This window comes from Papaver somniferum, chromosome 5 (genome assembly GCF_003573695.1).
Source record: "Papaver somniferum cultivar HN1 chromosome 5, ASM357369v1, whole genome shotgun sequence".
NCBI classification, from domain to species: Eukaryota; Viridiplantae; Streptophyta; class Magnoliopsida; order Ranunculales; family Papaveraceae; genus Papaver; species Papaver somniferum.
Window position 1 is genome coordinate 4,152,007 of NC_039362.1, and position 144,179 is coordinate 4,296,185.

General features: G+C 37.4%; 9 protein-coding genes and 8 non-coding genes across 19 annotated transcripts; 6 read left to right on the forward strand and 11 right to left on the reverse strand.

Annotated features, from left to right (window-relative positions):
- Window positions 1-20,649: 20,649 nt before the first annotated feature.
- On the forward strand, window positions 20,650-21,373 carry LOC113277223 (60S ribosomal protein L39-1). Its single transcript, XM_026526370.1, has 3 exons — window positions 20,650-20,796; window positions 20,882-20,985; window positions 21,090-21,373. Exons 1-3 carry the CDS (start codon window positions 20,794-20,796, stop codon window positions 21,136-21,138), a joined length of 156 nt encoding a protein of 51 aa, XP_026382155.1. The 5' UTR covers window positions 20,650-20,793; the 3' UTR covers window positions 21,139-21,373.
- A 2,062-nt stretch (window positions 21,374-23,435) lies between these two features.
- TRNAV-AAC lies at window positions 23,436-23,509 on the reverse strand. Its single transcript has one exon. It is a non-coding gene; the product is annotated as a tRNA-Val (tRNA).
- A 346-nt stretch (window positions 23,510-23,855) lies between these two features.
- On the forward strand, window positions 23,856-26,164 carry LOC113277225. The gene is made up of 3 exons (XM_026526371.1): window positions 23,856-24,249; window positions 24,933-25,005; window positions 25,754-26,164. Exons 1-3 carry the CDS (start codon window positions 24,221-24,223, stop codon window positions 26,024-26,026), a joined length of 375 nt encoding a protein of 124 aa, XP_026382156.1. The 5' UTR covers window positions 23,856-24,220; the 3' UTR covers window positions 26,027-26,164.
- Window positions 26,165-26,265: 101 nt separating this feature from the next.
- LOC113284748 lies at window positions 26,266-26,429 on the reverse strand. The gene has a single exon (XR_003328365.1). It is a non-coding gene; the product is annotated as a U1 spliceosomal RNA (small nuclear RNA).
- A 556-nt stretch (window positions 26,430-26,985) lies between these two features.
- LOC113284699 lies at window positions 26,986-27,141 on the reverse strand. Its single transcript, XR_003328329.1, has one exon. It is a non-coding gene; the product is annotated as a U4 spliceosomal RNA (small nuclear RNA).
- Window positions 27,142-27,618: 477 nt separating this feature from the next.
- LOC113284714 lies at window positions 27,619-27,739 on the reverse strand. Its single transcript, XR_003328338.1, has one exon. It is a non-coding gene; the product is annotated as a U5 spliceosomal RNA (small nuclear RNA).
- A 12,708-nt stretch (window positions 27,740-40,447) lies between these two features.
- On the forward strand, window positions 40,448-42,339 carry LOC113278671. The gene is made up of 3 exons (XM_026527444.1): window positions 40,448-40,562; window positions 41,246-41,318; window positions 42,067-42,339. Exons 1-3 carry the CDS (start codon window positions 40,534-40,536, stop codon window positions 42,337-42,339), a joined length of 375 nt encoding a protein of 124 aa, XP_026383229.1. The 5' UTR covers window positions 40,448-40,533.
- Window positions 42,340-42,576: 237 nt separating this feature from the next.
- On the reverse strand, window positions 42,577-42,740 carry LOC113284760. Its single transcript, XR_003328375.1, has one exon. It is a non-coding gene; the product is annotated as a U1 spliceosomal RNA (small nuclear RNA).
- A 978-nt stretch (window positions 42,741-43,718) lies between these two features.
- Window positions 43,719-43,874, reverse strand: LOC113284696. Its single transcript, XR_003328327.1, has one exon. It is a non-coding gene; the product is annotated as a U4 spliceosomal RNA (small nuclear RNA).
- Window positions 43,875-44,347: 473 nt separating this feature from the next.
- Window positions 44,348-44,468, reverse strand: LOC113284715. The gene has a single exon (XR_003328339.1). It is a non-coding gene; the product is annotated as a U5 spliceosomal RNA (small nuclear RNA).
- Window positions 44,469-57,575: 13,107 nt separating this feature from the next.
- On the forward strand, window positions 57,576-58,813 carry LOC113278672. The gene is made up of 3 exons (XM_026527445.1): window positions 57,576-58,188; window positions 58,285-58,394; window positions 58,445-58,813. Exons 1-3 carry the CDS (start codon window positions 57,576-57,578, stop codon window positions 58,811-58,813), a joined length of 1,092 nt encoding a protein of 363 aa, XP_026383230.1.
- Window positions 58,814-68,942: 10,129 nt separating this feature from the next.
- On the reverse strand, window positions 68,943-70,529 carry LOC113278673 (pre-rRNA-processing protein TSR2 homolog). The gene is made up of 4 exons (XM_026527446.1): window positions 70,346-70,529; window positions 69,430-69,518; window positions 69,081-69,194; window positions 68,943-68,948 (listed from the first exon to the last, which is right to left on the reverse strand). The coding sequence occupies exons 1-4, from the start codon at window positions 70,527-70,529 to the stop codon at window positions 68,943-68,945; spliced, it is 393 nt and encodes a 130-aa protein (XP_026383231.1).
- Window positions 70,530-74,971: 4,442 nt separating this feature from the next.
- LOC113280905 (transcription initiation factor TFIID subunit 11-like) lies at window positions 74,972-79,973 on the reverse strand. 3 transcript variants are annotated; one of them, XM_026529510.1, is made up of 6 exons: window positions 79,850-79,962; window positions 78,342-78,493; window positions 77,509-78,231; window positions 76,088-76,175; window positions 75,898-75,997; window positions 74,972-75,340 (listed from the first exon to the last, which is right to left on the reverse strand). In XM_026529510.1, exons 3-6 carry the CDS (start codon window positions 77,985-77,987, stop codon window positions 75,213-75,215), a joined length of 795 nt encoding a protein of 264 aa, XP_026385295.1. In that variant the 5' UTR covers window positions 77,988-78,231; window positions 78,342-78,493; window positions 79,850-79,962; the 3' UTR covers window positions 74,972-75,212. The 3 variants fall into 3 exon arrangements, with proteins under 3 accessions (XP_026385295.1, XP_026385294.1, XP_026385293.1); XM_026529509.1 differs by having other exon boundaries at window positions 78,342-78,531; XM_026529508.1 differs by lacking the exon at window positions 78,342-78,493 and having other exon boundaries at window positions 79,850-79,973.
- Window positions 79,974-81,671: 1,698 nt separating this feature from the next.
- TRNAV-AAC lies at window positions 81,672-81,750 on the reverse strand. The gene is given in 2 exon segments: window positions 81,672-81,707; window positions 81,713-81,750. It is a non-coding gene; the product is annotated as a tRNA-Val (tRNA).
- Window positions 81,751-88,017: 6,267 nt separating this feature from the next.
- Window positions 88,018-100,015, forward strand: LOC113278674 (ankyrin-1-like). The gene is made up of 10 exons (XM_026527447.1): window positions 88,018-88,036; window positions 88,120-88,251; window positions 88,564-88,739; window positions 88,816-88,911; window positions 89,364-89,489; window positions 90,087-90,239; window positions 98,082-98,183; window positions 99,243-99,413; window positions 99,579-99,658; window positions 99,982-100,015. The coding sequence occupies exons 1-10, from the start codon at window positions 88,018-88,020 to the stop codon at window positions 100,013-100,015; spliced, it is 1,089 nt and encodes a 362-aa protein (XP_026383232.1).
- A 603-nt stretch (window positions 100,016-100,618) lies between these two features.
- Window positions 100,619-102,730, forward strand: LOC113280908 (succinate dehydrogenase subunit 6, mitochondrial-like). The gene is made up of 3 exons (XM_026529512.1): window positions 100,619-100,882; window positions 101,277-101,379; window positions 102,330-102,730. Exons 1-3 carry the CDS (start codon window positions 100,625-100,627, stop codon window positions 102,482-102,484), a joined length of 516 nt encoding a protein of 171 aa, XP_026385297.1. The 5' UTR covers window positions 100,619-100,624; the 3' UTR covers window positions 102,485-102,730.
- Window positions 102,731-102,913: 183 nt separating this feature from the next.
- LOC113280906 (probable 6-phosphogluconolactonase 2) lies at window positions 102,914-104,933 on the reverse strand. Its single transcript, XM_026529511.1, has 3 exons — window positions 104,728-104,933; window positions 104,476-104,611; window positions 102,914-103,734 (listed from the first exon to the last, which is right to left on the reverse strand). Exons 1-3 carry the CDS (start codon window positions 104,898-104,900, stop codon window positions 103,222-103,224), a joined length of 822 nt encoding a protein of 273 aa, XP_026385296.1. The 5' UTR covers window positions 104,901-104,933; the 3' UTR covers window positions 102,914-103,221.
- Window positions 104,934-144,179: the final 39,246 nt, after the last annotated feature.

Sequence of the window (144,179 nt, forward strand, 5' to 3'; positions counted from 1 at the left end):
TGGCATATGACGCAATCCAAATAGATTACAAACCCTCCATAACTTTCACAATTAATCATAAACTAATGTGTTTTAAAAAAAGAATCACAAAGCACTTTTCATGGTTACATAGCCGACAAACACAAAGCAGAGAGAGAGAAAATTTTAGGCGTTTAGGTGTACCTGCTGTATCCACGGCGTATTTGATTACAATTGAAATCCCAAATGTGAAAAATACTAGAACCACCATACTATATGGATTCAATATATACAAGTCCCCACAAAATGGATCCTCAACTATCAACTCCATAATTTCACTTTTTGATATTTCTAGGCCCAGAACTTTTATTTTCAGGGCTTGATAATAAAGTACCATTTTTGTAATGGCAGTTTACCCTTTTCAATATATACAAGAGAAAAATCATAACATCCCTTCGTTTCTCCATTTTCTTTCTCTCTCATCTCTCTCTCTCTCTCTCTCTCAGTTGCAGAGAATATAGATTTTAAGGTTTTTCTGAGATTCATTTTTCATCTTCTGCTTTTAGATCTTCGATTGCAACAACGAGAAGAAGTTTTAGGTTTCTTTCACAGTTTTTCATCTTATACCTCTATAATTTCAAAGATCAGTTGCATATGATCGAGAGAGAGATGATATGGAAGTGAAGAAGATTTGTTTGATATGAAACAAGATCAACTGCATCTGAAGATTCATCAACAGAATCAAATCGACCTGCAGATAAGTTTCATTTATTATCATCTTTTAATTCAATTGAAGTTACCTTGAAATTATGAATTTCAACTGAATTTTCTTTATGAAATTATGATCGGAGTTCAGATCTGTTGTAGTCTAATCTTTATCTTGTTGTTTAAGACGAAAATCTTAAGAACACACTGCAATTTTTTTCTAGGTTTCCTTACTGGAAATCAATCGATCTCTTTATCTTAAATCTCTATTGAAAATCGGTTTTCAGATTCGAAATCAGCGAATCATCATCTCTATTACCCATCTATTTGTTACGAGTTTCATATACTCTGACTGAATTGCTCAATTTTGTGTAGTTTACTTCTGATTCTATGTAGTTTGTTGTATTTCTTGAACGAAATTGAATTTGTTGCACTAGTACTATTTATTGGAAATTACTGGTGGTGATATGGTTATTTGTGAAACTGAAATTGTAGGTTAAATTTTGAACTAAATTATTGGAGCTATTGATGGATTTTGCAGCAAAAAGGATTACAGATGTGGTGGTGACTGAGATGTTAATTCAGGATAAGTGGATATGAATGGATATATGAAGAGATATGATACAAATTTGTTGTGCAGGGCAAAGAAATTCACAGATACAGGTCTTAAAGTTTATCCTTCTACCGACTTGAGTGTTGAAGTTTTGTGCAGGGCAAAGAAATTCTCAGATACATGTCTTAAAATTCATCCTTCTACCGACTTGAGTGTTGAAGTTTCAGAAATAATCATACTAAAACAGGTAAGACCTTATGTGATACTCATACAGTGGTGAGGAAAATTATGATGAAGAGCCTGAGAAGATGATATTGATGCAGAACATACAGTGGTTTCAACAGATGAAATTCTTGATTTAGCAGGTTATTTGCTAGGAACACTAATCAACTACTAGATCTCATATTATCTGCTTAATTTCTTGCAAATTAAAGTTTTTGGTTGTTGTCCGCATATCTCTCAATACTAACTTATCATTTGATATGTTTGTTTAAACTCCCTGCCATAGTATTTCATAGGTTTCTTGCATAACTTTAGTAATATGATAGTTCCATACTGGTCAATTTGGCTACGCTATTATTTCACATGCTAAATGTACATGTAGCTTCTAGTTACACATGTTATTTGGGTGTGTAACTAATGATTGCACATATATTTTGTATATGTAACTGTTAGTTACACATGCCAATTGGATGTGTAACTGCTAGTTACACATGTATAAACTAGATTCGTGTTACTTAAATAAACTGACAATGTTGTGCGCTTTCAATTGTGCAGCTATATTGGTTGATTTAACATTAAAAATCAATCAATATTGAAGCAATTTTTTGGGAGTTTGGCAACGATGGCTTCTGTTACGATTCATACCCCCCACGCTCTTCAGGCTAATCTGAATGGAAATTTTTAGCAATACAAGGATCCTTCCTTGACTCATATGAAGAACATCACTATATGGTCATCTCTGTCCAAAGGTATGTATGTCTTATTATAAAGTGTATGTTATGATTGAATTATTGGTTATAAACCTTTCATGAATCACCATTCTACTGAAAAACATTTATCAGTAGGACTAACAGATAAATGCACGAAATTGGGAATGTTTTTGTGTACAATTATGATGTTGAAATAGATGTTGGTGGTGTTTGTTTTTGCAGTTAATTTCTTTCAGTGAGGTGAATGTTTTTGTGAATGTTTTCTTTACAGGCAGAACAACATTTTCTAAAGCATAATGATGCTGGTTCGTGGATACAAGATTCGGCTTTGATGTTATCCATGAGTAAAGAGGTCCCTTGGTACGTGGTTAGTAAATATCTTTCTGCTCCCTTATTTTCTTCTAATTACACATGTTAAAATGAACAAACCTCACAACAAAAAATCACACATGCTAGGTATACAAGATTTATGGATGTGTAACTGCTAAGTACACATGCCATATGCATCTTAATCTTTTTTATTATGTACATTTTCCATATTAACTCTGATGATTTAACACGTCTTGGTTGGACTGTCTTATGACAGATTGTTGATTCAATCATAGCTCTATTTCGAGTTGATTTCACATGTTAGAGGGGAACCTACTGAGCGCCAGGTAACTTCATCTTTTCTTTGTTATTTTGCTATAAATACATCAGTTTTGTGGCATGCTTACTTGAGTTAATTATTTGCTTCGATGGCCCTAACAAAACTTGCGCAGATGTAAGTGAAAGTTACACTAGTAAAATTCATGTGTAACTTCTAATTTTGATTCTAATCAGTTATCTTGATTTAGGTTTTCCTCCCTTGTATGAATGTCTAAATGATCAACCATTATGTTTCAGATTTAGATGCCTTCAATTTCATTAACTTGTTATGCCTTTAATTTCATTAGATGTGTAATTTGTAATTACACAAGCTAAATAAATGTGTAATTTATAGTTACATATGCTAATCAGATGTGTAACTTCTAGTTACACAAGCTAAATATATGTGTAATTTCTAGTTACACATGCTAATTGGATGTGTAACTTTTACTTACACATACTGATTGAATATGTAACTTCTGGTTTTAGTGATTGAATTACGGTTACACTAGTCGGATGCATGTGTAACTTACTGTTACACAAGTTATACACTAGTGATTGAATTACTGTTACACTAGTCGGATGCTGAGATTTGTACTCAGTTTGTGTTGGTTGCAGTTGCAGGACATGGGTTCTGATGGAATTGATATGTGGTCAGTTATGACCTGAGTCTGAGAACTCAATATTGCAGGCTAGATGCATGTTAGGATAAACAGGTGCAGAGTTGCCAATGTGTGTTGTTGTTGCAGTGGATTTGACTAGAAGTGATGCTGGTAGAAAATGATGATATGAGCCATGGTGGTAGCTGTAGATGGTAGGATAAATGTTGTTGAAGGTGTGCACAGTGTTGTTGGACATGATGTGCAGTTACAGGTGCTCATAGTGGTCCTGGTGAAGTGCAGATGCAGTTGGAGTTGCAGGTGATGGTGCTTAGACAGTGATGGCTGGTGCTATACTGAAGAATGGTTGCAGCTGATGGAGTGCCTACCACAACCACCACACCTGATATGACATGCGTAACTGTTGATTACACATTTCATATGCATGTGTAACTCCAAATTACGCATGCATTTTTATGTGTACTAGTGGATTATTTCTTGGATTTCGCTTTTCATATCTCGTGTTTTAATTCGTTTATTGTGTTCAAACAACCAATTACTATGATTGTAGTAATTGATGAACGGACAAATTATTGTAAATGAAAATTAAAGTAATACATGTATTTTATGATGAATAACTTGTAGATAACCTTACATATAGCATGTGTAATAAAAAGTTACACATGCATATGGATATGTATATTGTAGATACACATGCCATACACATGTGTAACTACAGAGTACACATCTATGTACAAGTGTAACTTTGCATTACACATTTTATATGAATATGTAACTTCTGGATACACATGTCATATGCATGTGTAAGTTCTGTGTACACATCCATGTATTGTTGGTGGTCGTCAATGGTGGCGGTTGATGGTTGGTGGCGGCGGCGGTGGTGGTCGGAGGTGGCTGGCGGTGGTGGTCAGAGGTGGTTTGACTAGCGGCGGTGGTCGGAGGTGGTTTGATGGTGGTGGTTGGAGGTGGCTGGCGGTGGTGGTCGGAGATGGTTGGTGGCGGTCGGAGGTGGTTGGCGGCGGCTGTGGTGGTTGGAGGTGGTTAGAACATCATCACATATTATTTTAATAATTTTGGGCCTAATTTTATATTTTATTTAATTATGCGCTTGACAAGATGCATAAGGGTATCAAGGTCTTTTAATATCTTGGGGCCTAGATTTAAACTTCTTTTAATTGAGGGCCTGATATTATGGGTTATCCATGGGTTGAGCCTTAGCCTAATTTTCCCATCCCAAATATGAAGATTCTACGGCCGGATATGGGTCCGGGTTTTGGGCAGCATATGGGTCCGGGTTTGGGCGGATTTCCATCTTCCCCTCTTTTCCCACGGACGAACTGGTTTTCTTCCGGATTCCCAGAAGACACACAGATTCGCCCAAATTCTCTTCGTCCTCTACAGCTAGGGTTGCACAAGACCCGTCCACGATACCCAAACCCACCCGTACCCGTTAAATCCGCGGGTTTTTAATCCATATCCGCCCGTTGTGGGTGCGGGGTTGGTTATGAAAAAAAAAAACGCTGTCTGTGGGTGCGAGGTTGGTTTAAGCTAATACCCGCCCATACCCACCCAAAAAACCGCAGATTATATACCATTAGATAAAACTAATCCTAGTCGTCCATTCTGAAACCCTAATACTAGTAGATAGGATAACTGATAACCCTCATTCACTTTCTACACTCTTCTCTCTGTTCGGCCTCTCCTCTTCTTCCTCCTCAGTTCTCCTTCTTCACCTACGAACGACAATTATCAGAAATCTTCACCAGAAATCGACAACAACAACTTCGAATCTTCACCAGAAATCGACAACAATCGAAAAATCAACAGATTCAACACTTAATCTTCATCTGTGAACTTCCTAGATATGAATATTTTGGGGGTTTTGGTTTTTTTTTCTCACTTAATCAAGGAGAATAGAAGTTACTCTAAATACTTGAATATAAAGCGGGTTTAAACCCGTTTAAACCCATACCCGCCCAACCCGTAGCGGGCGGGTAACAAAACCCGCCCGCTGTTTGTGGGTGCGGGGTTGGTTATGAAAAAAAAAACCGCAGTCTGTGGGTGCGAGGTTGGTTTTAGCTTATACCCGCCCATACCCGCCCATGTGCAGCCCTATCTACAGCGGCGGATCTTCACACCCAATATACAAATAAAATATTATAAAATGTAATCACCCAATTGAAATTAATCGTACATATAGATACATATGGGGAAATCATTTCATAAACACTGCTGTCAAAATCAGATCAAATTTTCGCTATAGATTATATATTTATTTTTTTATATCAAATCAATTTCTACCACATATTTAATTTAATAGATAATATGTACATACAGGATCACAATTGTATTGATATGCCAAAATCAAAAATAGGGGAAGAAAATAAAAATAGATTCAACTTATCTGATTTGATTCCATCTATTGCAACATTAAATGTTAATCCAATCTAGCTCTGCGGTATAGCTTCGTGCATGATAACGTGTTTTAGGAGAAATAGAAGTGAATGAACAATATGTAGAGGCAAGAAGAAGAATATCTTATTAGGCGATTAGAGTAGTAGTATTACATAGTTTCCTTTATATACAATCCTAAGAATCTAGTTGGACCGCACATCCAATCGGCCGTAGGCCCTGTAACAGAACGCAATTATTTTTTGTTTTTAGTATGCAGATGCACAGAGTGGGAAAGTATTAGCGAGCAGCAGAGCAGTAGTCTGCTCACTACACATGCATATTGTATGTGTAACTTCTGCATACACATCTATATGGATGCGAAACTGATGATTACGCATGACGGATGCATGTGTAACTCCCAGTTACACATGCTAAGATAGGTTATCATGTGTATCCTCTGTGATATTTTGTTCTATAATTTTTCCTTACTATTGTTTTCTAATATTTATTTATTTTTGCTTTTGTTCCTCCAACCTAATCCATGGATGTTTATTTCGTTGCAGATATGCAAGCATTTTGGAGGGAGGAAGACAAGAAGGAAAGGCAAAGATTTAAACTTCATAAAAGCACAAATCAGACGTCAGACGCATGTGTAAATCTCAATTACACTAGATAGATGCATATGTAACTCTCAACTACACTAGACAGATGCGTGTGTAACTTCTAGTTACACATGCTAAGAAATTATTGTAAATGAATATTAAAGTAATACATGTATTTTTTGTACGCGTTCTTTTTGATGTCTATTTTTTTGATGTGTAACTTTGCATTACACATGGCATAAGGATGTGTAACTTCTGGATACACATGTCATATGCATGTGTAACTTCTGTTTACACATTCACACTGTATTTTAATAATTTTGGGCCTATATTTAATAATTTTGGGCTTAAATTTAATTTGGAACCCTGATTTTGGGCATACTGAAATCTTACTAGGCATACTGCATAAGACAAAAAATGTTGTGAAATAGCAAAATCAGATTATCCCTTAACCCAAAATTTTTTAATGGCAAATCTGCCCTTTACGTATTAGTGTTAGTAATATTGATTAGTGATTAAATATTTTGTTTAATGATTAAGTGGTGTGGAATGAAAAACACAAAAACACTTGCAAGTATACAAGGCCAAGCTTTATAGTATAGGGATGAGTAGGGGTTAGTCCACAGGGAGTGGGAGCATACAAGAAGTTTTCCTAAGCTAGCAAATGATGTAAAACAAGATGCAAGATCACAATGTTATAGTGGCAGTGAAACAAAGAGGGCAAATGGCATGAACCAAGGCTGTGAGCCAAGGGCAGGGGTGAGTTTGTGCACTGACTTCAGTGCACACAGCTTCAAAATGCAAGAAAAACAGGCAAAACAGGCAAGGAAATAAACTGAACTGAATTTAAGTGACTGTAAAAGGGATTGTGGCTAAGCTAAGGGCTTAGAATCCACCTTTGTGTCCTAGCCAAGCAGTGTGATCCTAGGTTGAGTTTAAAATCCTATGCATACATCTAGAATGGGAGGAAAACTAATTTGCTCCCTAGTTTGCCCCTAGCATTGACTGTCTTTTGACAGAACAATCAATCACAGGCACTATGAGCATTAATCTCTTCACATTGCTCAATCAAAACATACATCCGGATAACTATCCTAGCAATTCACCATTTGACAATGCACTAGGCTTCATCTGAGCCTCAGCCTAATGCAGTTTAGCTCATGCTAAACATGTAACTACAAACATCATTGAGTATGATAATTCAAGCAACATTCAACATTCAAGATAATTGAAAACAACATGCACACATTCACTGTTAATTGCATAAGAAGAACTGAAATTGGAATTGCAATGAAAACAGAACAAAATGTTTTTCTGGCTAGTCCAGAGATACCTATTGATGCCCCCCCTCACACAAAACATTACAAATTTACTCCCCATATCAGAATTAGGGTTCCAACCCCTTTTCCCCAAAAAAGAAAATTAGGTAAAATTGATTTACCTAATGTGTTGAGATACTCACTCCATCTCGTCGACCCACTCTCCAATTACTTCTCCTCGTTCATCTCATGCTCCAATTGTTGCTTTAACATCACTTATATCCCCAATTTCTCACCTAGGGTTTCAGTGAGAAGAAAGATGAGAAATTGGAGAAATTAGTGGTGATAAAGAGATAGGATGTGATGGTAATGATGGGTTTAGGTTTAGGGTTGGTTTGGTGGCGTAGGGAGTGGTGGTGGCGAGGTCAGAGCAGGTGGAGAAGGTGGTGGTTCTGCACAGGGTATGGAGGAGGATGTCGATGTAAGAGGGGTGTTTGGTATGGTATAGGTATCGGGTGCTCGGGTGTTGGGAGGTTGTAGCAAATTGGATGAACAGGAGGGAGCCTGGTGATGTAGGATGATGGATCGATCTAACGGCTAAAAGTGAAGAGGCTGGCAGCGACCGTTGGATGCAGATATACAACGAAACTAACGGTGCCAGATGGAGTTAGGTGCTGTAGTGTTAGACAGAGCTTCCGATTTCGATGAACGACGATGAAGCGACCATTGGATGATGAGATGGATCCAATCCGACGGCTGAAGATGGAGGCGGGTTTGGATAGAAAATGGGTTTGGGTGAGGGTTTTGGGCCTTGGGTATGCCAAGCCCATATCTTCTTTAAGAACAATTCTTCCTTCTTGAGCCCATTCCTAGCTTTTTGGACGTGCGCTCCATTCTTTGCGGCTTCCTTGCGTAATTTCTCCGGCTTTTCACTACTTTTCTGCTCTTTCCGCTCCGCAATTCATCCAACTTTATTTATTACCTAAAAAAAAATTAAGTAAGAAAAATATTTATTCTTGAAAACAATGAAAATACAGAATATGGGATAAAATGTAGAATTAATGCACAAAAGATGAGTTAAATGCCAACAAAAAGGGATAAATATATCAATATTTGGCACTCATCAAATACCCCCAAACCTGAATTTTACTTGTCCTCAAGTAAAACAAAACTAAGGAAATCCTACCTATACCACTGTCGCTGGTCTCTCGAATGCATTTAGCGTATGCACTAAGCCTTTTAAACCACTATGTGTCCCTAGTGGACGAGTTGAAGTCTCGTGAAGGTTTGCTTAGAACGTACCTACAAAGTTCTAGGTCAAAATATAAGCTCAGATTCCATCAAATGTGACATGTGCAAAACAGTTAAGCTCACAGCAAAATGGAGATGTCAATCTAGCTATCAAGGCACAATCCTAGCATGATAACAAAAAAAGACATGTGATAAGAGTGTAAAGTGTATCTACACATGTGTAAAGAAAGATCTGAAGTTATGACTACTAATCACCAAGAGATAGTTTCTCAGGCTAAGAACCAAGGTCGAAATCTAGCTAGCTGTCCGGACTTTACGAGAATTGTGAATGAGTTGGAGGTATTTCACAATTACTCGCGTTGTACATCAATGGCATACACCCTCCTTGCTTATTACAATGAAACAACAAAATGACTTTACATGACTCTTATTTACATTGACTACTCTCTTTTTTTTTGGAACGAGATGATGGAATTGATTTTGTTTTTTTTTTTTTTTGAAGAACTTGAATTTTTTTAAACTCTTTTGATACATACAAAAGAAACAAAAATTACATGACACTTTGCAAGAGGTAGCCCTTTTTGATGCACCCAGTTAAATTCGATGGTTGTCTTTCTTAATGTAACCTCCACCTTCTATCCCAACCAACCAAAGAACAAGCTAGTCAAGTTTCGTTCAGTATTCTAAAGTGATTGGCAATCGTAACTTCCTATCAAACACCTTGAAGATCGAGGCCATACATGTATTGGTAGATCGTGCGCGTGCAAATTTCTTATCACTATGTGAATTGTGCTAGAATCAGGGTGCCTAAATATCTAGACTAAGACTCCTAATAATTACATATTTGCACAAGAGTCAACATTTCAAGGTAAATGAGCTCCATTTTTATGATTTTTTTTTTTAATTTTTTTTTGATTTTTTTCAATTTTTTTTCAAAAAGAGGAGTTTGTTTTCAATTATGGCATATTATCGTGGTATCTACTCTATACCCCCAAACCTAAACTAAACATTGTCCTCAATGTTTCAAAATATGGAAAGAATTATAAAACAATATATGAAGAGGAACATGCTGAGTAGAGTAAAAGGAGAGAGAATACCCGATTGTACGGCGAAAGCTCGATTAAAACTCCGTTATTCAAGGCAAAAATCCATCATATTAGGAGTCACAATGGATGAGCACAAAATATATACAAAAGGAAATTTAACTAACACATTATCTACAAGAAAATTTGGTTTTTAATGGGATTGGACTTTTTGGGAAAAATTTGGTTTTTGGGAGACATTTGGTTTTGATGGGAAAAGAAAAATTTTGGTTTTTAGGGAAAGATTTGGAAAACTTTTTGGTTATTTAGGGAAAGAGTGGACCAGTTTAGTCCACATAGACTGGGTCCTCCAGGTTGGTTGTTTCAATGTCGGGTGGAAATGGCTCAAGGAATGGCTTTAATCTCTGCCCGTTGACTTTGAAAACGTTCTTGTTGGAGACATCCTCCAGCTCTACAGCTCCATGAGGAAAAACTGTGCGTACTAGGTACGGACCCTTCCATCTGGAACGCAGTTTTCCTGGAAAAAGATGTAATCGGGAGTCATACAGCAAGACTTTCTGACCAGGAGTGAAGGATTTGCGCAGAATACGCTTATCATGAAACATCTTCATCTTCTGCTTATATAACTTGGCACTATCATAAGCCTCATTTCTCAATTCTTCCAACTCGTTGAGTTGAAGTTTCCTTTGAATTCCAGCTTCGTCCAGAGAAAGTTCAGTTGCTTGTTTGCCCAGTAGGCACGATGTTCTAATTCCACAGGTAGATGGCACGGCTTTCCATACACTAGACGATAGGGGGACATGCCAATTGGTGTCTTATAAGCTGTTCTATAGGCCCACAAAGCATCATTCAATCTAATGACCAATCTTTCCTAGACGGGTTAACCGTCTTCTCAGAATGTGCTTAATTTCCCTATTAGAAACTTCACTTGTCCACGTCTGAGGGTGGTGAGTAGGAGTAGCAACCTTGTGAGTTATGCCATACTTGCGTACTAAAGACTCAAAGTACTTGTTACGAAAATGTGAACCGCCGTCACTGATGATAGCTCTAGGGGTACCAAAACGTGAAAATATGTTTTCCTTTAGAAATGAAAGTACCACCTTGTGGTCATTTGTTCTGGTTGCTATGGCTTCTACCCACTTAGAAACGTAATCAACTGCGACTAGGATGTACAACTGTCAGAATGGGAATGGACCCATGAAGTCGATCCCCCAAACATCAAAAATCTCCACAATCAAAATGGGGTTCAATGGCATCATGTTTCTCCTCGAAATGCTTCCTAGCTTTTGACAGCGTTCACAAGCAACACAATAATCATGGCAATCCTTGAACAATGATGGCCAATAGAATCCACACTGCAAGATCTTTGCAGCGGTTTTCTTGGCACTGAAATGGCCTCCACATGCTTGGTCATGACAGAAAGATATCACATCTTTCTGTTCAGTGTTGGGGACACATCTCCTAATGATTTGGTCGGGCAGTACTTAAACAAATATGGGTCATCCCAAAGGAAATGTTTAACTTCAGCCAGAATTTAGAGCGGTCTTGTCTCGACCAACGTGAGGGCATCCTACCTGTAGCGAGGTAGTTAACAATATCAGCAAACCAAGGAAGGTCTGAGATAGACATCAGCTGTTCATCTGGGAATGATTCTCTAATCAGCTCAATTCATCAATAGACTCTAAAGTTAATCTAGACAAATGATCAGCAACCACATTCTCACAACCTTTCTTATCACGGATTTCGAGATCGAATTCCTGTAATAAGAGTATCCATCGAATAAGGCGAGCTTTAGCATCCTTCTTGGAAAGAAGATACTTCAAAGCCGCATGGTCTGTGTATATGATGATCTTAGACCCTATCAGATAAGATCTAAACTTGTCTAATGCGAAAACGACGGCAAGCAATTCCTTCTCGGTAGTTGTAATTGAGTTGATCATTAAGGGTTTTGCTAGCATAGTATATCACTATGGTAGTCTATCAACTCGCTGTCCTAAAACAGCACCAACAGCATAATCAGAGGCATCACACATAAGTTCGAACGGAATTCCATGGGTGGTCGGACTATAGGGCGTGGTGAGAAGGGTTTTTAATTCCTCCCATGCCTTCACACAAGCAGCATCGAAATTGAAGGCAACATCTTTGGAGAGAAGACTGCACAGAGGTCTGGAGATTTTGCTAAATCTTTGATGAATCGCCGGTAAAAACCAGCATGACCTAAAATGATCTGATCCCTTCACAGAGGGTTGTGGTAATGTGATGAGGTCAACTTTAGCTTTATACTTCAATTCCTTTTTCTGAGATGATGTGTCCTAGAACTATTCCTGAATTCACCATAAAATGGCATTTTCCCAATTTAGAACAAGGTTCTTTTTTACATCTGGACATCACGAGGGCAAGATGCTTCAAACATTATCAAACGAGAACCAAAAACAGAGAAATCATCCATAAAGATCTCGAGAAAACTATCTATCATGTCAGAAAAAATGCTCATCATGCAACGCTGAAAAGTAGCAGGTGCATTACACAACCCGAAGGGCATACGTCTATAAGCAAACGTCCCAAATGGACACGTGAATGTAGTTTTTTCCTGATCTTCGGAGCAATGTGAATTTGGTTATAACCGGAAAAGCCATCTAGAAAACAGTAGTGACTGTGTCCAGACACACGTTCTAGCATTTGGTCAATGAAAGGGAGCGGGAAGTGATCCTTCCTTGTTACTGTGTTCAACTTCCTGTAGTCGATGCATACTCGCCATCCTGTGGTTGTACGAGTAGGGACTAATTCATTCTTGTCGTTCTGAACTACAGTAATGCCTGACTTCTTAGGCACAACTTGAATGGGACTAACCCATTTGCTATCGGGTATTGGGTATATGATACCCGCATCAAGTAGTTTCAGGATCTCCTTTGACTACATCTCTCATGTTAGGATTAAGTCTCCTTTGCATTTCCCTAGATGGTTTGGCATTCTCTTCAAGGTTAATGTGGTGCATGCAAATGGTGGGACTAATTCCTTTGAGATCTGAGATGGTCCATCCTAAGGCCTCTTTGTGTTCCTTAAGTACTTCTAAAAGCTTACTTTCCTGTTCCGTGTCTAAACATGATGAAATAATGACAGGTAAAGTATCAGAAGAACCTAGGAATGCGTACTTCAACGTACTAGGCAATGTTTTCAATTCAAGCTTGGGTGGCTCAACAATGGATGGAATAAGCTTGGAATCAGAGAGTAAGGGTGGTTCCACTTCATATTTCCTTTCAGTGACGTCCATTTGAGGTACAGATTCGAGCAGAGATAGGACGTCACTACAGTATGCATCATCATAGGAATCTGAGTTAAAGTTCTCCATACATGCTTGAAAGGGGTCGACGGATAGAATGTTAGTCAACGAATCTTGTATTAATCCTTCAATCATATTAACTTCATGCACATCATCATCATCAAGATTCACAGGTTGTTGACTAATATCGAACACATTCAATTCTACCGTCATGTTGCCAAAAGACAGTTTCAACACTCCATTACGACAATTAATGATGCGTTGGACGTAGCCAAGAAAGGACGTCCTAAGATGACAGGAATGTGACAGTCTGGGTTTTGTACAGGTTGAGTGTCTAAGACAATGAAGTCTACGGGAAAATAGAATTTGTCAACCTTGATCAAAACGTCTTCGACCACTCCACGAGGAATCTTGACAGATCGGTCTGCCAGTTGTAGAGTGATAGATGTTGCTTCAACTCCCCAAGACCTAACTGCTCATAAACAGAATATGGCAGTAGGTTAACACTTGCACCTAGGTCTAATAACGCTTTATTGACCGTGTGTTCTCCTATAGTGCAAGAAATTGTTGGACATCCTGGATCCCTAAACTTGGGTGGAGTTTTGTTCAGAATGATGGAACTCACCTGCTCAGCTAAGAAAGCACGTTTGTGCACATTGAGCTTGCGCTTTTGAGTACACAAGTCTTTGAGGAATTTGGCATAAGCAGGGATTTGCTGATTGCTTCAAGAAAAGGAATGTTGATTGACTCTCTTGAACAGATCTAACATCTCATTGTAATGGGTACTTTTCTGTTGATAGATCAATCTTTGAGGAAATGGGGGCAACAGGAGAATGAGTTGGCAAAGGGACATTCACAGCAGTAGAATTGTCAGGCTTTCCAACTTGCTCAGATTCTTTGGTTTTCTGGGGTTGTGGAGACGGTGGAATTTGTATCAGATTCATTAGGTTCGCCCACGTTGTTCTCGATGACTTTACCACTTCGGAGGGTGGTAATGGCATGGATTGATCGGGTGAGGTTTCAGTGAGAGCCTGTTTGAAATATCCTCTTTGGATTTTGTTGGGGTTGGCTCGGAAGTTTACCCTTTTCTCTCTCACATGGAACATTTGATCCATCTTTTGATCTAGATTTTTCTGACTTGCATCAACTCTGGAACATTCCTCTAGGGTGGATTCTCTTGTCGGTATTGTGTTGAGGATTGATTGTTGTTGAGGGTTTCTAGGGATAACCTTGATTTTGATATCCCTGATTGTTTTGATAGCTCTGATTGGGTTGAGATGGTCCTCCTGAGTGGGCCTTTGGACCATGAAAAGTTGGGGTGGTTCCTCCATCCTGGATTGTAGGTCTGTGAATAAGGGTTATGCTCTGGTTTTTGAAACATGGCATGTGCCTGTTCAAGCCTAGATTCCTGGACTGCAAGCAAGGGACAATTTTGGAATTGATGGTTGGGATCGTTACAAGCGGCACATACAGACGAAGCGACATGTTCTCGGAGAGTAGTGGTGGAAGGTTTTGAATTTTTATGTAGTTCTAACTCTTCTAATCTCCTAACTATTGATGCCATGTTTGCTCTTCCCTCGAAATCTGCTTCAATCCTAAAAGCCTTCGCTTCGGATGTAGTCTTTCTGGGTTCACGGATGGATTCCCATTGTTGCGTCTTTTCAGCTACTTCAATCAAGAAGTCCCAAGACGCATCAGTAGTTTTGTCTACGAATAGACCATTACACATCGACTCAACCGTTGTTCGGGTGGACACATCTAGACCTTCATACAAAATTTGCACAAGTCTCCATTTTTCAAAACCATGATGGGGACATTGGAGCAATAATTCATTGAATCTCTCCAAGTATCTAGCTAAGGTCTCACCCTCTAATTGCACAAAGCTATTCAGACTTTGACGAATTGTCGCAGTCTTGTGATTTGGGAAAAACTTTTTGAAAAACTCCTTTATGAGGTCATCCCATATCATGATGGATTGAGGCTGTAAAGCATAGAGCCAGGCCTTTGCCTTATCTTTCAGGGAGAAAGGAAAGAGCCTTAACTTTAGAGTTTCGTCAGACATTTGAGTGAAACGTAGAGTTCCGCAAATTTCCTCGAATTCTCTCACGTGGTGGTACGGGTTTTCATTCTCAACACCTCTAAAAATAGGAAGCATCTGTATTGTGCTCGATTTCAGCTCATAATGGCCATTATCCTCAGGTAGCACAATACAAGAAGGTTGACGGGCTCTAGTTGGGTACATATAATCCTTGAGGGTACGGGGTTCTCCCATTGTTTCGGATTGATCTGGGATGTCTACCTCAGAACTCAAAATTTCGATAGGTTCTTCTTGATTAATTCTAACAAGTCTGTTTGTTTGGTCTCTATAGGTCACAATCATGTCCTTGTAGGTACCTCAACTATCATGTTGGTCAGACAGAGCAATCGGAAACAATTTGGCCCACAAGGGTTACGAAGATTTGGTTTTGAATGGGTGTTGGACTAACAAGGGATTTTGGTTTTTTGGTTTAAAATTGGGCTTTGGAAAAAATTTTGAACTAAACCTAGCATAAATTAGCACAACCCATAAAAGAAAATAAAAACAATAATAATAACTAAGACAAGCCCATAAAAGAAAATGAAAAAGAAAAAGAAAAAATAAAAGAAAAATAAAGACAAAAAATAATTACAGTCCCAAAGAAAAAAGAAAAAGAAAAAGAAAATAAAGGAAAAAATAAAAATTATTACAATCCCAACTAAATAATTAAATTAATTATTACAAGCCCGAATTTGAATTTAAATGAGGCCCAAGTGGGTTAACTCATGGGTTAGGCTTACTTGATTTTTGGAGGGAAGCCCAAAAATAGGCTTTTGGTCCCCTTTTAGTTGCACAGCCCAGTTGGGCTTTAGGATCGTCCTTAGCAGCTCACGCTCAAGCCCAGCAACAACAGGTGGAACAGAGCCTAGCAGCAGCAGCAACGAAGCCCAGCTCACAGAAGACCACGATCCCAGCAACAGAAGAAGGCAGAGCCCAGCAGCACTCGGCAAGCCCAGTTCAGTTGAAGTTGGTGAAGCCCAGTTCAGAGAAGTACAAGCCCACCAGTAGAAGGCAGAGCCCAGCAGCTTCAGTTGGCAGCCCAGTTGCTTTGGCTTGGCAGCAGCAGGCTTGGTTCACCAGCTCCAGCAATAGCAGCAGCAGCAGCAACTCAGTACAGCAACAGCAACAACAAAAATACAGCACAACTCCAGCAACAGAAGCTGCACCAGGGTCAGGCAGCTTCTCCTAGCACCAGCTCCAACAGCACCTGCAAGTGAACAAGATTGCAATGATCTCAGACAACTTCAAGCACAGCAAGGCCACAACAGCTTCAAGCACAACAAGGCCACAGAACATCAATGAAAACTTCAAAAATATGGCAGCCAGCTCCCCGGCAGCGGCGCCAAAAACTTGGTGTGGAATGAAAAACACAAAAACACTTGCAAGTATACAAGGCCAAGCTTTATAGTATAGGGATGAGTAGGGGTTAGTCCACAGGGAGTGGGAGCATACAAGAAGTTTTCCTAAGCTAGCAAATGATGTAAAACAAGATGCAAGATCACAATGTTATAGTGGCAGTGAAACAAAGAGGGCAAATGGCATGAACCAAGGCTGTGAGCCAAGGGCAGGGGTGAGTTTGTGCACTGACTTCAGTGCACACAGCTTCAAAATGCAAGAAAAACAGGCAAAACAGGCAAGGAAATAAACTGAACTGAATTTAAGTGACTGTAAAAGGGATTGTGGCTAAGCTAAGGGCTTAGAATCCACCTTTGTGTCCTAGCCAAGCAGTGTGATCCTAGGTTGAGTTGAAAATCCTATGCATACATCTAGAATGGGAGGAAAACTAATTTGCTCCCTAGTTTGCCCCTAGCATTGACTGTCTTTTGACAGAACAATCAATCACAGGCACTATGAGCATTAATCTCTTCCCATTGCTCAATCAAAACATACATCCGGATAACTATCCTAGCAATTCACCATTTGACAATGCACTAGGATTCATCTGAGCCTCAGCCTAATGCAGTTTAACTCATGCTAAACATGTAACTAGCAATAACATTCATTGAGTATGATAATTCAAGCAACATTCAACATTCAAGATAATTGAAAACAACATGCACACATTCACTGTTAATTGCATAAGAAGAACTGAAATTGGAATTGCAATGAAAACAGAACAAAATGTTTTTCTGGCTAGTCCAGAGATACCTATTGATGCCCCCCTCACACAAAACATTACAAATTTATACTCCCCATATCAGAATTAGGGTTCCAACCCCTTTTCCCCAAAAACAGAAAATTAGGTAAAATTGATTTACCTAATGTGTTGAGATACTCACTCCATCTCGTCAACCCACTCTCCAATTACTTCTCCTCGTTCATATCATGCTCCAATTGTTGCTTTAACATCACTTATATCCCCAATTTCTCACCTAGGGTTTCAGTGAGAAGAAAGATGAGAAATTGGAGAAATTAGTGGTTGATAAAGAGATAGGACGTGATGGTAATGATGGGTTTAGGTTTAGGGTTGGTTTGGTGGCGTAGGGAGTGGTGGTGGCGAGGTCAGAGCAGGTGGAGAAGGTGGTGGTGGTTCTGCACAGGGTATGGAGGAGGAGATGTCGATGGAAGAAGGGGAAGGGGATGTTTGGTATGGGTATAGGTATCGGGTGCTCGGGTGTTGGGCGGTTGTAGCAAATTGGATGAACAGCGAGGATGAGCCGTGGGATGTGGAGATGATGGATCGATCTAACGGCTAAAAGTGAAGAGGCTGGCAGCGACCGTTGGATGCAGATATACAACGAAACTAACGGTGCCAGATGGAGTTAGGTGTTGTAGTGTTAGACAGGAGCTTCCGATTTCGATGAACGACGATGAAGCGACCATTGGATGATGAGATGGATCCAATCCGACGGCTGAAGATGGAGGCGGGTTTGGATATTGGAAATGGGTTTGGGTGAGGGTTTTGGGCCTTGGGTATGCCAAGCCCATATCTTCTTTAAGAACAATTCTTCCTTCTTGAGCCCATTCCTAGCTTTTTGGACGTGCGCTCCATTCTTTGCGGCTTCCTTGCGTAATTTCTTCCGGCTTTTCACTACTTTTCTGCTCTATTCCGCTCCGCAATTCATCCAAACTTTATTTATTACCTAAAAATATAAAATTAAGTAAGAAAAATATTTATTCTTGAAAACAATGAAAATACAGAATATGGGATAAAATGTAGAATTAATGCACAAAAGATGAGTTAAATGCCAACAAAAAGGGATAAATATATGCAATATTTGGCACTCATCATTAAGATAATTTTCAGAATTATAAAGGTTGTTTAGATGATTTTTTGGATCATGGTTCGGCGAAACAGGTTGAGGTTCGGCTCACATCTATGAGCCGAATCTATTGATTGATGAACGGTTCGGCTCACTGAATCTGTTTACTGCATGCGCCGAACCTATAATTTTCAATTCCAACCCTTTTGCTAAACACTAGTTTGACTTATATGAAAGTTTCATAGTAAGCCGAACAACATCCTGAATAGCTCGGAAAAAAAATAATTACTGGTTCGGCTTATATTTCGAAAATCGTATGAGCCGAACATCAATTTGTTATTTTTTGGGTTAAAATATTGTTATTGGTTCCGCACATATTGAGAATACCGTAATAGGCGAACCTCGTACATGTGCTAGGTTCGGTACATATTATGATTATCGAATACGCCGAACCCCTATGCATCTCTATCTGTGACTAGGTCTGGCTTGAAATTTCATGAAATTTCATGCGGAACTGTGCATATACACTTACAGGAAGCTTTTGTGAAGAACAGTTCGGCTAAAAACGCAACTCAATTTTGAGCCGAACCCAACACTGTAACCGTCATTTAATCGATGAAAAACAGCAAATAAGAAATTGGGTTTGTAAAACTTGCTTTCTTATCCTCATTTCCGGAGTTGGAGATGCAGTTGGTTCAATATCTGGTTCAATTGGTGGTTGATTTTCAGTTTCTACACCTTCATCTTCAATTGGTTCTTCTTCTTCAATTGATGGATTAAAAGACGATTTGGTTTGCCTAGTCCCTGCTTTTCTTTGTGCGAGTCATTATTTGGTGGAGTTTAATCGACGATCAAATTTTTACGAATCGACAAGTAATCACAATGATGAATTTTTTTTTCGCGGGAGGGGGAAGAGTTCGGCTAGAGGAGGAGGAAGAAGAAGAGATGGTAAAGGAAACTGATTTTGATTTTTTAGAAAACTGATTTTAGATTTTTGTATTAAGGGTATATAGATAGTTGAACTACCCATAGGACATCCTTTATAAGGTCACCCAAGATGGGCCTATTGTTTTGTATGCCTAGAAAGATTTAGGTATGCCCAAAATCAGGGTTCAATAATGTTCTTAATTTGGGGCTTGACAATATATAAAAGGGCATGAATGTCTTTTAATAACTCGGGACCTAGATTTAAACTTCTTTTAATTAAGGACCTCATATTATGGGTTATCCATGGATTGAACCTTAGCCTAATTTTCCCATTTGAAAAGTATTAGTGTAGTACTAATTCAAGTGATTAATTTTATTTTATTTCTTGAAGAGCTTTCTTGAGTACTGTCCAGGTTTTACCTAAGTCAAATTAGTCCTAAACATGAAAAGTGCAACGATTTTTGACAAAGTTGCGGTACATTTTCGTGGCTTGATCTTTACAAGTAGAGAACAAGAATTAGTATTATGCTTCCAAGTCGTACTCCATTTTCCATCATAATGCAATAATACAAGAAGAGCTTTGTCTTATACATTACTAGTTTCCAAATACAAAACCAGTCATAAAAATTCAAAGTGACCAAATTTGTGGTACAAAAATCCACGTAAATGTTGGGATCCATTAAAACTCCACCGTAAATAAAATTGATACAAAAATCCCGAATTTTTAAAAATTGATACAAAAACCCCAATTTTAAATGTTGGTTTCATCAAATTTTATTTTGGTTTCATCATAAAATTTGATGAGACCAACATTTAAATTTAGGGTTTTTGTGTTAATTTTGTTTCGATGGGGTTTTTGTGTTACTTTTGTTTTGATGGGTTTTTTGCGGAAGGATGGTGACACCTCTGAAGTTATAACTCGCGGACCGTTCCTAATACAGTAGAGGTCATAATAATGTGACTTTATGTTTGTTTAATTACCCTACGGTGCGGATGAATCCGCGGATTTCAAAATCCAACCGCAACCAAATCGTTAAAAGTGCGGATTTAAGAATCTCACCCGTATCCGGCTCATAAATCTTGCGGATTGAGTTTCACTCGTGATTTTACGGACGGATACGGATGAAGTCCGCGGTTCCGGACTTTTTGCTCACCCCTACCTAGGTGTTATAACATGGACATTCCATTCCCAGACCCTATCCCACATGCCCAAATCCATTTCGACAAACCGTAACCCTTATATTAAAGTTACTCGTCATTTTATCCTTCTTTTCTTTCTAGGGTTTTATCGCAGAAGAGAAAAGAGAGCCGACAACTCTTGGTTCCACACCAGAAGCAGCAGCAGCAGCAGCAGCAGCAAAAATGGTGAATCTCTCTATCTTTCGATTTCGATTAGGGTTTTGTTTGATTAGCAGTTTCGATTTCATCTAAGTCTGATCTATGTCTGTAGCCTTCCCACAAGTCATTCATGATTAAGAAGAAACTGGCGAAGAAGATGAGGCAGAACAGGCCTATCCCTCACTGGATTAGGATGAGGACTGACAACACTATCAGGTATAAATCCTTTGATTTTTCTTCTCTGATTTTACATTTCAAGTTTGCTTGATTCGTTTTTCATATGGTTCTTATTATTTGGTTTTTGTGTAAATTGCTATTAGGTACAACGCAAAGCGCAGACACTGGCGCAGAACCAAGCTTGGATTCTAGATGGATGGGTTGTTTGTTGATGATTAGAGCTTGTTTACGGTTATTTCTTAGACATGTTTTTGTTTCTCAGTTCAAGTACAAGTATGGTATAGTCTCAGGATTTCGGTTTTGTTTTAGAGATATCAAATGTGTTCTTTAATTACTACGTCTAAAGTTTCGACTAATTATACTTTGAGCACCACTTGTTATACATTGCCATTCTTAATACAGTTTTCTGAGATTATTATTATTATTTTTAGTGTTGAAGAATAGATTTTGAGTAACTGTATGATTTATGGTTTAGCTTTGCAGTTTATGTTGATGTGAGTAAGCTGTATGAATGATCATCTAGGGTTTATCTGATTCTTAGTTTATGTTTGTGTGAAGAAGCTGTAGGGGAATGATCATTGTAACTGGGGAATGAACTGAGTGACTTGAAAGCTAGGTTAAGTTGACACGGAGAATTGAAACCTCAAATCAAGTTGAAGTATAGAAACTTGAAAATGATTTTAGGGGTATGAGCATCTGGTCCTTCTGTTCTGTTCCTTTGCTTGCTTTCAACTACTAATAAAGAACAGGACTCTGAACGTTAGGCCTAAGTGGACATGAAGAATTGAAACTGCAAATTGAGTGTAAGTATAGAAACTTGCAAACAACTTTAGGGGGTATTAGCAACTGGTCCAGTTTTGTTCCTTTTGCTTACATTCGATTTGAGTACATGGAGTGCACTTTGCAGTTTGCCCCTCACAATTAGTTATATCATCTTGGTCTCTAGCTTTATGATTTTGATCTAGCAGTTTTGATTATTGCCTAATATTCCGTTATAGTGCCTGAGGACACTCATACATTCTCATCATTTAGCAAATGTATAGTACATCAGTGGATATCTTAGATTTGAGGCACATGAGGCAAATGTCATGAAATTTTCTTGAGTCAAGAATTCATCATACCCTGCTTGTTTTCGATTTTTTCTTAGACCTGTTTTTGTTTCTCAGTTTAATTAAAAAGATGTTATAATCTCAAGATTTTAGTTTTGACTTAGAGATACCAATTGTGTTCCAAATACTTCTAAAGTTCGATCAATCAGATTTTGAGCACTTCTTGTTATCCTGTGATTATTTATAGAGTTGACAAATGGATATCGACTATTGAGTAATTCTATGATATAGGGTAAATCTGATCCTGAAGTTGAAATCTGGATATTGACTATTGAGTAACTCATCTGATTCTGAAGTTTAGCTTTATGTGAATATAGGGTTTGTCTGATTCTGAAGTTTAGCTGCATGCCAGCCAGTTGACAGGAATTGAAATCTCAAATCAAGTTGAAGTATATAAATTTGGGTATCATCTGGTCCATGTGTTCTGTTCCATTTCTTATTCTTGAATAGTATACATGACAACTGCTAGGTCTCTAGCATTATCATTTGGATTGTTGACTAAGATTCCGTTATAGAGCTTGAGGACATTCATAGGTTCTTCATCATTTAGTAGATGTCAGATGTGTAGTAGCATCAGTAGATATCTTAGGTTTGTGGCACTACGTTATGAAATGTTCTTGTTTTAATCAATGCCTGGGTTTGGATATAGGAAAAGAGATACCTCATCTTTGCTAACATCTTCTCTCTCTCTGTCTTTTTGAAACATCAGCGTGGATAGATATAATGTTAGGGTTTGTTACTCTTCCATGTATTGGGTGCCTGGTTAGTGGTTGAAAATGGACTGACTGCACAATCAGTAGAGACAAATAGGTAATTAAAGTCGCTGCTTGGTGTGCATTTTGTTGTTTTTGACTTGATTATTTAGATTCTGATATTTCTTTAGCCAAGGATTCATCATATTGTGGCTTTCCTTGTTTCTTGTTTCACGCCACCATCTGAAGTAAAAGTATCTCAAATTAGAGGCATCTGTTTAGTTTTGCGACTGTTAGAAACTTAAGTGCGGCTGTTTCCTGTTTATGCCACAAGTAGAAGTATCTCAAATTGGAGGCATGTCTTTAGGTTCTAGTCTAAATAGTCAAAGGCAAAAGTACAACCAATAGTCGGGATATGAGAAGAACAAACATGATAACCATCGAAATTTATCCAAGAAGCTTAAGCTGTTGAAGATGAAGATTGAATGTATTCCGAGTAAATATGGAGTATCTGAAACCAATCAAACAAGAAAGAATATCACTCCATGAAGTTGGAAAGAATGAGATGAGATAGTTCTCAGAATTACTTAAAACAACACAAGAAACATGAACTCTTCTTTTGTTTCTTCAATCTCCTCATCGGAAAAAAATGAATGTATATCTTAATAAAAAAGATCATAAAAATTGATGGCTTCGCCCAGGTTTGAACTGGAGACCTTCAGTGTGTTAGACTGACGTGATAACCAACTACACCACGAAACCGTTGTTGGCCTGAAAGCTTAATGAAATATCCTTAACTTTTGTACAAACGAATAGTCCTATCACAAAAGATTTTGGACTCTGAAACAGAACTTGCATTAAGGTACCAAGGTGAACTCAACTATGGAAATAAGTTGGTATGAGTGCATTATGCTGATAGGGGTATGAACATCTGCTCTTTTGCTTGCTTTCGACTAGTATACATGAACTGCACGTCTCACTACTACTAATAAAGAACAGGACTGTCAAAGTTTGGCCTAAGTGGGCATGTCCCAAAATGGAAACTTGCCAGCAACTTTAGGGGTATTAGCATCTGTTCCATATTTCTCTTACATTCGATTATTGCCTAATATTCGATTATGTTCTCATCATTAAGCAAATGTATAGTAGCATGAGAGATATCTTAGATTTGAGGCACATGTCATGAAATTTTCTTGATTTAGCCAATCCATGGGTTTGGCACAAGTCAGTAGAGATTCTTAGTCTTCCCTGTATAGCCTGGTTATTTTTGTAGAAGTTGTTTACCAGAGGTTTATTGTTGGTCTTCTGCAATTAATATGGCATCATACCATGGCAGTAGTAGCTAGGTTGAGACACAGGCCCAAACAACGGATCCACAAACATTGAGGTAAACCAAAGAGAATCGAAAGAAACAGTCATGGTACAACAGCGAAATTTCTCGTGGCAATCCAAAGAGTTGATGCGTCGTGTTACATGCTCTGCCAAACTCGGAATTTTATTAGGTTAGCCAAGCCAAGGAGATTTAAAGATTGGTTTTGAAATTTAGCATTTGCTGAGGGTAACCGTCCCAAAATTTGAATGGGTTTTCATGAAATTTTGAATGCGTTTAGATGTAATGGTTCTCATGAATGAAGCTTTTATGAAACCTTGGTTGTATGTTGAACTTCAACTGTGTAAAATACAATGTCTGTTACATGAACTGCAACTGTTTGACAAAATACTCCAATGAAAAAATCGATATGAGTGTCTCATTTGTTGTGCGATTGTGCTTAATTGAAGAAAATCGCAGTTGAATATCTTAATAGAGAGATAACGAAGAGTAGTACTCATCATTGAAAGCAAACCGTTCAACTCGGTGTTTATTTTTAGTTTAGCTTGAGTAATCTACTTCGCAATCAATTTTGATTATTGGTTGATGTATGTTCTCCTAATTTTACAAGCACTACTCTTACATTTCCTGCATGGTGGTATTTTTGTGGAAACCACTATTTATCCCCAACATTTCGTTTATGCTGCTAAATGTTTCTTAATTTCTTGAGCTTAATATAATGGTCACCACAGTAAGAGAAATTGACTGGAAAAGAAACAAGAGAAAATGTTAAACCAACCATTTTGTGTAAATGTGTATTTATGGTTGAAGAAATATTAAATGAAAAGTCCGATTTTAATTGAAATGGAATGGCAGGCTCATCGCGCGCGTCAGAGACCGAAGGGAGGAGCTTGAAGATATCTTTGGTGGTGATGGTGGATCTCTACTGGTAGGTGCACCATTCATTTTCTAATCCTCATAGTTTTCTTGAGATGATGATTAATGATACAGCCTGTTTCGATTAGCGCCGTTTTTGAGTGGTTTGAGGCTTTCTAAGAAATTGGGTCTCATTGAATCTTCATGTCCTTGAAAATATTGCCATCATTGGAGTTATACACACTTCCTTCCATATGCGTTTTGATGAAGGAGATATATCAAAACAAGAAACCATGCTATGCAATTTTTGAAAAGTTTATGTAATTGAAACAAATTTGTCACGAGGGTGAATGCAGTTTTAGGTAGCTGACCTTCATCATGTGCTAGTTGAGTGTGAGTTGCTTGAGTGAATCTCTGTACCTTGTTAGTCGGCAACTTAACTGTTTGGCTTTGATATGTCACATGTTTTATTTGCTTGCTTGTCTTTGACAATGATACATCGATTGTCAAAGACTTAGTCAGGGCTGTAGTTGTGTGTCTCTATGCATTTGGATCTACATTTTGCATAAGTTGTATGGGCCATTTCTCTTATAATTCTGATTCCCAGGCATGATATGGAAGAACGATGCAGAACTATTCAACTTAATAAGCTTACTTTGTTTGCATTTAGTTGTGCATTATGAATTATGACCATTTTTATTTCCTTGGAGCTTTTTGTTTTGATGAGTCAGCTCTAGAATCCAAACTGTTGATCATTGGACCAAACTCTGGTATATAATAAAAATCAGATGCAGACTGACAAGTGCTTGATTTGCGTACAGTGGTGGAAGATATCAAATATCTTGATTTACAATGAGAAGACAGCTAATTCATTGTTGCTAGGGAATATGGATAAGGGTCTGATATGGGAAACAGCCAAGGACTTGGCGAGGAATAGAGGACGAGTCCTCTCTCTATACCATCAGATATTAAGAAGCCTCAACTCCCGAAAACTTCTCATGAACTTAGCAGCAAAGATTGGCCAAGAAAGCAGAGGCTCGTGCTATCTTCATGCTAGGCGCAGAAGAGGAATCCCAATCCCTTCACAACATTGAGGACCTTATTGATGCTGGAGAGTACGCTCTTTCCCTCTTAAGAAAAGGGGAAATTTGCATTGTCCTTCAAATTTCGTCTGTTTATGTCAAGTGCTGTAGAAGAAAACCATAAGAGGAAATGTGGTTTTTTTTTTTTATGTACTCATTCAATATTCAATGGAACTGCAATTAAGCAGCAACCTTAAGCAAGAGCAGCTTCTTTCAATAATTAAGCAGCAAACTTTAGTTTTAAGATTTGGCAGGGGGCAGCGCGGACGCTTTCCCCCCTCAGGAACAAATTATGACGTAGACTCTCCCTCTTGGGGAGATCTTAGGCGAGCACCCCTCCTTAATGTGCAATGGAGGTCACTAACCTAGGCCATGGACCTTCATGATCATCCATAGACCCCGTCCAGGTAAGTATGTTTTTCAATTCTACCTCTCCTCTCTTTATAGTCTGTCTTTTCCTGTCTCTTGGATTGGCACAAGAAATGTGGGACTAACCATTTTGTTAGAGTGAAACTCACTATGTAGTTCTTTTCCCTGTGCAACAATCAAAATGAATATTGGAAATTTGCAACATTCGATGATCTAGTGGTGCATTCTTATATTTTTGTTATCATTATGATTTACACTCACTCATGCATTCTTGGTGTTTTCCGTTCATTAAAAGCTTATAAGAAGCTAGAATCAATTCTCCAGTTTCAGTCTGAGTGTAAACTTTCATTGGGCCATTCTAATTCACTCACCTTTGGTTGTGGCATTGATCCAGATCTTCATACGAACTAATTTTATTTTCTTGTTGCATGTCTCCCAAAACCCACTATCTAGGCAACAACCGAATTCTAGCTCCCCATGAGTTTAGAAGACAAACCAATCAGGACTTGATTCTGCAAGTAGGCACTGAGTTTTTTAATCTAATGATACGAGCTCTTCTCTGTTCATCCTTCCAAAAAAAAAATTAGTTTTAAGAATTGTAGGGCTTTACCCTTGATTAGAGGGAGCCCTTCCAGAAATTCTCGACGGCCCTGAGAGACCCAAGGCCGAGGAGGGGTTTTGGAAATAGTTTTCAACCAGCAATTGACGCGCCTCGGTTATTACCTCATTAGCTGCGTCATTGCCCCAAGCGCAAAGATGCCTTGGACTGACTGCATCAACTACCTTTTATAATACCTCTACCCACACCCCTAACTCTGATTCGAATAAGGTGGGACTAATAATTGTTGGCTCTTTAAAAATGAAGTAACTGCAGTTTGGACAAGACCGAGTTGCTAAAATCATGAGCCCGAGCATTTTCTCTTGAGAAACAACTGGCCTTTCTGGTAGAATTAGAGACAGGTGGTTGATGAAATTATAATCATCATTGTTGTTAAGGGAATCATGATTTTTAAGACACTTAGCTACCTCGTGATAAAAACACTAGAAATGATGAATGACAAGCACATTGGACAGATTTTTGGCTGTTAGGTAATGTGTTTGGTGTTTCTACAGGTGGTTCATTCATTTTGCCAGTTGATATGACAACTGACAAGCACATGCTTTATGAATTGGCGAAGGGTAAGAGAGCAAACCCCTCCTTGGATACTAAAAGATTGGTTTTGAATATTTGTTGGGTTCCCCTTGAAAAGGAGAAACCCTCCAAAAATAGGCGTATGCCGCTTATAAACGGCAAGCACACGGTATTCTTTAGTAAAAGGCGAAAGAATAGTTCGCTTTGTGCTTACCGCACGGCTGCGTGGATCATTAGGAGGTGTCAAGTGCTTATTTTATGCAAAGTATTTTGAGTACAGTTGTGCTTGTTACTCAATGTAGGACTAATCACTAATTCTTTTTCATTTCGACTGTCATATTTCTAATTTCTCCTTTTGTAATGCTGTCTCTGATATATTCCGCTAGTTGCCTTGGTAGTCAAAAATTATCGTTGTGAATGAATTTTCTTCTGCTTAACATTCTGACAATATGCAGTCAATGACGAGTCTTTCAGCATCTATTGGGGAAAATTAGAAGTTAGTGATGGTTTGAGCCAATTGGAATTTAAGGTCACCGTGGGGCTTGCCTTCAGCTCAGTACTATAATTGAGGATTGCCGGGCAGACCTTTTAGATTTGAACCAGTTGCTTTTTTAGAAATTTGGGATGCAGCAGGTCTATCCACTGAAAAAGGCGGCTTCAGCAAATATGATTCTTGTCAAAAATGATTTTAGGAACTTTACTTGCTGGCACTGTGTGAACAAACACGATAATATCCACTCACCTGATGGTGATGGCATTCAAGAGAAACAGCCGTAGCAGCCAGAAAATTAATGTATCTTAAAAAAACAAAAAACAAAAAAAGAAAGAGAAAAAAAAGTAAACGGCTTCGCTCAGGTTTGAACTGGATGGAGACCTTCAGTGTATTAGAGCAAGTCTTGCGGTGGAATCTATCCATCTTCCATCTTCCACGCCACCTCAGCACTTGGAACTGTGGATGGAAGCGCAAGTGTAGCGGTGGAATCCAGAAAACGCTATTAAGAATAGCGTTCAACGCAAATATGAATAGCGCTACCTAAACGCTATTATCATTAGCGTTTGACCACGTCAACGGTCAAAACGCTATTCTCAATAGCGTTAGACGTTGTTCTCAATAGCGCCGAACGCGATTCTCAATAACGCTGACGCTATTCCTATTATCGCTTTAGAATTCTCTTATCCAGAAAACACTCGACCATTCTTCTTCTCTTCTACTTCTTCTTCTCCTCGTTAAGCAAATGTATAGTAGCATGAGAGATATCTTAGATTTGAGGCACATGTCATGAAATTTTCTTGGGTTTGGCACAAGTCAGTAGAGATTCTTATCTTTGTTAACACATAGCCGCATGTCTATTCAAAACTGTAGCGTCGGTACCTATTTTTATTTTTTTCATTCTTAATCTTCCTTGTATAGCCTGGTTATTTTTTGTAGGAATTACCTATAGGTACTAGGTTAGTGATACTAGTTAGTGGCAGGTTGTTATAATATTTCGATTGCGGTAAATAAGAGTTCGATGCTCGGACTTGAAAAGATTTTTAAAACAAAAATATATACACAATATTTGTCACAGGATCAAGAGATACTGGGACTCAGGATTTCACCAATTCTTATACTCATGCGATTCAATTATTAATTCTAGACAATTAAAGCTTATATTATAACAAAATATCGACTCTTACTTTGCCAAAAATAGATTTTGTAAGTATTATATGTAAATCATAAGCATGATGCATCAAGAATCTCATGGATTAAGCATACATCATCAGACAAAATCACATATAATCAATAAAAATCATAATTCCATTCATAATAGTGCAAATAGTCATAAAAGAATTAAATAAAATTACTCATGCATAAAGAATGGTTTCCTCCATCATCCCAGTATTGGGGTTTAGCTACTCATAATAATCATGTTCTCAAAATACATACTTGATGCTAAAAATATGATTAAAAGAGTGAAAAATATAATACAGTGAAACTACGACCCTCTTTAAGCGTCCAGAAAATAACGATACCTCAGCGCTGCTGTTGATTAGAGACGCTGGTCTGCTGCTGTTGAATGTATGCTGCTGCTACTGTTGAAGAACGACGGCCCTGGAGGGTCCGTTCTTCGTCTTCTTCTTCCTCATCGAGCAGCAGCAGGAAGCTTTCCTGTAGCTTCCTGTTCTTCGTCTTCCAGCCTCTCTGCTGCGTCTCTGTGGTCTCTAAACTTCCCCAAACTTCTTGATAATCTTCTCTCACTTCTCTCCACCTCTTATATACTTCACATCTCAAAGAAATCCCGATAGAATCTCTATTTTTTCTTTCTTCCAAAGTCTCGGAAAATACTGCTCAAAGCTATTCGTACGCGTCTGTTAGCTATAAACTTTCCACCAAACTCTTATCAAGACTTGAACAGGACCTAGTACGTAACTATCCAGCGTAAAACTCTCACAAAATCTTTCATACAAATCCTTGAAACTGGACAGAACAATACGTATCCTGTTTGGACTTTGATCGCTTCTCCCAGCCATTCCAGCCCAAGTTGATCGATAAAATCACTTGCATACGGTCTGTTTAATACTGAGTTTTGGGTTCCATCCATGAGTACGTATGTGTAATACTGAACTATGTTTTTTGACTTTTAGTTATAAATCAGAGGTACATATATGGAATACTAACCAGACTGGGACTCCCTTTAGCATGTGCCTTGAAATGGGGTGCCCCTTAGTAATTAGGTTACCCCTTATCCAAAGTGAGAGTCCGTATATTAATTTTCTCCCACGGGCGCAAAGACCACTTTTTTAGCCATATCACCGCAAAAGCTTATTTCTCCAAAAATACCTACAGGGACATAAAAAGCCATAATGAATATAAAATCGAGCACTAATAATATATACAATTGAGATTATAAAAGACACAAAAATGTGCCTATCAAATACCCCCAAACTTATTATTTGCTAGTCCTCGAGCAAATCAAATAGAAAATAAAATCCTAACTCACTGTCGCAGGCATCGTCGATTGCATTTAGCGTATGCAATAAGCCTTTAAACCCCTAGGTGGCCCTAGTGGCCGAGTTATAGTCTCGGGAGGGCTTACTAGAGATATACCCACAAAACCTTTATACTCCATACCTTAGCTATCTACGCAGAACCTTGGAAGGCACTAAAGAATCTCCTTGGTTGGCATACTTATTGACTACAGGAATAAGTACCCTGATGCAAAATTCCAATTGTTGTACACGAGTTTGCACTCAAGCATATTAAAATTCATATAAAGTGACAGAGCTCTACTCAGATAGTTGCACTATGGACATCATATTCGGAGTCAAAACTAATCACATGGATAGATCAAGAAGATGGATACAAAAAAACATAGATGGTTTTGATGTTTACTAAGTGAACGGCATTTCCCATATCTGTTTGAAGGCCTCCGCCAAAATGAACCTATCCTAATGGATTGGGATATTAGTCTGACTAATATCAACACACTGGCATATACAAGGGAACCAGTGGTCGATAACCTAACTCTAGGTCAACACAACTGGACTTGTTGTAGTATTTTTTATGCGGTAAATAAGAGTTCGTTGCTCGGACTTGTAAAGATTTAAAAATAAAGATATATACAGAAAATATGTCACAAGATCAAGAGGAACCAGGACTCAGGATTCCAATGTGTTTCATATTCAAGTGGCTCAGAAAATAATCCTAGGCGATTATAGCTCAAAATAAAACAAATATTAACTCTATCTTTGCCAAATTAGATTCCATAAAATATTACTTGTATATTATAAGCATGGCACATCAAGAATCCCTAGGACTAAGCATGTTCCATCAAACAAAATCACAAGTAATTAATTGAAATCATAAATCAATTAAGATCGGTGCAAAAAGTGAATTAAGAATTATTTAAATAACCACATGAATGAAAAACAGCTTCCTCCATCATCCCAGTATTGGGGTTTAGCTACTCATAATAATCATGTTCTCAAAATACATACTTGATGCTCAAAATACGATTAAAAGAGTGAAAAATATAAAACAGTGATTCTGCGACTCACAGAAAGCGTCCAGAAAGGAACGATAATAAAAGACTGCTGCTGAAGAACGATACTTCCTAACTGCTATTGACGCTTCTGGAAATAAGTCTATCCTTGGCGGTCTGTTCTTCCTTGTTCTTCAGGGTTCTTTAATGGCGGAACAGCAGCAGGAGAAATTCTGATGGTTTGATTTACGCCTCCTGTGGTGCTCTTCTCGGCCCCAAACTAAACCTGATACGTACAAATCCTGGCGTCAAATTCTCACGCAATCTCTGAAACGCGATATACATGTCCATCTCCTCTGTTTTGCTCTCACGGCTTATCCAGCCCAATTCGATCGACCAAATCACTTGAATATGACCTATTATCCTTTAGAAAGTCCAGCCCAAGAATTTCCAGTGATTTAATCTCCATAAAACTCCTCAAAAATCCGAATCCTAAACTGCCAGGCGTGAAAGCTAATTTTCCCGCCAATTCTCTTCTTTTGAATTTGAAAAGGAAAGTGACCTCCCCCTATCCAGTTCCGGTGTCCCTTTAGCACATGCCTAGAAATGGGTTACCCCTTATCCAAAGTGAGAGTCCGAATAGCAAATGTCCTCGTAAGTGCCTTTAACAACTTTTCGAGCCAATTTCGCCGCAAAAGCTTATTTCTCCAAAAACACCTACAAAGAGATAAAATACCGAAATAAATACAAAAATGGGTACTAACAATATACACAATAGAGATGAAAATAGACACATAAATGCGTCTATCAAATACCCCCAAACTTATTATTTGCTAGTCCCGAGCAAATCAAAACTACAAAATAAAATCCTAACTCACTGTCGCAGGCATCGTCGATTGCATTTAGCGTATGCAATAAGCCTTTAAACCCCTAGGTGGCCCTAGTGGCCGAGTTATAGTCTCGGGAGGGCTTACAAGAGATATACCCACAAAACCTTAATACTCCAGACCCTAGCTATCTACAACGAACCTTGGAAGGCACTAAAGAATCTCCTTGGTGGACATACTTATTGACTACAGGAAGAAGTACCATGATGCGAAATTCCAATTGTTGTACACGAGTTTTCACTCAAGCATACTAAAATTCATATAAAGTGACAGAGCTCTACTAAGATAGTTGCACTATGGACATCATATTCGGAGTCAAAACTAATCACATGGATAGATCAAGAAGATGGATATAGAAAAACATAGATGGTTTTGATGTTTACTAAGTGAACGGCGTTTCCCATATCTGTCTGAAGGCCTCAGCCAAAATGAACCTATCCTAATGGATTGAGATATTAGTCTGACTAATATCAACACAATAGCATATAAAAGGGTACCAGTGGTCGATAACCTAACTCTAGGCCAACACAACTGGTATATACAAGGATACCAGTGGTCGACTTTATTGAATTTATTCCTTTTGGTCAAATGGTCTGGTCTCAATTTTTTTTTTTCAACTTTTTGGTAACTACCATTTTTTTTTCATCTTTTTTTTTTTCTTTTTCAATTTTTTTTTCAACTTTGTTTTTTCTTTTTTTTTCATGGTATCTCAATCACTCTAATTCACCCTAGCATTGGTAACAACTTGAATCGTGGGCCCCACCTATCACTTAGAGAACATAGTTTAAAAACAAAATAAAATAAAAATAGAAGTGAAAAGGACTCAACGAGATATGGTGAAACTATCATGTTATTTCTAACACCTGAGCTCTGTTCTTTTATGAATAGACTCTTTAGATGTTTCCATCTAATCAGATTGGTTCCTCAACTCCTACAACCAAAATGCTTCCATCCACTTAGATTGGTTAGTGCCATCCTAAATAAACATAAATTTCTAGGCTCTGGAGTTTATTTATTGCAACTAAAAAGTTTCTCCCATACCCCCAAACTTAAACCTAACATTGTCCTCAATGTTCTAGAGATAAAATTAAAAGCATGAACAAGGAGAAACGATTACTATTTTAAGCAAAAGAGTTAAAGAAGGATATTACCGTGTTGCATGAGATTGGGTTACCTCCCAAGAAGTGCTAAGTTTAAAGTCTTCAGCCATACTTAGAAAAGGATTGGTCAACTCGAATCATATAGCAATAGCCGAAATAATTGCGGGTTATCGAAACCAAATAGAGCTATCACAAGTAAAAGGAAACTGCAGTGAACCAAGAAAATGTACAAGACTAGCATGCCCTTACCTAGTTTCTGGATAACTATCTCTAATTGCGGTTCAGGTTCAGGTTCTATGAAGGGGTCTAAATAGAATATTTTCCTCGGATGCATTTCCTCATATGTTAGATCCAAATTATTAGGTCTTAGAGTCTGGAAAAACTCAAATAAGAACTTAGAATCACAAAATAATAACCTAAATAACTGAGGATCCTCTAAGTCAATCAGGTTTGACTTACATAATTGACCACAGTGAGAGTAGTGGTCATTCTTAGGAAAATGTGTCGATTTTATTAACCTAAAGTACTTAGGCTTACTCTCATCACTTAATATTCGACTCATTTTAAATACAAACGTTCCCACATTTGGAAGAAAACTATTTGGTGGGAAAACAAAATCGATCTGGGTATCATATCCTGGGTAAACCACATCAACCATAGGATGGGTTTCTAACGACTGAAATTCCTTATGGACATTATGAGGTTCGGGGGAGCGAGTATGAAGATAATCTTGTACGATGGTTGAGGCATTGATTTCAAGTCCCAAGTGAGGGACCTTTCTAAGAGTTAAAGCATATGGAGAATGATAATCACCCCCAAACTTAGAGTTTTCAGTGTCTCTAGTTAGACTAGTCACAATCTCCCTAATTTCTAGGTCATCAGATTCCTGAAAATGGGCAATTGATTCTTCTAAGTCAGGTTCATCCTCATTAATCTCTACGAGTTCATCTAAGACTATTGTTTCTAAATCGTACGACTCTAAAACAGTATTCTCAGGATAAAACCGCTCCTCGAAACCATCATCGATTACAGTTTCTAAATCGTTCGACTCGAAAAAAGTAGTCTCAAGATAAACCGGTTCCTCTAAACCTTTATCGGATTCGTAAACAGGACATACTACATCGTCTAAATCGGGGGTATCTCTAGTCAAATCCTCGTCCTTTTGAATAAGTGAATAATTGTTAAAATTATTAGGATCTGATTCTTCATCAGCACTATCCTCATCATCATCATCATCATTGTAACATGAAAATGGTTGAACCTCATCTAAAAAAGTAGTGTTACCAATTTTAACCTCGGCATCTTGATTATGCAAATAACTATCCTCATTTTCAAGGGTACTATTGGAAACACTATATTGGAAAGTAAGATTATTTCGAGCAAGTATTTCGTTCATCTCAGCCATCAACTTGAGGGATTCCTCTATAGAAAGTTCACTCATTATTGTAGTTCTTTCGTCTATAATTACACAATTCATCTCAGCTAACTTACGCGTCGACTCAGCTAACTCCCTGAGGGACTCTTCTAAAGGAGGAATAGGAACAAAGGGATCATAAAAAGGACTACTTTTTAATAGTTTGATTGTATCCTCTAGAGACGAAGAACTAGTATTATAATCTTCTTGCTCGTATGACTGATGCGCGTGCAGATAGTAATTGGGCTCACCATGGTATGAACCATAACCTTGAAAAGGTTGGCATCCCCAGCCACTATTCTCGCTATGGTCATAATACTGATGATGTCCATATTCAAATTCAGGTCGATATTCATTGTGTTGGCTTCTATCATACCAGTTCGACATTCTTAATTGCAAGGGAATTCTACACAATCACAAACAAGGATGACTCGACTTCACCAAAGCAAACCTAAAGATTTCTAGCAAACAAAAAGCATGATGGCTCCACTTAGATTGTCACTAGACCAGCTTTTATTCTTTCGAAAAGGAACTCGTTGCAATTTGAGCAAACCCCTCTGGAATCAATCCGATTCAAAGTAAGTTGAATTGAGGCGAGGGAAGCTCATTGGAGCTTTGATACCCAAGGCCTCACCGCTATCACAAGGAAGCGCAGTCACGCATTCAACTCACAGAAACCATCATGAACTTTGGAGTGTGCTTAAAGAGCAACCAATATTTTTCGAACGAGTTTCCTATTAAGCTCGTTACCCTATAGGTCTCGTTCTATTCCAAATTTTAAGCTTGGGTTCGCGTTAGGTTTCGCTTTCCTAAGGCGGGCAAGAAGGGAGCGGTGATGAAATCCGAACCCTTATCTTGTATTGGCCAGGCCTTGCCCTTTACTAGGAATTTAAAAACAGTACAAATTTGTCCTTAATCAATGAATCACCTTAAGTCAGACAGTAACTCGCTTACAGGAGATTCGCGAGTGTTTCGATGGACTTACCTCCCGTACCATACGGGGGACGAACCGTTGAAGTCGACTCGGGCCACGACTCCTATGTCATGTACGAACCCGATGGGCCGAGACGATATTGTAATCGTCGTCCTTCCCTGCAAACAGTTTATTTTTAATTTTTTTTTTATATTATAAGACCCTTCCGTAGGGTTAAAAAAATGTCCAAAAGTCCAAAATAAAGTCCAAATAAAAAGTCCAAAAATTATGAAAAATAAAGCCTATTTACAAAAAAAATAAAATAAAATCCTAAAAAAAATTATGTCTTTTTTTTCTTCTCTTTTAGCTTTTAGCTTTAAGATTTTTGTTCCCAAGTCCTTAGTATTCCACTTCGAACCTGTAAATCAAAGACACAAAAAGAAACGTAAAAAGGAACAAATAATAGTAAAAAAAAAAACTAAAAACAAATCTATAAACAAGTCCGCGTCGGCGGCGCCATTTTGTTGTAATATTTCGATTGCGGTAAATAAGAGTTCGATGCTCGGACTTGAAAAGATTTTTAAAACAAAAATATATACACAATATTTGTCACATGATCAAGAGATACTGGGACTCAGGATTTCACCAATTCTTATACTCATGCGATTCAATTATTAATTCTAGACAATTAAAGCTTATATTATAACAAATATCGACTCTTACTTTGCCAAAAATAGATTTTGTAAGTATTATATGTAAATCATAAGCATGATGCATCAAGAATCTCATGGATTAAGCATACATCATCAGACAAAATCACAAATAATCAATAAAAATCATAATTCAATTCATAATAGTGCAAATAGTCATAAAAGAATTAAATAAAATTAATCATGCATAAAGAATGGTTTCCTCCATCATCCCAGTATTGGGGTTTAGCTACTCATAATAATCATGTTCTCAAAATACATACTTGATGCTAAAAATATGATTAAAAGAGTGAAAAATATAATACAGTGAAACTATGACCTTCTTTAAGCGTCCAGAAAAGAACGATACCTCAGCGCTGCTGTTGATTAGAGACGCTGGTCTGCTGCTGTTGAATGTCTGCTGCTGCTACTGTTGAAGAACGACGGCCCTGGAGGGTCCGTTCTTCGTCTTCTTCTTCCTCCTCGAGCAGCAGCAGGAAGCTTTCCTGTAGCTTCCTGTTCTTCGTCTTCCAGCCTCTCTGCTGCGTCTCTGTGGTCTCTAAACTTCCCCAAACTTCTTGATAATCTTCTCTCACTTCTCTCCACCTCTTATATACCTCACAGCTCAAAGAAATCCCGATAGAATCTCTATTTTTTCTTTCTTCCAAAGTCTCGGAAAATACTGCTCAAAGCTATTCGTACGCGTCTGTTAGCTATAAACTTTCCACCAAACTCTTATCAAGACTTGAACAGGACCTAGTACGTAACTATCCAGCGTAAAACTCTCACAAAATCTTTCATACAAATCCTTGAAACTAGACAGAACAATACGTATCCTGTTTGGACTTTGATCGCTTCTCCCAGTCATTCCAGCCCAAGTTGATCGATAAAATCACTTGCATACAGTCTGTTTAGTCTTAACAGGCCTAGCCCAATTGATTTCAGGGATTTAATCTCCCTCAAAACTGCCCAGAAATCCAACAACAAGTTATCAGACATGAACTTTAGTTTTCCCGCCAAATTCCATTATTTGAACTTTGAATGTGGTGTCCCCTTAACCAGACTGGGAGTCCCTTTAGCATGTGCCTTGAAACGGGGTGCCCCTTAGTAATTAGGTTATCCCTTATCCAAAGTGAGAGTTCGTATAGTAATTTTCTCCCACGGACGCAAAGACCACTTTTTTAGCCAATTTCACCGCAAAAGCTTATTTCTCCAAAAATACCTACAGGGACATAAAAAGTCATAATAAATATAAAATCGAGCACTAATAATATATACAATTGAGATTATAAAAGACACAAAAATGTGCCTATCACAGGTCCATCCACAAAAGTCTAGTAACATGAGGTCTAAAGTTTTAAAGAAAAAAGAAAATTGGACCTAAAATTTTATTCCCAGGTCCTATACATGTGCGAGATACATGAGACATATTTTAAATTCCCAAAACACCCTCATGTATATAAAAACAGGGTAAGTAAATTTCATTTCATTTTTTCTCTTTTCATTTCAATCTCTCAGATCCAAATCGGAGAGCAGCTAGAAGAAGGAAAAAATTCTTGGGTTTTAATCGTCGAACGCGAGATTATTTATTTCAATCTTGTTTCATTAGCCGAGATTTAGTTAGTTTTAATGTTGTCTCATATTTTTTTGAAACTATTTGGATTTGATTTTCAGTCTAATGGCGAAATCAATTGAGATACTGTATATGAAGTTGTTGCTTCCTACATATCAAGAAAATCAGCTAAGAATTAGTCAATGTATTTGGTTTGTATTTGATTCCTATGTTGATTTTTCAATTCATCTTAGTCTGTTGTTGGAGATCTCATATTTAGTTCGGATCTAGATAGATAATCATGTTTTATATACATTTCGTTAGTAGATATGATATTTTACTTTCATTTTGTTGGGTTTTTTGTTTGTTTTTGTGTATTAACCATCAGTACATATATGATGTACTGATGGTTTTTGATGAAAATAGTTCAGATCTAAACGTAAATAATAAATTTGTTGTTGTTTGAGATTGTTTGATCCAGCAATAAATATATGATATTTTTCTCCAGGTATGTTTTCTAATCATCTTCTTTGATTATTTTGTTTGTTTTATTCTTTTGATTTGTTTTTCGATTGTATTATGAAGATCAAATCGATTTTCATGACGCTTTTATGTTTTTAGCTTTGTTACAGTTTGGTTTTGTGTATGAATTGACAGTACCTATACGGCGTACTGATATAAAATTCTTTTGATTATGTTTTAATCAGATTTTTGCCACTGTTTTTGGGTTTGATCCATGAGTATGTAAGTGTAACACTGAAATATGTGCTTTGATTCGGTTATATTCATCGTTTCATCAATTCTTCTTTACATGAAGTTTATTTTTAGTTCATGATTATGCAGTACGTATATAGCGTACTGATAGAAACTTTTTTTGATTCTGTTTTATTCAGAGTTTTGGGTTCCATCCATGAGTACGTATGTGTAATACTGAACTATGTTCTTTGACTTTTAGTTATAAATCAGAGGTACATATATGGAATACTAAAAAGAACTGCTTTAATTATGTTATGTTCGTAGATTCATCGGTCTTTTCTTATCTTGGAGTTGATTTAGATAATGAATCAGCAATTCATATATGGATTACCTAAAGGTAACATGATTTTTTGTTTTGTTTTTACAGGTTCGTTGTTTTTCGTCGTAGTGGACTATAATTCGATTGATAATTTTTCAGGTTAGTTTCATGTAAAATGAGCAGTATTATTTTGATGTGTTCAATGTTTTGTATGTACGAGAGCAGTATTACTTTGATGTGTTCAATGTTTCGTGTATATATGCACGGTTCGTAATTGCTTGTTAATACATTAGATTATCTAGAATTGTAATTAGCTGAATCAGTGCATATTGCATGTACTACTCATTTTTATCCGTTGTTCATCATGGTTGTGTCAATATTGTTATGTTTTGCTCGCATTTATTCAAGATGTCTATATCTAGTCCAAACACTAGGAACTTTTTTGAGTATACCATTTATTAACTGCAAATTAACTAGTTTTATTTTCAGTATATCATTTATGTACTGCAAATTCATAGTGTCTAACACACAGATTCATATATGTAAGCATAAGAATGGTTTTTTAATGAGTGTGGAAGTTATGTACTGAAAATTCTGACCCTTTTTTTCGGTTTCAATTTGTGTAGCTTTTTAGTTTCTGAGAGTATATCATATATGTACTCTTATATTTTGCAGGTTTTTTATCCACTAGCATATGCTTAGTTCCTGGAGAAGATGTTGCATTAGTTCCTGGAGAAGATGTTGCTGCTTGGTCCTCTTCAAATAAGGATTAGCTCATGATGTTGATTTCTTATTCAAGAACTTTCATCAGTTTTTGAATTATGTAATAGGGAATCTATCTCCTAAAACATTGTTGCGCTGCTGATTTGAACAGTAAAAGATAAGAAAAAACTATCGATGTATCATATTGGTTAAAATAAAACAGGGTTTTTTCAGTACATCATATATGTACTACTAATTCATACCATTTTATGCTACTTTTTCAGCAAACACATATGTAGACTTCTTCTCAAACTTCACAAATCAGAACGTCTAGGTATTCTACTATGTTTTTTATTATTATATATGTAGATAAATTAGGTTTCTTTATGGGAGAGAGAATAATATCGAATTATATTAGATATTAAAGGTGTGCAGGCACACATGTTTGGCAACAAGGAGTTTCTGGTCATTTCCATGTTTTGGTTAAATATGGACCTGTAGATAACTAATTAATCCGGTTGGACCCTATTATAAATAACCTTATGGGCTTAGGACCAAACAAGAAATTTTCCTTATTTTTTTAGAAGTTGTTTACAAGAGGTTTATTGTTGGTCTTCTGCAATTAATATGGCATCATACCATGACAGTAGTAGCTAGGTTGAGACACAGGCCCAAACAACGGATCGAAAAACATTGAGGTAAACCAAAGAGAATCGAAAGAAACAGTCATGGTACAACAGCGAAATTTCTCGTGGCAATCCAAAGAGTTGATGCGTCGTGTTACATGCTCTGCCAAACTCGGAATTTTATTAGGTTAGCCAAGCCAAGGAGATTTAAAGATTGGTTTTGAAATTTAGCATTTGCTGAGGGTAACCGTCCCAAAATTTGAATGGGTTTTCATGAAATTTTGAATGCGTTTAGATGTAATGGTTCTCATGAATGAAGCTTTTATGAAACCTTGGTTGTATGTTGAACTTCAACTGTGTAAAATACAATGTCTGTTACATGAACTGCAACTGTTTGACAAAATACTCCAATGAAAAAATCGATATGAGTGTCTCATTTGTTGTGCGATTGTGCTTAATTGAAGAAAATCGCAGTTGAATATCTTAATAGAGAGATAACGAAGAGTAGTACTCATCATTGAAAGCAAACCGTTCAACTCGGTGTTTATTTTTAGTTTAGCTTGAGTAATCTACTTCGCAATCAATTTTGATTATTGGTTGATGTATGTTCTCCTAATTTTACAAGCACTACTCTTACATTTCCTGCATGGTGGTATTTTTGTGGAAACCACTATTTATCCCCAACATTTCGTTTATGCTGCTAAATGTTTCTTAATTTCTTGAGCTTAATATAATGGTCACCACAGTAAGAGAATTTGACTGGAAAAGAAACAAGAGAAAATGTTAAACCAACCATTTTGTGTAAATGTGTATTTATGGTTGAAGAAATATTAAATGAAAAGTCCGATTTTAATTGAAATGGAATGGCAGGCTCATCGCGCGCGTCAGAGACCGAAGGGAGGAGCTTGAAGATATCTTTGGTGGTGATGGTGGATCTCTACTGGTAGGTGCACCATTCATTTTCTAATCCTCATAGTTTTCTTGAGATGATGATTAATGATACAGCCTGTTTCGATTAGCGCCGTTTTTGAGTGGTTTGAGGCTTTCTAAGAAATTGGGTCTCATTGAATCTTCATGTCCTTGAAAATATTGCCATCATTGGAGTTATACACACTTCCTTCCATATGCGTTTTGATGAAGGAGATATATCAAAACAAGAAACCATGCTATGCAATTTTTGAAAAGTTTATGTAATTGAAACAAATTTGTCACGAGGGTGAATGCAGTTTTAGGTAGCTGACCTTCATCATGTGCTAGTTGAGTGTGAGTTGCTTGAGTGAATCTCTGTACCTTGTTAGTCGGCAACTTAACTGTTTGGCTTTGATATGTCACATGTTTTATTTGCTTGCTTGTCTTTGACAATGATACATCGATTGTCAAAGACTTAGTCAGGGCTGTAGTTGTGTGTCTCTATGCATTTGGATCTACATTTTGCATAAGTTGTATGGGCCATTTCTCTTATAATTCTGATTCCCAGGCATGATATGGAAGAACGATGCAGAACTATTCAACTTAATAAGCTTACTTTGTTTGCATTTAGTTGTGCATTATGAATTATGACCATTTTTATTTCCTTGGAGCTTTTTGTTTTGATGAGTCAGCTCTAGAATCCAAACTGTTGATCATTGGACCAAACTCTGGTATATAATAAAAATCAGATGCAGACTGACAAGTGCTTGATTTGCGTACAGTGGTGGAAGATATCAAATATCTTGATTTACAATGAGAAGACAGCTAATTCATTGTTGCTAGGGAATATGGATAAGGGTCTGATATGGGAAACAGCCAAGGACTTGGCGAGGAATAGAGGACGAGTCCTCTCTCTATACCATCAGATATTAAGAAGCCTCAACTCCCGAAAACTTCTCATGAACTTAGCAGCAAAGATTGGCCAAGAAAGCAGAGGCTCGTGCTATCTTCATGCTAGGCGCAGAAGAGGAATCCCAATCCCTTCACAACATTGAGGACCTTATTGATACTGGAGAGTACGCTCTTTCCCTCTTAAGAAAAGGGGAAATTTGCATTGTCCTTCAAATTTCGTCTGTTTATGTCAAGTGCTGTAGAAGAAAACCAGAAGAGGAAATGTGGTTTTTTTTTTATGTACTCATTCAATATTCAATGGAACTGCAATTAAGCAGCAACCTTAAGCAAGAGCAGCTTCTTTCAATAATTAAGCAGCAAACTTTAGTTTTAAGATTTGGCAGGGGGCAGCGCGGACGCTTTCCCCCCTCAGGAACAAATTATGACGTAGACTCTCCCTCTTGGGGAGATCTTAGGCGAGCACCCCTCCTTAATGTGCAATGGAGGTCACTAACCTAGGCCATGGACCTTCATGATCATCCATAGACCCCGTCCAGGTAAGTATGTTTTTCAATTCTACCTCTCCTCTCTTTATAGTCTGTCTTTTCCTGTCTCTTGGATTGGCACAAGAAATGTGGGACTAACCATTTTGTTAGAGTGAAACTCACTATGTAGTTCTTTTCCCTGTGCAACAATCAAAATGAATATTGGAAATTTGCAACATTCGATGATCTAGTGGTGCATTCTTATATTTTTGTTATCATTATGATTTACACTCACTCATGCATTCTTGGTGTTTTCCGTTCATTAAAAGCTTATAAGAAGCTAGAATCAATTCTCCAGTTTCAGTCTGAGTGTAAACTTTCATTGGGCCATTCTAATTCACTCACCTTTGGTTGTGGCATTGATCCAGATCTTCATACGAACTAATTTTATTTTCTTGTTGCATGTCTCCCAAAACCCACTATCTAGGCAACAACCGAATTCTAGTTCCGGCGGTTTCTAAATCGTACTCGTCGTTGAATGCAAACAAACAAGCTTAATTTCTAAAGTCTTTTGGGAAGAAAGGTTTCTTGTCTATGGACAAATCCAGCAGATAACAAGGAGAAATTGCAGCCTTCAGGAATGAAATGACAACCAAGCATCAACTGCCCTGAAGTGGGAAGAGGACCCAATAGCATGACATTGTAATGGGACTTCATTCTGGTTGTTGATGAAGTGGACTAAGTTCTGTGAGTCTCGATTCTAGGCATACTTCAGTCCACGACCTTGATAAACGCATCAATTTATAAACTCGTCAAGGGAAGCTCCTTAAAAGCTGTATTGCTCTAGGGCCCCTAGATGAAGGTTACTTGAAACATATGACTTGGAAGGTAAGCCCAGTAGAAGCAATCGTGATGGGAACCTCTAGCTCCCCATGAGTTTAGAAGACAAACCAATCAGGACTTGATTCTGCAAGTAGGCACTGAGTTTTTTAATCTAATGATACGAGCTCTTCTCTGTTCATCCTTCCAAAAAAAAAAATTAGTTTTAAGAATTGTATGGCTTTAGCCTTGATTAGAGGGAGCCCTTCCAGAAATTCTCGACGGCCCTGAGAGACCCAAGGCCGAGGAGGGGGTTTGGAAATAGTTTTCAACCAGCAATTGACGCGCCTCGGTTATTACCTCATTAGCTGCGTCATTGCCCCAAGCGCAAAGATGCCTTGGACTGACTGCATCAACTACCTTTTATAATACCTCTACCCACACCCCTAACTCTGATTCGAATAAGGTGGGACTAATAATTGTTGGCTCTTTAAAAATGAAGTAACTGCAGTTTGGACAAGACCGAGTTGCTAAAATCATGAGCCCGAGCATTTTCTCTTGAGAAACAACTGGCCTTTCTGGTAGAATTAGAGCAGGTGGTTGATGAAATTATAATCATTGTTGTTAAGGGAATCATGATTTTTAAGACACTTAGCTACCTCGTGATAAAAACACTAGAAATGATGAATGACAAGCACATTGGACAGATTTTTGGCTGTTAGGTAATGTGTTTGGTGTTTCTACAGGTGGTTCATTCATTTTGCCAGTTGATATGACAACTGACAAGCACATGCTTTATGAATTGGCGAAGGGTAAGAGAGCAAACCCCTCCTTGGATACTAAAAGATTGGTTTTGAATATTTGTTGGGTTCCCCTTGAAAAGGAGAAACCCTCCAAAAATAGGCGTATGCCGCTTATAAACGGCAAGCACACGGTATTCTTTAGTAAAAGGCGAAAGAATAGTTCGCTTTGTGCTTACCGCACGGCTGCGTGGATCATTAGGAGGTGTCAAGTGCTTATTTTATGCAAAGTATTTTGAGTACAGTTGTGCTTGTTACTCAATGTAGGACTAATCACTAATTCTTTTTCATTTCGACTGTCATATTTCTAATTTCTCCTTTTGTAATGCTGTCTCTGATATATTCCGCTAGTTGCCTTGGTAGTCAAAAATTATCGTTGTGAATGAATTTTCTTCTGCTTAACATTCTGACAATATGCAGTCAATGACGAGTCTTTCAGCATCTATTGGGGAAAATTAGAAGTTAGTGATGGTTTGAGCCAATTGGAATTTAAGGTCACCGTGGGGCTTGCCTTCAGCTCAGTACTATAATTGAGGATTGCCGGGCAGACCTTTTAGATTTGAACCAGTTGCTTTTTTAGAAATTTGGGATGCAGCAGGTCTATCCACTGAAATAGGCGGCTTCAGAAAATGATTCTTGTCAAAAATGATTTTAGGAACTTTACTTGGTGGCACTGTGTGAACAAACACGATAAATCCACTCACCTGATGGTGATGGCATTCAAGAGAAACAGCCGTAGCAGCCAGAAAATTAATGTATCTTAAAAAAACAAAAAACAAAAAAAAAAAAAAGAGGAAAAAAAAGTAAATGGCTTCGCCCAGGTTTGAACTGGATGGAGACCTTCAGTGTGTTAGAGCAAGTCTTATGGTGGAATACATCCATCTTCCACGCCACCTCAGCACTTGGAACTGTGGATGGAAGCGCAAGTGTAGCGGTGGAATCCAGAGAAACGCTATTAAGAATAGCGTTCAACGCAAATATGAATAGCGCTACCTAAACGCTATTATCATTAGCGTTTGACCACGTCAACGGTCAAAACGCTATTCTCAATAGCGTTAGACGCTGTTCTCAATAGCGCCGAACGCGATTCTCAATAACGCTGACGCTATTCCTATTATCGCTTTAGAATTCTCTTATCCAGAGAACACTCGACCATTCTTCTTCTCTTCTACTTCTTCTTCTCCTCAACAGAAAAAAACCCAAAAAAAACCTAATAATCACCCCGTTTGATTTCTCAAACCATGATTGAAATCCTTGAAATTTATTCAAAGGGTTTGTTGATTGCGACATAAGGAATCGAAGCACACTTCAATTTATAATTTGATTGAGAATCCAAAGAGAGGTTAGTATATTTATATTTTGAGTTTATGTTTATGATTTGATAAAAAGTTAGGGTTTAGATGATATGATTGTTGATTGTATTCAAAATATTCAATTGTTTGATGAATGATAATCAATTTGAACCAGACTATGATGAATTTGACATGTAATTTAGGGTTTAGATGATAAACATTGTGTATTTTGTGAAATTGTCATGAGATAATTAAATTACCACTTTACATTATAAACAATTACATTGTTTGATGAATGATAATCCTTCTTGAGTTCATTGTGTGACTATGTTGCTTTTATTTGATGATTTTGTATAGATTTTGGATATGGATTTGTATATGGATTTGAGTGGAAAGGATTGGGGTGAGAAACATATTGCTCTAAGTTTAAACCCAAATGCTCAAAGCCATGATATTCAGTATAGAAGTAATTTCGAGGACCTTGAGGATTTGTATGATCGTGTGATGGTTCATGAAAGATCTAGGGAAGTTATGCGGAATTCCGGGCTTGCTAGATTGCTTGAAATTAGAATTAAGAGAGGTGATCAACAACTATCTTATGCAATCATAGAGAGGTGGTGGTATACCACCAATTCATTTCATTTTTCCAAATTTTGAAATTGGTTTCACTCCTTTAGATTTTGTTCACTTATCCGGAATTCCTATTGGAAATAATCGTGAAAGATTGAAACACGCATCTACAGTTAGATGGAATCGTAGCGAAAATAAAGACGTAGAGGATACCTACTTTGGACCTTTGCATGGGATTGAAAACTATAGCAAGAAGACGTGTGAATTTCCTATTAGTTGCCTCGTAAAATATATTGAGGGACAATGTAATTACTAATGAAAATTGGGAGATTGTGACTCGATACTTCTTTTTATGGGTGATTTCAAAAAATTTAATGGCACGTTCCACTACAAGAGCAAGCAAAGGTTGGATTGCTTCCTTGCGCGATTTGGATGCACTTGGTAAATATGATTGGGGTTCGGCTTGTTTTAATCACTTTTATAGTAGCATGAATTCGGTTGTTAGAGGTGGAAAAAACATGTGTGGAATGTGGATGCTTGTAGAATATTGGTTTTGCATATATTTTCGTACTTTGACGCCTTTTCTCAAAGAAGATGCACCTTTTGATGTATGGCCCGCACCAATGATATTTAAGAAGGATAGTCTAGTGAAGTATCAAAGGGATAGTGTTAAACACTCCCTTACGACAACTCGACAACAAATTGAGTTGAGGACAATTGTTGGAACGGTATGGCAACCATGGTCTAATAGTGTCTTTAGAGATCATGCTGATATAGTGCATGCTCGTGAACTCTCCATGAAAAGAGTGGCTTTTCATAATCCGGAAAGCGATACTAGTATCTTGTATCTTGGTGAACGGTTTTTAAGGAAAACCAAGGGATTTATAACAATTCCAAGAAGTCCACGTGAAAGATTGGAAGAAATTCCTAACCCCTCGGATCCTATTGATGTGGTTGAAGGACGAGACTATATACATGTTGAAGAGACCAGGTATGTGTGGTGGTGGAGGCGAAAATCTATTGGATTTTTGCTTCCAGAAATCCAGTGTCAAAATAACATAGATGAAGTTGGAGCTGAAAGTACTCAAGATCCAACATTTCTTGTGAATCAGGTCCCCCCAATACATCCATCACGGTATGCATATGACAACGTCTCACAAGCTTCACCTGGATTTCCAATAATGGCATGGTATACGGAACGTTCAGACAGTCATGGCAACCGTGTTCGAGTGCCTTTGCAACCACCCGAACCTCCTCCATTTACGTATGATGTTAGTTGGGGAACAAGGGTTAGTAAAATTTTTTTTTAACTCCTTCAACTATGTTTTTTGCCATATTTTTATGATTTTATTTACACAATAAAAGTTCTTTAATATGTTTGCTATGTTGGTGTTTCTTTTCAGGAGCAATGGAAAGATCTAACTTACAAGATGGCTATGTTAAATGTCACATGATAAGCACGTAAGTGCTACATTTTAAACCCATATGTATATCAGTTAGGACTGAACATTTTTGCTAATAATAACGTTTTAGTGCTTTTGTAGAAAGTACAAACAAATCCTATCGTCTCGACGAATAAACAACTAAAGAAGAGCATTTGCCACAAAAAAAGGAATTTGATGGCACGAAAGAAAGAGAGTTAATTGTGGGCATCCACTTTAAGTACTCATGTATGTAGTACCACTTCCAGAAGTGATGTTGAGCCAAGGAAAGATGGTGGATGACGTGTCAAGCTCCTTCCCCCACATTATAGCCCGTGTCAAAAACAAGAAAAAGTGTTTGCTCAATTCAGGTCATCTTTACAAGCAGTTGATGTCCATTTTGGGTTTGTTCTCAGCATATCAGGTGGAGTAAAAATGTGAATCAAGACGAAAAGAGGACTGCTACTGATGGAAAACAAGGTTCTCATCTGAAGCTAAACTAGGTTTGATGGCATGTCTACACTGAGATTCCTGCAGTGGAGATGGGAAATTTGCAGAAGTTGTTGGATCGAGACTGAGACTGCAACTAAGTGGAGATGCATGCACTGATATATTGAGTTTTGGTTTTGAGCTCGAACCGGTGGTGAGAGTGATAGCAGCAACAACGATGAAGTCTTTTGGGATCTCAGGCTTGAAGAAATTAAACTCGTGTGTGCTGCCATGGCCGTGAACAAGAAGCTTGTACAATACTAAAAATGGGTTTGTCTAGCTGGGTAGGTTGGTTTTGTATGGATTTCTAATCAGTGAAGAGTTGGGTTGTGTTCGATCTGAAATATACACCAGAAATGTTGGCAGTAGTTGGAGAGCTGGAAGTCGGTGTTGCTTAGATGGTCAGAGAATCGGTGGTAGTGTTTGTAGTGACTCCGGTGGGACGAAAAAGTAATATTGTCGCCGGAGTTTGGAATGTCATGTTCTGTATGTTGGCTGATTTGTGTTGGGTATGTATTGGGAGCAACTGCTGGAGCTAACCAAGGAGCGAGTCTGATTCAAAAGAGAAGTTACCGGAGCTGGTTGCAATCAGCGTAGTTGAGTCCGAGAAGGAAATGCTGGTCTTGTGGCGAGTCTGGGAAGGAGATGAGGATTAGCCGGACAGAAGATGGACGTTCAAACGAAGAGAACGGAAGCAGTGGTGATGAGAAAGTTCAGGGTACATGGTTGAATTCTGGTGGAGGTGTTTAGAGACTGAATTTGAAAGGAGCTGTGGCCGAGACTTAGCCGGAAATACGGAAGTGGAGATGGAGACTTCAAGCTAATGCTCTTAAGATGTTATGATGTTCCTGTGATTCAAGGCCGTATAACAAAGGAAGAAGATGGGTGTATCTCAACAGTATGGATAAGGTGGTGGTCTTGGGACCTTGGTGCTAATACGAGATGAGATCGATCTTACTCGAACTGAAGATGGTTGAACAGCTGGGTCTGCCGATATAAATAGAAGAACAAGAAGGCTTTCTGCATTGAACACAAGCTGGGGAATTCTTGTTGTGATCGAATTAATGTACTGCAGCTGAACCGAAGGTGTTTTAGGTCCTGAGAATAAATGGCAGGTACTGACGTTTGCATATGGTAAGGAGATGAAGCTAGCCGGAGCAGAGGCTATGGTCGGGTTAGGCAGGAGTGGTCGGACTTCAGGAGAGCCTGAATTTTCAAACTAGAGTTGGTGTTCGGACTGGGCCTGACAACTTTGCTAGGTATTAATCGTTGGACTTCTTGTGATCGCAGGACTTGATATAATAACTCGATAGAAGTTTTAGAAAGGAGAGGCCGGACGGGGATTCTTTGTAGGAGGATCGTCCAGAGAGTCGTGAGCAGAGACAGAGAACAAGAGGCTGGACTGGGGTTTTGAGTTGCGGATACAGAGCCGAAACCATAGAAGAGAAAGAGAGGCCGATGGCCAGAGAAGAAGAGCACTGTGACGGTGAGAGTTTTGAAGCAGACAAAACAAGGAGAGAAGAAGAGGATCGATTGCCAGTGACGACGGTGATACGGTTTAATTATCTTTCTCTTGTTATTATTTTTGATGGGTTTTGAGAAACCCACAGTTATGTTTTGCTAGACATTTATGACCAGAGTTTATTGGATGACACCACATTGGGTATTAGGCTATCTTTATTTGAATTGATTGATTGAGGAAAAGACCATTATGAATTGAATATGGTTAATTCTTAATATTATTTATCGATTTATTGAAATATGAGTTGTTGCTTCACCGGTTTTGTAAAACCTTTGTGCATAATTGTTAGGATAACAAATATATTTTTCTCATTGTCTGATATTTCATGCTTGGGTTAATTCCTTTGATGGGATATGCTTAAAATAGTCGGGTATTATTTGAGAACCTAAAATTTAGTTTTGTATTATTTCTCGCTAACGCAATTTGATGGTGCATGCTTTGGTTTAGTCTTTTGATGTGCCATGCTTAGGTTGTTCCAGTGATATTTGCGACTCTAATACTTATAATAGGTGATGTCGATAGAACATATGATAAGCAATTATTCATGAGTTATGTTTCATTTCAGTAATTGAGTAGAAATAGTGGTGGATACGACAAACCCTGGTTACTGATTCTCCTAGTGCACTTATTTTATTTGTTTAGTTTAATTTTATTATTTCCTTTTGAATTCTAAAAATACAAAAAAAATTATTGTTTCTGATTAGAGATATTGATTATTGGTATTTCCACCGCTCTCTGTGGGTTCGACCCGTACTTGCCTCTGTCCATTAGTTAGACACCGTGCGATTGCGCTTATCACATATAGGCATCTCCGGATCCTATCATCACAAAGGACAAGTATTGGTTTGAACTAGGTCGTGCACATGCTCTTGGGGAATTAAACTATGGAGGGGAAGGATTAACATCAACAACTCATGATTTTGGACAAAGTAGCAAATGTATAAGCCGTAAAAGACCAGCCACAAATCATGATGCCGCAGTTGATGATACACAAAATGATTATGTTCCACAGGCACAAGATGAATTAGTTCCACAGTCACAATTAACCCAAATGATAAATAATGGTGGGGTTGGTTTTAATGTAGATGAAATGGCTAGGATTTTGGGATTAGAACATAGTGATTCGGGAACATAAAATGTCTTCTCTTAAATGCAATGGATGGTTTTAATGTGAATGAAATGTCTTATCTTTTGTATGATTGTCTTTTCTAATATGTGAATCAATGTCTTTTCTAATGTGTGAATGAAATGTCTTCTCTTTTATATGAATTTAAAATCTTGGAATGCTGATAGAAGCATTTATGTGTCTAATTCGTCCCAATTGTATATATTGTTAGTGCTCGATTTTGTACTTATTTGGTTATTTTATGTCTTTGTAGGTGTTTTTGGAGAAATAAGCTTTTGCGGCGAAATTGGCTCAAAATGTGGCATTTGAACCTCCATAGATAACGTACCAGAAGCAACCTAGAAGTATGCCAGAGACACCCCAGAAATACCCCGGAGGAACCCCGAAAAAGTGTTGAAAACATCCCAGAAAAATTACTAAAGGCACCCAAGGGAAAGTGTTATGCGGACCCCAGCACCCTGGATAAGGGGTAACCTAATTACTAGGGGGAGGTCACCTTCACCTTTTGAATTTTGAAATTGGCGGGAAAAGAGAAACATCTCTGGAAGATTTGTTGTGCGTGATTTGGAGGAGTTTGAGGTCGACTAAACCTCTGATTTTCATAGGATAAACTCCTTATGGGTCTAGGAATCTAATATGGGTGTTGGAAACGATTAACTTGGGCTCAATCGATAGGTTTTTACCTCAACAACAAAATATGGAAAGTCACGTGTGTGACTTGTTTTAGGAAATTCTAGAGAGACTAAAGAGCTATAAACCTTCCCAAAGATTCATATATATCTAAGGAAGAGTTTAGAATCAAAAGGAAAGCTCAGAAACGCGTAGAAACTCCAAAACACAAAATTGCTGCAACTTTGTCGTGAAGAGAAAGGAAGAGATTTTAGAAGATTCTGGAGAGATTTAATCGGTCTTTTTGACATAAATAGATTGGTTGGGTCATATAGAAGAGGGGTAGAAAGTTTGGGAACCTTAGGAGAGCCATAAAAGAATAAATCAGAGTTTGATCAAAATATTTTTCTGCTGCTGCTGCTGCTGCTGAAGAACACGAAGAACAGACCCTCATTGACAGTCGTTCTTCAACAGTGACAACGACCAGCGACTGATGGTCTTAAAACAACAGCGTAGTAGCACTTGTAATTTATCGTTCTTCTGTGACCCTTTCTGGCAGTCTTAAACTCACTGCTTTAGCACTATTTCATCTTTTAATCAACTTTTGGGCTATAAACATGTATTTTGAGCAATTGATTAATATGAGGAGCTAAACCCAAACACTGGGATGACGGAGGAAGCCCTATTTCACGCATGTGGTAATTCTAATAATTCTTTTATGACTATTTGCATTGATTTTTAATCGATTTATGATTTTTATTGAGTGGGTATGATTTCGTTTGATGGTGTATGCTTGGTCTTTGTATTTTTGATACATCATGCTTTTGATTTACAATCATAGCTTTTCAAAAATCTACTTTTTGGCAAAGAATAAGAGTCCATATTTTTAATATTTGATCTATAATTGATTGGAATTATTATTTGAATCACATGAACAGAATTTGGTGGAATCCTGAGTCTCAGTCTCTCTCGACATTGTGATAAACCTTTTGTATATATATCTTTTATTTTTATTTTAAGTCTAGAACCCAATCTTATCGAGTCCGAGTTGAACGAACTTTACTACCACTTTAAAAACTACATCAATTTTTGGCGCCGCCGACGCGGATTTGTATTAGGTTTTAGGTTTTAGATTTATTTTATTTATTTTAGAATTTTTGTTCTCTTTTACGCCTTTGGTATTTTTCGATTCTTTTCAGATTGGAGCGAAGCTACAAGAAAGAAAAAAGTACTATAAAAGGAAAGCATCACCAAAGAAGGAAAGAAGAGAGGAATCAAAAAGAAGTGAAGAAGAATATTTTGTATATAGTTATTTTGTTTTATTTTTAGAAACTGTAAATAGGGTTTTAGTTTTTGTAATTTTTCTTTTTATTTTTGGACACTTTTTGGACTTTATTTTTGGACTGGACATTATTTTTTAAAACCCTACGGAAGGGTTAAGATTAAATATAAACTGTTTGCAGGGAAGGACGACAATTACGATACTGTCTCGGACCCTCGGGTTCGTACACTGACATCGGAGTCGGTGGCCTGAGTCGACTTCAACGGTTCATTGCTTGTCTGGTACGGGAGGTAAGACTCTATCCACCCACGAATCCCCTGTCAGTGGGTTTTATTTTGTGTGACAACTCACACCCCTGCAATAGAATGTCGAACTGGTATTACAAGAGCCAATACAACGAATATCCGACTGAGTTTCAAAATGGACGTCCCTACTTTGACCATAATGTGAATAGTGGTTGGGAACATCAGCCTTTTCAAGGTTATGGCTCATACCTTTATGATCCCAATTACTATCCACACACGCACCGGTCATACGAGCAAAATTCTTATATTTCTCCTTTAGAAGAGTCCCTCAGGAAATTAGAGGAGTCGACACGTAAGTTAGCTGAGATGAATAACTTAGTTTATGACGAAAGAGAACTTTCTATAGAGGAATCCTTCAAGTTGATAGCTGAGACGAACGAAAGAATTGCTCGAAATAATCTTAATTTCCAAGACAGTGATTCCAATAGTACCCTTGAAAATGAGGATAGTTATATGCATAATCAAGATGACGAGGATAAAATTGGTAACACTACTTGTTTAGATGAGGTTCAACCATTTTCATGTTATTATGATGATTATGGTGTAGACAGTGTTGATGAAGAATTTTAAATATGTAGGCATAGTGATCAGGAATTTGTTACTCCAAATGAACTTTATGATGATAGTGTTATTTCTGGTTCAGATCCCGATAATTTTAATGATTATTCACCTATTCAAAAGGACGAGGATTTGATTAGAGATACCACTTCTTTAGATGATGTAGTATTTCCTTTTGATTACGAAGTCGATAATGGTTTAGAGGAACGAGTTTATTCTGAGAATACCGTTTTAGAGTCTAGCGATTTAGAAACAATGGTCTTAGACGAAGAAAATGAACTCGTACAGCTATTAAATATGAGTGAGGATGCGTCACTTGAGCATAACCTAGAAGAAGCAATTGACTATTTTCAGGGTTCCAACGATCTAGAAACTAAGGAAATTGTAGCTAGTCTATCTAGAGATACCCAAAACTCTAAGTTTGGGGGTGATTATCATTCTCCATGTGCCTTAACTCTTAGATAGGTCCCTCACTTCGGACTTGACATATGTGCCTCAACCATTTTGCAAGATTATCTTCATACACGTTTTCCTGAACCTAGTAATGTCTATAAGGAAGTTCAGTTGTTAGAAACCCATCCTCTGGTTGATGAGGTTAGACCAGGCTATGATACCAAGATCGACTTTGTTTTCCCACCAAATATTTTTCAACCAATTGTGGGAACGTATAAATTTCAGATGTGTCAATTATTTAGTTTTGAGACTAAACCTAATTACTTTAAGAGATTAGGGTCGATACATTTGCTTAAGATTGACCACCAGTTTCATCGTGGTCGATTGTGCGAGTCAAAACTGATTGACTTTAAGGATCCTCAATTATTCAGGTTATTATTATGTGCTTTTAAATTTTTACTTGAGTTTCTTCAGACTCTAATACCAGAACCGGATCTTAGCTTTGAGGAATTCCAACCCATGAAAATATTTTATTTGGACCCAGTTATAGAACCTGAACCTGAACCACAGTTATATGTAGTTGTCTTAAACAGGAAAATAGACAAGGGTGCACTTTATTTGTTTATTTTCTTGACAGTTTGCAGATTCCTTTTATTTGTGATAGCTCTATTTGGTTTTGATGACCCACAGAAATTTCGGCTATTACTTTATGATTCTATGAGGTGACTAATCTTTCCTAAGTCTTGCTGAAGACATTAAACTTAGCACTTCTTGGGAGGTAACCCAATCTCATGCAACACGGTAATATCTTTCCTTAACTCTTTTGCTTCAAATGGTAACAGTTTCTCCTTGTTCGTGCTTTTAATTTTATCTTTAGAACATTGAGGACAATGTTAGATTTAAGTTTGGGGGTATGGGAGAAACTTTTTAGTTGCAATAAATAAACTCCAGAGCCTAGAAATTTATGCGTATTTAGGATGGCACTAACCAATCTAAGTGGATGAAAGCATTTTGGTTGTAGGAGTTGAGGAACCAATCAGAATAGATGGAAACATCTAAAGAGTCTATTCATAAAAGCACATAGCTCAGGTGTTAGAAATAACATGATAGTTTCACCATATTTCATTGAGTCCTTTTCACTTCTATTTTTATTTTTTCCATTTTAAACTATGTTTCTCTAAGTGATTAGGTGGGGCACACGATTCAATTTGTTACCACTGCTAGGGTGAATTAGAGTGATTGAGTTACTATATAAAAAAAAAGTTGAGACCGGACCAATTAGACCAATCGAAATAAATATTAACACTTGGATAGCAATATGTGTGTGTTCTCCCTGTCTCCGTCGCCTAAACAAGCGTGGAATGCAGGACCCGTGGGAACTATCGTGTAATATGCTGACAAGAAGCATGCGCTTGGATCCAAAAGATCTATTCATGTCGTTAAAAAAAAAAAATCGAGAAAAAGGTTATTATTCTATGTAGTCAACCACTGGTTCCCTTGTATATGCCAATTTGTTGATCTAGATTTAGGTTATTGGCCGCTGGTTCCCTTGTATATGCCAGCAGTGTTGATATTAGTCAGACCGGTATCTCAGTCCATTAGGATAGGTTCATTTTAGCAGTGGCCTTCAGACAGATATGTGAAACATCGATCATTTGGTCAACATCAACACCATCTATGTTTTTTTATATCCATCTCTTAATCTTTCCATGTGATTAGCTTGACTCCGAATATGATGTCCATAGTGCAACTATCTGAGTAGAGCTCTGTCACTTATATATGAATTTTAGTATGCTTGAGTTCAAACTCGTGTACATCAATTGGAATTTCGCATCAGGGTACTTCCTCTTGTAGTCAATAAGTATGCCAACCAATGAGATTATTTAGTGCCTTCAAAGGTTCGTTGTAGATAACTAGGGTCTGGAGTATTAAGGTTTTGTGGGTATATCTCTAGTAAGCCCTCCCGAGACTATAACTCGGCCACTAGGGACACCTAGGGGTTTAAAGGCTTATTGCATACGCTAAATGCAATCGATGATGCCTGCGACAGTGAGTTAGGATTTTATTTTGTAGATTTGATTTGCTCGGGACTAGCAAATAATAAGTTTGGGGGTATTTGATAGACGCATTTATGTGTCTAATTCGTCCCAATTGTATATATTGTTAGTGCTCGATTTTGTACATATTTGGTTATTTTATGTCTTTGTAGGTGTTTTTGGAGAAATAAGCTTTTGCGGCGAAATTGGCTCAAAATGTGGCATTTGAACCTCCGTAGATAACGTACCAAAAGCACCCCAGAAGTATGCCAGAGACACCCCAGAAATACCCCGGAGGAACCCCGAAAAAATGTTGAAAACATCCCAGAAAAATTACTAAAGGCACCCAAGGGAAAGTGTTATGCGGACCCAGCACCCTGGATAAGGGGTAACCTAATTACTAGGGGGAGGTCACCTTCACCTTCACCTTTTGAATTTTGAAATTGGCAGGAAAAGAGAAACATCTCTGGCAAATTTGTTGTGCGTGATTTGGAGGAGTTTGAGGTCGACTAAACCTCTGATTTTCATAGGATAAACTCCTTATGGGTCTAAGAATCTAATATGGGTGTTGGAAACGATTAACTTGGGCTCAATCGATAGGTTTTTACCTCAACAACAAAATATGGAAAGTCACGTGTGTGACTTGTTTTAGGAAATTCTAGAGAGACTAAAGAGCTATAAACCTTCCCAAAGATTCATATATATCTAAGGAAGAGTTTAGAATCAAAAGGAAAGCTCAGAAACGCGTAGAAACTCCAAAACACAAAATTGCTGCAACTTTGCCGTGAAGAGAAAGGAAGAGATTTTGGAAGATTCTGGAGAGATTTAATCGGTCTTTTTGACATAAATAGATTGGTTGGGTCATATAGAAGAGGGGTAGAAAGTTTGGGAACCTTAGGAGAGCCATAAAAGAATAAATCAGAGTTTGATCAAAATATTTTTCTGCTGCTGCTGCTGCTGCTGAAGAACACGAAGAACAGACCCTCATTGACAGTCGTTCTTCAACAGTGACAACGACCAGCGACTGATGGTCTTAAAACAACAGCGTAGTAGCACTTGTAATTTATCGTTCTTCTGTGACCCTTTCTGGCAGTCTTAAACTCACTGCTTTAGCACTATTTCATCTTTTAATCAACTTTTGGGCTATAAACATGTATTTTGAGCAATTGATTAATATGAGGAGCTAAACCCAAACACTGGGATGACGGAGGAAGCCCTATTTCACGCATGTGGTAATTCTAATAATTCTTTTATGACTATTTGCATTGATTTTTAATCGATTTATGATTTTTATTGAGTGGGTATGATTTCGTTTGATGGTGTATGCTTGGTCTTTGTATTTTTGATACATCATGCTTTTGATTTACAATCATTGCTTTTCAAAAATCTACTTTTTGGCAAAGAATAAGAGTCCATATTTTTAATATTTGATCTATAATTGATTGGAATTATTATTTGAATCACATGAACGGAATTTGGTGGAATCCTGAGTCATAGTCTCTCTCGACATTGTGACAAACCTTTTGTATATATATTTTTTATTTTTATTTTAAGTCTAGAACCCAATCTTATCGAGTCCGAGTTGAACGAACTTTACTACCACTTTCAAAACTACATCAAATGCTTACAGTATTTGAGTTTTGGTTACAGGTGCAAAATGGACGATGAAAGTCCGCTAAGGAGGTATGTACTAATGACGTATGGTATCGATCTTAGTATTGGTGATGATAGCGAGGAGAGAGCAATTGTGGTGTACCCGCGTATGACTCAAAGAATGCATAGGCTCTTCCAACCGGTGCCTCAAGAAGTATTGACGCGACAAATGGTGGACATGCAACGAGAGGACGGAGATGCAAGGATGATGCATGACTGCTTTGGACCTAACTGTACTTGGGGCCCTAAGAAGTTCCACCAATGTTTGGGTATGTATCGACCTCTTTTCTTACGTATTCTAAGTGAAATAGTTGTTGCGGATCCTGCTTTTGATATACAAGTTGATTGCACCGAAAAACTTGGCCACTCTCCCCACATGAAGATGTATGCCGTAATGAAATGTTTGTGTAAAGGCATAGCCGCTGATAGCACAGATGATTATGTACGTATGGGAGCGTCGACTGTCTATATGTATGTGAAGAGGTTTACCAGGGTAATTGTTCGCCACTTTGGTCCAAGGTACATGCGACTTCCTACAAGAAAAGACACAGAAAGATTATTGGCAGAAAATGCGGCTAGAGGGTTTCCTGGAATACTTGGAAGTGTTGATTGTATGCATTTTCAGTGGAAGAATTTTTCAACAGCATGGGCAGGTACGTTCCGTGGGCATGAGAAAAAACCTACCATAATCTTAGAAGCCGTGACATCATATGATCGGTGGTTTTGGCATGGTTTCTTTGGAACGCCAGGGTCGAACAACGACTTGAATGTCTTGGCTCAATCTCCACTTTTTGATAACATGGTTAATGGTTTAGCAGCTCCTTGTAATTACCGCATCAATGCCACAACTACGACAAGGGTTACTACTTGGCGAATAATATATATACAAGATTTTCTTGTATTGTGCAGTCATTCAAAATTCTTTTCCCAAATCAGCCAGCTAATACGTTGTTCAATAGATACCAACAAGCGAAGAGGAAGGATGTTGAAAGGGATTTTGGAACTCTCCAAAACAAGTTCCAAATAACAAAAAAGCTAGCATTTTACTGGTATAGAGAGGATATAAACTTTATTATCAAGGCTTGTTTGATTTTGCATAACATGGTCATTGAGAATGAAAGACGTAACTCAAATTTGGGTAAAGTCGTGAACGAACCAATACGACATGTTACTGGAATACCGAGGTCGTACCACGAGTTAAGGAATGATGAAGCATATCTCCATCCCGTTTTCGGAACCATCCCGCTTTTGGAAATTAAATATCGTGATTACCAATGATGAAGTGAACTCTTAGAAATGATGAAGCTTGACAATGAAAATCGGATCATGTTAAATTCTAAATATTAGTTATTTCAATTCATGTAATGTCGCTTTTAGTTTTTTTAATCCATGTAACTTAATCTATGAAATGAAAATTAGCTAATTTAAATCTTGTTTCAATTTCAAATTTATAAATTTTGTTTATTTTCAAAATTATAGGTAAAGAAACAGGAGTGATGTGAGAAGAGTGTAAGAAAATAAATAACACAAAACGCTATTATTAACAGCGCGAAACGCAATTGTTAATGGAGCTGAACGCTATTGTTAATGACGCTGTTGCAATGCTGTTGTTAATAGCGCTGAACGCCATTCTTAATAGCGCTCGACTAACTCTATTTTGATTAGCGTTCAGCGCCATTCATATTGGCGTTTCTTGTCCTCTACTGCACCAATCGTATTGGCGTTCAACGTTATTCATATTGGCGTTTCCATGGATTCCACGGACCCTTCCACCAAACCATGAAACCTTGCTTGGATTTTCTGTGGAAAACCCCAACTTGGAAGCCACTAGACTTGACATTCCATGAATTTTCCACACTTGGAATAGGTTGGATTCCACCATAAGACTTGCTCTTAGACTGACGTAATAACCAACTACACCACGAAACCGTTGTTGGTCTATAATTTAAGAAAATATTCTATAAAGGCTTTACAATATACAAACGAATACCAGGAATTCGTCGTCAGAATAGATTTTGGATCTGGATATATTTAAGGGAATATATGATCTGGACTCTGGAGTGCTCAACACAAGCATTGGATTATAAGATGTTCTATTATTGCCCGGTTAACTAGACTTTTGTCTAAAGAACTGCCTAAGTCCGCGTCAATTTAATGCCTCATACTCTCTGGCCATGCAAAACCTTCTACAAAAAAAAAACACTATTGTTCGGCAAACGTATATGGATTATGGAACTATAAATTCCATCGACCATCAAACAATTTGTAGTTGCAGGAAATCCTACACTACACCCCTCACAAGATTTCATTAACATTCAACTCATTTTAGATGAACAATCTTAATTTTATTGATGAATCTTTGAACAATCTTACAAGAAAAAAAAAAGAATCAAGAACCACTACTACTCTAGTTTTTCTCTCTCCTATTTACTTGTTTCTCAATTAGAAAAAGATATCTCCTTTCCTTTACAACTGAATGACTATTTATAGGAAAATACATAGTGGATGACAGCTAATCTATCCTTTATTTTCGGATATGGTTTGCAACATTCTCGCAACCTCACAAATAATAATCTCGCGAACTCTCTAATTTTCGCAGGACTCTCACATCTTTCTCATGATTCTAGCTGACGTCATTTATTATATCATTTCTGAAATTGTTCTGCGACGTTGTTGTGTTGTGTTGTTGTTAATTTCGCTGAGGCATTATTGCTGCGAGATTCTGATCCTACATCTTGCCTCTTTATATCTTCTCTGCAAAGTAGAGAATGATGTGAGAAATGTGCAGCTGTTCATTCTTCATATTTGCATTTATCACACGTATTCTTTCTTCCATCTGTTTCTTGACACGTCTTCTGTAACCGCTGCTTTTCAACCGCTCACGTCTTTTCGTCTTAATGGTGTTTATTTCTTCGAGTAAAAAATCTTATATATCTTTACTCTTCTTTCCACTTTCTTTTTACTTTCTCTTCTCTTTTTATTCTCTCATCTCTGCAACTTTGTTCTTCGTAAGTTCTGCTACTGTAATTTTCCCTCTTCAATCTTCTTACTTTTATTCATTCCCATACTCTATATTAAATATGCCTCCAAGTGGCCATAACATGAGAACTTAAAAGACGTCCAAAAAGATCTTGCTGAGAAAGGTTTCACACTTTCTACCATTCCTGGTGAAAGTGCCAAGTCAATTCTTTCTATCAAACTTTTCTCTGATCAATATTGTGATGATCAATCAATCATAATTTCGCTAGGTCAATTCTCGCAGGTCTCCCCATTCCTCTTTATGACCCAGATATTCCTCTTCTATGAAATTCTCGCTCACTCGGGATTTTCGCGAGCTATCTTCCAATTGAGTGGGGATTGCATCCGTCTGATGCTAGAGTTCGCTAACCGTGGTGCTGGTAAAGGATCTCTGTACTCCAAAGAACTTAGGGATCCTAAATTCGCAGACCTGGAGATAATTGCTGAGAAATACACAGTAGCGAGTTTCTTTGAAAATTATGAATTGATCTCCATGAAGAAAGAGAATACTCGCTGGGGTATTCGCTTGAAAAGGAAAGATAACATTGATGAAGCTAAAATACTCATGCAAGACATTGATTGGCATTCTGGTAAAACACAACTCCTCGCCAATCCAAAGATGATAAATGGTGTGTTTTCCTTGATGCTAAAAGGACCTTACATTGCTGGGTCAAATGTTCTTCCTGAGAATCTCGCTCTATCAACCTTGGGTTTCTCTTGGCCCAGAGAAAGAGGTATGTTTCTTCCATTTAGCTCACTTTATATTTCTTTATTTGTCTTTATTCTTTTGTTCGCTGACTCTTGCGACATTCTACAGATCCAAAAACTGAAAGATAGTTATAACAGGACTGGGAAGCTAGTACCTTGTTAGCTCTTCGCTCATACACAGATGAGGTAAGAAATATTCTCTTATGATTTTAAACATATATTGTTCCTCTATTTCTTATTTCTATTGTTGTGTGAAGATTATTGCTGAAATAGAAGAAGTCTGCCAATGTTGCGAAGACTGGTGATAAAGGCAAAGGTGCTCTTCGCAGGGAAAAAAACTGCTCCTCCTTCAAAGAAAAGAAAAGTCGTTCTTCCTCTCCTTCAAATATTCCTTCTCATGAAAACTCCGAGAATGAGGATGATGAGGATAATGATGACCTTGCTGCAAATGAAGATTCTCCATCTGAATCTTCTATGGCTAAGCTCTCTGGCCTCTTTTCTGATTCTTTGCAAGGAATGGGAGATAGTCAATTCGCTAACACCTGTAAAGCTCTCGCTACAATTTGCGATGTTCCTTTGCTGGATGGTGATAATTCTCTTCGCGGAGTTTCTAGATCAGTGACTCCCAATTTCCTGCATTCTCTAATAGTCTGGTATGCTTTCATCCTTTTATTTTTTCATTATTAAAAATCTCTTTCTATTTTAATACTTTTTATATTTTTCGCAGGCTGGAAAAGCTTCTTTCGCTGTTGCCTCAGATCTAGAGAGGAGATGCGAAAATCTTGAAAAGAAGAATCTTCAATTTCGCACAAAGAATGAGGAACTGGAACTGAAGTCAAATGTCTTCGCGAGAAAAACAGACAACTAGAAATTGATTCTTCTTCGTATAAGAACAAAATCTCTAGTCTTCAGCAAGCTAATAATCAACTCTATGGTATGTTACTTTTCTCCTTTCCTTTCATTCATTCATCTGTTGTTTTATCTTATTTAATTGATCCTTTTTGCAGACATTTATGGTCTTTCTGATGAAGCTACCATTCTTCGTTCATTTCCTAATGCCTTGGATAATGATACCCTTCTTGAGCGTCTTAATAAATCTTTAAATAGTTTCTCAAATGATAAAATTTCATCTCTTTCTTGAATGAACTAAGATCCAAATTTCGCCTCTTAGAAATTGACCATAGATCTAGTTTAGGCTTAGCCAACCGATTTAAGCGTCTTTCTTAATTCTAAAGAGAAAATCAATGAGCTGAGAACCAAAATTAGGTCTCATAGATGATAAGGATCGCATCTCTGATCAAGGTGCTAAGGCTTTGGCGAAATTCCAAGAGACCCTTCTTGAAGTTCAACTTGAACGAGATGAAGCTAACCGCAAGAATACCGAGCTCTGTGAAGAGAAAACCAAATTCGTTCTCGTCTTCTTATAAGTAATGAGGATGAATTCGCTTGGGCTGCGAAAATCTTAGATGATGCCAGAAAAGATTTAGGTGTGTTAGTCTCCAAGTTGAGCATACACCTTGATTAGAGATATGATTTCTGACAGAGAAGGTTATTAACTGTTCTCCAATTAATCTTTTGTTTCTTATGAATTTTCATCAAGTTATTAATTGATTGCCTTTTGCTCGCAGATTCTGAAAGTAGATATCGCAAAAGGATTGAGGAACTTGAAGCTGAAAAAGTGGAACTCGCAAAGAATCTTTCTTCTCGCAACGACAAGTATTCTAGATTAAAGAATCAAATCAAGATCACTGTTGCGAACTTTAAGAATGATGCTATGCATTTTCGCAATCAAACTATTCAAATGGTTTGTGATGACCATAGTATTCCTCATTCTGATTATCCTTGTCTCTTGGAGGAGATCCCAAAGAACATTCCCAGTCTGATTATTTCTGATAGCGAAGCTGATGATGAAGAATCTGATGGTGATGAAGGTTCTGATGGTGATGAAGTTCTGATGCAGACGAAGAAGGGAACAAGTCTGATGAAGATGATGATCAACTAAGAAGTAGTAGTTTTGTTTCTTTCTTAATCTTCTGTAATACTTGTACATTTATTCCTCTTTCTGTATATTTGCGAATTCTTTTGGTTTTCCATATTCCTTAATATATGAGTTTCTTTCATTTTGACCTGCATTCATTAAAACAATTCTTCCTTGCAATATGGTTAATCAATATAATCATTAATTTTTTAATTTTTGCGTAAATCTATCATGTGGAGACAAATAACATTTTCTAATTTCATTCATTCCCATACTTGCCTCTGTTATTTGTATCCAAATGAGAGATTTTGCAGATTTTCTTTTTGTGCCTCAACTTCGCAGTTGTTTATAATTTCGCAATCTTATGCGAAGTGAATTTGATTCTTTTCAAAATCTCATTCCTGTGTGGTCTTATTTTGCCTTCCTAATTAAAGGTCTTATTATGCCACCTCTTGTCATTGCGACAAAATCGCAGGACGTTCTTGCACTTTCATGCAAAAACCCATTGATCTTGCCTTAATTTTTCTTTTGTATTATGGCCTCTTCAGGAATGTTGCGACAATAACAGGCCTAAATATTCTTGCGAAAATAAAGCCCCATGACATTGCCGTCTTGCGACGAAATCGCAGGACGTCTTCGCACTTTCATGCGAAAACCCATTGATCTCGTCTTATCTTTTTCTTTTGTATTATTGCCTCTTCAGGATTGTTGCACAAATATGACAAGCCTTAATACCCTTGCGAGTAAAAAGCCTCATGACATTTGCGTCTTAAGACACTTATCAGCTCCCTAATGGAGGGTGCCGCCCTTATCTTCCCCCTGGTTGCCCCTTCAAGGAGGCGTACTTCTACCATACAAGGTTAGCTCCTCCCATCCAGTCTTAACAACAACCAGTTGTTTTCGCAGCCTCTTATCCCTTTTACCTATAGGGCTTATGGTTACGAGACTGCACCCTAAGTGGGGTTTTCTTCGGGCCGAGTGCAGTATAAGCCAAGACTTGTCAAGAATGGCAAGGTACGCTTCAAACGCCCCTGGCACTCTTGACTCAACCGTGTACCTCGGCGCCTTGATCATTCTGCACTCCTTGGGAGAGTCCTTATTACCTTAGTCGCCCAACCTAAGTCATATGCTTAAGCTGAGAATCCAAGGTGCCTCTCCCGGATGGGCTTTATTGACCCCAAATCTCCATGACTCAGGTTCCGGTGGCGGTGTAGCCTTTCCCTGAGCCATAACAGGTACCCCCTTATATGACGTACTTTAGGTCTTACATTTGCCTCTTGCGAAATTGTATTCGCGAACTAGGGTGTACGCCATAAAGGTTCGCCCCTTTCTCTTTTGTCATTGTTCTCTGATTGTTTTTGTAGAATTCATTATCTCTGCGAGATTCTTGCACATCATCATATGTATTTGCATTTCGCAATCTCAATTTTGTCATTCAATAAAATGTATTTTTGAGAATTTTATTTATTGCGAGAGTCTCGCAAAAAATCAATCATTCATACATTACCTTTGCTATCCTCTGCTTCTTTGTTATTTTGTGTCACTGTTTTTTCGTCATTTTTCATTCTGAGCTAGCATTAGTTTCCGCAACATCTCTTCTTCTTTTCTTTCGATTGCATTCACCATCAACCTCTCACTTCTTTGCGTCTCTTTGATTTTATGTCTCCAATTTTCCTTCTTGTTTGCTCTCCCTTCGCAACTATCTCAGTTTCGTAACATCTCTTTCCTTCAACCCAATCTCCCTTTATGATTCCTACACTGCTGGGATGAGGGAATTTGATGCACTGGTGGAAAGTTGAAGCTACACCTATAATCCCATGTAGCCAAGGTCGACCAATTAATGCATTGTAGGGTGATTCTACATCAACGACACAGAATAGGATTTCAGAAGATATTCCCTTCAATGGAATTCGCATAGTAATCTCTCCTTTAGGCCTGTTGGCAGTACTATTAAAACCATATATCTTATATGTTGATGGTATAAGATCATTATCTCTTCCTCCCATAGTTTCATAAGTATGATAAAATAAGATGTTCACAGAGCTTCCAGTATCGATTAGAATCCTATTAATTGCCCATGAATCTTCAGTTTCATCATCCTCATCTTCTTTCGGTTTTGGGTTAATTTCTAACTTTACTACCAATGAATTATCATGTACCTCTTCACCTTCGGGAATCTCTTCTGCGGTAAAAGAAATAACCTGTTTTTGCCATTCCTCTAGTGGCGAGATTTTCGCAATATTCATAATTTCTCTTCCATCATTATCTCTTGCGAACACTCTACTCAAAACATTGTCATGAAAATCTTCAATTGTCTTGTATGAATGTACGATAGAGTGACAAAATAGATTCTTTGCTTTTGCACCAACTTCTATGAAGAATGTTTCCTTCTTTTTCATCGTGTTTTCTTTGTGATGTTCTGGTGGTGGTGGCAATGGTTGAGATTGTGGGTGCCCTACCAAAAAGTGGTTTAGTTTTCCTTGATCTATCATTCTCAGAATAATTCTTTTTACATTTCTGTAATCATTTGTAGTATGTCCATGAAAATGATGATAAGAACAAAACTCATGACTTTTGTGGTTTGGAGGTGGTTTCGTTCCCATGTTCCATGGTGTTGGTATATTCTCCATCAAAATTATAGCTTCCCATATTTTCTCCACACTTGCGTTTAGAGGTGGCATCTTGATTTCTTCCCATACTACCTTGTGACCTCCTTGTCCTCTATTATAATTTTGTCTTTGACCTCCATAAGTTTCTTGTGGCTGATCGAGTCTTTGAATCTTGTTATTTCCACCACGATTGTAGAAATTTCTTTCTCCTTTATACTTCTCTTGATCTCGGCTTCCCATAGCCACCAGTTTCTGTTGATTATTACTTGTCACCTTTTCTTGTTGTACTTGCGAAGTATTCGCCACTGTGTTTATTAGCTTGGGTATTAAGCTTGCATTTGCTGTTTGTGAACTGGTATTCGCAACTGGGTATGATTCCATTTCACTTTGCCTTTCCTCTAGAGCAATATATTCTTCTTGAAGTTTTCGCAATTCAGTCATTGTGATCGTATTCTTGACTCTGAAAATATGGATATACAATAGGTTGGTTGCAAACATAGCATTGATGAATGATAAGATAAGATATCTCTCATCTACACGGCCAGCCATTTCGCTACACATAGTCCTCCATCTTTTAGTTAGGTGCTTCAAACTTTCGCCAATCCTTTGTTTTAATCCAAACAAGTCTTCAATACCAGGTCGCGAAGAATTATTACTTATATATGCCCCCAGGAATGTAGTCTGCAAATGATTGAAGGATGTTATTGTATTCTTTGGTAGACCTTCGAACCATTTTAATGTGTTAAGATGGATGCGAAATACTTGCATAATACGGCATCATGATTTTCCCATTGTAGCATACACCTCACATAAGATTTAATGTGTTGAATTTCACAAGTTGTTGCATCAAAAATGCTGGTTAATGCGGGCAAATTGCATTTCGGAGGTATTCCTCCTAGTTGTATTTCCCTTGTAAATGGAGTTTTCGCAGCTTCTTCTATAGCTTCATCCAATTGTCTTCTGCCTACTTCTCCTCTATTATTTAGCATTCCTCTCATTTCTTCTATCTCTTTCAAGATTTGTTTATTTACACCTGAATTTTGATTCATTGATCTTTTTAATTTCGCCTCCCTTCTTCTGCGTTCATGTCTTTCTTCTCTCGCGAAATTTTGCATTTCTTCTTCATTATCCTCATCTCGTCTTCTTCTGCGAGTCTCTTCTTCGTATCTATCTTGAATTCGCATATAACTATGTCTCTCTTTTTCCCTTCATGATTTTGTTCATTTCTTATTAATTCCATTCGCTGTCTTTCAGCTATCCTCTGTATTCTATTATACTCTTCACTGATATTATCGTTATTTCGTTTTTGTGTTCTTTATTTCAATTAGTGCTCTATGATTTCCTTGACATAGGAAAATGATTGATTAACAAATATTGTTTTATTGATACTTGAGAAATTCGATATTGAGTATTACTCATTACTCAGACGTCAAGAACACACACTTGTAATGTTCAGGCGTTTAACGTCAAGAATTTCAAAGTATAGGAAGCCCAACTGAAACTATAAGAAAGTATATTTGTTTTTTTTCTCTGGAATCCAGAACACGAAACAATAGATCTGGTTTTTTTTTATCCCAATCTCATTGCCCCTCCACAATGATTATTAGACTAAAATTGGCATGATGATCTTCCTTGTTGTAAATGCTATCTACTTGTCATGAATTTGTATTTATGCAGTTAACAAATAACCTAACTTGAGATTTTCTTTGAATTACGGCATCCCCGAGCCTTGCTCTTCTTACCAGTGACGACGCACCATCCCTCCTCCACTTCTACTGTTTTGCTTTCCTTCGGATCATCCACTAGCATTAACGACCTAGCACAAGTTCAGATCAAACATAAGAAAGAACGCCGGAACATCATTACAAAAACAGAAACTATTTTCTCTCTGTTTGGTATACCAACTTGATGTTTTAAAGAACTATTAATCATTTTGCACCACCCATATCATATTTTTAGCAATTTAGACCAAAGACATCCAACCCCCTTCAAAAGTGACAACCATGGTTTAAAAAAGCGTTTGTGGGGCGCGTTTTAGGTCGCTTTTTTGCGCTTTAGGTTTTGGGCGCTTCTAGAGCGCCGCTCTATGGATTGGTATATATTAGGGGGGAAAAGTTGGGCTTTGAAGCCCAATAAGACCTTTTTCACGTTTTCTAATAAACCTAATTTTTTTATTTCCTTTTTCAGAAACGTTTCTTCTTCCGCCTCTTCTTCTTATATCTCTTTTTATTCCAAACGTTTCTTCTTCTACAACTTCTTCTTTTTCTTTTCTTTTTTTTCTCTTCTGCACTGTGTGATCAAAGTCCAGAATCTTGCTCTTCTATTCTGTGTTCATCATCATCTAGTCTACAAATATGGCTAGCAGCAGTACTAGCAAAGCTAAGAAAGATATGAGAACAGATGCTGCTTGAAGCATGGAACTTAGGTTGACAACTTTTTATTTAAATATATTATTATATATTTTAAAAAGCTCGCTTTCGCTCTAGGCTTTCCTAGCTTACACAGCGCTTCGCCCCACGCTTTCGCTTTTTAAAACCTTGGTGACAACACACTTAGAAGTACATAATGCTTATAGTTTCTCATTAAGAGCTGGTTGAATCGAAAATATTCATGGTTGATTCAAAAAGAGGAAATTTTGGAACCTACATTTCAAGGGGATTACAACTTACAAGTTTCTAAAGCTGAGGTGACTTTTTCCTAATGAGATGTTATATTTTAAGGAACATCATTTCCAAAGATGTTCCAGAATTTGGAAAAGCTTTAGAAACTTGTTAGAAGGTATGTAAGTAAGTTCCTATTGCAGGGCCACATCTTTAATAAACATCTCTGACGAACAAGCGACTTAACGTTTAATTTGGCGCCTTTTGTTTTCGTCTATCTAAGACAAAGTCTCTTCATTTCATCTGCAAACTAATCAAGAATTCTCTAGAGAAGGGTGAATTTCAAGAAAGACCAAGCTATCCAAGCAAAAAAAAAAGTACGAACTTGCTATTTTAACAAATCACAAAATCAAATGTGATTGTCAATCTTCAACTGGATAATCAGGGCTCAAGATTTCTAAGGTTTCGTAATAATTACACAGCGCATATAGTTATCAGAACTGCAGTTCGTACGAAACAACTATGAAAATCAGAGAGCAGGGAGCAAACTACAATTTTCTACCAAGAAACCTTCTTTTTTTTTAACATTTGATAAATGAATGGTGTGAAGCTGGCAAAAATCTATAAATTACCAGTTTACTTTGAGAAACTGCTGTTGACCCATTAGATGATGTCCTCAGCTTTTCGATGGATCCGCATTTTCCTTGCAAACACTCTTCATGCATGATCATCAAATGTAATGCCACCTGTTTCGAGTTAAAAAAGCATGCATTAGCTTCGAAGAATCACTAACTTCTAATTTTGTTAGTGTTCAGCGAAAAAGGTCATGCTCGTCAAGATAATAAATAGTTTCTTTGACAATCCATGGACCATTCTTCCTATATTTTCAAGAGAGTCACCATCAGAAAGTTTCTCTGCTAGTTAGAAACATCTGAAGATAATGAGCACCATCCATTGGAGCAAAATAAAAACCATGCATACCTCTCCAATGCTTCCATCGTCAAGCTCTGTGTCGAAGGATTCACTCATGCTTTCTTTGAGTATATTTTCTAAATCATCAATATAAAGCTCTAAAATAGGAAAAACAAAAACTAGGATGGCCATTTGTCCCACCCAAACCCATCCCCGTGGGTACCCGCCTCGTTGGAGTAGGGTTTTACCCGCACAAATGGAGATGGGATCGGGTATGGGTAATACCTGAAAACTAAGCTACTGGGATGGGGTGGGGATGAGATTCAAGGTCCCCGCCCCGTATCTTTCACAAGTTAGGGGTTTAGACTTTTATGCAACAATGTGTATAATTTTTATACTTCCACCACTTAGTCGAGATTTCTTTCATTTATAATATTCTCGATCGTTCTTGTACATTCATCACTTTCGTTCTTTTTTTTTGTGATCAAACACATTCTTTAAAAGTTAAAATAGAAAAAATGCAGCAGATAATGAAATGGTTAACGTAGACGAAGATAGAACGGGACAGGAAAAAACAGAAAAACTAATAAGTCATTAACAGATTCTTTTGTTCACTTTAAGATAAATTACTGAATTTAAGATTCCAGAATGCGTCGTTCTTACGTTATTATTTTTGTTTGAATCATATTTAAGTTTTGATTATAATCAAATTTATGTATTAACTCAGTGTTACGGGTAACCCATGGGAAACCCGCCCCATATGGGTATTCCCTATACTTTCCCCGCCCCAATTCATATGGGTAAAGGGACGGGGATGGGTATTTTTTTTACGAGCGGGGCAGTGACTGAGATTGACACTACCCGCCCCATACCCGCCCCATGACCATCCCTAACAAAAACCAGGAAATCAAGATGCTGAGCACAATTACAAACCCAATCCAGAAAGAAACAATACAAACAACAGTAGAATACAATAGAACTGAACCTTTTGAGTGGGTGAACCAAGAGAAGATATCAGCACGGAGTTGGTCTGACTTTTGGCAATAAAATCTGTCATAATTCCTGTATTGAAGTGCAAGCTGAAGAGCAGTCCACTGGGAGAGAATAAGATAGATCCCTTCTTCAACTAGAGCCAACTTATTGTTTCCATCTCGACTGCCAGAATCCATTCTTCAAACCAACTTCTTAGTTTCCCAGCTACAACCCTTCAATTGACAGAGCAGAGATGTAAGTTTTTAGGGTTTGACAGGCAATTCTAAAACCCTAGGGCTAAGAAATTAAGGGCGAAAAGAAGAGGAATCAAAGCTAGTAATACCAAAATTATGAACTAATAAATCAAATTGCACGATTGAATTCAGAAAAGAAGAAAAACAACGACCTAAAATCGTCTTTGAATGATAAAATCTGTGTGTCGGAGGGAGGGCTGCACAGGAACCGTCCCGTCCCATGGAACCGTACCGGAACCGCAGGAACCGTGATCATACGGGACAGGTACAAGTACCAAAAACTGGTACCGTGCCTATAGTACGTACAAGTAACAGTTCTAGGCTATTCCCGTCCCGTCCCGTAGTACCGAGGATCTGTATCCGTTGATTTTAGGATTAAATCCTGGCCGTTGATATTAGGGGTTATACCCTTTTCTTAGTCTCCATCATATTCTCGGACATTCTCCTCGTTTCCTTCTCCTTCTTCCCTCTCTCGTTTTTCAGTTTCCTCTCAGAGAAGAGAAGATGCCAAACTTTTAGTTTTGATTTCCTTTCCATCATCATCATCTGTATAAGACTTCAGTATCCATTTACGTAAATGGATCTGCTCTGAAGAACTGTTTTTCTTTTGTATCAACAAAGAGGTGAAGAATCTGAAGATCGTTTAATCCTCTTTGTTCTTTGGTCTTTGTGTTTTTTTTTTGGGTTTATGTACTCTGAAGAACAAGGTTCATGTTCTAATAGATTTCGTTTTGAATAATACTGCATTTGGAAGTAGAGAACGGAGATTTGAGGTCATCTGTCAGTGATAATTCTTCAGTTGCTACTGAAAATCGAGGTAAGGTCATCTTTAATCTCTAGTTTTATGTTTTGGGTTCAATTTTGGTTTTTATTTATTTTCAGATTTTGATTTTGATTTTGTATGGAACTAAGAAATCATGATAAGCTTCAGTTATGTTTGGGTATGAATGAATTGAATTTTTTGTGAGAAACATATCTCAATTTCAGGCATTTCCATAAGTAAGTCTTTGTTATAATCTAAGGATGTGTAATTTCTTTTGAAATTGAAAGAATGATCTGCAACATGGTTATGTGAAATTGGTTTTGAAATTCAGATTAGCTTTCTGTAATTCCTTTGAATTTGTGGTGCTAACCAATAGTTTCTTTGAAGAAGACGGTGAGTTTCATTTCAAATCCTAGTTTCATTTACCTAATTTTACTTGTTTATCTCATCTCTCTTTTCTTCTCTAAGTGAGTTGTTGTGATTGTCACAGAATCCCGGCACCAATTTCCTTCTAGTCGGAGTCTGATTGTGAATTTTCTACTCTATTAGGTATGTTAATATGTTATCTCGTTATTGTTCTTTACCGTAGTCTTGTTACTGTTTTTTCTTTTTCTGATTTTTTTAGTTTAATTTGTTCTAAACTGGTTGATTAATCAGTTAGGAAGAGAAATCTAGGTTACGAGTGAACCTAATTTGTAGTGGATTGTTCGTAATTATGATATTTATTAAGTATTTGTGATGATTTTAGGTTTATTTACGGTCTATTGGTCATCTTTGGTTTGATCTCTTGTTGTGGAAAGATTATAGTTCTGAGTCATTGTGTTACTCTTATCTGCTCTAAGATGCAGGTGGCCCTGGCCCTGTTTTGTTTAACACTTTAACTTTTGTTTTTCATTTCAGATGGATGCAAATACAACTCAAAGTGAAGCTGCAACTGAAATTGGTTCCTCTATTCACCCTACATCTGTACCTGCACCTTCTGCTGATGCTCAGCAAGCTGAACAATCTGCTCCAACCGAAGCTACAACTACTGCTGGTGATGTAGCCGCGAAGCCGAAATCCAGTTCAAAAGTTTGGAATGATTTTATAAAATTGAATGGGGAATGGGCAGAATGTAAGCATTGTAAGAAGAAATTGAAAGCCGGTAGTCAAAAGAATGGTACGCCTGGATTATGGAAACATTTGAAGCATTGCACCCAGAATCCTAATAAGAAGCAGGTGAAAGGACAACAGTTATCGGTGGTTGAACCCCAAAAGCCAGGTGAGGATAGTAAACAATACATTAGAGTTGGATATGTATTTAATGGAAGTATTTGATGAGTCTGAATCTGATGGAAACAATACAAGCAAGTCTAGTTTTGATATTCTGGCTTGGTGGCAGGCTAACAGTAGCAGGTATAAGATAATTTCATGTATGGAAAAGGATATATTAGCCATGCCAGTGTCTTCGGTTGCCTCTGAATCAGCTTTTAACACCGGAAAGCGTGTGCTTAGTCCATGGAGAAGTTCTTTGTCTACAAGAACAGTTGAGGCTTTGCTCTGTTGTCAAAGCTGGTTAAGCAAACCCATTGATCTTGATCTTTTAGCTGATTATGTACCAGATGATAACTCTAAGGATGAGGAAGGTAATATAAACTTTTCTTTGTTTGATTATGATTTATTTGAATCAGTGGTTCATTGATATATATATATATATATATATATATATATATATATATATATATATATTGTTGTTGCAGAGATCTTGGGTGTGGTTCAACTGTCAGAGGTCTTGGATGCTTGATGTTTGGAGTTGCAGGTCTTGGATGCTTGGTGTTTGGAGTTGCAGCAAACTTATAGAAGGGGTCAATTACCAAAGCCGAAATATTGTTTTTTGCTTTGCTTTTTGTTTTTTCTATTTGAAGTTTTAAACAACGTTGTTGAATTTAGAAGTTTAAAGATTTTTGTTAATGTATGAATTCAGGTCTTAAGACACTTAAAAGTTAAAGTTTTTAAGCTTAGAACTTTCAAGTATTTTTGCTTTTTTTTTTACATAAGTAGATATGCTACGGGTAAAGAACCGGACCCGTCCCGTCCCGAGTTAAACAGGTACAGGTCCCGTCCCGTACTACACAGGTACAAGATACAAAGTACAGGTACCGGCCATATGGAGGTACAAATACTAACCCAAAAACCCGTACCGTCACGTCCCATGTGCAGCCCTAGTCGGAGGCGGAACAAGAATGAAATCTTAATATAAAATAGAATGAAGCGCAGAACCAGAGTAGAATGAATATTTGATCCATTTGCCCAGCTTTCTAGCCCAACAAAAACAAAAAATGACCCCTTAACCACCAGACAAGAAGACCACTGTTTCCATTCCCTGGGAGAATTTTCATTTTGATACAGTTAGACTTACCACCAGACAACACCGCCACTAAACTTTCTTATAATCTTGGTTAAGAGTTACTTTCAGAAAGCTATCAAGTTCAAATTGGCGAAAGAGATCAAAATCGGAACTGGATTCTATAACAAGGAATGCCAAGAAATGCCAAAATAACAACAAGTCAAATTTCAGTTCAAATCCTCTGAGAAGAAAACCTCTTCCATGGATTCTGGTTATAGGACGTCGCAGTTTCCAGCAAATGTGCACTTGAGGATTATATATATTAAGGCCTATAGAATGTTTGTTTACCGGAATGTTTGGTTGGAGACACTTAAGAAATATGTCCACTGTTTAGGAGTCTGTCAGGAGATCTAGATCGAAACCCCAGCAGCAGCCACAATTTATCTAACCAAACATCAACTCATACGTATACAATTGAAAAGCTCTCCTCGGAGTTGATAAACAAAGAACTGCCAAAGTTAAAAGCCTTACAGACATCAAAGTGGCAGTACTAGAAAAAGTTTAGAACAAAAGAAATAGAAAATCATCTTGATATCCTTAGATTTGAAATCCTCATTGAGTTCTTCCAAGAATTTGCCAGTCGATTGTCACCACTGGACAATTTTTGCTGCACTGTTTCTGGCCGCCACTGGACAAGCACCATTATTAGAGCAGAAAGCAGCATCTGTATTCAGTTGCTTTCGCATCTTTATTAGATGGTTCAACATAATTCTTTTTATAGCAGGTGTGTTAGACTCACGTGATAACCAACTATACCACGAAACCGTTGTTGGCTTCAAGTTCAAGGATGCTTACTGTAGCAACTTCTTGAAGCAAACTTGTGACTTGCTGAACTCCTCTTGAAACTAAAGCGAGAAGTGGAGAGGAGGAAATAATGTTTCACTTTTTTTTTATTATTTTATTTTCCTGGCCTGCGTGTCTAAACCCCTAGGGAGAACCTGCCATGGTTTTTGGGCTTTGGACTAAGCCACACAAGCTTCCTTTTGGATTGAGAAGATGACTACAAAAACAAAATCAAATTCCAAAACACAGGATTATAAAGACTCTACACTCTTATATCTTTGAGGCTTACCTTCAATGCCTTAAATCACTAGTTACAATCTCAGCTCAAGGTTCATTATCGGCAACATTTAGCACCAATATCGCTGCTTTAGCATTCATACTACATCGAGAAAAAAGGTGTGCAAAAATCTCAGCTCGATGGTTCTATTTTGGACGGACATGGGTGTTGCACGACACTAAAAATCGGTTGCATAAACCAGAATTCCATCAAAAAAAGATCATTTCCATGAATTTATTATTCATACTTCTACTTGAACTTTACAGGTCATCCTCAAGTGTTAGTCCATGATAACAATGATGAGAGATTTAATATACTCAGATTGCTAAATCTCTAGGCTATTAAATGATGAGACGCATAAATGGTGAACAGAAGCAATCCAAGTTGCACCCTTAAGCAGCAACTCCAACACTACACCTACCGGAAGAGCCGAGGAACAAATTTCTTTGGTACCTTTCCCTCCAACTTTAGCCTTCTATAGGCTTCCCTGATGTGACAAGGTCTGATGGGTCCAGTCTCCCCCCTCTCTGTCATAACCATCCTACCTGTCCATCAGCACACAATATTAGTTTTCCAATATTTGTAACAATGACATTCAAGATGCTAAGCTCCAGACAAATTCAACCATAAATGCGAGGAGAGGATGGCAATCTCCTCCAACCCCCACCTAACCCAACCCATATGGGAGAGTCCCTAAAAAGAACCATATGGCACTACAAGTATAAGTATGCCCATGCCTACCACACTAATTAAGCATTGTACCTTTATACATATTTGCTATAACAAAGCTACGAATGCATCGAGCCACCGCAACCTAGGAAGAGAGAGAACATTCAGGGAAGGCTTCTATGCTACCCTACCCACTCCACTTCCATCGCAACATAAACCTATTGTGTAAAGAAACTGCTAACTAGAGTCATGGAAGTTATACAGCAGGTGAATCTACTCTCATGAATTGAATTGTCTGCGAATCTTTTTATCCTATTACCTAAAGGGGAGAGGTCATTGAGGTACAAATGAATTTACAGACAATGTTTAAATTCATAAACCATGGAAACAATGCAACCGTTACCATCTAATAAAAGAGAAAACATTTACTTGCCTGTTTCAACTAGCTCTCCAACAAACATCTTGGCTATCCCCGATACAACAATTGTCATTGGTACTGAGATCTTTGGAGTTCCGATGATGCTTGCTAAGAGCTGAACAAAACAATGAATCAGCAAGCGTCCAAAGGCCTATTTAAATCCAAAATCAAATGAAATAATGATATTAAAAAAAAAAACGCACACCTTTTTCATGTTAGCTTTCTGAAACCCTGACCTTCTGAAGGATTCATATCTACTCATCTGTTCATCTGTCAACTGCGATAAAATTTCCCTGGAGAGAAGAATTCCATTATTATCAACAAACGAAATTGAATATACATGCATCATGCCAAAACATCTACTGGTCAACTCTTTACAGGTAAAATTTCCCTGGAGATAAGAATTCCATTATTGTCAACAAACGAAATTGAATATACATGCATCATGCCAAAGCATCTACTGGTCAACTCTTTACAGGTTTTCCACTTTTCAGGAGATGCTAATTTAGGTACACAACTGTGAACAATTGTGGCTCAACACTTCACGTATATACAACATAGTTTTTATAGGTATCTCCACACCACAATAATCATAAGCTCTATACTTATAACAACAAAACTTCCTAATATGAATTAAAGTTATTCGGGAGCAGTGAGAATGTCAAAATTCATCAAGAAAATACTTCACATCTTTTCCCTAAGCTTTACTCAGATTACACACCAATATTTGTGGAATTGCCTTAACCTTGAGAGCCTATAGCCCCATACGCTTTCACAAAAGAAGAGCAAAGTAAATTCACTCGTATCTCTAGTATGAAGAGAATCTAAACACAATCCAACTCTCTAAATATCGAGATTTCTATGGATCGATATAAAGATCTTAAGCATTATAATGAAATAAACTCCCTAGTATACTGGTCAACTCTTTACAAGTTTTCCATTCTTTTCTACAGGAGATGCTGATTTAGGTATATAACTGTGAACAATTGTGGCTCAATACTTCACGTGTATATAGCATACGTTTTATAGGTTACTCCACACTACAATAATCATAAGCTTCATACTTATCACAAACAAAATTTCCTATTATGAATTAAAGTTATTCGGTAGCAGTGACAATGTCAAAATTCATCAAGAAAATACTTCACAAATTCTCACTGAGCTTTATCTCAGATTACATACCTATATTCTTAGAATTGCCCTAGATTAAAACAATGTTAGAACTATAAGAGCTCATAGCCCCATATGCTTTAACAAAAGAAGAGCAAAGTAAATTCACTCATATCTCTAGTACGAAGTGAATCTAAACACAATCCAACTCTCCAAATATCGGGAGTTCTATGTATCCATGTAAAGATCTTAAGCATTATAAGGAAATAAACTCCCTAGCATACAATGCAGAATTCAATTCCAATGGGTCTTTCCAACTCTCTAAATATCATACAGAGGAAATTCTATGTTTATGTGCAAGATTGTAAGCCCTATTTAACCCTAGCTAGTAAACAATTCATAATTCAATTTCGAATGGGTATTATCACAATTCACTGACACAGATTACTTAGCATAATCTAAAATAACAAATCATCAAAAACAAAATGAAAGAGGGTGTTAGGGTTAAGTAATTACTGCATTTTGGCCATCTTAGCAGGATCACCAGTAGGTGTAAACTTAACAAGATCAACATCCATATTCTCATCCTCTTCTTCATCTTCATCTTCTTTATTACTACTCTTTACAATTTTCCTCTTCTTATTTCTCTGATTTCCGGTTGATGCTACTTCATTAACATTACCAGTTCTTCTCAATTCATCATCACCACCACCACCACCATCAGCAATAACAACTTCTTTACCAGGTCGCCGATTTATTGTTGTTGCTGTTGGGGTTTCCTCATCAAATTCATTGTCTCTATTTGGAGATTCAATTGATTTCTCTTTACCTTCTTCTTCTTCATCTTCTTCGTCGTAATCTTCGTCTAACTCTAGTTTCACTGATTGATTATTATTATTTGCAGTAGTAGTATGATTTTCTTCTTCTTCTTCATTGTTTTCGTCTTCATCTTCTTCAAAAGCAACTTCAAAGGGGTCTTTGGATGATTGTTTCATCTTCAATTATCGCTCAGAAACCCTAATTTACAGTTTGAAACAAAACCGCCCAATTCCAAGATTTCTAGCTTCTTCTTCTGAAAGAGTTTTCAGGTTTTCAAGGTTCCAGCTAAAACGTTTACAACAAAGAATTTTGACAGTGATATACGGCCGTTTTGGATCGTATTTATATGTACAAGTAGGGAGCACGTGCATTGCACGTCAAAAAACACTACGCCTGTGGCTCTTCCATGTCGAATGGTACCTGCATCCACCAAAAGCTATCATCATCATATGATCAACACATGTATCACAAATTTTATTTGGTTCTTATGCTAATAAAATCCTGACATGTGAATAGATTTTCATACTAACCAATGTTTAAGAAATTCAATTATCCCAGTATTAAATACGCGCCCATTAAAACTCTTTAACCTAGACACTTGCAATCTCTGCCATGAAGCATAAGTACATTGCCTAACTCCTACAAAATTCCAGTGTGAACTCTTCGTATTGCTCTACTTTCACTGCTTCATCCCTCAAGATAGATAATGAGTTCTCTCCACTTCGCAAGAAATTCAGCAAATAGAAATGTAAACGCAGCACAGAAGAAACCAAATCCAAAGGCTTGTTATGAAAATAAATCTTAACATTGATGGAGCTAAGCGAAACCAAACAACTTATAAGTTATAAAATTAAGGTTTTTTCAATCAACCAAAACAGGTTGCTGAACATACATTCTTACATGGCGCTGATCTCACGGCTAAAAACATATATTGAAGGAAGTTTCGCACTTGTTCAACTTTTGCTCATGAGTTTATCAATGAAAAAGCTCTACAAATATGACATATATTCTGAATAACTTCTTTATTAAATGGTAGCAAGACTCTGTGTCCTCAAATATCGACTGAATTAACCCTCAATAGCAGTTAATCCGAGTGTGACAGTAAAAACCCACAACATATAGATAGAAATGTTATGTAAGCCTAAGAAGTAAGAACTAAAATCATTGATACAGATTAAAAAGAAGATAATATTAACGAAAACAAACCAAAAATCCTAGACACTAAATTGTAATTCTTTGTTTTTAACTTGCTTTTCCACGCTTCTCCAGTCTGTTCTGTTTAGAATTAAAACACACCTAAGCGAGGTATTTTCAAACAACAAAATCATAACTTGTTTCAAAATGATTCAACTTGTGCATTTTCAGTATATGTTCTAATCGACATTTAGTCGAACACTTCCATGGCATATCTATGCCTCCAACAGTCACTTGCAATACAACCCAAATTTTGAAACATTAGACTCAATCCCTGAAGTAAACTACAAACAGTTTTCGTATTCAGAATTATCCTTGGAAGATCAAACTCTCGAATAACAAAGTGCCAGGCCATAAACCAAAACAATTCCCAAATCAAAATCATCAACACAAATTTCAAAACCCCCTCTTGAATCTCAACTCATCGATTTCAAAGAATGTTGATTTGGACTTGGGATTCATGGCCTTCAATCGTGCAAGTAATCTTCAACTTTGTGACTCCAAGTATTCTCATTTTCAGTGGTCGATATTCATCACAACTAACATATCAATTTGACATATCAGATAGATCAAATTAAGACTATCTAATCCAGATTTAATGTTCGACAATACAATATTCACTACATCCATACAGTAGTCACTGCATCCAAATTATGATGAAAAGATGAAAATTCTACACTAAATATTGAGACTGGAGTCATCAATGAATAACAAACCGTTCAAAACCATCGATAAACATACGTAAATCAGATATAAAACTCAAATACAAAATCCCTAAAATTGACAGAACCCTAGAATCATAGAAAATAGTAGGAAAAAAATTTGATATGGGAAATGTACATACCTAATCAAATAAGAGTAAAGTTCGATTTAATTGGCGATCTCCGCTATTAATTGTTCGAAATACAGCCGATTGAAGATTTAGTTTGAGTTTTTTCCTGTTGGAAGAGAGAGCGAGTAGAAAGAAAAATTGCGAAAGAGAGAAAAAGAGACGTGTTTGTTATGTATCTAGGGGCTGTTTAGGCTAGTTAGATCGGACGGCAGGTTTTAGAGATGAACATAATCCAACGTCTAAAAGTAAAACTACGTCAACAATACGTGCGGGAGGCGAAAATTGCTAATGGCATTCAGACTCCGTGTTTGTTTGAAACTTTGAATATGATTCAAAATCTGAATCTGAATCTGACTAATCTAAGGGTGTATGAATTTTCTGACTCAATTGACTGGAAATGTCTGACTCAAAAATTATTACTATAATAATAACTTTTGAATGCGATCAAATATGTGCCCAACCAGTTAGGCACAAAATGATAGCCGACTCAAATATCCCTGAATCAGATGTATAAACCGAGCGAGATCTCAAATCAGACATAAAAGAAATTAAAAAAAAAAAAACTATCCGACTTTTAACTCGCGCCAAGTCAGATTCAGATCACGAGTCAGTCCCAAACAAATAAGCAAATCTTGTTTGAAGTTGATTCAATATCCAAATCCAACTTCGATGTCGAGTCAAAATTATTTGTTTTTTTATGCTTCCAGATGTATGACTCGGTTCATACATCTATGTAACTGGATTACAAAGATCGCTATAACCTTAATATTGAGTCGGATAAAATGACTCAGAATCAATTAGTTAGGAAAAACCAAAAAAAAACTAGTACTAGCCAATTTGGCTTGTTTAGCACAAAATTTGTCTCCCAGTTTTGCTTGTTTGTGGTAAAATGCAGGACTCTAAAAGTCTCACAGCCTTTTAAGTTTAGGCGAGCACAAACCATAACCAGAGTTCATAAGAGGTACTGAAAACTGAAAGAAAATTAGAAGAAAAAAAAAAGGTAAAAATATAAGTGAATCAAGGGTTACAAGCAAAGCCAAATTACTACTACACTACAATCTGCAAGATGATGAAGCTGGGGAGAAAGTAAAACATGACAATTTTTCTGAACTTCAATCAAATTTTCTTATTGATTTTGCTTACATCTATATTTCTCTCGCTCTCTCTCATCAAAATCGAACTTTCAGATTTCTTCTCATGTTTTCAGTCAATCTTAGCAGAGGAGTGGATCTTCCTGCCAGAAACATGCATAGAACCCTATTGTTCCGGTCACGATGAAGAATGCATAGTAAACGATCAACATGTAGCCAAAATATATGACAGGTGATACCAATTTGGTTATTTCCATCTTGGTAAAGAAGTAGAAGACTGGGTAGAGGAAGAGGTACACTGCAGACGAACCGGATGTCAGATAATCTCTCCACCACTAATAGTATAGTTGGTGGAAGTACAATTGGCATTGGCTTTAGCACAGAAGGATGGAATATCATTCATACCTGCATCATTTACATGTCTGTTCACCAAGCTGGCAAACGGGAAAAACAAAAATGTGGTCTACCGGACTGAAACCGAAAAGATCAAAATGAGCAGCTACACCTGCCCGGGAACTCAGTTCTTTTAAGATATCGCCTACTGAATAGTTGTCCTCATGAATAATTCTTTGTATAGCAGGTGTGGTATTGTCGAAAACTAAAAACTTGGCCTCATGAATAATTCTTTGTATAACAGGTGTGGTATTGTCGAAAATTAAAAACTTTATAACTTTGAAAATATAAAAAGATAATGGCTTCGCCCAGATTTGAACTGGAGAAAATTTGAAAAAATAAAAAGATAATGGCTTCGCCCAGGTTTGAACTGGAGACCTTCAGTTCAGTGTGTTAGACTGACGTGATAACCAATTACACCATGAAACCGTTGTTGGCTTAAAGTTCAAGGATATTTGTAGCCCCCTAAAGCTAGCAGTTGACTAATCCAAGAGATTAACTAAATAAAAAGGCACTAATGATCTAAATCATTTACTTAAACATTCAATTAAGAAAACCGCTACAAAATATAACCCAATAACTAACCCCGCTAAGAAATATATAAATAAGAACTCCTCTCAAATGATATATATACAATAGTCATTTGGTTTACAATCAAAATATACAACATATTAAACATAGTAGAAGTTAACCAACTATCGAACTCAACCCTTGAAGCTTTCTTTGTGCAACTCTGATCTGTCTCTGAAACTGAAAGTGGGAATGGGTGAGCATATCATCCCTAAAAGGGGTGCCCAGTAGGAAAATAACATTTAACTTTCAAGTAATCATTGGAATGATTTGGAAAACAATTCATGTTTTCCCAAAACTCTAAAACACATCCAATTCACAGAAATAAACAACCATGGTATATGGAACTAACTCCTTCGACAAAACAATGAATTATTGGATGTCGATCAATTCCTTACACATCCAATTGTATACATTGACAATGAAACATATTGGATGTCGATTACTTCCTTACACATCCAATATTATACATTAATGTCGATAATTCCTTACACATCAATGTTGGTGTCGACCAATTCCTTACACGCCAAAATGAAGGAGCGTATTCTATATACCTCAGACGGTAATGCTCATTTCCCAAACAATTCATAAAGAAAAACAAAGCATTACAATTCGCTCCCAAGCAATGGAAAGATTAAAAGAATCAATAGTACAATAATGCATGAATTTCCAAGACATACAAGGGAGAAACCAAGTGTTAATACAACGTATTCAAATACATAGAGTTGATTGCTTACATCCTGCAAGCCAGTTCGGTATTCTGATACAAGTCATAAGCAGCCAACACCTTCACACTCTCAACACCTTCTTCGCTTCCCTCCCTAAGATCAACCCCATCTCCTTCACTTTGTGACCGAAGCAAGTATGGAACGGCCATTTCTTGGTTTAGGCCAGAATTGTACAGACTGATCTCTCGAATCTGAAAGCACTTTCGTGCAGTGCATTTGTTTAGGGTTTAAATTCATTTCCCATCCACACACACCCCAAAATTACCAAAAAACAACAGAAATATTTTTCACCCATAAACACTTTGAACTAGAAACTGCTCATTGGATATGTAAAGTGCATTATTGTTCATTCTATGTGCAGGCTAGGGCTATGATTTCTATTCGTTCCATGCAACAACTTTTGTTTACATTTTTGCATTGCTTTGCTTTTTTGATGCAACACTGCTTATTAGTATCTGTTTTCTTTGATCAATGCAGAACCTGTTAGTGGACTTGATCAAATTGAGCAGTGTTCTCTGCCTAAGCCACCTTCCGTTAAGGTGGATAGCCGACAAGATAGTAAGAAAATGAGTGGTTTGATCTTTTTGGTGTTAATGCTTTCAGTGTCGACACATTGTTCTTAGAATGCTACCTTTATTGCATCTTATTCTCTCTCTGTCATCAAAATGACAGCTTGCTTCACTATTTTTTAGCACACCTATCCATGCCTACATGTTACAGGAAAGCATTAGAAGTTGTAGTCTAAGGGACATAGGTAAAATGTAGTCACACCTATACACTTTCATTGCATCTTATCGATTATGTGCCTTGCTCCTAGTAACCTAGCAACTGAAACACCACCAGTTCCCTGTTAGACATGAAATATAGGCACAACGAAAGTGATTCACTGATGTTTCAAATTATAATTTGATGAAGAGTTAATTAGTGTTTGGGTCCTAGATTTTGATATGGTAGAGGATTTGGGTCCTAAGTTTGTCCAATTTTGAGTTTGGGTCCTTAAAAACATTTTGTGCAACCTCTGCAACCTTAAAATCGCACCTCCAAAATTGAAAACCCATATTTTGTTAAATCAACACACAACACAAGTAATCGATTTCATCAAATCACTAAACAAAAACTCAAAATTCCAAAATCATTAAACAACACTATTATATATTAGGGGTTATATTAGGGGAAAATAAAATATAAAACCTATCATGTGAAATAAGAGTTGATGTTATTATAATTTTGGAGGGAACTAGAAACTTAGAAGAACTAGTAACCGGTTTTTTAAGGACCCAAACTCAAAATTGGACAAACTTAGGACCAAAATCCTCTACCATACCAAAATCCAGGACCCAAACACTAATTAACTCTTTGATGAATAATAAGATAAAAGTTGGTCTTATGTATGATTGCATAAAAACACCTTGTTCGTGTCTCTCTAACTCTTAGAAATGGTTGTGTTAGAATCATGATATTCTGGTTTAGCATTATAATGAATGACTTCACTTATATTATCTATCACATTGGTGTGATAACCAGCGCCCATGTTATGTGAAAGGGAGTTTAGTCATATTGAATCTTTGAACTAGAAACTGCTCTTTGGATATGTAAAGTGCACTATCGTTCATTCTATGTGCAGGCTAGGACTATGATTTCTATTCGTTTCATGCCACAGCTTTTGTTTACATTTTTGCATTGCTTTGCTTTTTTGATGCAACACTGCTTATTAGTATCTGTTTTCTTTGATCAATGCAGAACCTGTTAGTGGACTTGATCAAATTGAGTAGTGTTCTCTTCCTAAGCCACCTTCCGTTGAGGTAGATAGACGACAAGATGGTAAGCAAATGAGTGGTTTGATATTGTTGGTGCTAATGCTTTCAGTGTCGACACATTGTTCTTAGAATGCTACCTTTATTACATCTTATTCGCTCCCTGTCATCACAATGACAGCTCGCTTCACTATTTTTAGCACATCCGTGCACTACATGTTACAGGAAAGCATTAGAAGTTGTAGTCTAAGGGACATACGTAAAATGTAGGCACACCTATCCACTTTCATTGCATCTTATCGATTTTGTGCCTTGCTCCTAGTAACCCAGCAACTGCAACACCACCAGTTCCCTGTTAGACATGAAATATAGGCACAACGAATGTGATTCACTGATGTTTCAGATTATAAGTTGATGAATAATAAGATAAAAGTTGCCTGAATCATTAAGTTGAGTATCATGACCTCCCCACGTTAATCAGCTGATGGGGGAACTTAATTTTGCAGTGCATGTACACCATTATGAAATATGGGCTAAGTTCATCATCAGCGGAGTTTATAGGTTTGCACTTTAGTAAATCGTTTATTAGTTTATTATTATGTAACTGAATCTTAGAACTTAATTACTTTTCTGGTTGTAAGAACTTAAATTGGTCTGAACTTTAGATTTTATACCTTTCTTGTGTAATTTGAACCGAATGAATGTTGAATTGAAATGAATTGAAAGACTATATGTGTGCATGTTTTATTTGATTCTCATTTTTATTTGATTTGAATTTTGTTTTCATTTGAATTCTAATTTGAGTTTCATTTGATTCTCATTTGGATTATAATTTGAGTTTCATTTGATTCTCATTTGGATTCTAATTTGAGTTTCATTTGATTCTCATTTGAATTTGTTTTCATTTGATTGTCATTTGAGATTCATCTCTTTTTGATTTCAGATTTAGTTAGATTCAGTCAGGCGAGACAGCCAATCTGAATCTATTTTTTTTATATTAAGATTTATATCTATGACTGATGAAAGACAGTCATAAACTTTTGACCGTTAAAATCGGTCGTTGATATAAGATTTTCAACGACCCCCAGAGACACGTCATAGTTGAAAAGTATGCTCAAACAACGACCCTTTCTTGGACCGACAAAGCAAGTCATAGATACGAGTTAAATGACTTGCTTTGTCGGTCGCGAAACTGCTGATTTCCACTAGTGTTACTTGGTCTCAACTATACGAAGTTAGGTGTAATTTTGTGTAGCGGCTTAATCATGAGAGTATTCAATTCTGGACAAGGTTCCGAGGTTTTTCTGCATTTGCGGTTTTCTCGTTAACAAAATCTTGCCGTGTCATTTTCTTTTATTTTCCGCATTATGATTGTTTTATTATAATTATAGTAAATTACATAAACGTTAATTCTTATTTACTTGATAAGCAATCCTATTGTGTTTGGTTAAGTCCGAACCTTTGTATCAAGTAAACATACTTCGTTGTTGTATTGTCTCGATCTCGTATCCATAGATGATCAAACGAAGTGTGAACCGATTAGTTGTATTGTCTCGACTCAGTCCATAACAATCACTTTCCGAGAAAGGACTTATAGGTAGGAAAAGTTTTAGCTTCAGGTATATTTGGGTACCCTCGCCTTTTCTGTTTTATGACGCGAATATAGGTAATCCATATTGCTCCTTGTGACGCAAATGTACTTTCTAACCTGAGTATGTGTTGGGCCCGTTTGAAAGACGGCGAGTCGGCTTTAGAAGCTGCCGAAGCATGTATATTCCTAGAGCACAATTTATACTCTTATCAAGCATAAAAAGAAAGAAAGAAAAAAAAAGACGGACTATGCTTTCAAGTTTCTTTTAGTGCATTGATTATTGCAGAGATACAGTTCTGCGCAAGAAGCCTTCCTGGAAGGTTTGAAGTTGAGTCCTAATAACCAAGAGATTAAAGCTGCATTCAGGTTCAGTTCTACCACCCCGATAGTATGCCTTAATTTTGTTGTATCTATTTTAACCCTGAGTTCATGTTTTGTCTTATCACATAATGAAGTAACTTCATCTGGCAGTCCTGGGCCCTGGCTATCAAAACTTGAGATGGTTTATCCAGATTCAAGATGTGCCAAAATTATACTTTTCCCATTTTTTATTTGATAAGCAAACATTTTCTTCGTTGTTTTTTTTAAGCAAAATATGCCCCCTGGTCATTTACTTCGAGTGCCCCAAGTCTGTTTTCCTGGTGATATTACATTCTCATCTGGTTGTTTCTTATATTGCTTCTTGCTGCTTGACTACAGGGAGGCTATTGAAGCTCAGTTGAACACTGTCTCACATGAACAATATCCTGTCTAGAAGAAGATTGCCCATGGCATTTCTTTTTGGACTACTGTTGTGTGGAATTTACTTCACTATGTCAATATGTACAACCCTTTTCTTATCCGTCTTGGAAACAAGTCATGTCAAATATGTCCCACTTTTACCGTAAGTATTTTGCACTCTGTTATTTTCTTAGAGCCATTGGAATATGTCACTCACGAGTTCTAGTATGCAAGTACGTAACTGAGCATTATATTCACTTTCGGGTTTTTGCTTCGTTTCGCGAAAGCCACTGTATTGTAGGGTGTCGGATGTTGATCACGATTGTGAAAAGTTAATTGACTATGATGTTTTTTCAACATATATTCCTTGATAACAGATAATGAATTTTTTTAAATATAAACTGTATTAAATCAATCAAATTATTTTATTTTACAATTGATTTTACAAAGATTATTACAATCAAGTCAAATATATTTTAAATGGTTAGATTGTGATGTTGATAGAAAATGAAAAGATACCGGAGCAAAAGTTTTTTTTGGGTCAACAAAAAAGTCTTTCGTCGGTCAAAATAGTTGATTCGTTTTGGACTAACGAGTTACGAGGCAGAGATTGGTTTAAGAATAATAATAAATGGGAAATCTAAACAAAGTACATAGTAATAAGCAAGAAATTTTCCCTTGAGCGCTATTCATCTTCTTCCTCCAGTTCCATAACTTTACTGGATGCTGGAACCAGTGACGAATCTACAGTGGGACCAGTGGGATCACTTGCCCCCATAGTTTTTTGAAAAATATACAACTCTATTTAACTTTAATTTGAACCCTCCTAATATTTATGCAAATACCAAGTATAAGATGGAACTTCTGCACCTAACGTCAGACTTTTTCTCATAACCATTACCACACCTAAACAACTACCCTAAGATTAAGGATTACGCGTAGATAAACATTAGTTGAATACTAATAATACACCATCTATATTAGTGTTGTTTAGATCTTCTTTCTTCTTCATTGTTTTATAGTATTGTTCGAATGTTACCCGTTGATCAATAGGTCTGTAATATAATTGTGTTCCCAATCTGATTTGATTTAATTTTTTTCTTTTCTTCTACTATTCGATACTTCTTTCAGTCGAGTCTCTAAAGACCCTCTCCTTTACGAATTTCCAGTTTGAATGAAGCATATGATATTCAATTAGTTCAATATAGGCGTATGGCATGTTTGGCAATTATACTTTTAGTTATGGTCGTCCCGAGTTATCCATTTTGATGCCACTGAAGGAAAGTTAAATGTTCTCGAATACTTGATTGATGAATTGGGACTTGATGTCAATATGAAAGATGATGGAAAAGGTATATAATCATAATAATTTAGAGCTTAGTTTAAGAATCGGGAGACTTGATGTCAATTTACTGCTAATTGTGTTGTTGGACAGGTGACTCTCCATTGTCTCATGCATCACTGGATGGGAATATCAACACTGTTGATTATCTACTGGGAAAAGGTGCTAATCCTAATACACGCAACACCTACGGTGCTACTCCTCTGCATTATGCTGCTCAATATGGTATATACCACATAATCTAACATTTTAAAAAATTTGTGCATGATTTTCAAAACTTTTCTCATGTTACATTTATGGTATATGGATTCTGATTTCTGAAGATAAAAGCGGAGGTTTCTACTATAACCGTAGAAGAATGCTCTACCGTGCAACAAGCAATTTCTTGCTTTAGTACTCTAAATGACTCTAATGTTCTTGATTATGTACCATCAACATTATTTTTTTACTTTTTTAGGATTATATGATGATTGTTTTATATCTATTCTGCATCATTTTCTTTTGTGGGCATAAAACCTACTGTGAGGTCACCTGCAGGATACACAGAGATACTCACCAGATTGCTTTCCAGAGGTGTCAATGTAAATGGTTCTTGTGAAGATGGCACACTGACACCCCTAGGAGTGGCTGGTGCTACATTGTCACCTCTAGATGTGGCTGCTAATAATGGCCAACTCGAGGCGATACGAGTTTTGTTGGATCACAATGCAGATGTAAGTTAGGTTACCTGTTGTTCATGAAAACATGTGCACTTGTGAATATTAATATATCTTTCTTTTGTCTATGCAGCCTAATTTGATGTTTTGCCGTTCATATACATCACTGGCGGTATCTATTAAATCTGGTCTGCCCCAATCATTACAATGCGTCGAGCTTTTACTTGAGGTACCACATTTGATCACCCTGTGACAGGCCTGCCATTGGCAGTAGCTGTAATTCTATTCTCTCTCTATTGATTATAGTCTTCCACAGGATAGTCAATGTTTACCTTGTTTTTCTAATTTCAGATTTTGGATTTGGTTTATTATTTTCAATTCCTTCTGCGGTAATAGAATTACTTCTTTCTGATCATATATTACATAAATCTAGTCGTTTTCACATTTCTATAAGTATTTCGACCAAGTGTATCAGTGTCTGGGATGATCGAAATTGACAACAAAGTCAAGAGCTAGTATCTTGGATACTAAAATTAGCTGGAGTTATGCTTGATGCATAATTAGGATGTTAGTGACTTATTTTGTATAGCAAGTTTGTCTAGCATGATCCTACTGAGTACTTTCGCGGTATTTGATGCCTGCATATTATGAAAAACTTTCTACCTCCTGCCGTCTTTGTAGGCTGGTGCTGACCCGGATGGTGGATCGTATGGAGTAACACCTCTAATAGTTGCAACATGTAAAGGGCTAACAGAAATCATCAGGCGCTTAATTCAAGCTGGTGCTAATCCTGATGTTACAAATTCTGTAATGTTATTTAACCTTTGCATATTTCATTTATCTCTAACTTCGCTATTTCGGTGTAGTTGTTGACCCATCTTTACTCTCTGTCTGCAAGCTCAATACATCTGGATGACATGCTTTGTTGCATGCATAACCGATGTAACATGTGCAAATACTTGAGAAAAATCTCCTCACCATTTAGGTGATCCATGAAAAGGTCAAGTCGTTTCTTATTGCCGAGTTAGAATGTGTTAAGACTGTTCAACTTCTTCATCATGTGATCTACTAAATCTATAATTAGGAAACTAATACACCGAAGTATGATAATATTATTTAAAGTTTCATTCTGGTGACACTTCTAAATATTGATGCCGCCTTATGACTTATTCTCGCACCCAAATGAATTCATTAATGCTTATCTAGGCCCATCTTTCTGAATCTATAAATGGTTCCAAATATCTACGACTTTTATTTAAACGTAGATCTTGCACTTTTGAATGGTGGGTTTGCTAGATATTATGTTTGCAATTTTTCTGGCATTGTACACAAACTGACAATAAACTCTAAATTCTCTTTGGTGTATAATTTGGCTTGAGAAATTCAACTTTGTTTTTGTCGCAGTTTGGACACACGCCATTAGAAATTGCCGCAGTCAAAGGTCATCATCATGATGTTGAGATTCTTTTCCTTGTTACTTCTCGTATTCCGAGATATATCGACTGGAGCGTTGGTGGAGTAATTACACATGTACAATGTGATCAAGCTAAGAAACAGGTGGGCAACATATAACTTGCGACTGTAGTTTGAAACCAAATAAGGGTGGCCTTTCTTCTATCATTGTTGCTTAAAACATTAGGGAAATCTTCGGTGTGTGCCTTTAGCTGTCGGTGAAAACTATGGGCTTAGAATTTGACGGAGTAGTTCACATTTTAAATGAACACCAATTTTGGGCATGCCTAAAACTTTCAAGGCATACAAAGGACTAGTCCTAACTTGGGTGACCTTATAAGGGGTATCCTATGGGGTGGTTCAATTATCTATATGCCCTTAAATTCTCTAAATCACTACTAATCTATCCCTATCCCTAATACAAAAACCTATAATCAATAAACCAAAATCAGTTTCATATCCCTAACCCCTTTTTCTTCCTCCTCCACAACAGCCGAACCCTTCTTCTTCCTTTTTTTTCATCGTATCATCGCGGAAATTTAATCGTCGATTCGTGAAAATTTAGTCGACGATTAAACTCATCTATATAATGGTTCGTCGTAAGCCAGTATCTCGTTCTGATCGAGCGATTGAACAACCCATTGAAGAAGAAGAAGAAGATTTAGAGAGTGAAGAAGAAACTCAAAATCAACCACAAAATCAACCGGAAGAAGAGATTGAAGAAGAACCAACTCCACAAATGAGAATAAGAAGGTTAGTTTTACAAACCCATCTCGTATTTGATGTTTTTGATTGGTTTGATTGATTTAATTCGTCAAAATCATGTTTCTGCGGCGGTTACAGGGTATGGTTCGGCGCAAAACAAATCTTAGATGTGCGCCGAGCTGTTCTTGAAACTGAACCCTGAAAGTGCATTTGAACGGCTCGGCGTATATCTGAAATCCGTTTTGAGCCGAACTTGGTGACACAGAGACTTATATTTAGGATCGGCTTATTCGATGGTGTTAGTTTTGTGCCGAATATGTTTTGTGAATTTCAGAAATTTTGCATGTGCGTAGGATCGGCTTGTATGGTAGTATTAGTTTTGTGCCGAATAATTGTTGTTTGAATTTCAGAATTTTTGCATGTGTATAGGATCGGCTCATATGGTAGTACTAGTTTTGTGCCGAATAAATGTTTGAATTCATAAGTCTAGATTCGGCTTATTCGATAGTATTAGGGTTGCGCCGAATATCATTGTTAAAATTTCATAAATTTTACTAGTGTGTAGGATCGGCTTATTTATATGATATCATGTTGCGCCGAATACATGTTTGAGTTCATAATCATAGATTCGGCTTATTCGACGGTATCGGTTGTGAGCCGAATATATAGGATCGGCTAATAATTTTGCATGTGCGTAGGATCGGCTTGTATGGTAGTATTAGTTTTGTGCCGAATAATTGTTGTTTGAATTTCAGAATTTTTGCATGTGCTTAGGATCGGCTTGTATGGTTGTATTAGTTTTGCGCCGAATAAAGGTTTCGATTCATAAGTCTAGATTCGGCTTATTCGATAGTATTAGTGTTGCGCCGAATATTATTGTTAAAATTTCATAAATTTTACAAGTGTGTAGGATCGGCTTATTTATATTATATCATGTTGCGCCGAATACATGTTTGAGTTCATAATCATAGATTCGGCTTATTCGACGGTATCGGTTGTGAGCCGAATATATGGGATCGGCTTATAATTGTTTTGTGGTATGAGCCGATCCACTCTCTGTGTAAGCTAATAAAAATTTCAAGACATGATTCGGCTCATATGTGTTATTTCGGGTAAGCCGAGCCTTCTTATTTTCTTACAAGTTTTTGGCTTTCCAAATCTCTTTGTTGTTCGAATTAGTCTTATAACTTTCATACTTGTGTCAGGACCAATGCAGCTACAAAGAGGAAGAAGATGGAGGTAACACCTTCTACTTCTAAAACTCCCGATCCTAGACGAGGAGGTAAGAAAAAATTGGGAGCGGGAGGTAGAGGAGGAACTTTAGAAGAAGTAAGAATTGAAAGACAAGTAAGAATTGAAAGACAAGAAGAAGGAATAGCTGAAGATGAAGAAGTTTATGATAATCAAGAAGTTCATCAAGAAACACAACCCCAAGGAAAACCCAAGAAAGACAAGAAAGGTAAGAAGGTGGCAGAACCCGAGAAAGAGAAGAACGATGATGATCGACGGATCACTGGTTTACACATTCCTGATGAAGATGACGTAATTACACCTCGATCAGATGGTTTGCCTCATGGTCTTCCGGAAGATGGAGGAAATGTGTTGATTGGTTATGCCGATTCTTGGGCGAAGAGAATTTATGAGACTCCTGATCACAACCGTGCAGTCCGAGTATTGAGACACCAGAGGGCAGCGGAATGGAGTCTTGATGAAGAGGTTCCTGAGGTGATTGCTTACGTACAAGCCAGTGCTTTATGGCCTGCTATCAATTATGGACATAAGGAATATGATAGTGTGTCGGCCTCTGCATTTACCGAGCGCTTTTGTCCAGAAACTTACACATTTCAATTACCTTTTGGAGAGATGTCAATCACTCCTGATGAGGCTAGTAAGATTACAGGTCTTAAAGCAAGGGGTGTAAGTGTGGATGCTGGTTTTTATGACATGAGTTGGGATGAGCTATACAATTTGTACCTGGAATGCCTTGGTTGGGGTTCAATGAAAACTGAGTTGGAGTTTTGTCGATCAGTTAAAGATGTCGATACCGTTTTCATACCAGGTGGCAGAAATAAGAAGAATAAGAAGATCAAGTTGACTAACTTGAAAAGGGAGTTTGAGAACACAAAGGAAAGAGTCACACAAGGTTTGTTGATAATGGATCCCGTCAAAGTGAAGCAAACCGGAACTGCCTACTTGCTTTATACTCTTGGTAGAGACATCTTTCCCGACACTACCGGAAAACAAGGTAAATGCTAATTATCTCCAATTGGTAAAGAATCTTGAAACTTGTAACAAGTTTGCTTGGGGAACGGCTACGCTCGCTTACCTGCTGGACCAACTTGCCACCCGTCTTGCTAGGTGACAAGTACAAACATCGGAGGGAACTTCACTTTGCTCCAGGTAACTTTTGGGAGTTCAGAGTATGGTTCGGCTTATAACCATAAAACCTTTTAAGCCGAAGTTTTTTCTTACTTGGTTCGGCTTATAATACTTGATCCATATAAGCCGAACAGTTCTCTGAGTTTGCAAACTTTAGTCTTACTTTGATGTTTCCAAGTAAAACTTGTTTCTATCAATTCAATTCCTTTGATTTTTTAATGTGGTTCTTTCGATGCAGGTGTGGATATATGACCATTTCCCAATTTTGAACTTGGCCAAAGTATTTGAGAAAGATGTCGATTATGTTGATACTGAGCCAACTGCAGCACGGTACGCGTACGAGGACTCCAAGAAAAGGAACAAAAAGAAGTTGGTGGCAAGTTTGAGAGAGACGTTAGACTGTCTTGGTGTTGATGATGTCGCTTTTCAACCATATGAGAATGAAGATGAAGAAGATGAAGTTGTTGAAGATGAGGATATGCCGGTAGGTATGTATCATGGGCCATTGTGGTATCCCGGTGGTTATGTTATATACGATCCTAGGCGAGTACTCCGTCAATTAGGATGTGTCCAAAAGGTTCCTTTGTTTGACGAGAAATTCAGGTTGTTACCAAAGAGTGGTAAGGGAACTAAAAGCACCACTTCATCTTGGGAACCAAAGTATGATCCTGATCCCACCGTTGAGTTTTGGAATAATTTAGACAATCACACATTAGATGCGTCCAAGTTAACACCTTTACTTGATGATCCATGTGAAGAGGATCCGGGCTATATGGATTGGTATAACCAAATTTCTCATCCCTTCATTATCAATAAGAAAAGGCAAAAGATATCTGATAAGGGGAAGGCGAGGCCAATCAAGATCACCAACAAGTCTACTTCCGAAGATGTAGTCAAGGCTTTCAAGGTTATGGTAAGAATGACTTCACTTTATACTGTTTTCATATATTAGTTATGGTAAAAATGTCTTCAACCTCATGGTTATAAGTTGTTCTCAAATGAAAAATAGGTTGCCGCGGGTAGGGAGATGTTGAAGAAAATGAAGGCCAAACTTGGTTGCAAAACAACAATGACCGTGGAAGAACAAAAATACCTCATCGACAAGTGGGATGCAATCATCAACAAAGGACAAGGACCCGAGGAACCCGAACAAAGGCCTACCACTAAGAGGTCTCGACAAGTTGGTGAAGGTACAAGCCAAGTTGGTGCTACCGTCCAACCCGGTAATGATGCGTCGGAAGATGAAGACCAAGGTGGAAGAAGAGGTGGTCGTGGAACTAAGAAGAGGGGTCGTGGTTAAATGCCCTTTTATGTACACTTTTATGGTACACTTTTTCTTAAGTTTTAAGTACACTTTTATGGTGTTGCAAACACCTTTGCTTTAAGGTGCTGAACTTTGTTTTTAATGGTGCTGGGATTGGGTTATGGACACCGTCAATTTCATGTTTTAATGAATAGCTTAACAGTTATGTGCCGAATTTACAGAGTTCGGCTTATCCTCTAATGTTAGTTACACGCCGAATCATTTGTCCTTCAGGTTCGGCGCATTCGATAATCACATTATGTGCCGAACTATGAACATTTACAGGTTTCGGCTTATACGATATCCTCAATATGTGCCGAACCGCGAACAATATTTTAACCCAAAAATTAACAAATTCATGTTCGGCTCAGACGATAATCATATTATGTGCCGAACCTTGAACATAAGAGGTTTCGGCTGATACGATATTCTCCATATGTGCCGAACCAGTAACAATATTTCAACCCAGAAATTAAAAAATTATGTTCGGCACATACGAATTTGGATATGTAAGCCGAATTAGTAATGATTCTATTCCGGGCTATTCAGGATGTTGTTCGGCTTACTATGAAACTTTCATATAAGCCGAACTAGTGTCTAGCAAAAGGGTGGGAATTGGAAATTATAGGTTCGGCGCATGCAGTAAACAGATTCAGTAAGCCGAACCGTTCATCAATTGGTAGATTCGGCTCATAGATGTGAGCCGAACCTCAACCTGTTTCGCCGAACCATGATTCATAATATAAGAAATCATCCATTTGGGAATCATTGGTGTAGTTGATGTGTATTTTCCTAGGTTTTTTAGATGATATATGACCCTCCTCATCCTCCATTGAATCAAGAATTATAATTTTCTCACTTTCTCCTTCTCTTGCTCTCCTTCTTAACCAAACCAAAACTTTGATTTTTTTTCCTCAAATTTTTCATCTAAATAACTCTTATAATTCTGAAAATTATCTTAATATCTAAATAAAATATTTAATCACTAATCAAGATTATTAACACTAATACGTAAAGGGCAGATTTGCCATTAAAAAAAATTTGGGTTAAGGGGTTATCTGATTTTGCTATTCAACAACCTTTTTTGTTTTCATTCAGTATGCCTTGAAAGATTTTGGTATGCCCAAAATTATGGCTCTTTTAAATGCTTACAAAAAAAAACAAAAATCTTCACTGGGTACTTGGAAACAACTGGCCCAGGTTGCATCATTTTCGCATCATATTTCTCCTCCAGTATTAAAATCTGGACTCTTTTCGTTATGGCAAATATCTAAACGAATTAATTTCGTGTAAATGCATATAGAGTGCTAAGAAATAGTTTGGCTCTCCAATTGAAGCCATGGGTTGCGTATAAGGCAAGTTGGATGTGTATAAATAACATAGGTTATATTATTTATATGTCCCTACTTTTGACATCCAATAAATATATCCTTATACAACAATAAATATCTCCCTACTTTTTAATAACCTTATCCATTTACAATTTGATTCCCTTAATATCCTCACCCATATAATATTTTTCTTTATTTCAAAATGCAACAAATTTCTTTCTCTACCACTTCACCATCACCACTAGCACCATCACCACAAACATTCTACTACCGTTCCACCACCACCGTTCAACAACCACCACCTACCAACCGCCACCACCACTAATATTCTACCACCACTCCTTCACCACCACCATTACACCATCAGTCCTCCACCACCACTAGTTCGTCGTCGCCACCACCACTAGTCTGCCGCCGCCACCGTTACCGCCGCCGTCACCACCGTTACCGCCGCCGCCACCACCATCGTTACCGCTGCCGCCACCACCAATGGTTCATATATTTTTGTATCAACAACAGTAGTTGATCCAAATAAAAATAGAACCAACAGTAGAAGTTGATCCAATTTAGGGGATCAACAATGATAGTTGATCCAAAAAAAAAAGAGATCAACAGTAGAAGTTGATCCAATTTAGGGGATCAACAATGGTAGTTGATCCCCTAAATTGGATCAACAATGAAAGTTGATTCATGCAAATGGAGTGAACTTGGCGTGAATCGAACATGCATCATCTGACATAGAGTCGGTCATGCTACCATTGCACCACAAGTTCAACATTGGAAGAAATTTACATGATTTAAACTACAAGCATGATTTTAATACAAGCATGATTATACTTACCCAAGGAAATATTGTCAACAATAGGAGTTGAAAGGATCAAGAACAGTAGTTGATTCAATAAAATATTGGGTCAACAACAAGAGTTGATCCAATAAATGGATCAACAACCGTAGTTGATCCCATAAAAAATTGGGTCAACAACAAGAGTTGATCCCATAAATGGATCAACAACTGCAGTTGATCCCATAAAAAATTGGGTCAACAACAACAATTGATCCCATAAAACCATATAAACAACACCAATTGATCATCACCTGTAGCTTCATAAACAACAACATCTTCATCTCCTTCATTGCAATAACCACCAACAGAACCATCAACCACCATTTATAATCCATAACAGCAATTGCCACTGTCTTCTATGAAGCTTCAACACCAATTCGAACCACCACCACCGTCGCCACCAGAACCACTACAGCCGCTACCATTATCATCATTACTTCTCTCTTCATAATTCTATATTCCCTGTAATTCCTACACATTTATCTATTCATTTTAGTCACAATCCATTAGAAGCATCAGCAACTTCATATTCGAACACACCCATTACTTCTCAGCAACAACAAGTTCATTATCTCCAACATATCCTATTGATTCACACACCATAACCATCTCGAAATCAATTTTATCGTAGCAGCTCTCAGATCCTTTTTTCTTAATCGAATCGAACCACCAAATCGTTCGCAGACGTTGCTCAAAACTTGATTTCAAAACCTAAAAAATCAGATCTCGTTTTCTTTGGAAATGATTTTAAAAATCGATTATAGAAGAATAAGAAGGTTTCATATGTTGCTGATACATCTCGATTGTCGGCGGCAAAGGTAGGAGAATTTGCAGAGGTGGTGACGATGGAGATGTTGGTGGTGGTGGTGGAGCAATGGAGATGATGGTTCGCTGCTAAATGAAGAAGAAGAAGAAGAAGAAGAAGAAGAAGAAGTAGTAAGTAGGGATAGATAAAAACAATAGATGTATGGCAAATTTGGAAGAAATAAAATCCTTATTGGACCCCTGATGGGCTTATAGATAGAGAGGGACATATTTATTGTGTGATAAGGATATTTGTAAAGTCATCAAAAGTAGGGACAAATATTCAATTACCACAATAACTAACTTGCATCATTGGTAGACCCTTGGTATACCTTTGCAACTTTCTTCTTTTCCATGGATGGAGATGTTGTAATTTCAGCTCCTTAACCTTCAAGACTTAGTACTAAACATCATATTAAAGCTAACTACATGTTAAAATTAGACTTGACCGTAGTATGACATGCTGAACAACATACTGGAAGATTGCCCTAATATTACATTAGTGTGATTTCTATCATGTCATAGCTGCTGTTTCCGTAACCTTTATTGTATTATTAACTGTGAAGTCGTTAACTTTGAAGTGGAAGCTGAAAGCCAAGGAGAAGTTTCAGGAGGTAAAGGTAAAAGGCACAGAAGCATTTAAGGAACATGATTATTATAAGGCATTATATTGGTACTCACAGGTACCTTTTCTTTCTAACATGACCATATCATTTGATGGAAGTGAACCCTGAATTACATAATGATGATGCTTTTAGTTGAAATTATGACAGTGAATTCATTGTTACCTACATAAGTTTTGTTGTCATTGTTGGAGGTTCCAATTTGATTTTTTTGACTAGTAACGTATGTTGAGCTTTCTATCGTAAATCCTTGAATAACCTCTGTTTGACCTCTTTATCTCGATTTCTCCGTCCAAGAGGGTTAGACACTGCTGCATAACCTAGCAGCCTCGTCTAGTCTTAACTATTTAGTTGCTGATATATTGGTCTACGGCTGAACAATATTAGTCTACGGCTGGAACTTTTTCGTAAAGTTACGTATAATTTTTCCTGAATTGAATCATCAGAAAAGGAAACTACCTTAGATTTTGCTCAATATTTTCTCTATATGGTTAACAAAATTAGACTCCAATGGAATAAAAGTTAAGAAATACGTATGAAAACTATGAGGGTTGACTGTATTAAGTATATGTACCAAGTATATTCTAGGATAAAACAAATGAGAACAGTCACTTAGGCTAGGTAAATGGATAACACTGGCGGGCTAACATGGCGGGTAGCATTGACGGGATAATAGGGAGGGTATTGGCCGGGAAAGAAAAATTGAATTGTGGCCTGTGCCCGCCCTCCTATTTAAATGGGCTAGGTCGGGCCAGCCCGTAAAGGGCCACGGTCACCCATGGGCTGTCATGGGACAGGGCGGACGGTACTGGGCCTCGGACTGCCGGGTAAAATTTACACCCCTACTTTCGTTGATTCAATCAGACTTTGGTGTTTGTTCGAGCTCTGCTCATTTTCTAAACTCTGTTGAAAGCTTTAACTGTTTTTTTTCTTCTCACGAATTTCTACCTGATACTGTCTGTAATGTTCATCCATGTATATTAATTCTTTACCTGGTCGCTTTTAGTGACTATTGCTATCTCATTTTTTCCCATCTTTAATTCATTATTCATTCTTTCTTATGTTATGTAAAGCAACCATCACATAACTGATGTACTTTGTTTTATGACGTGACTATAGGCAAGCGAAATTGATCCGTATGACGCAAATGTACTTTCTAACCGGAGTATGTGTTGGGCCCGTTTGAAAGATGGCGAGTCGGCTTTAGGAACTGCCCAAGCATGCATATTGCTAAGGCCAGATCGGCCTAAGGCATACTATCGGGATGGTGTAGCGTACAACTTACTAAAAGTAAGTGTATTTCTTTCTTTTTCCTTCCTTCAAAAGAAAGACAAAGTGAAATGTATTCCTCATTTCGTGTTTCCCATGTTTATCTTGCTGCTTTCTAGGTTTTTTTCACAGCTAATCTTGACGGACAGTGTTTTCAAGTTTCTTTTGTTGCATTTGTTATTGCAGAGATACAGTCGTGCGCAAGAAGCCTTCCTCGAAGGTTTGAAGTTGAGTCCTAATAACCAAGAGCTTAAAGATGCATTCAGGTTCAGTTCTACTACTCGGCTACCCCCTTAATTTTATTTTAGCCTTGAGTTCATGTTTTGCCTTATCAAAAAATGAAGTTTGAAGTTACATCTGGCAGTCCTGGCTATCAAAACTCGAGATGGTTTTATCTAGATTCAAGAACTACCAAAATAACAATTTCCCCATATTTTACTTGATAGACGAATATTTTATCGCCCGTTTATCTATTAAGTCAATTATATCACCAAGTCATTTACTTCAAGTATCCCCGAGTCTCTTTTCCTGGTGACATTACATTCTCATCTAGTTGTTTCTTATATTGCTTCTTGATTCTTGGCTACAGGGAAGCTGTTGAAGCTCAGTTGAACACTGCATGACAGTATGACATGCACGTTATCTTGTCTAGAAGAAGATGGCTATGTCATTATTTTTTTTTTGACAACTTCTGTATGGAATTTCCTTCACTACGTCTATATGTACAACCCTTTTCGTAGGTTACCGCCTTTCTCAAGACACTCCTGCAAACAAGTCATGTCAAATATGTCCCACATTTATGTACGTATTTTGCATTTTATTTAAAAAAATGTTGGCTCGACATTTCATGGCTTTTGGTAGTATGATTTATGCAAGGAATACAACAAAAAGAGTTAAAAGTTAAAACTTTGGAAGAGCGGAAACTCAAGGTCTACCAAGTGAGAAATCCTGAAATTTCCCCGGACAGGTATAGAATCTTTAGTATCCTAATGTAAAACTCTTGAAGAGTGCCCAGAACTGAACTCCATGATCGAAAGGCATTCGTCGTTCACCATGGTATTGGAGGGCATGGAAATTCGCAAGCTCGAAAATATTTTGTCTTATACTGGTAACATTTCCGCGTAGTGCCATCGTTCTTGGCCTGCGATTCACCGACAGGTTGAAGACCTCAGCCAAAATGTCTATTTATGTTTTCTAGTTATGGGCCAACAAAATAAAAGCCCGAGTGTAAGATGTTAATCCCCCCATTAATCCCAGGCAGGCAGGCAGAGCACATAAAAATAAAAACACCAGGAACAGAAAAACGAGAAGAGTTATTGAAATCGAAATTGAAGAATTCATCATCTGTTGTATTCTGTTATCTGAATCGTCTTCTAATGGGATTCCTTGAACATCATAAGAAGTTTATAGATGCTACTGAGAAAGGAATCAAATGGTCTAACTCTGATGTTCAATCTTTCATCTCTATTGATCCTGTCCATGGACCCGTCGTATGTTACTCCTCTCTCTCTTTTCCAATCTCTTTTCATTTTTATTTTTTTAATCTAGATTCGTACAAATTTCTTATAATTTCGGTATTTTTCATTTCATTGATTTTAGGTTTTGTAAGTGTAAAAGGAATTAAGATATCTGTGTTTCTGAGATTTTTATCTAATCTTGACATGTCTGTGAGAATGAGATATTGAAGCAACCATAAACTAATTGATTCCATGTAGGACCTGTTGCTGTTGAAATTCCATATAATGCGATGTGACACGGGGCTAATTATTGCTGTTAATAGCTTGAATGGCCTAAAATAGATTTCTCAATGACCTAATGTGATCTTTCTTTTTGTTAGTTTTGTAACTAGTTTGTTAATTTTCTTTTCGCTTGACTCTTCTTCAGGTGGAAAATGCAAGGAAGGCAGCAAACGTAGCTGCAATAGGAAGCGCTGTTGGAGCACTTCATTTGGGTGGAACTGCCTGGAGATATTCAAAGAGTCCTCACGGTACTGTTTTCACTTTACTGTTTGAATACCAAATGTTGTATTCTTATTGCTTATCTTGTGCTGTCACACTAAGTCTCCTTAGTAAGTTTTGGAAAACCAAAACGAGTTATGAGAAAATGAACTACTGGAACCTTGTTCTTTTGCTGTCATCTTGTAGCGATATTTTTCAATTTCGGTTGACATTGGCTAATGATTATTAGTGCTATTCAATCCCGTTATCCTTTCAGTATGTTTTGTGACCTCGTATGTGTTCATTCTAGAGAAATAGATTCCCTAGGTTTGGCCTGCTTGGCACTGCAGTCTCTTGTATAGATTTATCTGGCTGCATGGAAATGTCCTGTGTAATCCCTTAAGAATATGCAAAGCAGTGATTATTACTCTGGAGAAGCGTCCAACTTTACTTTTAAGCAGTCAGGTGGCGGTTTAGCGACTTCCTTGGTTTCTACCCATAATGTATGAAGTTCCGATGTTGGATTATGGGGGTGGGGTTAGTGTTACCATTGTTAAAAACTAGCTATATTAGTTTATATTCAAAGGGGTGTTCTTGCTAGAACTAGATTTTGTTTTACCCCTTGGTTGGTGTAGTTTTGGAATATGGTCACCATAGTAAAAGTACAAGCTGTTTCCATTGAGTACCATGTTTACCATGCTCTCCTGCAAACCTCGTATTTGAACAATTGTGTGAAATTGCGCTGAAAATTGGATCCCTTGAACTGATCAGTTACTATGCATGTTCGTTTTGAAACTTTGAATAACTAGCGGATTTCTTAACACTAAAAGTGATTATGTTGACTTTATTATCACTGCTGGGATTTATATTGCATTCAAAACCATTCAACTTGTGTGCATTGCCAGGATAGTAAAAAGAAAGAATTTGAATGTAGCTAGTAAGGGATGGGATTTACCTGTATTAACATATTTACACATTTTTTTTCACTTTTTACTAACAGGTGCCGTCTTAGCTGTGGGTCTTGGAGCTGTGGTTGGTTACACAGTTGGAAAAGAAGCTGCATCCCATTATTATCAACTCTATCGGGATGATGCTATGGCTTCTCAGGTCAAGTTTTTGGAGTGGGTGGCGACCAAATCTGAGGGTCGATCGTGAATTCCACCTGCGTGATGAGAATTCAAGTCCCCTTATGGCAACCATTTACTTCATTATATTGGTAGGTGAAATAAAAAGCTGGTGCCCAGGATGAAAAGAAGCTCACAGTACAACTTGTAAACTTGAATTTGTGATCTCTCTTTGCAACAAGCCTTTGCCTGGGTTTTGGGAATATTTTGTCTTCCTTTCTTCTTGAATTTTATCAAGTAATCGAGAGATGTCTTTTATAGAGCAGGTTTTCGTTTACAAGTAGAACATCAACTTTCATCACTATAAAAATGTGCTTGGATGTGGTCTCTGTACCCTTTAAAAAATTAAGCATACCTAGCAGTGAACCAAGAAGGGTCATCCTGGTGAAATTTTGACAGCTCTCTTGTCACTTGAAGGGGCATATAGCTTTACAGAGTAAAGAATACTCATTTTCGCAAAAGAAGTGTAAGACAAGCACCAACTTTGAAAGTGTAGTCATGCCAAGATACAGCTACAGCCGATTTTGAAGTATTCTGACTAGCAGTTCTACTTGTGAGGCTGTTTATTAATAACAACAAAAAGGAAATTCACAGACACAGAACACTAGAGAGCAAAAGGAGAATGAATTGCAAAATGAGAACGATTTAAGGATGAAAAAAATGGAACAAAAGAGTTCCATATGGTTTGAGTTCTGGCACCTACATACATAACTGAGTCTGACTCTCTGAGCATGATATTAACTTTCCGGTTCTCTCTGAGCATGATATTCACTTTCTGGATTTCCCTTCCTGCTCCGTGCACTTGAAGGCCTCGAGTTCTGATGCTGCTAATTTATCCAAAAACCACACCAAATTCCCGTTTCCTGGGTTAACCATCCGAGCAGGTAGCATTGAGCAATCTGGTCCTACATCATCAATTACTAAGTGTAGCGTTTCTGGTTTGCTGATGCCTGTCACAACAACAGCGACGTTGGATGCTGAGTTGATGACTGGCAAGGTAAAAGTTAACCTTTCTGGTGGAGGCTCGGGAGAGTCGGTGATGAATGTGACCCATTCATCTTCCTCTTCAAGTACCACGTGGTTTGGGAATAGTGATGCGACGTGTCCATCAGGTCCCATCCCGAGAAGAATCAAGTCGAATTTTGGGCAATCATTGATCTCTGAAACACCAACTGTTCGGGTCTTTACCAATTGACGTAGGACGAATTCATACTCACTAGCAGCTTCCTCTGCGGACAATGAGTCATTGATGGAGTATACATGGCTTGGAATCAGGGGCACCTATTACAAGCAGACGGCAACAAGCAGAAGCAATGTCAGAACTAATGCAGCTTAGATTTGAGAAAACCAATAATAAAATGCACGGAGTTTCCTCAAACCTTTTAATCTTAAAATTCATCAACTTTTCCTTAGATCGCGAAAGAAATTCTTAGACGAACAAGTTAACTGCCGCACACCAGTTTTTCCGTTAGCTAATCAAAGAGAAGTGACCAGTTTTTTAAACTGAACCTTCAAATATTTGGTGCCTAAGATTTTGCTGAAGGGCGATTACTTGGTGACATTTATAGGGGTGTGAGGATGTTAGTAGGTCACACATTCCCAGGGACACGACTCTTTGGAGGAAATAGGGGAACAAGAGCTGAATGAACACGATATTCTTTTAGATTTCAAAATAGGAAAGGCTATAAATTGAATTACAAAATTGGAAACTCTAGAAAAGTTACGAAACTCTAAAGGTCATAAAAATCAGAAAGCTAAGTTATTTCAGATGCATTGTTTCCAACAAAGAGATTGCCAGATGTAGAATATAGGGGATGAGACTGGCGAGAAATCTCACTCGCGGTGTCTCCGATCTGCAACCAAGTTTATGACTAACAACTGAGATGGGGTCTCTGGAAGTGCATTCATTTTCACAATTTATCGTTAGCGAGAATCAGGATTAAGATTAGCACAATTCACTAATTCCTGAACTCGCGTATGGTAAGGCGAATATTTGTCGAATTATAGCCCAGAATTTATTACCTTGGACAAGAGACAATCCTTTGCCAACTTGTAATTACTGTCTGCGTGATTTTTTGCCACGATACGCTCATCTGCCGAAAAGATATACCATTTGGTCCAATCCACGGTCTTGTTATAAGGCGCTTCACAGAGTTTTCTGTTACATAAGAAACAACATCAATGACCGTATTAACATTTAACGGTCACAACCAACGGTAACAGCCAATATATGAATCTAGCTTACAGAAAACAAGTAAAAAATGTAGTATATACCTCATCAAGCTAATGAGAGAACCACCAGACAATGCAATGGCAAAAAATCCTCTCTCCTTGACTGAAACCTCGGATGACTCCGCAATGTAATCTGCTAATTCAGTTGCAACCTCATCCGAACTTTCATAAATTCTCAATTCTCCTCTCTCAGTATGACAACCCGAACGAGACATTCTTCTTATTTGCCTAGCTACAAAAAAGTAAACCCTACAGAAGAAAACACGAAAAGAAATGTAAATCTATTCCCAAATTAAGCAAACATGCTAAAAGTAGAAACATGAATGAATTCTTTGAGTAGATAATTTGCAAGCAGGAGATCCAAATTAAGAAAAACCACATGCAATGCCTTAAAAACACTGAACAAGGGTATGCATTCTAATTTAGTAAGAAGTTATAAAACCCAGCAGATCATAATAACCTCATTTGCTTCATTTCAGCTCGAGCATGTACTTATAAATATAAACTTTTAAGCTCATACCCAGATCATAAAACTAGAATAAACATGATCTAATCTCTTAGAACATCCTGAAACAACTACCAAATGAATTCAAATACAGAAAAAAATAAAAAATAAATAAAAAGCTTACAAGAAGATATATGAACAGAAGTGATAATTAAACAAAGGCAGAAGAAAATCATGAAATCATATCATCAAAGTATGATCTCAAACTTGACAAATTATTGAACAAAAAAAAACATATAATGTTGTTGTGACAAAACAGAAAGAGTTACTGTATTTAACAACAATTCTTTCACTCTTCAAAGTTGAAACTAATATCTCAATAAATAAATAAATAAATAAGTATTAAATCTGGAATTCCATTTTTTACTAGATAGAACAGACTAGATTCTCTGCTGATAATTCTCTGAAGAAATAAAAAAAAAAACTATGTGAAGACTTGATTCAATCTGCAATATTCTATTTTTAAACAGAAAAAGAAAAACAGTGGTACTACTAGAGTGTATGTATTATTGTCCCATGCAGTTCTGTTGTGTTTTGGATGCTCTAGTTTTACCCTCTCATGTCTCATACTTGTCAGCCCAAACTTACCATATTTAGTTCTCCTTTTGACGATTCAGTTCAAAATGATATTTTTCAATAACAAAGTGATCTTGTAAAAATCTATCTATTTATTATTTGATTATTTGATTTTTGTTGGCAGAGCTTTGCAAAAGAAAAAAATAAATATATCTTTTTCCGTTCTAGTCTGATAATTCTTTTTAAATTGATTTGATTTCTATCTCAATATCTAGTTCTTTTCTATTTAATTTTTCTCTGAAATTCTAAAAAGTAATAAAGATGTCCACGGGTCGTGCTAAGGTTATGTATGGGTCATATACGAAGGAGGAGATAGATGGTAAATAAGCTTTCTTTTACGAGAGGAGAACGTATTGCGAACAGTTTTTCCCAAATAGCTAACTGTTGGCGGAGCCAAGAATTTAAAATGAGGGGGCTAATAAAACTTTATATATACATAAGGAGTTTAGTGGACTAAATTTAAGATACAAGGTGGACTGATTATAGAATTTAAGATAAATATAAGGGACTTTCAATAGTTTTAGTGATTTTAGGTGGTACAGATGAAGATGAATTTATACAAATGAGCATATATATATATATCAAACCCTAAAAGAGAGTATCAATTTATCAGACTAATTTATTTTCTTTTTTCATGTCTTAGTAAGTACTAAATATATTGTCTATGTTGCCCACTTAACATCTATTATTATTAGGTTAAATTTTTATCATTAGTAATTGGCACACTTGTACAAACTATTTTTATGTCAAAAGCTTCTAGTTTCTTATTTAGTTTCGGAAAATTAATGTTGATAGTTGTTTCTAATTTTAAACTCGTGCTTCTTTTAATACGCGAAAGCCGGGCCCATATACCTATTCTTACTCAGCCAGTCGAACCGGTCCTACTCCTACTTCTAGATCATTTATGATAGTGAAAATCATAGAGTGATTTAACATAGAACACTTTACTTGATTTTAGGGATCATTTAGTTCATCATCCGAGTCGGGAACAAAGGAGAAAGAGGCTAGATCCGAGATAAGAATATGAAATTCATCAGCGGTTGCACCGAACAATTTTCTAGGAGTCCTCAAATTCTAACCATGTTTTCTTCATAAATTCCTACATCAGCAATTTTCATATTCTTTAAAGTAGAAACAACGAACAAATGACGATAACAATCTTTGATACGAGAGTTATAGAGCAAAATGTCTTCCTAGAATCTTGCAATGGAACCATAGATGATTTTGAACTTTACATGCTTCAAAAAGAAAGAATCGCAACTCAAAATAGCTCTCCAAACAAGCCTCCATAAGATCATTTTGGAGGTTTATCAAGCCAATCTACATCAGTTGCACCATATTTTTATACAAAAATCTTCCTCCAAAGAGAATATTTTTCAACTGCAAACCTCCATGATCATTTACAAAGTAGAGCTTGATACATTTTTTTCTTCTTCAAGTTTTTGATACCTAAGCCACCAACTTTTTTCCTTCTACGTAAAGCACTCCACTTAACCAAGTGAAGTTTTTTTTCCTTCCAACATTATCATGTTATTAGAAGTCTCTTATTATCTTCTCAAGTTTTTTACAGACAAAAGTAGGTGTTTCAAATAGTCTCATAAGTAGACATGTAGACCAGCTAAGACACTATTTATGAGAGTGATCTTACCATCCCTTTTAAGAAATATTTCTTCCAACCTGCCATTCTACAAATAAATTTGTCTATCACTTTGTACCATTTTGAAACTCCTCTGCTTTTATCTCCAAGCGGTAATTCCAAATAAGAAGTAGAAAGAATTACGATGTAACATCCCAAAATATCAGAAAAAAATTGAGACAAATCTCCATCAAAACTGATAGACGCATTTATGTGTCTAATATATCTCAATTGTATATAGTGTTAGTACCCATTTTTGTACTTATTTTGGTATTTTATTCTCTTTGTAGGTGTTTTTGGAGAAATAAGCTTTTGTGGCGAAATTGGCTCGAAAAGTTGTTAAAGGCACCTGGGAGGACATTTGCTATTCTAGGCATGTGCTAAAGGGACACCGAGACTGGATAGGGGAAGGTCACCTTCTTCACGTTTCAAATTAGAAATTTTGGCGGGAAACTATGTGCAGCGCCTGGCAGATTTTGGACTCGATTATTGGAGCTGTTTCAGGTAGATTCAACACTGGAAATCGATTGGGATGGACTTGATATAGCAAAACAGGTTTAGTACATGCGTTTGGGTCGATCGATATGGGCTGGAATGGCCGGAAAAGGGAAACAGAGCAAATAAGGAAACACGGTCCTGTTGGATTCGTTTTTGGTTCTTCAGGGAGATTAAAGGCAAGAAACCCATTCAAAAGGGTTATATTCTATCTAAGGAAGAGTTTGATATAAGTGGGAGAGCTCAGAAACGCGTAAAACAATTTCTGGAAGGAATTAGTGCCATAACTGCCAAGAAAGGAAAGAGGAGATTTCGAAGAGGTTTGGGAGAGATTAAATCGTCTTGTGGTGTATAAATAGGTTTCTTAGGGTCCCAAGAGGATTTATCAAGAGTTTGGGGTCGATAGGATAGCTCAGGAGGCGAGAATCAGAGATTACAGGAAGCCCGTCTCTGCTGCTGCTGCTGCTGCCATTGAAGAGCACGGAGAAGACTCTCATAGACAGTTATTCTACAGTAACAAGGACAGACGGTTGACAGTCTTAAAATAACAGCAACAGAAGCATTTGGGATTTAGAGTTTATTTTTGGACGCCTTCTGTGGGTCGCAGATTCACTGATTTTATTCTTTTCACTCTTTTAATCAACTTTTGGGCTATAAACATGTATTTTGAGCAAGTGATTAATATGAGTAGCTAAACCCCAACACTGGGATGATGGAGGAAGCCCTATTTCACGCATGTGGTAATTCTAATAATTCTTTTATGACTATTTGCATTGATTTTTAATTGATTTATGATTTTTATTGAATGGGTGTGACTTCGTTTGATGATGTATGCTTGGTCTATGTATTTTTGATACATCATGCTTGTGATTTACAGTCATTGCTTTTCAAAAATCTATTTTTGGCAAAGAACAAGAGTCCATATTTTTATTATTTGAACTATAATTGATTGGAATTATTATTTGAGTCACATGAATGGAATTTGGTGGAATCCTGAGTCTCAGTATCTCTTGATCTTGTGACAACCTTTTGTGAATATATTTTCTTTATGTTTAGTGTTTTCTATCTTTGAGTCTAAAATCGAGTCTACACAAGTCCGAGTGAACGACAACCTTACTTACCACTTTAAAATTACATCAATTTTTGGCGCCGCCGACGGGGGCTTGTTTATAGATTTGTTTATTTTTTAGGTTTATTTTTATTTTTATTATTTTTGTTCTTTTTTACTCGTTTTGGTATTTTTGTTTGATTTCAGACTAGGAGCTGAGCTAAGGAAAGAAAGATAAAATGGTGAAAAGAAAAGCGAGGCCAAAGAACGAAAGAAAAGAGGAATCCAAAAGGAGTGAAGAAGAAGTTTTGTAAATAGCTATTTGATTTTATTTTTAGAAATTGTAAATAGGGTTTTATTTTTCTTAATTTTTTGTAATTTTTGGACTTTGGACTTGGACATTGGACATTATTTTTTATACCCTACGGAAGGGTACCCTTAAATATAAACTGTGTGCAGGGAAGGACGAAGATTACTATATCGTCTCGGCCCCTCAGGTTCGTACATGACATAGGAGTCATGGCCCGAGTCGACTTCAACGGTTCATCCCCCGTCTGGTACGGGAGGTAAGTCCAATCGAAACACTCGCGAATCTCCTGCAAGCGGGTTACTGTACTCCTTAAGGTGATAATTGTTTGAGGACGAACCGAACTGTTTTTATATTCCTAGTAAAGGGCAAGGCCTGGCCTAAACAAGATAAGGGTTCGGATTTCATCACCGCTCCCTTCTTGCCCGCTTTAGGAAAACAAAACCTAACGCGAACCCAAGCTTTAAAATCTGATTAGAAAGAGACCTATAGGGTATCGAGCTTGTTAGGAAAATTTTTCGAAGGATATTGGTCACCTTTTAAGCAACTTCAAAGTTCATGATGACTTCTGGGAGTTGAAACAAGCCGCCTTGTAACGCCGGTGAGGCCTTGGGTAACAAAGCTCCATTGAGCTTCCCTCGCCTCAGTTTCATCTCACATTAGCTCGGATTGATACAGAGGGGTTTGCTCAAACTGTAACAAATTCCCCTTCGAGCGATAGAAGCTAGTCTAGAAACAATCTTAGTGGAGCCATCATGCTTTTTGTTTGCTAGAAATATTTAGGTTTGCTTTGGTGAAGTCGAGTCGGCCATGTTTGTGATTGTGTAGATTTCCCTTGCAAATTAAGAATGTCAAACTGGTACAATAGAAGCCAATACAATGAGTATCGACCTGAATTTGAATACGTACATCATCAGTATTATGACCATAGTGATAATAGTGTTTGGGAACCCAACCTTTTCAAGGTTATGGTTCATACCATAGTGAGCCCAATTACTATCCGCATGTGCATCAGTCTTACGAGCAAGAAGATTATAATACTAGTTCTTCGTCTTTAGAGGATACAATCAAACTTTTGAAAAGTAGTCCTTTTTATGATCCTTCAGTTCCTATTCCTTCTCTAGAAGAGTCTCTCAGGAAATTAGAAGAGTCGACACGTAAGTTAGCTGAGATGAATAACTTAGTTTATGATGAAAGAACACTTTCTCTAGAGGAATCCTTCAATCTGATAGCTGAGACGAACGAAAGAATTGCTCGAAATAATCTTAATTTCCAATACATTGTTTCCAACAATACCCTTGAAAATAAGGATAGTTATTTGCATAATAAAGATGATGAGGATAAAATTGGTAACACTACTTGTTTAGATGAGGTTCGGTCATTTTCATGTTATTATAATGATGATGATGATGAGGATAGTAGTAATGAAGAATCTGAAATATGTAGGCATAGTGATCAGGAATCTATTAATCCAATTGAGCTTTATAATGATTATATTATTTCTAGTTCAAATCCAAATAATTTTTATGATTATTCACCTATTCAAAAGGACGAGGATTTGATTAGGGATACCACCGTTTTAGACGATGTAGTTTTTCCTTTTGATTACGAAGCTGATATTGGTTTAGAGGAACGGGTTTATTCCGAAAATATTGTTTTAGAGTCTAGCGACTTAGAAACAATAGTCTTATACGAAGAAGATATACCCGTAGAGATGAGTAAAGATGTACTACCTGATTATAACTTAGAAGAATCTCTTGAATATTTTAAGGACTCTGAAGATACGGAAATTCAAGAAATAATTAGAGGTCTATCTAGAGACACTGAAAACTCTAAGTTTGGGGGTGATTATCACTTTCCTAGTGCCTTACCTTTAACTCTCAGAAAGTCCCCTCACTTAGGACTTGATATCTCTGCCTCGACCATTTTGCAAGATTACCTTCATACTCGTTTTCCCGAACCTAATGATGTCCAAGAAGAAGTTCAGTCGCTAGAAACCCATCCTCTGGTTGATGTGGTTTGCCCAGGCTATGATACCCAGATTGACTTTGTTTTCCCACCAAATAGTTTTCTTCCAAATGTGGGAACATTTATATTTAAAATGAGTCGAATATTAAGTTCTGAGACTAAGCCTAAGTACTTTAGGTTAATAGAATCGACACATTTTCCTAAGAATGACCACTACTCTCATTGTGGTCAATTATGTAAGTCAAATGTGATTGACTTAGAGGATCCTCAGTTATTCAGGTTATTATTTTGTGATTCTAAGTTCTTATTTGAGTTTCTACAGACTCTAGGACCTAGTGATCCGGATCCTATCTATGAGGAAATGCATCCAAGGAAAATATTTTATTTAGACCCTTTCATAGAACCTGAACCTGAACCGCAATTAGCGATAGTTATCAGGAAACTAGGTAAGGGCATGCTAGTCTTGTTAATTTCGTTGGTTCAGTGCAATTTTCTTTGGTCAGCTCTATTTGGTTTTGAAGACCCGCAGTTATTTCAGCTACTATTATACGGTTCGAGTTGACCAATCCTTTCCTAAGTCTGGCTGAAGACTTTAAACTTAGCACTTCTTGGGAGGTAACCCATTCTCATGCAACACGGTAATATCCTTCCTTAACTCTTTTTCTTCAAATGGTAACAGTTTCTCCTTGTTCATGCTTTTAATTTCATCTTTAGAACATTGAGGACAATGTTAGATTTAAGTTTGGGGGTATGGGAGAAACTTTTTAGTTGCATAATAAATAAACTCCAGAGCCTAGAAATTTATGCCTATTAAGGATAGCACTAACCAATCTAAGTGGATGGAAGCATTTTGGTTGTAGGAGTTGAGGAACCAATCTGACTAGATGGAAACATCTAAAGAGTCTATTCATAAAGGCACAGAGCTCAGGTGTTAGAAATAACATGATAGTTTCACAATATCTCGTTGAGTCCTTTTCACTTCTGTTTTTGTTTTTATTTGTTTTCATTTTAAACTATGTTTCTCTAAGTGAATAGGTGGGGCTCACGATTCAAGTTGTTACCACTGCTAGGGTGAGATAGAGTGATTGAGATACAAAAAAAAAGTTATTATTATGAGTGGAAAAAAAAAACAGAAAAAGAGAAAAAAAAAGAAAAAAAAAATTGAGACCAGACCATTAGACCAAAACGGAATAAGATTCAATAAAGTCGACCACTGGAACCCTTGTATATGCCAGTTGTGTTGACCTAGAGTTAGGGTTATTGACCACTGGTTCCCTTATATATGCCGGTGAGTTGATACTAGTCAGACTATCTCAGTCATTTTAGGATAGGTTTATTTTGGCAGTGGCCTTCAGACAGATATGAGAAACACCGTTCACCTAGTTAACATCAAAACCATCTATGTTTTTCTATATCCATATCTTAATTTATCCATGTGATTAGTTTGACTCCGAATATGATGTCCATAGTGCGACTATCTTAGTAGAACTCTGTCACTTATATATGAATTTTAGTATGCTTGAGTGCAAACTCGTGTACAACAATTGGAATTTCGCATCAGGGTACTTCCTCTTGTAATCAATAAGTATGCCAACCAAGGAGGTTCTTTAGTGATTTTCAAGGTTCTGCGTAGATAGCTAGGGTCTGGAGTAAAGATTTTGTGGGCATATCTCTGGTAAGCCCTCCCGAGACTATAACTCGGCCACTAGGGCCACCTAGGGGTTTAAAGGCTTATTGCATACGCTAAATGCAATCGACGATGCCTGCGAAAGTGAGTGAGGATTTTATTAGTAGTTTTGATTTGCTCGGGACTAGCAAATAATAAGTTGGGGGTATTTGATAGACGAATTTATGTGTCTAATATATCTCAATTGTATATAGTGTTAGTTCCCATTTTTGTACTTATTTTGGTATTTTATCTCTTTGTAGGTGTTTTTGGAGAAATAAGCTTTTGTGGCGAAATTGGCTCGAAAAGTTATTAAAGGCACCTGGGAGGACATTTGCTATTCTAGGCATGTCCTAAAGGGACACCGAGACTGGATAGGGGGGTCACCTTCTTCACGTTTCAAATTAGAAATTTTGGCGGGAAACTATGTGCAGCGCCTGGCAGATTTTGGACTCGATTATTGGAGTTGTTTCAAGTAGATTCAACACTGGAAATCGATTGATCTGGACTTGATAGAGCAAAACAGGTTTAATACATGCGTTTGGGTCAATCGATATGGGCTGGAAAGGCCGGAAAAGGGAAACAGAGCAAATAAGGAAACACGGTCCTGTTGGATTCATTTTTGGTTCTTCAGGGAGATTAAAGGCAAGAAACCCATTAAAAAGGGTTATATTCTATCTAAGGAAGAGTTTTATATAAGTGGGAGAGCTCAGAAACGCGTAAAAAAATTTCTGGAAGGAATTAGTGCCGTAACTGCCAAGAAAGGAAAGAGGAGATTTCGAAGAGGTTTGGGAGAGATTAAATCGTCTTGTGGTGTATAAATAGGTTGCTTATGGTCCCAAGAGGAGTTATCAAGAGTTTGGGGTCTAGAGGAGAGCTCAGGAGGCGAGAATCAGAGATTACAGGAAGCCCGTCTCTGCTGCTGTTGCTGCCATTGAAGAGCACAAAGAACACGAAGAACAGACTCTCACTGACAGTCGTTCTTTTACAGTAACAAGGACAGTCGTTTGACAGTCTTAAAATAACAGCAACAGAAGCACCTGGGATTTATCGTTTATTTCTGGACGCCTTCTGTGGGTCGCAGATTCACTGATTTTATTCTTTTCACTCTTTTAATCAACTTTTTCGCTATAAACATGTATTTTGAGAAAGTGATTAATATGAGTAGCTAAACCCCAACACTGGGATGATGGAGGAAGCCCTATTTCACGCATGTGGTAATTCTAATAATTCTTTTATGACTATTTGCATTGATTTTTAATTGATTTATGATTTTTATTGAATGGGTGTGACTTCGTTTGATGATGTATGCTTGGTCTATGTATTTTTGATACATCATGCTTGTGATTTACAGTCATTGCTTTTCAAAAATCTATTTTTGGCAAAGAACAAGAGTCCATATTTTTATTATTTGAACTATAATTGATTGGAATTATTATTTGAGTCACATGAATGGAATTTGGTGGAATCCTGAGTCTCAGTATCTCTTGATCTTGTGACAACCTTTTGTGAATATATTTTCTTTATGTTTAGTGTTTTCTATTTTTGAGTCTAAAATCGAGTCTACACAAGTCCGAGTGAACGACAACTTTACTTACCACTTTAAAATTACATCAAAAACCAACTCCATAAATTTGACTATTTGAGATATTGATCTTTAGGTCAGTTAGTAGCTTAAAAGTGATAAGAATGAGTCTCAAATTCTTGACCTGCTTAATATCAACATCTAAGAATATAAGAGTGTCATCTCCAAACTGCAATATTTCTATGTTGATAATTTTGTAAATCGAAAAAATATGAAGGCTCGCTTAAATTAAAACTTCAATATTTCCAAGAAACTAAATTTACTAGTAAGTATTTTCAAAGAATTGGTATTATTATTCAAAAGGGAGTCGGTGCCCAGATTGTTGCTAGGCTACCAACACCCTCGATGTAAAAACTGACTTTGTAATATACTCTTTTCATAATTAAAAAAAGGATATTTATTTGAAAAAAAGAATTATTTGAGTGTATTATCGTCCCAAAGGAATGCCCTTGAGTTGATATGAGTCGAGTCTCAAAGGAAAAGAGTATGATAATTGATAAGCATGCAACCGTTGTTCAAACTAAAATCACACATTGTACGTGATTTTCAGTTTAGTCCTACTTGCAATAATCATATGGAGTACTATTAATTTTCCTTTTATTGTTATGTTTATTGATTCACTCTTATCCAAATTTAAACTACTTTAAATATATAATCGGAGTCGGAGTTAATACAACATTATCCACCTGAAAATTGGATTCTTCATTTATTTTTCTCTTTTTTTAACCTTCCTAGTTTGAGGCCTGTAGATTTTATCTGAGGTACATCATTTTCTTCCACCAACTTACAGAATGGCATATGGGTGTTCAAAGTGTATTAAAATACTAAATTACCTTGTAAAACATTAATAGTTATAATTATCTAAAACAAATACAAAAACCTTAATTTTTTATGGGGTGTCTAAACTCTAAACCAAACATCCCACTTACTTATATGGTAGGGGTTTGGATGCCCTTAATGGAAACTTTGGTTTATATAACAAATAATCTAGGTTAACACAACAACAAGTTAAGTTAATATTTGGAATTAAGTTTTTCAGCTCGTTTAAAAGGAGTTAGTTCGGTTGTAAGAAGAAGAGATTTTACGGATTTAATCTCAAGGCTGAGGAAAGTTTATTCTTGCTTTATCATTTATTGTTGATAGTATTTTAAGTTTTAATTGTTGACCACCTTCAAAACATAAGTTAAGAAGTTGAATTTCTAGGGTAAATTCGAGTTAGGGTTTTTCTGTCACCTAAAAAATGAGTATTGTTTGAACAGTAAAGCAAAATCTAGCCATTAGATCTTTGATAATTTTAGATATGTTATACTATTCACTGTCATACAATGTAAGTAAAACTTTTAGGACGACAGAACTTGGATTGATTACAGAAACACTTGTAGTTCAGAGAACATATCTGGAGAATATATGAATCCGGACAGTTATGAAAACCTAAGTTTATCTAGTTATACTATTTAGAATAAGCTAAAAATTTAATATGAGTAACCATTTCAGGTAAAAAGTATGTTGTAAAAATTTCAAGTCAAACCAAGTTCGAGAGGTACCCAAACAACAGATTTTTGTAGTTACGCCTGTAAAAATTCAGATGGGTACGAGAATATAACATATTATAATTTGATATTCAACCGTTCGCTTTCTTTGAATTTCGTACAGAATGTCCTTGAGATTGTTATGATTTTATGGTGATAGTTTCGTACTAATCAGATTAGTATACATGGTGTATTTGATAGGTATAACATAGTTATACATATGTGATGGCAGGGTAAATTATTGAGTTGTGTGTATGCCTAATAGTATACAACTGAGTTGAGTTGTGGTTGAAGTTTGAAGATTGAATTAACCTAATATGTGGTTGGAGTTTGAATTGAGTAGTGTGTATTCCTTTGAAACTTATTATGTGCTGAATTTCAAGATGGTTCAAAAGATCTTGTATGTGTAGGAGTATTGTTGAGATATAAATCCTTATTTGGAGGTTCATTATTCTTGTATACTAATTCTTGTTTATTTACTTGCTAAGAGGTCAGGTCCGCAAAGCTATTAGGATTGCAAGATCAGTGAGTAGCAGACGTGCATGTTGATGTATGTGTGTTGAAATTTATATATTGAGATCAGTATCGTAATAGATGTCGCGCTTATAAGTACCGGTGTGGCCACAATAGCTGTCATGCTTGTCATTGAGTTTGCTGAGTTCAAGGATATCAGTGTTTAAATATTGTGTGTTGCGGTGAGAAGTAGATGCAATTATTTAATATGTATGCATATGCAATTCTGATTGGCGAACAACTCAATATAGGCGTTATATTATTTGATTCTAAAACTTAGACTCTCGGTCTTCCTATTGTCATAGTTAAGATTTTTATTATCACTTGATACTTTTCTTGTTGATATGCCTATCAGTGTATATGATGGATTAAGAGTGAACTTGCGATTTAATAATATGACCTTATATTGATTTTCACCTTTCAGCTAGCAGAATAACCAAGTGGGGTTAGTTGTGTTTTTTTTTTTGAGTTTCTGTTGTAGTATCTGGGAAGAAGTGGGACATCTTCCTTGATGTAGTTTTCTGTTGGATTTGTTTTCCCTTAATGTCAACAAGTTTATCACATAGTTATATACTATAAATGTTATATTATTTTTAAATTTTGGATTATAACTATTTAAAAGTGTTAGAGCATTGCTCGGTCGAACTCGCATGCGTTGCTATCTCAAGCATGTTTGTCAATATTAGTGATAAAAACTATAAGTCTTGATTTCTAGTCTACTATAGCTAAGTCTCGGACTAGGATAGAGACTATAGTAGAGCTCAATAACTCCATGGAAATCATCACACAAGACGAAGAACTACTCAAGGAACTGGTGGAACTTCATCGACTAAAAGGTATGTGGAGACTTGAACTTATCTATCACTCAAAAGTCTATCTACTCTATCTCCTATCTTTGAGACAAGATTTATTTTGCTATATAGACTTTGATTATACACATTTGCTATTTCGAGCCGAGTTTATCTCTCCTATCTATTTCTCGAAATATGTGTTGGTAAGATTTCTCTTTAGCCAAGTTCATCTTTACCTAGTGATCAAATTCATGTTGTGTTTCAATCAATTTGAAAATTGCTTACTTTGACGAAAAATAGTTTGTGAATAACAACTATATAGTAACGTCCTCTAAGAATGTTTCAATGATTGAAATGAGAGTTTAGATTATATAACCAATGATGGATATAAGAATTGTGTGGTAACACATATATGTATAAGTCCTTTTCCTTGAACCCAAGTTTGGAACTTTGTTTATCAACAGAATCGGAACAAGAGTCGTGAACTCAGTCCGCGAACTGGCGGAAGTTCTCGACCCGAGAAAATCTGCTGGAGTTTGAGAACTCCTTCCGGGAACTTAAGTCCACGAACTAATTTTGCGAGCTTGAGTTGGTTATATCTAAAAACTATTGTTTCTGAACTTATATTTATAAAAACTAAGGAATGCAAAATGCAAACCGTGGCTATAAAGTTCATGAACCGATTCGAGTGAATCAAATCGTTTTTGCTCCGATTGTGTCTTGTGTAGTTACATAAGATTTCCTTGAAATTGAACAACTCTCTAACTAGTTCATTTGAGTCATTTGAACTAGTTATCGTGAAGAAGAATATGGTGGATATGAAAGTGCTCATATGGCTAACCATTTGGTTAACTATTGTTGAAACAAAAAATGTACATGTTTGGGTACGGTTACACAAACCTAAAATCGTGCATTTCATTTTTGTGTAACAAGCTAAGTTTTCGATCCAACGGTTTAAAGATATTACCTTGAATATAATCAGTTTTTCATCTAACAGTGAATATTGAATGCTTTGTTACTAAGCTAACATTGATTGCAAACCTGATTTGAAAGACTATATAAGGGAGAACTCTAGCAACTGGGAAACTTAATCCCCACAGCTCCTGTGTGATACTAGTTGTATTATCTAGAGTCGATTCTCCTTTAACCTTAGGTTTCTTCTTGAAAGCCATGTTAACGACTTAAAAACTTCATTGGGATTGTGAAGCCAGACCGATACTACTTTCTTGTAGTTGTGTGATCTGATCTTGCTGATTCTATCATGTTGAGTACAATCGTAACGATTGGCTTGAGATTAATATCTCCGATAGGCAATATATAAAAGTAGTCAAAAACATATTTCATCGCGTCGATTAAGATTATGGTGAGGTTATTAATAATACTACGTTGTTCTTCGGGAATATAAGTCTGGGTTATCAATTGGTTCATGTTCACCTTGATTTATCAAAATACGGAACAAAACTTGTAGGTATTTATGTGGGAGACAGATTTATCTATTTTTGTAGACTTTTCTGTGTGATACAGATTTGTTTATTAAAGTCTTCGAATTTCGGTCGTAGCAACTCTTAGTTGTGGGTGAGATCAGCTAAGGGAATCAAGTACATAGTATCATGCTGGGATCAGAGACGTAAGGAGCGCAACTGTACCTTGGATCATGTGAGATTGATTGGGGTTAAACTACAGTCCAGACCGAAGTTAATTTGTAATAGGCTAGTGTCTGCAGCGGCTTAATACAATGTGTGTTCAATATGGACTAGGTCCCGGGCTTTTCTGCATTTGCGGTTTCCTATTTAACAAAATTTTGGTGTCTGTGTTATTTCTATTCGCATTATATTTTGTTATATAATTGAAATATCACAGGTTGTGCGTTTGAATCAATCAATTGGAAACCCGACCTTTGGTTGTTGATTGAAATTGATTGATCCTTGAACATTGGTCTTTGGTACCGTTCAAGTGATTTCTCTTGTATTCAGTTAGACTCGCAGATTTCTATTTTCTTGAGAAAGAATTGAATCAAGAAAGAGAGATATAACTCTTTGATATACTTTATTAAGATTGAGTCTTGTTGATTCTCTTGAAAGTATATTAGAGTTTGTCCATACAGATTTCTAATCGAAATATTGGGTGAGGTTGTTAGACCCCCGTTTTTTCAAAAAGTGTTTTCGTAAATATTATTTATATATTTAATAATGTTTATTAGATTTCTTTCGTAGTTCTAAGCTATTCTTATTTTGAAAAAAAAAAATGGACCTACGATAGTGGCACCATGAAATTCTGGACTCAGTTTTAGTGTCGGAATTAGAAGGGTGTCACAGTTCTACGCAAACCAATAACTCCCAAAGAAACCACATCATTGTCAAGTGTTGCGATGAAAGAATAAGATGTACTCAAGGAAAAAAACGAGGTCAAGACCAATTCCAATTAAGTGATAGATCAAAGGTTGTTGAGTAAGAGATCGAATGGGTTAAAAATTATTACATTATCAAGGATCTATCCGAAGAACACCGGCATGAGAGTATATTTGAATCCAAGTTGCAACTTAACTGGTCCGTTCGTTCCAAAGATGGACGGTAAGTACAAGAAATCACGCCACAGTTATGGACCAGACTACGTTTCTTCAACGACCATTCACGTTAAGAAATTGTGCTACAAGTACAACAAGTTTCTCGCTAGGCACAAATGGGGAAGGTTTGCGACACATGATGCACTTACCAAATGGAGAGGAGAGTCGTTTTATCATTTGGAAGTTGCATTGATAGTTGAATCTCGCACTAGGAAATAGATAGAAGAGAAATTTTTATTTTATGCAATTACAAGATCAGGTAGTCTAGAACCATCTTAGTTTATCATCTCAAAGTATCAACTCTGAATTTTAATGGTTTATTCTAAGTGGAAATGGTTTTGTAATCTGAGTTTGTTAGACGAGATTTGGTCCATTAAAATTTATCAATTTTCTTGTAAATTATTTCAACAACAATCAAATTATATTTTCAACCACATAGACTGATTCCGAATACATTCCCAAGTAAAGTTGTTTCGGAATTGGCTTATACGGACATCAACATAAACCAATTGCTATTTATAACCAGATGCGGTCACATTTCATAAAATATAAACCGATTCTCAATGTTTTTTCAAGAATAATAGCTTCAGAATCTGAATTTAAGAATAAACACGTAGATCAATTCCTATATGACATTTCATAAATTTCTTCGTAAAAGTTTTTGGCGCAACCAAAAAAGGCAAGTCACTTTCATTCATTAAGCTTGGTTCAAATTGCAACATACGAAAGCAAAAAATATAATCATATGATAGTTCATGTTGAAATGACGAGGGTATCCAAATACACTGCATGTTTCTTTTCAACCTATAAGTCCGATACCAAGTGTGATCGTCTATGGACAAAGTCGAGACAATGCAACAACTAGGTATTCACTTGATAATAGTTTCGGTTCAAAACCGATTTACTATGGGATCAATATCAAGTGATTAGGATTAACGTACAAGTGTATTTACTTTTAATTATAATAAAACAATTATAATTGCAGAAAGTAAAAGTAAATGACATAACAAATTTTGTTAACGAGGAAACCGAAAATGCAGAAAAGCCCTCGGACCTAGTCCAGTTTTGAATACACTCAAGTTACTTAGTTAAGAATTATAATTGTTGTGTCATTTACTTAGTTAACAATTATAATCAATATAAGCCGCTATACAAAGTACAAAATCAACTTCGTATAATTGAGACCAATTAATCTACCCCTAGTTACTTAGTTCCCTCAGTATCCCTACGTCTACCACTATTTAGTCACACACGTGAATCCCAAGACAGAAATCACTATCTTGAGTTGCTTTACCGATGTAAAGTCTCAAGCACTGCACTCCTTTTGATCGTCTTCCAAGCAGTAAAGTAACAAACTGTTTGGCAACTACTCCAATAATCTTTTAGAAAAAGTTCTATTGAGTTATGACAAATTTTCTTCCGTTTAAAAAAGTAAACTCCTTTGTCGGGTAAGATCAACCCAAATCAGTAACTTAGATCTGAATTCAAAACTAACAGATTCAAATATTGAAGAATACCACCAAATGATATTTGCCGATCTAAACGACTATATGATCATATAAATATAATCAAAGTCGGATCTCATCCTCTCAAGATGCGTGCAAAAATCACGAGATAAGAAAACCAATAAGCTAAATCTTATTGTTCTTCAAATCTTCAATTTCCTTCTTATGTACCTACATACCGCAAACTTGAATCCACTTACGAGCGATCACACACATAATGGAGTCTGTTAACAATGGATGATCACAAGTTGTCTTTAGATCTAAAAACATCCAGTAAATATATACTTTGATCTAGTTTGAGTGAGCCTTATGTCAGAAGAGAAGGCTCCCAAGAATAATCAAACTAGGTGCAATCAAAGTTTCAACAACCGTTAGTCAATCAAATAAATAATCGTAAACTAAAATAACAATACAATTATCTATTTTACCACTAATGGTACTCGTATATCTTCTTTATCCCACATAAGTCTTTAAACGAGCGATCGTACGAGATTTCGCCTAATTAGGGTAATGTTGATGGTGGTTTTTAGGTCAGGGCTAAAATTGTAAAACCTTGCATTTATTATACTGTCATTCTGCAAAGAGACAGAGACATGTAAAAATGATGAGTACACAATCTCTTCATTGGCGCATTAATTGAGCAATTCAATATGTTTACATGAAGTTTACCTAGAATGGTGCATGTAGCAACAATCCCAGATATTTTGTAAATTTCGATACTCTTTTTGTATTATTCATTAATATAAGACTCACTGAATACTTTTGTGATGTGTTCCACGGCTGAACCCTTAATGTTAGTATGACAGGACAATTAGTGTTCACTCGCAGCAGAGTAACATGAATTTCCCGAAGTATCAAGGTTAAAGTATTTGCATAAAAGTACTCAATCGAAAAGCACATTGATCTCTGGAAATAAATTCGAAGAACTCTGTGTCAACAAACATAGTTCAATTAATTTTGTGATAACTCAAGAAAATCAAATTTCAACCTAATCACTTTTAGGGTTTTGCGCCCCGCGCAGTATACCAGACCTTGTTGGTTGAAACTAAACCTAGGCAAACTAGGAAATTGATCCTCCATGGATTAGTAGGTGCAAAGTCCTACCCAAAATCAGAAAACAAGAAATAAAAGAGGAGTCATAGGAAATAGGAGCAGCAGCAAGGCCGTTCCTTAGGCCAGCCGACACCACTTGCAGGTGGCTACGCTCCCATGCTTCCTGACCGGCCCCCTCTTTCCTACCGGCCAATTAGGTCACTGTAAAATGCTTCACGAGCACTAGAGGTGTGGTCACGCCCTATGTTTGACCGGCCCTTTTTCTCGACCAATCAGGTTGCTTTAAACTTGCTACATGCATTAAAAGGCCAAACGCACCCTACCACACCTCCATTTTAATTTGCAGGCAAAACGAGCCTGCCACACCTCCATTTTAATTGGTAGGCCAAACGAGCCTGCCAGACCTCCATGTTAACTGGAAGGCTAAACGAGCCCTGCCACACCACCATGCTGATTGGCATGCCAAACGTGCCAATCCGCACCACTATGTTAATCGTCTTGCCAACATGCCACTGTGCCGCAGTAACATACCAATGTGCCTCAAATGACTCAATTACGTGCTAACCCATTTTCTGTTCGTGGACAACGCCATAACGGACTCCAATTAGGGTTTTATGATCGAAACACGACTTTTGATTCAATAGCATTAGCCGAAACCCTAACTTTGGCCACGACGCCAAATCCCAGCCTTGGCCATGCCGCCAAGCCCTAACTTTGGCCACGACGCCAAATCCTAGCCTTGGACATGCCTCCAAGCCCTAACTTTGGCAACGACGCCAAATCCTAGCCTTCTCCATGCCGCCAAGCCATAACTTTGGCCACAACGCCAAATCCTAGCCTTGGCCACGCCGCCAAGCCACAGGCACGTCTATGCTACCATACCACAAGCACGACTATGCTACCATGCTTACGCCGCGGCTATGCCGCAATGCCAAAACAAGGTGCCAACGGAATGTGTCCATAATCAACGGCCACCCTATCTCCTGAATTACAGTCTCAACCGTCCAAATTCGCCACATAATTGATCGGCCTATGGTAAGTCTTAGGCGACCAACCAAGACTAACCTAATAGCATCACACATTATTCTCCTGAGGCAAGTCTCCTGACTATTGTCATACATGGATACTTGCTACTTAGTTGGCATACAGTTAATCGGAATAGTATCTAGGTCTTGCATACGAGACCCACTCAATAATCTGCTTCATAAACATGTCACAAAATCAGGGATTCTCATCAGGGTATTGGTTTTGCGGTTTACGACGTGCGGCGTGTAAAACGCCCATTATAAGAAAGCGTCAGGAAAGCGGGCATTTAGTGACGACAAGAAGTAGTGGGTGTAAACTAACCCGTTTCCTTCATAGTAGGAACGTGGTTTCTGGCATTTACACATTACCCCACTTCTCCATCACTCAACCATTCCCACTTCCTTCGAGACCACGGTGCATTCAATTATGACTTGTATAATAGGTTTCTACCTATTTCGACCAGACAACAGAGTTTTGGTTAACAACAACACAAGTATCCATAAAAACACCAAAGAACTGATAGCTTATATTCTGCAAGGAAGTTACATATTCTGATACAAGTCACAAAACAGCCACACCTTCATAATTAACCATTCTAGTCTCAACACCTTCTTTGCTTCCCTCCCTAAGACCAACCTTTCTCCTTCACTTTGTGACCGAAGCAAGACTGGAATGGCTATTTCTAGGTTTAGGCCAGGATTGTACAGATTGATCTCTCGAATATAAAATACTCCTGTGTAGTGCATTTTTTAGGTCTAAATTCGTTTCTCATTAGCACAACCAAATTTACCAAAACCGGCATAAACAGTTTTTACCCAAAACCAGGTATTTTCCTCTCCGGATGGATGACTCCACCAGAAACAACACGAATGAAGTTTTCCTGGCTCTTAGGATAGCTTGAAAGAAATGCAAACTCAACTACATATAGACCAAGGTTGTTTGGACAACAAGGAAATTTCAAAACCGAAAATATTCTCAAGATATGCAATTAGTACCTAATTTCGGTTTTCCTATTTCTAACTAATATCCAGCTTGTAATTCCGAAATCTCTCATTACAAAATATGTAATGCTAGCACTTAACTAATATAAGTTTTCGAGATATATATTTTTTGATTTGCTGGAAAATCAAAAACATATAATCAAAAATCTTAATTAAAAGATTCTCAATATTTAGGATCGGGATCACCTTGAGTATCAATGAATATCTTTGGACAATAAAGGATAAGATTTGTATTCATGTACAAATTATGTCGACATACAACATTTTCCTATTTAACAAACCCTCATTCCAAACTCACACAAAACCATAAAGTAATATGTGAATATGAAGGATCGGTTTTGCTCTTGGGACCGGTTATACCATGACTCCTAACATAAGTTAAGATTAGTTGTACCAGGTCTCCAAGTATAAGTAGGGATAGGTTCTACCATGACTCCCAACAATAGATAGGATTGGTTCTACCAAGTATCCCAATATAGGTAAGGATCGGTTCTACCATGACTCCCAATAATATCTAGGATTGCAACTACCAAGACTCTCAACATAAGTCAAAATCGGTTCTAACGCATATCCCAAACCAGGTAAAGATCGGTTCTACCATAGCTCTCAACATAATTCAAGATCGTCTTTGTCAAAGTTATTACTTAGGTTCAAATTGGTAATCCAAATTCACGTACCATGCAATCATCACGCAATATATATCAATTGCACGCACTATGCAATCATTGCGCAAAGCATGGCAACCATGCCCAAAATTTCAAAACGCGCAACTCTTGCGTTTCATGGAAATCATGCCAAAACCGAGCCGCACAATCATTGCGCTTCACGGCAACCATGCCAAATCCGAGACGCATAATCATTGCAACACGAGCCATTGACACATGCCAAGCGACGCTTGCAGCCTATCATGCCAAGCCGTGCAAACCAAGGCCCAAGCCGCCACATATGCCAAGCAACGCTTGTAGCCTAAAATGCCAAGCCGTGCAAACCAAGGCCAAAGCCGCCACACGCGCCATTAGCACATGTCAAGCAACGGTTCCAACCTAGAATGCCAAGCCGTGCAAACCAAAGCCAAAGCCGTCACACGCGCCATTGGCACATGCCAAGCAACACTTGAAACCTAGCATGCCAAGCCGTGCAAACCAAGGCCAAAGCCTCCACACGCGCCACTGGCACATGCCAAGCAACGCTTGCAACCTAGCATGACAAGCCGTGCAAACCAAGGCCCAAGCTGCCACACATGCCATTGGCACATGCCAAGAGACGCTTGCAACCTAGCATGTCAAGCCGTGCAAACCAAGGCCAAAGCCGCCACACGCGCCATTGGCACATGCCAAGCAATGCTTGCAAACTAGCATGTCAATCCGTGCAAACCCAGGGCCAAGGTATGTCACACATGCCATTGGCACATGTCGTGCAACACTTGCAACATCACCACTTGCACCCGACGTGAAACCTAAGGCCAAGGCATACCACACATGCCATTGGCACATGCCGTGCAACACTTGCACTATTGGCATTGCCACTTGCACCCGACGTGCAACCTAAGGCCAAGGCATGCCACACATGCCATTGGAACATGTCGTGCAACACTTGCACTATTGGCATTACCACTTGCACACGACGTGCAACCTAAGGCCAAGGCATACCACACATTCCATTGGCACATGTCGTGCAACACTTGCACTATTAGAATTGCCACTTGCACTCGACGTGCAACCTAAGGCCAAGGCATGCCACACATGCCATTGACACATGTCGTGCAACACTTGCGCTATTGGCATTACCACTTGCACCCGACGTGCAACATAAGACCAAGGCATACCACACATGCCATTGGCACATGCCATGCAACACTTGCACTATTGGCATTGCCACTTGCACTCGACGTGCAACCTAATGCCAAGGAACGCCACACATGCCATTGGAACATACTGTGCAACCCTCGCACTTTGGCGTTCCGGCCGGCAAGTCTCTCAAAGCTCAACTTATCAAACACCAGCGACATGCTACATGTTTTCCACGAAAACACTCGAGACATCAAAAAGTATGTCACAAACTGGGGGATGCTCATTAGGGTTTTGGTTTGGCGGTCTACATCGTGCAACACACACAAATGCCCGTTTCAAGATAGTGTCATAAGAATAAAACGGTTAGTAAATGCAGGGAGTAATGGTGAAACGCTCTTACATTATGGAACATCAATTCCATCAATACCAGGCGTTACCACATCTTCCCATTTAACTCATCTGTTTCTTTCCTTACGATGCTATAATACGTTTCACTTGGAATTGTATAAATAAGTTTTACCTATTTCCACCGAAACACAAGTTTTTGGTCAGGGAGAAATACAACACTCAGAAAGGAAACTTTGCTATCTTTCTCAAAGCTTTTACCTTCTGATACAAGTCAAGTACTACTCTTCCAGAACTGTTATGGTCTCAACACTCTCTTCGCTTCCCTCCCTAAACCAGCCCTTCTCCTCCTCTTTGTGACCGAACCAAATCCAGAACGTCCATTTCTTGGTTTAGGACAGATTTCTACAGATTGATCTCTCGAATCTAAAGTACTCCCGTGCAGTACATTTGTTTAGGGTTTAGATCTATTTCTCTTCACCTACGAAATTACCAAAATCAGCAGAAACGATTTTCACCCATAAACACCTATATTTCATCAATAATTGACAATATAGGCTTGAATTTTGTAATTGTCAAAAGTCTATTCATTCTTTTATCAATACATGCATATCAACATACGAAAGACTTTCCTTTTGACAACGTATGGGACAATAATAGTTCACGGAAGCAAACACACATATCCCATAACACAATTGCAATATATAAAACCATAAAGATTAATACTGCAAGAATCATCTTCCAAACAAATTTAGTTTTAAACCAATAAATCTAAAAACATGAAGATGAAAACGTTGGACATAGATATGTGTAAACACAATGATGGTTATTCCAAACTCTAGTTATTCTTCTAAGAAAAACAAGAAAAATAGAAGATTTACTAGACGTTAAGACCTTTGAAGTATTATTTATCATCCCCGAACTCCTTGTCGTCAACATCCATTGGGACATAAGTTTCATTAAGATATGAGTTTATATCAATAAACTTTCTTGGCTGATGATGTCGAACCAGGGCCTTCTGAATCTCATGAGTCTCATAAAAGCCTTTATTTGTTGAATCTCCTTTCGCATCTCCTTCAACACTTCAAGAACATCAGAAAACTTCTGAGTGTTTGAAGGAACGGCTCTTGGATTCCTCACATTCCTTCTTTTTCTTTTCAATGTCGGAGCTAACATAGATTTCTCTTTTTCCTTCATGATTGATGGCTTGACAATCAAATTAAAATCATTTCCATCATAAGACATGGCACTTGGAGCATCCATAGGTGTATGTATTTGTGGGAGGAAATCACAATCTCAACAAGTATTCTTGGGACAAAAAGGAGTTTCAATGAAGGAAAAAGAATGTAGGTTTTCGAAACCTTTAAACAGGTTCGTACACGTCCAACTCTCAACCATATAAAGAGTAGAATTAACGATTATAACCCTCTCTTTTTGTTGATGGACAGGAAAGAACAAAAAACTAAGAAAAGAAGAAAAAAAAAATTCTTAAAGCCTGAGAGATACGAAATAATTGTCTCTTTTGATCAGGCACGTGAGACCAGATTTCCAAAAACAACACAATTAAGTTGTGTTGCGGTGAACAACAATTTGTCCACCATTTTCCTCTTGAGAGGAATCTACAGACCTCTGTCTATCAAAACGACTTGACCGTACTTTCTTCTCTAATGGTCTTGGTCTATCCTTGGAAACTAACTTATTAGACGAAGACAAAATCTTACATACCTCAGTAGTTTTCTGAGCGAGTTTAAACTTGTGTGTTAATCGATTTTCTCTTCCTTGAATTTTTTTAACGTGCGTCAATTGGTGTTTATACTTGCAACACTTTGATAGTTCATGACCCTTTTGAAAACAAAATGAGCACGTCAATCTTGGATAATATTCAGGCATCTGAGATGTGCATGCAGATAGACACGTAGTGGAACATGAAACATTACAAACAGAGTTTCCAAAGAATGGGTCAATTTTTTCTTCCAGATTAGTTGGACTTTCTTCTGAAAGAATATAAAGATTGATGTATGTATTGATACAATTATCAAAATCAATATTATCACCAAGAAGTGCAAAACTTGATTTCTCGTCTTCATTAGACTCATAGTTGTCAGACATTTGCAGCAAGACCTTTGTTCACACTGTATTTTGCGATTTTGGCACTCGTTTGTAAAATGACCAAACCCCTTACACTTAAAGCACCGAGGAATATCCTCGTCATCAGTTTTATTTGTTTCCGTGCTTTTAGGAGGAATACGATTATGAGGTTTAACTGATGCTTTAGGCTTATCTCTGGAGAACCATTTACTTCTCTTCAATAGAAGATCACTAAACTGTCATGTGATCATCGAGACTGGCTTGTCAAGATCTTTGACGTAATCCCAAAGTTGTTGTAGTAAAAAGTTCGTTCAAGACTTGTGAAAGCAATAGATTTTAGACTTATAAAACTTAAAAACAAAGAAAACTTAATTCAAAATTGATTTCAAGATATTAAAAATAACCAAGACACTGATTCCACTATTACACATGAATGAATATGGTAAATAACCCAAAACTCTAATTATCTTTTAAGTCCCTTATTTCTTAACTCACAAATAATCAGGCATATTCTCAAATATCAATTGTATTCCCTAAGCATAGATTATCAATTGACTAAACAAAGTATAACCTATCAGATTGAATCACAACTAATTAAAAAAATTATGCAAACAATTTAAAACTCTACAAAAGAAGTGAATTATAAATTATAAATTAGAGAAAATAGAATAGTTACCAATTATTCATGCGTAAATAGCTTCCTCATTGCCTTGGTTATGGGAGAATTAGCCTCTCATCATGTTGGAAACACGCTCAAAAATCATTATTATTGCTCAAAGGGTGTTTATAAAGATGAAATGGAGAAAATGATGAAAATCGGGTGTTTGCAACGTTTATAATTGTTGCAAAACACTGTTACAGGGTACGATAAAGAAGAACTGTTGTTGTTGTATCTCTGCGACCCTCATATGATATCGTTGTCACTGTAGCATATAAGACTGCTCTGTGTGCGTCTTATGTTCTTCGTGTTCTTGGTGCAGCAGCAGCAGAAAAGTATTTTGTAACTTGATTTTTACACCTCTGTGATGCTCTAAACTCTCCCAAACTCTCCGTCCCTCTTCTCTGCTATCCCAGACTCCAATTTATACTCAAAGGTACTAGAATATCACTTCATTACTCCGGAAAATCTTTCCAAAGCTCGGAAGTAAAGAAAAATAAACTCGGGATATATTCTTTCCTTTCTTGCCTTCTTTCGCTGTCAATCAGTGTCTACACGCTCCAAACATGCTCCCGGATCATCAAGGAATGGGTCAAGACTTTGAAAACGCATGCAATCTTTCCATATCAGCATCAACACAATCCCGAGTATCTTCCTCCTCTGTTTGCTTCCACACGAGAGTGCAGCCAAATTTAGACGAATCCAACTGGCATACCAGTCTTGTTTAATCGGAACATGATATCTCCAACCAATTTACACGCCTTAATCTCCCTAAAACTCGCCACAAATCCCACTAGAAGATATGTTATTGTCTGGAAAGCTTTCCCGCCAAAATAAAAAATTGAATTGAAGAAGATGGGTGTTGTGGACAAAAATGGGTGTTGTGGACAAAAATGGATGTTGTGGATAAAAATGGGCTACATATAGTCGTGGGCGACACTTAGCAAAAATGGGGGTCCATATACCAAATGTCCTCCGGGGTGCTCCGAGCAACTTTTCGAGCCGAATTTTCCAAAAATATTTATTTCCAAAAAATACCTACAAACACACAAAACACCGTAATAAGTACGAAATCGAGTACTAACAACACAGCACATTGAGGACAAATTAGACACACAAATGTGTCCATTAAATACCCCCAAACTTATTATCTGCTAGTCCTCGAGCAAATCTAATCTAGAAAATAAAATGACTACACTTAGCACGTGCAACAAGACGTTAAACCGCTAGGTGGCCCTAGTGGCGGAGTGTTGTCTCCGGAGGGTTTACCAGAGGTGTACTCACAAAACCTTTACTCCAGACTCTAGCTATCTACGCAGAACCTTGGAAGGCACTAAAGAATCTCCTTGGTTTGCATACTCTCATTGACTACAGAAGAAAGTACCCTGATGCGAAATTCCAATTGATGTACACGAGTTTGCACTCAGCATACTAAAATTCAAATATAAGTGACAGAGCTCTACTCAGATAGTTTCTGTACATCATAACCAGAGTCAACCAATCACATGGAAAGATTAAGAAGATGGATAAAGAGATGGTTTAAAGTGAATGGTGTTTCCCATATCTGTCTGAAGGCCTCTGCCAAGGTGTACCTATCCTAATGGACTGAGATACCAGTTTGACTAATATCAACACATATGGCATATACAAGGGGACCAATGGTCGATATACCTAACTCTAGGTCAACACAACTGGCATATACAAGGGCACCAGTGGTCGACTTTATTGAATTTATTCCGGTTGGTCTGATGGTCTGATCTCAATATTATTATTATTATTATTATTATTTATTTATTTTATTTTTTTTATTATTTTATTTTTTTATAAAAGGGAGCCACTAAGGCATTTATTAATCAAAATCAATATTACAAGAGATGGTGGGTAGCCTAGCAACAAGTTGGGCACCAACACCTTTCTGAATAACAATTCCTAGCCTATGAAAAAGAGAATTGCCTATCTTAAAGTTGGCATCATGTCCTACCATGCAATTCCTTAATCTCTTCAGGAAAGTTAATAAATCCGTAGTAAGCTCTCTAAAAGTGGAGAAAGCCAAAACACCGAATCCATATCCGAGAGAAGTGCAAGCATCTAAGTATTTAGTGTTCTTGCGAGTAATTGCTGCAGAAATGGCGTGACCTGGTACGAAGTGGCGTGACTTAGCACTGGTAAACGGAGAGACCCCAGTGACATCGAAACAAACATCCTTGCCATCTATCCAATTATAAACCATGATGTCCGCTGTCCGAAAATCCTTATTATTGATGACGCCCAAAGAAACCTCTTTTCTAGCCACAACCCCAGCTCTGTAACACATGTCTGCCAGAATATCTTTTACTAAATCATGTCTTAATTTAAGCACGACCTCGCTAGCACAATGGATAGCGTGGTCTCCAAAGATATCCATGAGTTTGCCACAACAGGTACATTTATTATTATTATTATTATTATTATTATTATTATTATTATTATTATTATTTTGGTATCTCAATCACTCTATTTCACTCTAGCAAAGGTAACAACTTGAATGGTGTGCCCCACCAAATCACTTACATAAAAATAAAAATAAAAGAATTAGGATTCACCGAGATATGGCGAAACTACCATGTTTTTTTTTTTAAATTCTAACACCTGAGCTCTGTGTTTTTATGAATAAACTCTTTAGATGTTTCCATATAATCAGATTGGTTCCTCAACTCCTACAACCAAGATATTCCCATCTACTTAGATTGGTTAGTGCTAACCTTAATAAGCATAAATTTCTAGGCTCTGGAGTTTATTTATTGCAACTAAAAGCTAACAAAAAGTTTCTTCCCCACCCCCAAACTTAAATCTAACATTGTCCTCAATGTTTCTAATGAAAGAGCAATACCAAAAAGTAAAGTAACATGAGTAATTAGTAAAGAGAGAAGTCGGAAAGATAGTACCTAGGTGAAGAGAGAAATCAAAAACTAATATACAACATACAATCGCCTCGATGGTCAATCAAGGGTAAACAGGGTCCTCCAGAGGGATCTTCTCAATATCACCTATAGGAAAGGGCTCTAAAAAGGGTTCAATATCTGACCGCTAACCTTCGAAGAACTACTACTATCCGGTGTCTCGATCTCAACATCTCCATGAGGAAAGACAGCGCGAACAATAAAAGGACCCGTCCACCGAGAACGTAACTTCCCAGGGAAAAGATGCAAGCGGGTATCATACAGAAGAACTTTTTGACCTGGAGAAAATGACTTTCTTAAGATATTTATATCACGCACAAGTTTCATTTTGTTCTTATATTCCTTAGCACTATCATATGCATCTCTATGAATCTCTTCCAACTCATTGAGCTGGAGTTTCCTATGGGCTCCTGCCTTGTCGAGTGAAAAATTTAGTTGCTTAACAACCCAATAATCTTTATGTTCTAACTCAACAGGTAAGTGACATGCCTTGCCATACACAAGTCGTAAGGTGACATTCCAATGAGGGTCTTAAACACAGTACGGTAAGCCCATAAGGCATCAGTAAGCCTAGACGACCAGTCTTTCCGATTAGGATTAACTGTTTTCTCTAATATACGTTTTATCTCCATATTGGAAACCTCAACCTGACCACTAGTTTGTGGATGATACGGGGTAGCTACCTTTTGTGTAATACCATATTTCTTCATTAGAAGCCTAAAAGGTCCATTACAAAAGTGTGATCCTCTATCACTAATTATAGCTCGCGGTGTACCAAAACGTGTAAGTATATTATCTTTCAAGAACTTAATCACAACCCTATGGTTATTGGTTTTACACACAATCGCCTCAATCCACTTAGAGACATAGTCTACAGCGACAAGGATGTATAAGTTACCAAAAGAATTAGGAAACGGACCCATAAAGTCAATACCCCACATATCAAAGGCCTCAACAACTAAAATAGGGTTCAAGGGCATCATGTTCCGACGGGAAATGGTTCCTAATTTCTGGAAATGTTCACAAGTAACGCAATAGCTGTGGGAGTCTTTAAACAACAAAGGCCAATAGAATCCACACTTCAATATCCTAGCAGCAGTTTTCTTAGCACTAAAGTGACCCCCACAAGCATGATCATGACAAAAGGAAATAATACTGGACTGGTTACTCTCAGGTATACATCTCCTAATAATATGGTCTGGACAATACTTAAATAAATAAGGATCATCCCAAAAGAAGTGCTTGACCTCAGCTAAAAACCTAGAACGATCTTGTTTACCCCAATGTTGGGACATTCGACCAGTAACAAGATAGTTCACTATATTCGCATACCAAGGTAATTGGGTAACAAAGAAAAATTGTTCATCAGGAAAGCTATCCCTTATAGGAAGGGAATCATCAAGAGAACTAACAACTAGCCTAGACAAGTGGTCTGCTACTACATTTTCGACACCCTTTTTGTCTCTAATGTCTATAGAAAACTCTTGCAACAAAAGGATCTACCTAATTAATCTAGGTTTTGTATCCTTCTTAGACAAAAGATATTTCAAAGCAGCATGATCAATATATATGATGATCTTAGAACCTAAGAGATAGGGTCTAAACTTTTCTAAGGCAAACACAATGGCTAACAGTTCCTTCTCGGTAGTGGTATAGTTCAACTGGGCATCATTCGGAGTTTTGCTAGCATTGTAAATCACATGAAGTAATTTGTTTTCTCACTGACCTAGCACAACACCAATAGCATAATCTGAAGCATCACACATGATCTCAAAGGTTAGGGTCCAGTTGGGTGCCTGGACTATGGGGACGGTAGTGAGTAAATTCGTAAGCTTCTCAAAAGCCTCTAAACAAACATCATCAAAGAAAAACTTAACATCTTTTGAAAGCAAATTGCAAAAAGGTCTAGAAATTAGGCTAAAATCCTTAATGAATCGACGATAAAAACCTGCATGCCCTAAGAATGACCTAATATCTCTTACGGTTTTTGGAACTTGTAAAGTCTTAATAAGGTCAACTTTGGATTTATCTACCTATATACCCTTAGAAGATACGATATGCCCTAAAACAATTCCTGAACGAACCATGAAGTGACATTTCTCCCAATTAAGCACTAAATTATTTTCCTTACACCTAGTCAACACTAGTGACAAATGATGCAAGCACTCATCGAAAGAAGAACTAAACACTGAAAAATCATCCATAAAGACCTCTAAGAACCGTTCTACCATGTCAGAAAATATGCTCATCATGCAACGCTGAAAAGTCGCAGGGGCATTACAAAGCCCGAAAGGCATGCGTCTATACGCAAAGGTACCAAAGGGACAGGTAAATGTGGTTTTATCCTGGTCTTCTAGGGAGATAACGATCTGATTATATCCAGAGTAGCCATCTAAAAAGTAGTAATGACTATATCCAGCTAATCTCTCTAGCATCTGGTCGATGAAGGGAAGGGGAAAGTGGTCCTTCCTAGTGACCTTGTTCAATTTCCTATAGTCAATACAAACACGCCAACCCTTGGTCACTCGGGTCGGTATTAACTCATTGTTATCATTCTGGACTACAGTAATACCGGATTTCTTGGGAACAACCTGAACGGGGATGACCCACTTACTATCTGAAATGGGGTATATAATGCCTGCATCTAACAACTTAAGGACCTCGGTTCAAACTACTTCTTTCATATTAGGGTTTAGTCGACGTTGCATCTCCCTATAAGGTTTGGTATCTTCCTCTAAATAAATCTGATGCATACAAACAGTAGGACTTATACCCTTAATGTCTGCTATGGTCCACCCTAAAGCTTTCTTGTTGTTTTGAAGGATGGTTACTAGCCTACTTTCCTGATCACTATCCAAGACGGAAGAAATAATCATAGGTAAAGTCTCAGACGGGCCTAAAAACACATATTTCAAGGTATCCGACAATGGTTTTAGCTCCAATTTAAGAGGCTCTTCTAACGAAGGAACTAGGGTAGACTTAGAAACTGGTAGTGGTTCAAACTTAGGTTTCCATATATTACTAGTGTCTAACAGAGGGGTTGAATCTAACAGAGCATTTACCTCATTAATCACATTATCATCATCAAAATCAATCCCAAAGTGAGCTAGGCATTTCTATAACGGATCTTCTAACAAAGTGTTTGGTAATGACTCCTCGACTAATGTTCCTATCATGTTCACCTCTTCTATGTGCGAGTCATCTATTTCAGAGGGTATCTTACTAATATTAAAAATGTTCAGCTCAATAGTCATATTACCAAAATACAATTTCATAATACCATTTCGACAGTTAATGATTGCATTGGATGTAGCTAAAAACGGGCGACCTAAAATTACCGGTATCTGGTTCTCTGGGTCAGGGACATGTTGGGTATCTAGGATAAGAAAATCCACTGGATAAATAAACTTGTCGACCTCTATAAGAACATCCTCGATCACACCACGAAGAATTTTAACGGACCTATCAGCTAACTGAAGTGTCATCTGTTTAGGTTTCATCTCACCAAGTCCTAGATTAAGGTACACATGATATGGTAGTAAGTTCACACTGGCTCCTAAGTCAAGCAACATTTTCTCAACACGGTATTTACCTATTTTGCAAGAAATGGTAGGGGACCTTGGGTCTTTATACTTAGGAGTAGTGGTATTCTGAATAATAAAATTCACATGACTAGTTAGAAAGGCTTTCTTCTAGACATTAAGCTTTCGCTTTCGCGTACACATATCCTTGAGAAACTTGGTATCAGATGGAATCTTCTTAATTGCATCTAGTAGTGGAAGGTTGATAGTTACCTGCTTAAAAACCTCCAATATATCATTAAAATTGGACCCCCTCTTAGTTGGAAATAACAGTTGTTGGAATGGGGCTCTAGGGACAAAGACGGGCTCAATATGACCCTCATTGGTCTCTTTAGAGACTCTATCAGTCTCCTCAGTTTCTGGTTCAGAAGGGTGAACTACAGCATAGGCTTATGCTTGCGTAAATAATTAGGGTGTACAAACTAGTACCCGTGTGGATAAAATTACTCATTAAGCTAATACTTGCGTAAATAACTATGGTGTACAGACTAGTATACACATGTTGGTTGTTAATACAAGTGTATATATTGGTGCACCCGTAACTCGGAACTGTATTTGATCTGGCCTGATCGAGTTGTCTATGATTTAATTTAATTTTTCTTTTGGGTCTATCTTGCAGATGGTCATTGTTGTTGATGACGACAATAGAGAAAATGAAGGAGATGTAATAATGAAAGCAGAGTTAGCAACTTCTGTAGCTCTAACGTTTATTGTAAAACATGGAATTGGAATTGTGTGTGTCAGTATGCAAGGAGAAGACTTGGATCGGTTACAACTTCCTTTAATGTTTCAGGTGAATGCGGAGAAACTTTGTACAACTTTCACAGTAAAAATGGTATGTAGTTATCTCCCCTATTAATACATGCAACTAAATGTTGATTGATTCCTATACATTTCATATAATGGGTGATGAGTGCCAAATATTGTATATATCTATCCCTTTTTGTTGGCATTTAACTCATCTTTTGTGCATTAATTCTACATTTTATCCCATATTCTGTATTTTCATTGTTTTCAAGAATAAATATTTTTCTTACTTAATTTTGCATTTTTAGGTAATAAATAAAGTCTGGATAACTTGCGGAGCGGAAAAGAGTTGAAGAGTAGTGAAAAGCCGGAAGAAATTACGCAAGGAAGCCGCAAAGAATGGAGCACAAGACCAAAAAGTTAGGAATGGGCTCAAGAAGAAAGAATTGTTCTTAAAGAAGATATGGGCTTGGCATACCCAAGGCCCAAAACCCTTACCCAAACCCATTTTCTATAACCAAAACCGCCTCCATCTTCAGCCGTCGGATTGAATCCATCTCATCATCCGATGGTCGCTCCTTCATCGCGCATCAAAATCTGAAGCTCCTGCAAAACACCATAGTGCCTAAATTCCAAGCCTTCAGATTAGATTGTAGTTGAATCCAACGATCGCTTCTTTGCCTGCGCATCAAACCCAGATACTTCCGCTTAACACTACAACACCTAACTCCATCTGGCGCCGTTAGTTTCGTTGTATATCTGCATCCAACGGTCGCTGCCAGCATCTTCACTTTTATCCGTTAGATCAACCTACCATCTTCGCATCCCGCAGCTCAGAGTCACAAAACATCAAAATTTGATGCGCCCGCTCAACACACTAGTACCTAATATCTATACCCCAAAACAAACGATCCCTAACCAAATCGTTTTCTCCTCCTTCTTTCTTCTTCTTTCTCCCGACCCTCGTCTGCAACTCCATCATCATCCCTGCCACCACCTGCTCCACCATCTCTACCACCTCACCTCTGCAGCGCCATCACTTCTTCACCATCATCACCCGACACCACACCATCCCCCTAGCCGAGTTGCTTTAACTCCTCTCACCAACTGACCTAGGTGAGGGTTGATAAAACACCTCGAATTAGGGAGCAATTGACGCAATTGGAGGCAGAGAAGGACCGAGAGAGAAGAAAAGAGACATGGGTCGACGTCAATTCAAAGTTTAGGTGAAAAATTTTAGGAATTGAAAAACCCTAATTTCTAATTTTAGGGTTTGAAAAAATTGGGTATTTGTATGCTATAAATAGAGAGTGTGTAGAGCAATTTCAGGGTGTGCTTGGGTTAGCCGAGATACCCCCTAATATGGGATACCTTAGTTTTAATTTCAGTTCTTAAATTTCAATTAAATTTCAATTTAGGGTTTCAATTTTAATTTCAAGTTCTGTTAAATTCTGTCACTTTTTATTGCAATTTGTGTTTTAATTTTAATTTCCTGTTAGTGTTAAATTTTAATTCCCTGTTAATGTTAAATTTTAATTCCCTGTTGGGTTTTAAATTTTAATTTTTTTACCTCAATTTTTGTTTCCTGTTTAGCAATGATTCTTGTTTTGTTAATGTTTGTTCCTTGTTAATTTTTGTTCCCTGTTTTGATAAATTTTTGTTTCCTGTTTGATACATTATACATATTTAGTTTAATTTTTAGTATCATGTTTAAGTGTCACTGTTAGTATTGTGTTAGTGTGACTGTTAATTCTCTAGGTTCATTGTTAATGTTAGTATTTTATCCCTCTTTAGTTCACTGTTAGTTGTTGTTCACTGTTGAGTAATGGAATGATAAGTTAAAACCTTTGAAGCATTGTGTTGATTGAGTAGTGGGGAGAAACTAGTGCTCACTATGTGAGCAAACTGGTTCTCTTCCCACTCTAGTGTATGCCTAGGTTCTCATCATTGTTTTATCTTATAACTGTATTGTCTTCACACTCTTGCCTTTGGCTCACAGCCATTGTTTAGCTCTAGTATCACTGTTTTTCTTCACATTTTCACACACTATTTTCCACCATTTTTCTCATTGTCTTTCTTTTGCTGTTTAGTTTTTAGTCTATTTAATCTTTGTTGTTTTTGCCATTCTTTTGTTCTTTGGTTTGCTTCCAATTTGGCCTAGAGCCACTGTTTACACTCCTCTTTTGCTACTAAGTGACAGGTCCGGAAAGGTGTGTAGAATTGATGCGATGAAAACGGGCCTACAGTAATACCGCAAGTGCACGGTCGTCAGTTGTAGCTCGTGCAAGTACGGGTCGATCCACAGAGATCGGGTGTGTTTCGGAAAGTGTTTTAGCTATTTGGGTTCCTAGATTTGCTTTGGGCTTAGAAGCCCTTTGGAAGTGTTGGGCTCAATGTACTATTAGGTTTGTTCTCAATAAAAGGAACTGAGCTTGGGCTCAGTTGGTCTTTGAAAAGCAAATTGGGCTTTGGCTTTAAAGTGAGTTCAGGTTTTTGGGTTAAGCCCACAATTAATTGAATTGGGCTTTAGCTCTAACCTATCAATACACTAGGCTTTGGCCTTAATGAAATTTGGGCTTTAGTCTTAAACAAATGGGCTTTGGTTAAGCCCACAGATGACTGAATTGGGCTTCAGTTTGAAGTGAGCCTTGGGCTTGAGATGTATTGGGCTTAGCTATTGAACTAGGCCTCTTGGGCTTTGGACTCAGTTGTTGAACTAGGCCTTTGCTTGGCTGCAGGAGTAGCAAGAACTGAGCTTGGCTTGGCAGGAGAAGAAGTGGCAGCAGCAACAGCCTGGCAGCAACCTTGGCAGGAGAAGTGAGCAATGCAGCAGTGGAAGATAGTGATGCAGCAGAAGCAAGAGGGGAGGCAGTGCAGCAGCTGCAGGAAAAGCAGCAGCAGCAGCTGCAAGGGGAAGGAAAACAGCAGCACTGCACAGGAGAAGCAGCAGCAGTGCTGCAGGGCAGCAGAGGAAGAGCTGCTCAGCAGTGCAGCAGCAACAGAGTTGCAGCAGCAGCTGCAGCTGCTCAAGCAGTCAAGAAAATGAAGTAAACAGTACAGGTAACATGACAGGACATAAGCATAACAGAAAACAACACAGGATGAACCAAGGCCTAAGGCCAAGGGCAAGGATAATGTGAAGCTAACAGAGAAAACATAGAAAATAAATTGTGGATGGGAAGTGCAGGGGATGAATGAGAGTTTCCTTTACCTAGCCAGTTCACCTTGGTTACATCCCTGTCATGTGGTTAGTTAACTACCTAAAGTCCTTGGATAACCCCTAGCATTGTCTATCTGATTAAAGCATAGGCAATCACAGGTCATTTAGGGTCTAGGTCTCTAACTAATATGGCTTTGTGAATCCCTTAGATTATGACTAACTCCTAGCATTAATGGTCTGTTTAAAGCACCACTAATCACAAGCCAGTGAACCTTTGGAATGTTACTAACCTAAATGTTTTGAGCTCAACAGGGTCTAACCCAAATGGCTAACCAACAAAGTGCAGTTGACTTCTCACCCTAGTGGTGAATCAGAACTTAACAAACATGATGAATCACATAGACATTAGCATACACAAGAACATGAACATAACAGTGAAAAATAGAATTGCAAAAAGCATAACATAACAGGACATTGAGAATTAACAGAACTTAGCAGTTCTGGATGCAGGCTAATCCCAACATGCTTTCTAACACAACCCATAGCCCCAATTTATACCCAATTACATCATTAGGGTTTTACCCAATTTTTCACCCAAACTGACAGAGCTAGGGTTTCTGAATTCTTACCTAATTTGATGTTGCTACATCAAATTGAACGTGACCCATTACTCTACTTGTCCTTCTCTACCTCTCCATGCCTTCAATTTCACTCTAGCTCTACCCAATTTATCAATTTTGCACGCCTAGGGTTTCTGAAAGAGAATGTGCAAAAGTTGAGAAATTAGGTGGACTAGGGAGATGGGAGCAGATGGTATTGGTTACTTTGAGTGATAGGGTGATGATGGTGGAGGTGTGGTGGTGGCAGTGGAGTTGGTGGTGATGATGGTGGTGCGGCAGTTGCAGGAGGTGGCTCTGCAGAGGGGGGTGGTGTAGGTGATGGTCGACTGGTTGGGAGAGAAGGGTGTTTGGTTAGGTGGATGGGCTCGGGTGATAGGGTGTAAGGCGAGTGCATCGAGTCTTGATGTTCTGTGACTCTGAGCTGCGAGATGCGAAGATGGTAGGTAGATCGGACGGTGATGTGGAGTGAAGCTTGGAGAGACCGTCAGATTATATGATACAACAAAATGAACGGTACTTGATGGAGTTAGGTACTGTAGTGTAAGGCGGAGATATCAAACTTCGATGCACAGCAAGGGAGCGACCGTTGGATTCAACTACCATCTAATCTGAAGGCTTGGAATTTCGGCGCTGTGGTGCTTGGCGGAGACTTCAGATTTTGATGCTCTATGAAGGAGCGACCATCGGATGCGTCTGGGAACTGATCTGACGGCTGAGAACGGAGGCGCTTTTGTGTGTAGAAAATGAGGTTGTGCGCACCATTCTTCGCGGCTTCCTTGCGTAATTTCTCCCGGCTTTTCACTACTTTTCTGCTCTTTTCGCTCCGCGACTCATCCGAACTTTATTTATTACCTAAAAATAAAAATTAATTAAAAAAATTTATTCTTGAAAACAATGAAAATACAGAATATGGGATAAAATGTAGAATTAATGCATAAAAGATGAGTTAAAATGCCAACAAAAAGGGATAAATATATACAATATTTGGCACTCATCAAATACCCCCAAACCTGAATTTTACTTGTCCTCAAGTAAAACAAAACTAAGGAAATCCTAACTATACCACTGTCGCTGGTCTCTCGAATGCATTTAGCGTATGCACTAAGCCTTTTAAACCACTAAGTGTCCCTAGTGGACGAGTTGAAGTCTCGTGAAGGTTTACCAGAGGTGTGCCTACAAAACCTAAGGACAAAATATAAGCTCAGATTCCATTAAACGTGACATGTGCAAAACAGTTTAAGCTCACAGCGAAATGGAGATGTCAATCTAGCTATCGAAGGCACAATCCTAGCACTGATAACAAATAAGGACATGTGATAAGAGTGTAAAGTGTATCTACACATGTGTAAAGAAAGATCTGAAGTCATGACTACTAATCACCAAGAGATAGTTTCTCAGGCTAAGAACTGAGGTCGAAATCTAGCTAGCTGTCCGGACTTTACGAGAATTGTGAATGAGTTGGAGGTATTTCACAATTTCTCGCGTTGTACATCAATGGCATACACCCTCCTTGCTTACAACAAAACAACAAAAAACTTTACATGACTCTTATTTACATTGACAAATCTCTTTTTATTTTTGGAACAAGAGATGATGGAATTGATAAATACTTGATTTTTTGGTATTTTTCTGATATTTTTTTTCTGAATATATATCGTTTTTTTTTTTTTTTTTTTTTTTTTTTTGAACTGATACACTATTGATACATGTACAAAAGGAAACAAAAATTACATGACACTTTGCAAGAGGTAGCCCTTTTTGATGCACCCAGTTAAATTCGATGGTTGTCTTTCTTAATGTAACCTCCATCTTCTATCCCAACCAACCAAAGAACAAGCTAGTCAGTTTCGTTCAGTATTCTAAAGTGATTGGCAATCGTAACTTCCTATCCAACACCTTGAAGATCGAGGCCATACATGTATTGGTAGATCGTGCGCGTGCAAATTTCTTATCACTATGTGAATTGTGCTAGAATCAGGGTGCCTAAATATCTAGACTAAGACTCCTAATAAAAACATATTTGCACAAGAGTCAACATTTCAAGGTAAATGAGCTCCATTTTTATGATTTTTTTCAATTTTTTAATTTTTTTTTTTTTTGAATTTTGATTTTTCAATTTTTTTGGAATTTTTTTTTCAGAAGAAGGAGTTCGTTTTTCAATTTTTTCAAAAAGAAGAAGGAGTTCGTTTTTAATTATAGCATATTATCGTGGCATCTACTCTATACCCCCAAACCTAAACTAAACATTGTCCTCAATGTTTCAAAATATGGAAAGAATTAAAATGCAACATATGGAAAGGGACATGCTGAGTAGAGTAAAAGGAGAGAGAATACCCGATTTCGGCGAAAGCAGAATTAAAACTCCGTTATTCAAGGCAAAAATCCAACATATTTCAGCCGAGATCATATTGGATTAGAAAAATATATACAAAAGGAACAAAAGGGTTTTTTTTTAAGAAATTTTAACTACTGGATTATATACAAAAATATTCACCATACACTAACAATCTAAAGAGTTGAGGATCAACCCAAAAGACGAAGTGTAGACATTTCAACAGCTTCACACAATAATAACAGGAAAGAAACGCAAGTGAAACTGTGAAACAAAATGAGCTACCCCCAAACCTGGATTTTACAGAAGATATAGTTTTGAAAACAAAATCGCGCAGTTTTGGGGGTTCATCATGCAAAAGGTCTAGCTCGAAATGAACTGTTCTAGGGACGGGCAAACATGCAATTTCCAACTGTGGTTCCTCAAATGTATTATATTTGGAAGCAAAATAGTCCAAGAGGACTTGGGAAGCACACAGTTCCAATCCTAAATTAGGCATTTTCAGAAAAATGGTTTACAATGTTGGTACAAACCAAATCTAGGTTGGGTGGAAGGCCAACAGATTGTGACTCATGTAGGAGAATAGGCATATCATTATCAATCAAATCAAAATCTCCTAAATCATCTACACATGTCACATCATGCTCACAATCACAATCAGTTTAGCTTCAGACTCAGAATCATCATCAACATCATCAACAAATTTATTCATGCATCGGCAAATCAGGAGAAATATCACAATGTGACCTAGGTAGAGAATCAGACACATCAAATATATTTTCATGCATATTAGTGTCTACAGAAGATTCAACTATTCCTATGTCATGCTCATCTGTCATCTTCACAGAATAATTGTACGAATCCCATGTCAATATCAAATCATATGAATTACAATGAGTATTAGAAAGAACAACATGCATGAAGGTTGAGGGCGAGAAGCCATATGTATTGAACCAACAGGTTCCACAATATTTTCATGTTTTTCTAACATATCATCGTAATCATCATAATCATCATGGGGAGCATGCTATTGGTCCTCATTAACAGTGGTGGTGTCATTAGTCGATTCATGTTCCTCTAAATTAGGTTCATATTCAACATTATTTACATGAATGAGACTAGACACTTCATTAGGGACAACATACATTTCCTCATGAATTTCCTCCCTTTGTCTGTGAAGCAAAATCTGATCTAAATGGGCATGAATTCGTGTTGTAGATCTATCATAGTCTTGCTTACAGAGTCTTAAAGCTTCTGTGGTGGAGTCTAAATTCATGGGAGTACAAAATTCTTCATGTTCAAATTGTGGTGAATGGTACAAACTTGCATGGTCATTAGGGTTTTCAAAATATTGATCGCAACCCTCAAAGGATTGATTATGGTCCCAATGACTACCATTCTCACAATTCATGGGCATTTCATACATTGGATTTTCTCTAGATGGCCTAAAATTATGCAAAATATGAC

Bases quoted from the DNA above. Each gene is read 5' to 3' on its own strand.
- LOC113277223 (XM_026526370.1), top strand. The intron at 20,986-21,089 runs GTATAAATCCTT...AATTGCTATTAG, and splicing joins AGGACTGACAACACTATCAG to GTACAACGCAAAGCGCAGAC.
- LOC113277225 (XM_026526371.1), top strand. From the start codon at position 24,221: ATGCTCTGCCAAACTCGGAATTTTATTAG. The intron at 24,250-24,932 runs GTTAGCCAAGCC...ATGGAATGGCAG, and splicing joins CAAACTCGGAATTTTATTAG to GCTCATCGCGCGCGTCAGAG. The intron at 25,006-25,753 runs GTAGGTGCACCA...ATTTGCGTACAG, and splicing joins GTGATGGTGGATCTCTACTG to TGGTGGAAGATATCAAATAT.
- LOC113278671 (XM_026527444.1), top strand. From the start codon at position 40,534: ATGCTCTGCCAAACTCGGAATTTTATTAG. The intron at 40,563-41,245 runs GTTAGCCAAGCC...ATGGAATGGCAG, and splicing joins CAAACTCGGAATTTTATTAG to GCTCATCGCGCGCGTCAGAG. The intron at 41,319-42,066 runs GTAGGTGCACCA...ATTTGCGTACAG, and splicing joins GTGATGGTGGATCTCTACTG to TGGTGGAAGATATCAAATAT.
- LOC113278672 (XM_026527445.1), top strand. From the start codon at position 57,576: ATGACGTATGGTATCGATCTTAGTATTGGTGATGATAGCGAGGAGAGA. The intron at 58,189-58,284 runs GTACGTTCCGTG...TTGGAACGCCAG, and splicing joins TTTTTCAACAGCATGGGCAG to GGTCGAACAACGACTTGAAT. The intron at 58,395-58,444 runs GTTACTACTTGG...TGTATTGTGCAG, and splicing joins ATGCCACAACTACGACAAGG to TCATTCAAAATTCTTTTCCC.
- LOC113278673 (XM_026527446.1), bottom strand. From the start codon at position 70,529: ATGGATTCTGGCAGTCGAGATGGAAACAATAAGTTGGCTCTAGTTGAA. The intron at 69,519-70,345 runs GTTCAGTTCTAT...TTCCTATTTTAG, and splicing joins TTGGTTCACCCACTCAAAAG to AGCTTTATATTGATGATTTA. The intron at 69,195-69,429 runs GTATGCATGGTT...AACTCGAAACAG, and splicing joins ACGATGGAAGCATTGGAGAG to GTGGCATTACATTTGATGAT.
- LOC113280905 (XM_026529508.1), bottom strand. From the start codon at position 77,987: ATGAAACAATCATCCAAAGACCCCTTTGAAGTTGCTTTTGAAGAAGAT. The intron at 75,998-76,087 runs GTGTGCGTTTTT...TGTTTTGTTCAG, and splicing joins AGAAAGCTAACATGAAAAAG to CTCTTAGCAAGCATCATCGG. The intron at 75,341-75,897 runs GCAAGTAAATGT...GCTGATGGACAG, and splicing joins TGGAGAGCTAGTTGAAACAG to GTAGGATGGTTATGACAGAG.
- LOC113278674 (XM_026527447.1), top strand. The intron at 89,490-90,086 runs GTAATGTTATTT...TTTTTGTCGCAG, and splicing joins ATCCTGATGTTACAAATTCT to TTTGGACACACGCCATTAGA. The intron at 99,659-99,981 runs GTTCAGTTCTAC...TCTTGGCTACAG, and splicing joins GAGCTTAAAGATGCATTCAG to GGAAGCTGTTGAAGCTCAGT.
- LOC113280908 (XM_026529512.1), top strand. From the start codon at position 100,625: ATGTTAATCCCCCCATTAATCCCAGGCAGGCAGGCAGAGCACATAAAA. The intron at 100,883-101,276 runs GTATGTTACTCC...ACTCTTCTTCAG, and splicing joins ATCCTGTCCATGGACCCGTC to GTGGAAAATGCAAGGAAGGC. The intron at 101,380-102,329 runs GTACTGTTTTCA...TTTTACTAACAG, and splicing joins ATATTCAAAGAGTCCTCACG to GTGCCGTCTTAGCTGTGGGT.
- LOC113280906 (XM_026529511.1), bottom strand. From the start codon at position 104,900: ATGTCTCGTTCGGGTTGTCATACTGAGAGAGGAGAATTGAGAATTTAT. The intron at 104,612-104,727 runs GTATATACTACA...CTTATGTAACAG, and splicing joins TCTCTCATTAGCTTGATGAG to AAAACTCTGTGAAGCGCCTT. The intron at 103,735-104,475 runs GTAATAAATTCT...TGCTTGTAATAG, and splicing joins AGGATTGTCTCTTGTCCAAG to GTGCCCCTGATTCCAAGCCA.